Source organism: Chaetodon auriga, chromosome 15, assembly GCF_051107435.1.
Source record: "Chaetodon auriga isolate fChaAug3 chromosome 15, fChaAug3.hap1, whole genome shotgun sequence".
NCBI lineage: Eukaryota > Metazoa > Chordata > Actinopteri > Chaetodontiformes > Chaetodontidae > Chaetodon > Chaetodon auriga.
This window is the reverse complement of record NC_135088.1, coordinates 9,020,420-9,164,219: the sequence shown is the minus strand read 5'-3', so window position 1 is coordinate 9,164,219 and position 143,800 is coordinate 9,020,420. Positions and strand designations below refer to the sequence as shown.

Sequence of the window (143,800 nt, the reverse complement as noted above, 5' to 3'; positions counted from 1 at the left end):
CATGCCCCATCATGTATTTAGCAGCTAAATACTCCAATTATAAATATATCAGGAATCAATGAAGTCCTAGAAAAGTCCTCACACTGTTCTATCTATATTTCATATGTAGTAAAAGGCCAACCAATTTCAGCATGTGTAAACCTGGAACATCATCTTTCAGTGAGAAATAGGTCACGGGAGCCCACTGACATGACATGCTGCAGTTCAGTTCCACCTCAGGAGAACAATAAATAATATTTCAGCACATATACGTACACTGATGATGAAAGTGGTCATTCCAGATCACGCGGGAGGAAACTGTGTTTAAAATTAGTTCTTGGTTGATTAGGCGTCATAAATCTGATCTGGTTCATCCAATTTATGCCCATATGTGAGTAGAAAAAAGGGGTTATTTGATCACTGATCATCTTCACAACATAAACATGCAGTAATGTACAATTGTATCTTCAGCGTTGACCCCCTGTGGTGAGAGCTTGAAGCTATTCGTGAGCAGTGCAGTTGCCATTATGGCCAAGTAGGTTAAGCTTGGTATGCATTTAACACATTGCCACATGAAAAATTCATGTATTGAAATACATTTGCATTAACCTCAATGGAAAGCGTGTAAAATGTAATTTATTATGCATGTAGTTTATTTCTATCAGCCTCATAAGAGGATTCACTGTGTTGTTTTCAAGTGGCTCACTGGGATAAGGAAAGCTATTGCTGATACGATATGTGAATGTTTCACAACGGCACTCCATACCATTACAGTTAGAGTAATAGGAAACACAGAGGGTGGCGAAAGGTTGTGATTATTCTGTGTGCCCGTGTGTGTGGATAGACCGGGAGCAGATAAGAGAGAGAACATGAAGGACAGCGCAGAAGGTGTGGAGGGGGAAGTTAAAAGCCTGAGGCGTCATACAGAGCGTGCAGATGCTAGTTGACATTAGAAATAAACTTTTGATCTGTCCTCTCTCTCTCTCGTAGAATAGGACTCACTTTGCTTACTGATTTACATGCCTGTTCACAAGAGGAAATAGATAAGAAATTGACCGACCTGAATAAAGGAATAATGGTTTATTCAGGTCGGGGGGGGGGTATTATTTTTTGAAATGCCATTATAAGGATTTTTTCACAAAGCCAAACATGAATGACCAGAAAAAAAAACCTCCATTTCAGTGCGTCTCTTATCTTCTCTGTGTTATTGTTGCCAGTGCTCAGCTCCTCTTCCACACACACACACACACAGTCATGCTGACGACCCATAAGTATTTCTACGATGACTTCTCACATTAAAAACCGAGAGAGGCAGCCACACTGGCAGATGCAAAACAAGTTCATTGAAGACTTTGTGGCTGTAGGAATCATACAGATATTCCATTGGAAAAACAAATTGAAAAGGCTACATCCGTTTCTTGTTAAGCATTGCAAACCAGGAGGAGCGCTGCCCGAACATGAGAGCAACCTCCATCAGACCCACTTACCCAGTGTTTCAATTCACAACAGGACACAACTGGAACTATAGAAATATGGCGTCTCCTGAAATTCAGAGCAGTGTTGTAGCTGAAGGTTGTAATAAAATCTTGCAAACAATGTCCAAAGTCATCCCTATATCCAACTCTACAATGACTTTAACAGTGATGACTCATCACATCTCAGACACTGGGCTTGATATCCTCCAGAAACTCGAAGATTTAATTGAAGCTATCACAGACTATGCTTCTTGCATTCATGAGTGTCAAAGATTGTGTGCAACCAGTTTCAGCAAAACTGTTTTTCTACATGAAAATGGCTGACCAATATGGTCCACAGTCAGAGCCTCGTTAAAGAACATTGTACTTTTGATAAGCAGTGTGTCTCTGTGATCCTCTTGCTCTTCCAAGACTCCACGATGCTACTTGTCACTTTCATTATGAAGGTGACACTATTCTATAAAGTATAAAGTCTTCTATATTGCAAAGAATGTGTATTTATGAGTATTTACAGTATATAGTATATATTATAGAATATATATATATAGAATATTATAGATCTTGTTGATATTATAGGAAAATGCACAATAACAAATCTGTCTTCTACTTCAGCACCATGGACAGCGCTATTGATTTAAGTTCAGCGATATTCAGAGCCGTGGTCGGGGTCATAGATTCTAACTTGCACAAACCTCAGTCAGAGAAAGGATCAGTGAGTCGGGCAGAGTAGATTAACATATTCAGCTAAACAGCCCCTCTGCTAATGGCCGGCTCCATCAGTGACAGGCGGACTCACCTGCAGTGTGTGAAGGAGAGATACCGCAGGTATCAGCAGGAAAGATCCTGCTGCTGTCAGGCTTCACAATATGAACAGCTTTGTGTACAATAATGGGAATTCAACCATTTTCTGTTTTGCTCATATTGTCTACTTGTTTATACATCTGTTTTTTTGGGGGGGGTTTTTTCTGATGCTTGTCACTATTACACTATCCCTTTTGCTGCTGTAACACTGCAAATTTTACTATAATATACGTTATTCTGAAAGGGCCATTATGAGCTTTTACCTTTGGCAATTAAAGGTGCGAGAGCAGGTGTGGATTGAAGAAAACAACAGACTCGTACATTCACACACACAGATTAAAAATAGGAGACAGAGCCAGAAAAGACAGAATGGTACACACATCTACAGCAGCTGACTGAGAACTATCTTCACGCTTTTGTCAACAATTTGTAGATATTTTTATGATAAAATCATGACAAGGATACGTAATGTGCATAAGAGGATTAACAACAAGGAGCTTGATATGGTAATTAGTTCTGTGTGAATCTGATCTGAAGATTGTCGTGATTGACAGGGAATAAGCTTTGCAGTCTCACTCAGCCTCCCTCACCCAGTCACACAGGAATCGAGGCTGTTAACATAAACAGGGATAATGATGGATTGGGAATTTTTTCAATGTTTAGCGCTCTGCAAATTTGACAGCATGAGGCATTAAATCTTAAAAACTAAATTAGGGGTATTGTACTCAGCAAAACACTTGGCAGGGACTAAACAACTGTTGATCCACAAAAATATCAGCTGCCCGACTTTAAATGATAAAACGTGCTTTCACATATATCCCTCAACCGCCCCCCCACCCCCCACCCCCCCCACCGCCACCGCCACCACCACCACCTTTAGGGGTCACTACTGGCAGTGTCAATAAAACTATTTGAGCTCTTTTGATAAAGCATGCAGCATTGAAAGGAAATGTAATTCAGCTGAATCTTTGCTGTTGGATAATCTCTCACAGCTCATGCACGGTGGGAATTGAATCAAACACAGCAAGAGCACCGCTGGCATAGTTCAACCCCCTCCACTCCTAACCCCCTCCTCCGCCTGACTTTCACAGTCTCATCAATCAGGCTTAATCACTTCCACTTAAACAAGGCTCTCCTTCATCCCCATTCTTGGTAGTTCTATAAAGCAGGGAGTTAAAGACATTACATTGACGATGGGATACTTAACAATGCTTTTTTTTGCCCCCATTTGGTTGATATCTGTCAGGCTTAGCTGCAAGTTTGATCTGTTATCTACAGGCTGGGATTGGCCAGTCTGGTGCAGGAAATCCATAAAGTGATTGGAAGTTCATTAGCGGTCTTAATAGGCATGAAACTGAGACAGAAATACCCAGTCAGATCTTATCTTTTACTCATTCCTTCTTCAATGAGGAGGATGTGTGTTAGTGTGGCTTTCTCATTAACAGTCAAACCAACAAATGGTCAATAAGTCAATAAAATAATGACTCCATGAACTCAATAACAACAGCACAACACAAAAGTGTCTTAAGAGTTGCATGTTTAGTGGCAAGTTATATGTTTAGTTGCACAAATTGCAACAAACAAGCAATTGCAAACAAGGAGCATCATGCTAAAGTCACATAAAATGAACCATCTGCCTTAAGTACCTGCCCGTAATTCTTGGGTTTTCCTTTTCCTGATAAGAGCCAGACGAACATGACTGGTGACTTTTTTCCCATCAACATTTGTGATCCAGGATTATGTAATGGTATGATCATGAGTCGTAAAAGGTCATAAATTTCCCACATTTAAGGCGGCTCCCCCGAGTCATTCAGAATTCTGAGAAGTTTCCCTTCAGCAAATCTTTCTCTCTCTCATATTACTGACTGTTAGCTTACCAGGCTAATCTTAAGGACAAGGACAAGGGCAAAAAAAAAAAAAAAAAAAAAATGAAGACCTGCAAACAAAGATGAAACCATGATAACATAATATATTTCATGTAAACTTGTTTATTCGCACTCTTTACAGAGTCAAGCCACTTGAAGACTTATGTTTAAATCATAGAGAGCAATGGGTGACTGAATCAGCTTGTATATGAGGCAGGAAATTACAATGGATTGCTGAAAGCACAGTGCAAACAATTTGTATGGTAATAACTGAGTAAATTATGACTGTGGAGAGCATGTTTTCATTGGAAGAAAACCCTAAACTTCCCATTTGCATAGAATGATGAATAGATGGTGCCTTGGTGACAAACTATCAGTACTTCAGTTGGCTGCAAACCTCTGAGTCCTGTTGGTTTTACAAAGATGGTGGAAGCAGAACTTGGTTAAGCTGCACTACACGGTCTCATTTATGATCATTTTAAACAATAAAATCGCATGGAGAAGGAACAACGTAGTGGAGGAGGTAGGTTAGAGGTTGGTTTTTGACAGGAGAGATGGATAGTTATGGAAAAGGCGCTGCAGGACTACCATCGAGAAGAGCCTGGCATGATGTCAATACAGCTCAGGTTTCATTTAATGCTATGTTTGTCATTAGCTGGGCCTCTTACGTCTGTTTCATCAACCTGTCATTCCACTGAAACCCATGTCGCATCTGTCATCCTGACATTACATGAATCTACCACCGTCCTGTTTCTCTTTTCATCCGTTTGACTCTCTGGATGTATCTCTCTCAGCAGATATTGCTTTGTATGAGGTTTTATTCCCTTTTAACAGGTATATTTAGTGTCTAGGGTATCAAGACAACACAGTAAGTGTAAAAACAACAGTGATAGGCTTGTTTGTCCCGTGTGGGCTGTACAAGGACCGGATTATGCTAGCTCATACGAAGTGTCATCCAAACACCGGAAGAGTGTTTATAGCTGTTCAGAATGGCCACATTCAAGGGCGAGGTGCAAAGCCGGCTATCATTCACACAAACAAGACGTGATAATCATGTAAATAAGACAATAATAGCACACATTTCCAGACTTTCTCTCTCATGGGAGGCTTTCAAAGTGTTGCACTTGTCTATACATTCGAAATGATAGATGGTTGTGTAAAGGAAGACAGAGGGGAGAATCTCAGACCCCTGCATATTTTCTCACCTCCACAGGTGTGTGTGAGTGTTGGACTGCCGGAAATTGTCGGATGTAGCCGTCTCATGTGGGAAAGGTGTGTCCAAAGCTGTTTTTAAAGAGCAGATTTAGGTCCCTCCATCACAACGTATTTAAAAGACGGAGCAGGGGACTGGCTCGTGGCTATGTGACACTGCAGGTAAAGAGACTTACTGACAGACTCACCACCACCACAGTGCAGCAGGAACAGCCATATAGAGCCGGTAGTAAGAGCTAACCAGCCATGAGCAGCCACTGTCAGACTGTCCATGTCCAAACACAGAGAGGCTGCTGGTGCTTTGACAGTCACTTGGAGAATATTCGTGGCCCTGCGTGAAAGTTTCTGTGTGTTATCTGTGTCAGAGAGGCTGTCTGAGCCCTGCTGTTTATCATGGGACCATCGTCGAGGGAAAGAACACAGTCCAGTGGTGCCTCTACAGTGAAGCAGGCAACCTAAAATCAAAAATCCTGACACCTTTGTAGAAGAGGAAAGCACCTTCAGTCCTAGACTTTTACATCTGCTGTGTTTTATGGACCACTTTAGGAAACTCTTTTAATCACCTGTCGCTGTGAAACTGAATATTGCCTCTATTAGCCAGCTACAGTGCATCTCTGGGACAGCACATGTGTAATGAATTCATGACGGCATGTTGGGAAGCCTTTTAAAGGAGTGAATCTGCTTTGTATTACATTTTTGAGGCAATTTTATAGTCTTGGGATGGCAGGAGTGACAGCAGCTTCAGGAAGTAAAACAGAGGAGATTGCTCTTACTCTCACCTGCCAATCTAGCATATGCACATTTCAGTGAAAATAAATATAACACAGGTCTAGTCATTTTAAGAAATTTTGATGTAGAAATGAAACATTTTATACCTTTAAGGAAAAGCTGTACCTGTTTCCCATTGAGGCTTTTTTAATCTCGCTCTCATCCACCATCTGTCTTTTCACCTTGCTGTCATCCTGCCGCGCCACCTCTCCATCTTTCTTTGTTCTCCGTCTATGTTTGTTCTCGCTTTGCCTCTGACTCTCATCTCCTCGCCATCTGCTCTGCTCATTTCATAGATTAATATAAAGATTAAACGACTAAAATCTCACGTTTGGAATCAAAGGAACATTGACGAGTTGAATGAGTACAAAGTACATAAAACGCTTCAGCATCAGACTGTCTCTCCATTATAGTCTCCAAAAGTGTGTATTATAGCCAATACCATGCCACAATAAGTTTTTATTGAGATTCAAGTAAAGTAAAATAACCACACTGGGGACCTCACCTCATATACTTTTGCGTTGTTTGTGTGTGATTGCTGAACCAAGAAATAGCTCGGCACATTGAATATTTCTTTCACTGTGGCGCTCGACGTAATGGTTTTTTGTCATTCAGTAAGTCTATTGGTGATGTGCTTTCACAGTCTCTGCCCAGGTACCTAACAATCATCTCTGTACAGCCTAAAAGTGCTTCTGAAACTTCTGAAGCAATTCATCATGACTTCGGGAGACGGTGAACTTTTGACTCAAACACAGGTGTGCTGTGTAAAGCAAAAGCTGGAGATCTCAGCATGAATGAGCGATGCTGGGTCTGTGTGCATGCATGTGACGGAGGGGGGAGGCAGGATGCAACGGTCAAAAAGTCAACACAGCGTGCAACAGTGAATAAAAAGGCAATGCGTTCCCTTTAATTCTTCTTTTGTTCTCTCTTCTGGCGTTAATTCCCCCTTCCTTTCATGCATCCTTTCAACCCTGTTTCTCTTCCTTTAATCAACACCTCTCTCACCTATGTGCTTCTTTATTCCTTCACTCCCTTAATTGCCTCCCATTCTTCCTCTTCCAGCGCACCCCTCCTACACCCTTCTTTCCTCTCTCCGCTCCGCTCTCAGCTGCTGAGTGATTCACGTCTCCCCGATGACTCCGGCCACTCCTCCACCACGTCTGCATGTTAAATTAGTCTTTCAAGCTCACGTACGCGCACACATAAACACACACACACACAGCAAAACATAAAAGAGACGAAACAGAAAGGAGAGAGACAGATGACAGATAGACAAACATGGTATTAGTCATTCACATATGTCCTTGTGGGCTCTAGTGCCCTTTTTAAGAGTCGTGTCTTGCTCTGATTAACATTCCAAACCCGCGCTTTGTGTTTTTTTTTTTTTCTTTCCCTTGGAAAATGGGCAATCTGCGCTCATCAAGTATTATTTATTTCTTTATTGAAACAGATATGGGGTATGCACAGGAGAGAGTGTCCTGACTGGATTCTTGGCTGGTACATCTTTGTCATCTGTCATACTTTCTCTGGCCAGTTCCCCATTTCTAAATTACAGCTCTTGGAGATTTCTCTGATACACAGCATTCACCTCCATTCCACACGTATTCCTTATTATTTTTACATGCACACTTTGTTTACCTGTTGTAAAGACATCACGTAGTCACTCACCACGGGTAATGATTTTGCTAATCACGTTCTGACCCCCACTTATCCGTCTCCCACAGCTATTGTCCACAGAGGCAGCATCCATACACCACATACTGAATCCTCTGTTGCTTCATAACGATTGCCATTCTTTGGGTGCGTGTTGTTTTCCAATGAGCTGTCCTGCTGCACTGTCAATATCAGTACAGCAGGCACTTGAGCCAGAAGGAAAGTCCCATGATAGGGTTGATGTATTGGCTCACATCACTGACCAAAGCTACAAATCAACAAAGGCTTGGGCAGCTCCATTGTATCTTGGGATTGAAAGGCCCACTGCACAGATGAAGCCATAGTAAGTGGGTTAGGTAGGAGGAAAAAAACAGGTTTAAACCTAAAATATTACAAACAGATAAATGACACTATGCAATGTATACTAAAAGACAAATACAGCATGCCATAGCCTATGGACTCTACCATATCTTAGCTGTTTTTAGCCCATTATCTGTGGTGGTTTGGGAAATTCTGGTATTTTCTTGTGTACTGTGAAGAGGCTGGTTGCTGTTCTCTAGGTGGCTGGGAGCTGCCTCCAACACAGCTGGGACTCGTCACAATCAAGCACAGCACAGACTGTTTCCGCTTTATTAGTGCTACCTGCGAGTAGAAGTTTATATTTAGTCTTTTTTTTCTCTCGTTTTGATTACCAATGCTTGACCTCTTGTGTCTTTTCTTTGTGCTCAGTGGATTCTCCTGCACCGATCTCCAGCTCCAGCACTCTGCCACTACACTGCCCAGCCTTTTGCCTCCACCTGGCTCGAGCCTCTAATCCACAGCCATCACCACATAGTTTCATCTGTGCCTCCACCACCATGTGCCTTCAACGCTGCACTCACACCTGAGCTCTGTGCGCTCCAGTGTTTCTCTGAGCTGCTCTCCACCTCAGTGCCTCTTGCCTCACCTGCTATTCCCAGGAATTCTCGTTTCCTGCATACCTGGAGTCTCCAGCCTACCACCCCCAGGCTTATTGGACTTCAATCCATATCTCCCTTCTCCCCTTTTCCTTCATTAGCCACTCAATAAATATATATTTCACCCTTGCTCTCTGTCTGCACATCTGCTATAACATTATCCAAGGAGTAGTGAGGCCAAAAACAAGGATGGAAACTCTGCTGGAGACCAGAGTTTGCGTCATCATTGAACACAATGCAGGGTTTTGCAAAATTGTCCCATATCAACAAAGTCTGTGAAGCTTTATATCAATATTCTAGTCTGTCGATAGTCTGTCTTCCCTGGATGTTTTGCAGTCTGTGCTCTTAATCTCATTGTGTTTCTTGACTCTGTTCGTTTATAATGATATATTGACTAGGAAGAAATTAAAAACCGTTTAAATCAAGTTTGAGCTAAATAACCACCTGGAGAACATTACTGATTTACAAGATAAATTAGGAGACAGAGTGAATTCCAGCAGACTGAGAGAGGTACATCTGTATGTGGACACCCTCATTCACCTGATGAACACTTGGAGTCCATTTTGTGAATTTCAGTTGTAGGTTTGCTCTGCCTGCCTTTAAAAACAAAGCAAAAAAAAAAAATGTCAGTCTGAGCTAACCGGTCTCACAAAGCTATAACTATATCCACCAAAAGGTAATGAGGTAATAAAGTACCTGCTATGCAAAGGCAGGGTAAATGTTTCACACAGGGGAAGAATGGTTTTGGGAGACCACATTAGCGATGAAGACCCCGAAAGCTTGCAAATAGGCCAATCCCTCTGCAGAGGATATACTTCTCTGGGATAATAAATCATCAGGCAAAGAAAAGGCACTCTGACAGCCATGTGAAGAGCACTCTTGTGTGTTCATCTAAGGACAAAAAAGTCCTCAGTTAAGTTGTTTTTGTGTGGCCAGTTTCATGTAGGAACCAATCAGCCTCTGGAGACCAGGCCTAAAAATAATGCAAATGAAATGTATAGGAGCCACACGGCTGGTTGTGGTGGGAAAGGAGCATGAATTAAATATAAGCTTATATGGAAATAAAAGCTGATTCTTAGAGAGAAAATTGGAGAAATGATTATTAATGCATTCTCTATCTGATCAGTCCAACCTTGAGTTGTGGTTTGTGTTCACTAACCTAAATTATTTTACCTTGATAATCAGTGAACTGTGAACAAGTCTTTCTTTTGAGAGGACATTTTCTGCATGTTTATGCCACCATTTACCTCAGTTTAACATCAGCACCATCACCGCCCTCCACATGCTCAGCTCTGAGCCGCTGGACCTGCTGCTCCTCACTCTGTTTATCTATACTGTGGTAAAAGGAACCCACGTAACAAGTCACATGGATGTGCTTGGTTTTACTTTTACTTTATGCTTGCTTGAGTTTTCAAAGAACCTTTCAAAGCACTGTTATTTGCAAGTGCTTCAGAGCAGGAGAGCAAAGGTCAAGTGTGTTACAAAGAGCGAGGGCTCTTCAAGCATCTTCAATTATTCATATGAATCGTGTTCATCACCTTGTGAAGCAGTGTGCAATAAGTGTCCATACACATATCCACACATGCAGGCAAGAGGAGCAAAGACCAGTCACTGTTAAGCTTTTTGTCTTACACACTAGAGGTCTGCACAAGGTCAACGGGTTTAATATCTCGATCAAGGTCCCAATGTCTCCACAGTGAAGAAGCGATTGTGGATTTAAAGCAGCATCCCCAGCATCCGTATAATACTGACTGTGAGCTTGTCAGGCTAATACTGAAGGTGCTATTTGCAGTATTTAACTATCATTATGATCATTTTGTGGGTACAGTTTACTCTTTGTTTTTATTTTTTACTTTCTCTGTTTATCTGTACTTAATTCTGTGTTTGTTGCTGCTGCTGCTACAACCAAATCTGACCTCTGGAGATCAATAAAGGCTTATCCTATTAATTAACCACCATTCAATTTAAGTGTTTGATCAAAGATGCAAGAGTCTTGACAGGAAAAACAGGGTTGGTGGGAAATGTGTTCTCCAGCTGCTACGAGATATGAAAGTATTAAACCCTGATCATAACTCTCCCAGACCAAACTTGAAAAAATAGCTCTCCATGGACCAGCCAACTGTCAGCCACCACCTTTCCAGCCAATAAACAAACCAACACGAGATACTTTCACCGACTTTTAGCTTGATTTTAGAAAGGCACAGCTTAAAGTTTGCACCCTTTTCTTTAATGAAACACATTGACAGTGATTCATTTAGAATACGTACAGTGAAAAATGAGACGAGGAAAAATATATAAAATGTTTTTTGATGTAAGATACAAGCACAGAGGAAAAACATTTCAAAGCACAAAAACTTCAGTGGCTGTGGAATGGTGGAACACGAGGCTTGTTTTATTTCCTCTCCGCTGAGTGCTGCGCTTGAGGGTCTCTGAAAAGGAGGCCACCACAATAGACGCTGTGCGAGATTTACTCGCAATGAGAAAAGTATCCTGTCACAGCAATTAAGCTCTGCCAAGATGCTTAAATGACATGAACATTTGTCACAACAACAGCGCAAAAATGATGCAGTGAAGACAGCAAACCCTGCAAGTCCAGTGACTGTTCATGGATGGCAGCAACCAATTAAAACTGCAGAGTGTTACAATCTACTGCTATCAGCACAGTGGCATTACGAGGCATTATCCTAAGCTGCTATGAGCTTGTTATTGTAAAGTAGCTAATGTTCATAAGTTGCAATGGCTGCTGCAGTATATTCTGGATGGTCTTTGACTGCCTGTTTCAACCCACTCAGGTAGTTTATGTGCCCATGGTAGCTCTGCAGAGAACAACACAAAATGTTGTTGTTTTTTTTTTCTTAAAATGGTAGTTTTATTCCTACTCTTCACATTTCATACATACTAAAGAGAAAACATGTTTATTGAATTTTAGAAATTTCATTTCCTAAGTGATGAATTAGCCAGCCAATTAGTCGTGACTAACCGGATAACAAATACAGTTACTGATCATGTGGAACAGCGGCAGTTTTCCCTGTTGGCCAGGTGACCCTTTAGGTGAGCATTTAGTTAAGGAACGTCAATATGATATTATCAACAAGCCTCAGTTATTTGATCTGATCAATATTACTTATCCTCATTAGACCGCCCCGTTGGCTTCTTCCTGATACGTGACAAAAGGTGATTTCACCTTTTTCTCGTGGGAGCCAAATTCTCAATGCCATTATCTTGAGATAACAAAGCTCATTTTCTTGGGATAATTAATCTATCTTGTTATCTCTGGAATGCAAAAAGCAGATTTATCAGTGTAACTAAATAATTTAGCACGAGAAAAGGACTTCATAAGATTCATAAAAAAACATGCACACAGCGCTCTGTGGGGTGTATTTTGAACTTGAAATGAACTCAACTGACCATTTGATGTGAGAATGTTTTCCCTAGTGATTTGATATCAGGGTATTTATATTATGGCCAATTATTGGAAGGGGTTGGCTTACATACAGCGGTCAGCTTAAAGCAGATGTGCAACCAAGCGAACTCTCAGTGGCACAGGGGAACTGGAAAAGAAATTACCCACAAGATAATTTTTTTCAAAAGTACAGTCTGATGCAATGATCAAAAATGGGTAATCCTTCATCTGGCATTTTCATCTTAAATCAGTTGCTACAGTTGTCAAGACGCCATCTAAGCATGCTGGCATGCGCTCCTGATTTCTGATAAACATGATGCGTAAAAAGAGGAAATGACCTTGTGTTTTCTTGTGATAGCGGGTTGATTATGTCATTATCTCAATATTACTAAGCTTGTTTCTCAAGATAACAAAATAATCAACTTGTGAGCTCAAGATAAGAGCATTAAAACAATAATCACAAGCAAGGCTGTTCCCCACTTCCGATCAGCTTCATTTTCGTACATCCTTGCCTTTTCTACTTCTAGCCGTGTAGATCTAACACTATGCTGCCTTAACAGTGGGCACCTGCTGCAAATACCAGAATTAAAATGAGAAAACACCAATGCTTTCAGAAACTGATGTAATCTAATACAGGTAACACATTGTGCAAGGTAAACGAGCAATGGTGATAAGTTCAGCAGTAAGAAAGTGGGATTTTAAAGTTCTTATTCATAAAAAAAGCAATTTTCTTTGGATTTACTGATGAAAACAATGATAGGGATACGCTGAAAAATTCAAGGCAGGCGGATGAGCTGAGGATGCGCTTGGTGACCTTGCCTAAAGGCATAAACAACAACAAGCTGAGCGGAGCATACGGCAAAACTCCATCCTTCTTTCCAGATGTCCATCGTTTTCATTGTTTTAAACTCAGAGCCTTACATGAGCAAAAAACTAAATCTCTAAAATGATGCAAATATTGCTCCTCTCATCCTCTTTAACCCTTTAAAAGCTGCATACATTTTAATGGTTTAATGAGTTGTTTTAGAAATTTGAAAAAGTTTTGAGTTAATAATGGTAGGTGCCTGCTGTGCAAGCAGCGTGTCAAATCATAGGAAATGCATAAAAAACACCTGGAGACTGCAGATATTCCTGCTGCCGGCTACAGATGTTTATCTGAATAATAGCTTGTTACAAATCGGCCATTTTTGCTTTTTACCTCCAGCTCTGTCCAATTTAATTAAACGAATTAAGCTTAAATTAACCTTTATAGAGCAATGGGACATATTCTGCTTAAAACAAAAACTCAGATCCATTTCCAGCCTGTTACCAGATCTACCACAGGCTTTTACACACATAGTACATTCAAACAAAGATGATGATTCATTACAAACCTTAATGAAACATCTCAGTGGGATATTTTTTGACTAATTATAGATGATAGATAATTTATCAAAAATAATTACAGCCCATAACCCCGGGGAGAAATGTATATATGTATGTATGTAATATAATGTATAAAGTGTTGCTGAGGGGAAAGGCTGGTCAGTAGAGCAATTTATTTGAGGGAGTAACTACTGCTGTGAATTATTATTTAATTCCTTCTAACATCTTTGCTCAGTCTAAAGTAGGACACACCGGTTATGCCTCAGGAGGTTTGGGCATAAATCATTACATTACAAATGAATGGAAGCAAGGAGGAGACAGGTGCTCTCAGTGCAGCACAGAACATGGCAAACACAGCAGTGGTCAGAGGCAGACAAATGGCAGCAGCTGCACAGAGTCACACATACACACACTCTATTGATAACAGGGGATAGTTACCTACACTGCACACGGTTCACAGGTATTTTCAGATCTCCTGGTGAAGTTAATGCTCCTGACAGTCGGCCATATGCCAAAGCAAGGAGCGTTTTGGAGTCTAGATATGAAGCCTCATTAATTAATTCAGAGTGAGGCAGACCTCATCTTTAATTCAATCAGAGGAGACTTCACCACACATGAATATGAGATCGTGAGAACCTGACAGAGCGCTCTGCAGGAGGACGTCTGAGTCCTCCCCCGGGGCAAGGAGTCCTGAGCCCTCTGGCAGAGGGTGGAGTTCAAGCGGTGGAATGAGATGACAAGCGATAGAAGATCCGAGCGCATGAAGCGATTAGACGAACAAGAGTGGGAAGGCGCAAATGAGGCTCAGATCAGCGTAATTGCTGAACTTCAGTACATCTGCAGTGCACAAACTTTGAAGAGCCAGGATACTGATACCTTCATCATCATCTTTACAGCTGATGTGACTAACTTGTTAGCGAACAGTTGCCTGTTTACACATCCAGCAGGTGCGGAGCAGCATTAGCTTTCATTTGTAGTCACGTTTCTGGCAACCTTACGAAAAGTTGGATTTATTGGCAAGATTTGGGAGGTGGTCCACTAGCAGGCTGCAACCTTAACTTGTGAGTCACTGGGGGAATCAGTGTTATAAAACACTTTGCAAGTGAAAACTTCATGTTTGTGCTTGAGCACTTTTTAGGAAAGTTTTATAGTTATGCAGTGTTGATGTAGGTTACAGAGAGGAAAAATACACACACACACACGCTTTTACACACATTGCAAAAGCTTAGACCGATTTTTTTTTTTTTTTTTTTTTTGTTTCCAGTGGCAATGCAATAAATATCCCACCAAAACAAAGGTTGGAAGGAACTAAGAGTTAGAACGCGAGCTGATGTGACTTGAAAGACCATATATTAGCATTGTGACAGTATGATAATGAGGAAAGGGAAGGAACCTGGGCTCATCATGCATACCAGGTTTAGAGTGAGTGTACAGCCTCGACATGGCAGAGAAAGGCACCAGAGTGCATGAATAAAACATAGTCTCATAACAAGAGAGTAAAACTTTGCTCTTTAAAACAGAGTTTACGGAAACAGAGTGCTTCCTTCTGCCCTCAGTTTTCCAAGACCTGGAAAGTCTCTGTTTTGTCCTCGTCTTTTCAACGGACTCAGTAGATTTTACTGTGATAAAGAAAAGCCAAGAAACTGCTACCATTCAAACGATAAAACTTTGTTTCTCTTCTTCTGGGAAATAAGGTTTATTTACATCCTTTCAGCTCATTACATGTTGTGATCACTGTAACTCTCTTTATGTGACACTCAGTCTTTCACAGCAGCTCCGAAATGCAACAGGAATTTTATTTTGGTAATATGATACCTTCTATTATTATTTCACTGTGGCTCAATGACATGAATACATCTTTTATTTTGAAAGACTTCTGTTTTTATTAACCTTCCTTTCAAAAAATAGGCAACTTAATGGTTTACTGTTTTATTGCTTGAGTGAAGCAGTCATACTGAGGTAATAAAAATGCACGGCTTGATCCATTTCTTGATGAGATAAAGCACTTCGCACCAGAGGGAGTGTGAGTCACTCCACTGCTTGGGGAAATAGAGAGGAAAGGCGAGTTGGAGAAGAATGGTGAGGAGGATAGGAGAGGAAGTCAAGGGTATGTTTGAGAGAGAAGCAGATGAGAGGGGGAGTTGAGTTAGCATTTACGTTTAAAAACTTCAGCGACAAGCCATAAAATGTAATTTAGCTTATAAATATGATGGCCCTGACACATTTTTCAAACTCTGAACAAGAATAAAGACAACTTCATTGAGCTGAGTGGGTGTATATGAAAGAATAAGTTTGAGCTATTTTTTACAGACATGCTTGTGTGGAAGAACGAGGCTAATTAGCAAATTTGTGATTTTTACAAATAATCTGGAAACAGAAAACAGGATGTTAAGAAAATGTGAATCTTGTGAGTCAAGCTGCACGACTGCGACCTCTGATAAATGAAACTACAGTTAACTTCTGGAAACTTTGGATAAAGACAAATTTGAACACCTGCATGTAACCAAGGAAAAAGCACAGTAACGAGACAGGTGTTAGTAGGTAAAATGCATGCAGCGTGTGTGACTCCCTGCAGAAACAATAAGTGGGGGACAGATGGAGGTCTTCATGCAAGACACCCCTGAACTAGTGGCTTCAAAACAGCTCTTCACAGCCAGATGGTTAACACTGTCAGAGGGAGTCACTGCTCATACATGAATCAATAATATTAAAGAGATTTGGGTAACCAATTGATTGTGGTTCCTCAAAATAAGGTCAGAGTCACTCTCAGATCTGTAAGACTTGTAATGGTGTCATCTAACCATAGCAGGGCTATATTTCTTCAATTTATTTCCTTTATTTTTTTGGGTGGGGGGGTGGAGGGCCTCAGGGAGCAGAGGAGTCAAGCAGATGCTATAGAAGTGATCAAAAATCAAAAGCCCCAGCCTCTCAGTGTTGAGCAGTGACACTTGAGTAATGTTGGAAGTAGCTGTCAAAAAGGTCTCTGAGAATTTGCTGGCAGAGACGGAGGTAAAGACGCAGCTCAAGGACGTGTTCCGTTAAATGGATGCTCCACTACATTGAATTAAATGAAAAGATGCACTAAGATGACTAAAATCAAACCCAGGCCCCATGGGCGACAGCTGGTAGACAAGGCTGTTACAAAACATCATGAATCTTGAGCACAATCAAGATCAGCAGCTCCGAGGGGTCCTGGGTGTCTCTGAGGGATTGCAGAGGAAAAGCATATCTCCATCAGGGAACTCTGTGAAACAAATATGGTAAAGTTGAAGGACATGTAAGAGGATCAGAGAGCAGATCTGTGGATTATAATTACTCCACCACCATAAAGCCTCAATTAAATTAACTTTTTTTCACTTGCACTGTTGAACCTACAAGGAGTTTTCATTTTGAGTTGACTTTGGCAGCCTCTGTGGACAAAAGTGGTAGTTTTCCCAGAATGCATTTGGAGCCTGTCCTCACAACTGCAGCTTGACTTTGCAAGTAGATTATTAAGACCCATGTTTATGTTTATTGCGAGGCAGCGACATCTCGTGGGTGTAGTAATTATAATGGAAGCAAAGGAGGAGTCAGGTGACGTAGTATAAAGAGCAAGAAAGTCTTTTAACCCACAGTCATTTCCTAAACCTAACCAATGACAAAGGTCCGCCTTGGTCATACCATCCTGTCGCTGGTGCTCTCCAACGGTCATATAAGTAGTTCTGGGAGTCACTGGCAATCCACCTATTCATGAGGATGCACAAGGATTTGTTTTGGAAGTCAGTGAAAGAAAGACAGACTTTATTCTATACTTCATACTGTTTTTCTTTTTTCAACATGGCTGTTTGCAGGATGCACAGTGATGAAGAAATGTGTGGCTATGTAAGATGATTAACTGTCAAAGTGAACTTTACAACTAGCAGATTCAGTTGCTCAGTAACAGTGACTTTGTTGAGAAAGTTGTCAACATTCCTCATATTACATGACTGTCTAGGAGGAACAGAGCCAAATCAGGAACTGAAAATGTTTCATAACCAGGTAAAATCTAGCAGTAGAGTTAATGTTCTAATCAGAAACCAGTGGAGCCCAGCAGGTATCTGTTACGTTTCCCCAGAAAAGAAAAACTGAAGGACAAGGGGTTGCAAGTGGGAAACTAACAAAGACAGCACATAACCATGTCAAAAAACACCCAAATAGGTGGACAGAAATGTGAGCCCCTTGAATTCTAAAAGGCAGTGGGATTAACAATCCCTTTAGCTACCAAAATGATAGATAAACAAAAGAAAATGAGCTCAAAATGGAACGAAAGTGGGAATCATTAGATGGGGGAAAAGGGTGGACTGGAAAACACTCTTCCAAATAAACAGTCAAACTCATTCAGACCAAATTAGAACACGGAGAGACAACTGAAGGTGTTGTTTCTCCGGAGACACACAACCAAACTGAGGCAGGGAAACCCAGCCTCCTTATGTAGCCTCCCAGTCATGCTGATTAGCATCAGCATCACCTGAGGGTTAAGATCACAGGTGCACCCACTAGCTCCTGATGAGCATGAGGCCTGTGGCCTGGATCTTTGCATAACAGTATCAGACATGAATGGTTTTGTATTTGTTTAGCAGCCCAAGCTTGAATTATGCCCCATATCAAACTGTATTAATCCCAAATGGCCCATAGATTGTACCTGACCTGATAACCTTCGCTGTTTAATTCACACCGCATGTAGCAGAATGTGTACGGCCAGCAAATAATGATGAGGTGATATAATGTACAAAGTAGCAGCAGAATTATTTGAGAAAGAGAGTATTGAGGGGGAAAAACAAAGAGAAATGACTGCATTTAGCTGTTCGCCTGCTGCTAATGCTCTAGGTGCTCTTCCCTAACTGACCAAAGCAACATCTGGTAACATCAACTCCCTCTAATGAAGTAACTCCAGTGTATTAATTTGGGCCAAATCATTTTGCAATTTGAGGAGTTGAGGAGGGTGAGAGTAGAAATCATTAATTTGTGCAAAAAAAAAGGAAATGTATATTTTGTCAGTTGAGATTCAAACCGTTCGGTCCATCTCCATAAAATTCAGCAAATGCAGCTCTGGATTTTGGAAAGGATGCTGCCTGCTGCTTCTGTTAAGTTGGGAATGAGCAAAGGAGCCGAACGAGGGCTGGTGTAGTTACATAAGCACATTACAGCGGTGTGCATGCATGCACACACACACATAGACACACGCACACACACACATAGACACACACACACACACACGCATGGGAACAACACTATGTTGCATTTTGCTGCCTGCAGTCTATCATTAACCTTGACTGTATTTCCACTGTGACCCCACTCTCTCTCAGGCTGGATGCAGATAGGTTAAATATCAATACACAGGGCTGATATGGGATGTTCCAGTGTGCCAGAAATACCAGGATTTAAAGGACTCTTTCTGCAGTTATTGTTTATTTAGATTTTTGTTTTCAGTTCATATTTTAGAAATGCGTCATTTGTGAATAGCATAACTCCATTGTTAGCTTTTCTTCTCATACACATACCACTCTGCAATGGGAAACCAATGACGGCTTCAAACACCAGATGCTCACAGGATAGTAAGGCATGCCTTTACATGATGTGACGATTTCAAGATTGGGTTTCAGGTTTTGCTGAATTACTCTCTGTTGTCATGTCTTCACTGGGACTTGGCATGCCATGCCATCCTTTTCATAGAACATATAGTTTGCTATAGTGACAATAGTGTGAGTGTCCTGTTTTTAGAGGGAGAATTATCTTGGTGTTTGCAAGATAAACAATTCTGTCATGGGTCTGTGTTTAAGCCCAGTGAGAAACTACAGCAGGATAATGAACCTATCCTAGAAATATCAAGTAGCAAGTAGTGAAATCACACTTCCAATCACACACTGTATTTCAATGAGTCCTTTAAATCATTGTAATGTCTGAGAAAACTTCTTTCTCTGACCTTCCTTCAATTACTACTTCAGCAGCTGTATTTAATATCTCTTTGATTGAATGAATCGGTGACTAACAAGGTTTTGTGTATAACTGCTGCAAGAGGAAAGCGCAGTCAGTAAACATGCAAAACTGAATTTTTTTAAAACAAGAACAAAACAGGTGACAGAAAGAACTTGTGTTAGCAGGCATAATGAATCAAGTCAAGAAGTCATGAAATTTCTGAACACTAGGGCTGCGTTTGGTGGCTGGGAGAGAGCTTCAGCGTAAATCACTGCCCAGCTCTTCTTTTCAGCTTGTGCAAACATACCACATGACATTAAGTTGAACTGCCGTTGCTCCTGTAACCACTGTGCATCACTGCCATCAAGAATGTGCAGAATGTTGGGTGGGATTTCAAATTAAGAGCATTGGATGAACGTGTGCAGTGCTATCTAAACATCACCCATGGGAGAATTTGGTCAAAGCATGTAGAAATATTACATTTCGTATGGAGATGGACACCTTTAATTCCTTTATATAATTTAGAATAGCGACAGTAGAAGTAAAATTCATTTCTCTAATTAACTGCTACTGATTTGAATCCTGAGTTGTACAAACTCTCCTGTCTTTCATTCTGAACATACTCCAAAACGTTGGTATCAGAGTGAGTGTGTGTGTGTGTGTGAGAGAGAGAGCGAGAGAGAGAGAGAGAGAGAGAGAGAGAGAGAGAGAGGCAAAATCAAACAGATGTTAGTTAAAGCAGCACCGGCAGCTACAGAGCGCTCAGCCAACAGAACTCTGCAGTTTTACTCCTGTACTTTTTCTCCAGACTTGATTAACCCACACTGCAGACTGCCAAAAATAAACTCCGTAGGTGAGACTAATCTTGAGGTACATTTCTGACCCTTCCACATGTAGACCCAATACAAAGCCGAAGCACAAATGTGTGAAATGAGATTGGGCGCTGGAATTATCTGCTCACCGTTGATTCTTACCTTTCTGAATTCACCAGGGACTGTGAAGCACTTCTTTGAAGTATAACTCTGCGATGAGACAGTCGGGTTTTGTCAAGTCTTTCTGAGTGCTCATGCTTATTTAGATGCATTTTTGCCTTCAGATAAAAATCTGAAACAAGCTCCAGGTGAGCTGAAAAGAGATTATTGATCATCAACCCAGTATCTATAGAGGCAAGATAAAAATGTGTGGACCAGGTAACTGTGGGCTAAATCAAATACAGACAGTTGAATGCACTGCAAGTCCAAAGATATTGATTATTGAAGACAAATTCAGAAAACTGAACATCTGAAAGTGACAAGTGCAAGCTGCTGTTTGCCCACACTTCTATATGAAAGCTTTAAGTAACAACAAATATGTCTTTTTTCCTTTACTGTAGTGGATTTTTAGCACTTAAAATCTTACTGTGAGTGCAATTGAGTCTGTATGTGCTCGTGCTCACGTTTAAGTTAACAAATGAGGCGGGTGAGAGAGTGGAGGAAGAGGACGTGTCAACTGTCAAGTGGCTGTCAGGTTATGTAAATGCGGGACGAAGGCAGGAACACAGCGAGGACACCGCGCTCAGGGAGCTGGAAAAAAATATGCGTCACTGTTCAAAATCAATCTCCATCGATCCTCTGCAGCGACATGATCTTCCAATACCTACCCACTGTCAAAGGCACAACACCACTCACCACCATCCAAACACCCCTGTCCAATAACTGCAACTCAGTGAGCACAGATGGAAAAAAAAAAAAAAGAAATACATACATGTTTATTTTACAAGAAGGGCACATTTTTTTTCTTTTTTGTACAAACTGTAAACTAAATACTGTAATTGTTCTGAGGGCTATAATCTTTGACATCACTTTCATGAATGAACACCAGAAACATGTAAATAAATAAATATATAAATAGTCAGTGACTGCTGCATCTTACTGTAAATTAGAATCCCACACTGGAGAAAACATACAGCATGTAAGTTCGCTACACACGTTAAGGATTTTTTTGAAGATAAAAAGAAGCACTTGTGTTCATCACGACTACATTTTGAACATCATTGTACAATACTCTATCCCTGCACTCCCCAACCCTAAATACTGCAAACTGTCATTTTTTTTTTTTTTTTACATGAAGCTTTATCACTGAATCGATGTCGAGGTAGGGGCGCCGTCATCATCCTAGACAGTTTAAGTGAGCTGAAACATCAGCATTAAAATGCCTCCGCATTCCCGAGGCCTGGGAGTGTTGTTTGGCCCGACGTCTGCTGCGTCCCTCGACCCGCCATCAGAGGAAGAGGAGCGATTCTGTCAGATCTGCTCAAGTTGTCATACGTCATGTAACTACACTGATTGAGAGTCCGTGTACTGTCACCATGGCTCCCCAAAGCAACTCGTAGGGCAGCCTGGAGGAAATGCTGTGGATCAGACAAAACATTTTGCTTGTGGGATTGTTGCCTGACATGGCCCTTCTCCAAAATCAAAGCAGCGGCATCTGGAAAGATGACTCACCGAGTTGACAAGGTGAGGGCTCGGGGGTGGGTGGGTTTACATGGAGCCACAATACGGCAGAGATCATTTTAACTCTCAGCTGGAGGTATGTTTCTATAAATGTGTACATACAGCATATACGAGAAAACATCTGGTAAACCTGTAAATGCCACTGATGTCACAACAAATGGCAGATTAATCTAAGAGTACCCACAACCCCCCCACCCCCCCGACCCACCCAAATTTTCAGCTTATAAAACACTGGTTAAATCACAGCATAAGCTAGAGTACAGCCACATTCAGCCAAAAACTTGAATTTTGGCAACAGCAATGCTAAAATAATAATAATAACAATAATACTAAAATAGCCAGGTGGGGCTTTGATTCAACGCTTTGACTCAAACTGCAGTAGGGGAACAGTAGGCCCTGTCTGTTTAATAATAAATTCAATCTGTGTTAACATCGGGAACACTCATCAAGTCGACAGAGGCAGCCAAGAGAAAACAGAAAGAGATAGAGAAAAAGGAGGGGAGAGGGTGGGGGTGGAGGAGGACGAGTGGGGGGGGGGGGTGGAGCGGGGGCCAAACCTTCCCCAAGGCAGTTCCCTTCCACGTCCAATCCTGACAGATTATGTGCACTTCATGTTTTATCGCATGTTTGAGCTGGCTTGTGTTTGGAAATAATTAGGGAGTAAATTAAGAGGAACTGATGAAGAGAGAAAAGGGAGGGTGAACGGACACGGTTGGGAATTTCTGAAAGGGGGAGGTCAAAGTATGTCGTGGCGCTTCAAACAGAATTTGAGCACCCGGAAAATGTAATTGATTTATATTAAGAGAGGGCAAATCAAATTTCCAGTTCATGAATGTCCATTTTAAACTGATGGAGCAGCAACCAGCAGGAGCCGAGGACAGGGAGGCGGAGAGGACAGTGAGTTGCTTTTGTGTCACAAGCCAAGCCACATATTGAGCTAAAAGCTTTACCCCCCCCCCCTTTGTTGCCATCTAGATAGCATTGGATTTTCCAGAGCAGGAAAATCAAATGCTTCATTCAAGACCAATTGCTTTCTATTGGATCAGCTCTTCCTTTCCCTGATGTGCAACAGTTTCACGCCTTCATGGACACACACAGCGCACGGCAGACGCTCGGCATAGGATGTCAGAAAGCATGCTGTTGAGCATTCTTTCCCCAGCAACACTGAACACAAAGAGAAAACTAGCTGCATGGGCTTCGACGAGAGAGCTAATTATGTCTGGCTCTATAATTACATGAGCCACACACAGACTTGGCATTTACTTAGAATATAAACAATTTAACTTAAGTCAACCGATGTAAAATAAGAGTGAACTATATATATCTTTGACATTATGAATTCTCTTTTAAAATATTTAGGTAGATATAATGAATAGGCCATTTTGTTTCACCCCCCCCCCCCCACTCCCTACATTCATATTCGTATATTATTTGTCCTTATGTTTGATTTTAACATAACACAAGAGCCCCCTTACAAATGAAAAGTAAAATACACCATTGCTCAATTCAATACATTCAGGAGTTTTGCTGCGACAGCCTTACTTGGTCTGGTATGACCAGTGGCTAATGGTGGCTAATGCTAGCTGATGTTAGCAAACTTAAAAGTTAGCTGTAAATTGAACAGTACAGAGTCTGTTAGTTTAGTTGATGCCTCTACAAACTACAGCTGCTACACTTAAACACACTTAATAATACAGTAATTGTCAATTGTGGCCAAACTGGCCAATGTGACGCAAATGTTACATTACATAGTCTTTCAATTTTAAACTCAACCTTATCTATTGTAAACTCTTACCTTTTGTAAACTAATTGTAAAATGTCAATGCAATCAGTGCAAAGAGGGGGGCTAAGCACGAACATGACAATTTATAAAGGCCTATCCGAGCGCAGTTCAAAATTTGATTTTAAAATGCAGTTTTACAGCCCATCTGTGGTATAAAATAAGCAGCACCTCATCAGGAGCATTTCTTAGCAAGGACTGACTTTCTCAGAACTGCCTTTCGTAAAAGATTTTATTCTGACGAACCTCAAAGTAATGTTTGCTGCATCTTTATTTTTTTTTTTTTAATGCTACAGAGTAAAAACAAATTACTGGGAGAGGAGAGGCAATAAAAATACGTCCAGTATCTTGAAGGTAATCCTCGTGGTGGTGGTTTGTCTTGGACTCCACCCCTGCAAACAGAGCGACTGTCACACTGCATGCTCCACATCGCCACTACAGCACAGCATGGCTCCCAGCATGAGCAATTTACAAAATCAGATATCTGCAAGTTTGCGAAAGGTCACTAAGTGTCACTTGCATTACGGCTGAGTGAACGCTGCTGCTACTGCTACTGCTGCTGCTGCTCTGCCGCCTCTGTCCAAGTGCGGGAATCTTAGTTTACACATTTACATTCTTTTTTAATTACGGTCTGACGGCATTTGCCAAAAATAGAAACATTAGTGCCACCTTAAGTGGGCAGAGTAAGGACTTAAAATGGAGGGCTGCCAACGGAGATGTGAAGAGGAGGCAGACAGGAAGAGAAAAACATAAAAGGAAGGTATGATGCAGGACTTGGCTGATTGGAGGAAAGGTGGGGAGGAGAGAGGGGGGGAAAAGGTTGACAACGCAGAAGAAATAGGGGCAGCGTGAGTGAGGAAGGGACTTTGCTGACTGAGGAAACAAGACAGGAAAATGGAAAAGAGAGGAGACTGCAGGGCCCTAGAGAGGGTTTGCTCCAGAGCGGCAGAGAGGAGAGACAAAGCTAATGAAAACAGGGAGTGAAGAGAAGAAATGGAGGAAACTTCAGGTAAGCCAGTAGGATCGGTCCCGAGTGGGCACGACTGAGGCTGGATCATTATAGGATACTTGGGAAGGAAAGTAGACCACAGGAGGGATTTTTTTTTCCCCTACTATCCTCTTCTTTTTTCTCTCTCCCTCTCTCTCACACACATATCAGTTGGACCTCTGCACACATCAGCTTTTATAAGAATCTGGAGATATACTGTTCAAATATACTGTATGACAACTTGGATTACAGTATGGAACTCCATCTGCCCCCTGCCTGTTTAGTTTGAATCATTATATTGTTACTTTGGTGTCTGAAGCAGTTTTAACTCAAATAAATTACCACTGCAATACAGGTGTTTTGATTTTGCAATAAAATTAGCATTAAAAATGCACTGAAAAGAAATAACTGCAATAAACTATCATCTATTTCACCAAAAACCAATTCACCCACATCGTTCTCTCTTCCATGAAACACATACAAAGCACCTACCTACAAGACATTTTGCTAATAGTTACTACATCTTCCTCCACTGTATATACTGTGTTGAAGTCCTTGCAGGATTGTGTCAGTACTGTACAGTATACAAATGCAGATGTACACATTTTTGGAAATATTAAAAAAAAAAAAATGTATACATGTGCACATCGCTAGTGTTCTGCTTTAATATTCACATTATCAACATTTATCATCAAATGTGTCAATTTCATCAATAAATGCTGAAAGTATTTTGCAGATAGTTATATCCAGGATAAAGTGCCTTTACTTTAAAACATTCTGTAGGTTTTTCCATGTAGATTTTTGTTGGCAGTCTTAAGGTCCTGTTCCCCTGTCAGGCATGTCCTTTTGTTTCTTTTGCTGTCCTTCTGTGTAAGCTTTGTGCACACATACGTGCCTCAGTGTGCTCCAATCCGTCCTCACCTCTCCTCAACATGACACGGCTTTATGCTGTCCGTTCTGTGTTATGGGATTGATCTTTTCCAGCGTGACCTCGGTATCGCTGTCTAAATTCCCAGAGATGGCTGGGGAGAGTTTCTCCAGGGCGTTGTTTACCATCCCCACCTCGATCTCCCCTCCACATCCGTCCTTCTTCTGTAACTCCTCCTCCTGACACAGGATGCTGTGGGGGATCACATAGCTGGCTGAATGATTGCCCTCCTTTGGGATGTGACTCTTGGGCTGATACTGACAGTTGGGGTTCGAGGTAGGGGCACCCATGTTGTTGTTAATGCTGACGATCTCGATGGCGTTGCTCCCCGGGCAGAGCCGGTGGCAGCCCAGGAGGATGGAGAAGGCCTTGCGGAAATCAGCGTTGAAGGCATAGATGATGGGGTTGAGCGAGGAGTTTGCCCAGCCAAACCACACGAACACGTCAAAGGTGGTGGAGCTGATGCAGGGGAAATCCGCGGCACCGTCGGGCACGTTCGGCTCACAGAACGGAACCATGCAGTTAAGGATGAAGAAGGGCAACCAGCAGCACACAAACACTCCCATGATGACAGAGAGCGTCTTTAAGACTTTGGTTTCTCGTTTGAATGACATTTTGAATGAGCTCTCACTCTCCATGTTCGAAGTATTCCCCATGCTGCTGTGACGGTTTTTGGCACTCTCTGCTGCCCGCTCCAGGGCAGATATTCTCCGTATCTGCTTCTGGGCGATGCGGTAGATCCGGGTGTAGGTGACGATCATAATAGCCACGGGTATGTAGAAGCTGATAAGGGAGGAGGAGATGGCGTAGGTCCTGTTAAGGCTGGAGTCGCAGTTGTCGGGGGGAAGATCACCAGGGTATGTTCCGTTTAGCTCTGCGTAGCTGGTGGTCTGAGCTTTGTGCCAGTTGAGCTGGACAGGAATGAAGGAGATGAGCACAGACAGGGTCCACGCCACACTGATCATCAGGCATGCCACTTTAGGGGTCATCTTGCGTTCATAGCGGAACGGGCTCGAGATGGCCCAGTAGCGGTCGACACTAATCACACACAGGTTCAAGATGGAGGCAGTGGAGCACATGATGTCAAACGCCACCCACACGTTGCAGAACGCGCCAAACGGCCAAAACCCCACGATCTCAGTCGCCGCCTTCCATGGCATTACCAAGATAGCTACCAGAAGGTCAGAGATGGCCAGCGAGATGACGAAGAAGTTGGTGACCTTCGACCTCAGGTGTCGGAACTTGGTGACGGCGGCGCACACCAGCGTGTTGCCTAGCAGCGTGGTGAAGATGAGGAGGGAGAGGAAGCATCCTGTCAGCACACGTTTGGACGAGTCTCTCTCTGGTAGCAGCTGCTTGCCATCTCGAACCGTTGAGAAATTCTGATCCATTGTTTATATTACACTGCTAATAAAGCGAGAGAGGGGGTGGGTGAGGGGGGTGTCAACAGTCACCCCATCACATCCCCAGCCTGCAGCAGCTGTGCCTCTCCGGGGGGAGTTTTAGACGGACGGCGTGGCTGGTGGAGAGGTCAATTGTCTCGGCACCAGCTCTCCCACCGACTGGGTCATCCATAGGCTCCTTGTCACAACCACCATCCTTGCACAAGAGCTGCTATAAATATTTCAAAAAGATCTCTTCGGAAATTTGCCGCCCAATAATGCCCGGTTCATAAATTCCTGCAGCAGCAGTACAGGCAGCAGACATTCTAGTTTGAAGAGGAGGAGGAATATTCCAGCTGTTGGTTGCAAATATCTTTCCAATCAGCACTGTAGTCATGAAAAGCAGCAGTAAAAATGAGATTCAAAGTCCTTTTTCTGCTCTCACTGTGTGCCTCTGCTGCCAAGCCAAAGTTTCACACAATATTGTTGCAGAGCTGTTGAGTAAACAGAAGCTTGGCCAATCATTAGGCTTATATACCACCTCATCAATAACTTCTATTGATGGTTTTCGCGCTGCGTTTATCTGATTTGTTTAATGATCCTCGAGGCGTGTCCGTTTGATTATATTCGTGCGTGTATCGACGCGGATCCACCCCTGCTGCTAGGTGTTTTTTTTTTTGTTTGTTTGTTTTTTTTATTTCGTTTTATCTCATTTATTTTTTTATTTCTTTGAATGCAGCTCCCTGTCAGTGCATGGCACAGCCTCCAGCCAACATTTCCACCTGAGTGGTGATCCAAAAAAGAAAAGAAAAGAAAAGAAAAAGGCTGAAAACTGAATTCAGTAGTGTCAACAGTCCATTTTGAAATCACGGAGATGCATATTAATTCATCACATGTATGAAAACATCAATATCACATCTCTTTTTTTTATGCTGACATGTCGCTATAATCCAGATGCGAGGTCATTTTTTTTTCGTTTGGTTTGGTTCGCGTGCCCATTTGTGTGGACACAGCAAAAACGACCGCTCAGCTTTCAAAAACATTCAAGAGTTATTTTGGCCACCCACCTAAATCATCTCTGGCAGTGCATTCCCTGGGTTGACGTCTCAGAAACAGAAGCGCAGTTTATTTTCTTGTTTTCTAAAAAAAAAAAATGTGTGCGCTCCGCTGCGTGGATGTGGACCGCTCGGGACCCGCAGCAACCTCTTGGGTCGGCTCGGAAATAATTCAATCCAAAATCAACTCGTGAAAAATATTCAGTCCCCCAAAATCCACATCTGTTCGGCATACATCCAACTTGTATCTTGGTACGAAGTGAAGGAGAAGGAGCTCACCCTCTCTGCGCTCTCCTCCATGGGAAGTCAGTCACGCTCTCCTGTTGCGACGGTCCTCAGGTGCTTTATCGGTCCTTATGCTTTTCTTTTTAGGCTCAGCCTTTGTTGCGAAACATTCACTTACCCTGTGATGTGTTTGCGGTCTGACTGGCCGGCGGAGAGTGATGAGAATGACTCTGGTCTCTCCAAGACCATTTCCATGCGCGCTCCTCTCTCTCCGCTCAGCTGCTGCTGTGCGCCACGGTCTCTGCTACCACTGCTTCATCTATCCAGGGAGGCTGTGGAGGGTAAAGCCACCTAAATCCCGCTGCACAGCACACCTTTTGTTTGCTGAAGAGTTTAGCCACATGATTTACGATGACAAAAAAAACCTCACGACCTAAATTTATGACAAAGTGTCGAACTGGTTGCTTATTATGGAAAATTCCTCGCCTAGGGAAGAACTTTTTTTTTGCTTGTTTGTTTTGTTTCTCAGATTATGCAATCTGACACATAGTCTCTGTCATATTTTGTTGACTCCCTCATTTACAAGTATCACAGGCTAAATCATAAACTCACTGTTATTTTTTTGTTTTATTATTTTATTATTATTTTACAGTAATATTGACGATATTTCCTTTTTCTGAATGCACTTTATTTTAGGCATGCACCTAAAAAAAACTCAAATAGCATCACTGCTGTAAAGTCAAAAAACAGAAAAGAGCTTAAAAAAAGGAAGGTGCCTAAATGTCCTGAGATGAACTTGTAGCCAGCAGGCATGCACGCAGAGGCACAATGAGGCCATCTACTGGATGCAAGATTGTGGGAGATTATGTGAGAGCGGGAGCAGAGAGACTGAGCTGCAGCGCTGTTGCATTAACGTCACCTCAATAAACATGACTGAACAACTCTGAATTAGATTAGAGTCCCATGAGCCACGCTGCAGCAGCAAGACCCATGAAGTAAGAGAGATACTGAGTGTTGAGATGTGTGTGTGTGTGTGTGTGTGTGTGTGTGTGTGTGTGTGTGTGTGTGTGTGTGTGTGTGTGTGCGTGCATGTGTGCGTTTGTGTGCATGTATTACTCATGTTGTCTGTTTACACAGTCACATTGTGGGGACTTGCCTTCCTTATAGGGACAAAATGCAACTCCCCATAATGTAAATCATTACATTTTAGGGTGAAGATTTGGGTTAAGGTCAGGGTGAGGGTTAGGGTTAGTCTCCTGGAAATGAATGTAAGTCAGTGTAATGTCCTCTGAAGTGATGGACACACCACTGTGGGTGTGCATGTGTGTGGGTGTGCGTGTGTGTGAATTACAAAAGCTAATGTTATCATGCCGCTAGCTGCCTGGCAGGCCTGGCCAGTTTGCATATTAACTATTTAGCGAGATGAAATCCTCAATGGACTCTGTCCCTCTGTGTGTGTGTGTGTGTGTGTGTGTGTGTGTGTGTGTGTGACTGACTCGTGTTATGTATGTGTGTCTGACTTTGTATGTGTGCATCTATGACTGTGCATGTGTGTCTTTGTGGTAAATATGTGTGTTTGCAGATGTGTACACATATATTTGTGTGTGTGTAAGGATGTGTGCGTGCATGTGTGTGTGTGTGTGTGTGTGTGTGTGTGTGTGTGTGTGTGTGTGAGTAATGCATGTAGACAAGCCAAGTGTAAGAGGCCTGGCAGACACAACGCCCACATTTCCCTGTAGCACAGAGCCAGGGTGTGCGTGCAGCCGACAAAGTTCAAACCAAGACCACGTCACACACACACAAACGCAGACACAGACTCGCTCACTCACTCACACACGCACACACAACCAGCCATGCAGGGTAATTTATGTCTGCTCCAAAAAGCAAACAAAATAGAATAGAATAGAGCAAAATAGAATAGAATAGAATAGAATAGAATAGAGAAATGTCTTTTCGGGGTGACTTTTTGCCACATATGTATATGAGTCAGATGCTTCATTTGTCCTTCATCTTTCTGAACATGGCTTTGTAGTTCTGTCACTATGCTATTGTCTTTCTCTGTGCATTCCTATGTGGTACCCTACATTAATAAACCCAACATTAAATACGAAAAGTGTCCCCTTTAGTTGTTTTACTTTGTAAACTCTCTGCAATGAACTGAATGTCCTTTATTTCACGATGCATTTGCAGTGAGCAGGAGAATCGTCTGACACGTCGGCTGTTTTAATTGAGTCTATTGCAGTAAGTTTGCCAAGAAACTGGTCTCACAAAAGTTTGTGTAACATTTCACGATGAGAGTGTGCAGCAGTTCACCTGCTGACAGGAAGTTAATCAAGTTACTCTTATTTGCCGTTCTGCTGATCCTCAGTTATTCCCAAAGGCAGTGACTTAAGGGAGATAACCTGAAAACTCTCTGGAAAGGTTTCTGACCATGCATGTATGGTACATGCTGATCTCGTTGGGGAAGAAAGTGCTATCCAGCCCCAACCAAGTCCAATTTTAAACTATTACCACAAGCAAAGAGGCAGCCATTCAAGATGACTTGGAAATGGCAAAGATTTAAGGCTGCTGGGGAGCCAAATCTGCAGGGGACACCTCAAAGATTAATTTTTGGCACTCACCACAAGTTTCATAATACGCTTGAATGCTGAATAAAGTTCAGACAGCAATGATCTAAGAGCATATACATTTATATTAGTGTCATCATAAAAGATACCTGCTGCCAGAAGGGATGTGTGAAGCCAAGCTCCTTAAATCAAAAAAAAAACAAAAAAAAAACCCTTATTTAAGGGACAGTCCAAACCAAATGTTATGGGGGTGCTTTCATTTGAAATTCAAATCTTGTGCAGTAAATTAACAGCAGTTAATGCAGAAACCAATTAAAATTATGGCTTTTTAATGACATTTACCAGAGGCGGCATTCATTTCTCATTAGCTGGAGCCTAGTTACTTTCTTCTACAAGTGGGACAATTACTTCAAAACAACATTATTTACCTCCTGTGATGCAGATCTGGTAAGAAATTCTAACTAAAATCAGTGTGTGAAATGCCGTGGCCTGCAAACCTTTTGATGTAAGCATAATCTCATTGTGGAATCAGGAATTACACAGTCATTTTTAGAGTCAATGTTTATATTCAATCAGTTGTATCAATGATATGATTATTTGTAGGGTAAAATAATATCAGCAGTATGGCTTGAAACCAAAGTCAACAGAGCAAAACAACCAAAACTACAGTCAGAAGAAGACAGTTAACAACGTTAGCTCCTCTTCCTCCACTTGGCGTTTACTGTCTGCAGAGATGGCTTTTCAAAGGTGTATTGTTTTGTCTGTGTAGAACAAGAAATCTCATTTACAGTAAAGCGCAATGATGAAATATGAGTGTAAATTGATGAGATTTCTATCCGAGTGATTGCCGCAAAATGACACCATTTTTCAAGCCTGTCCACAGCATTAGATTATCGTCTGTGAAACGACCACATGAAAATAGTATTAAAAAAACAACAAGGGTCTGACATCACCATTACAGGGCATGGAGCAGCATCTGTGTGTGTGTGTGTGTGTGTGTGTGTGTGTGTGTGTGTGTGTGTTTATCTGTGAGAGGTGAGAGAGAAAGAGGGCCAGGGATGAAGAGGAGACTAATCCGCGACAGACACATACGCACACGCACACAAACACACACACAAACATACACACACACACACACACACACACACACACACACACACACACACCGTTGGGTTTTCATCACTTCTGGGGACATTACATAGACTTACATTCATTTCATGGGGACTCACCCTAACCATAACCATAACCACTACTTTTGTCCTCATAAGGAAGTCAAGTCCCCACAATGTGACTGTGTAAACATTCATGCCCCCACACTGTCAGTAATACATGAAAACACACACACACACACACACACACACACACACACACACTCAATCTCTTCTCCTCCCTCTCCCAAATCCTCTTTGTCAGTGTGACATCCATCAGGTCCCAGGTTGTTATAGTATGGCCTCTCACCACCAGACACCCAGCATGAAGCAAATGTGTGCTAAATAATCGCACACACACACACACACACACACACACACACACACGCAACAGCTCTCACAACATTCAGCAACGTAATTACCCTCACTGTGGCAATCTGAGGCGGCGTAATCAAAACCTATGACCTGTGTGCACACGTGTGTGTCATCACATGTATTCGCTGCTCTTTGCAGAGTGCGACGGCTTTTTATGTGATAGAAATTTATTGTGGCTTCCAAAAGGACCTCGAACCAATCTCATTGAGGCCCTTAATTGGTGCTATGCTTCAATTCCCTCAGAGCTGAAGGGATATTTATTTACACTGTGAAAGATAATGGGAACAGACGTGAAAGTGACCAGGATGAAAGGGCCTTTTTGTCATTAGCTGGAGCAATAAAATGGCTCAGTCAGGTCAGACCCTCGGGTAAAAGACTATTTATAAAGTATACATTTATAAACACACATTACATTTAAAGGTTCCTACGGTGGCCCTGAGAGCTCAAGGCACTGCAACTTAAGAAAACAGGCAAAACACAAGTTTGAACGTGCATCATGTATTACCTTTGTAATATGTGTTTAATCTCTGCAGTGCACGTATTGCAGGGCATTTCCATTTATGCACATACCCACATAAGCGCTTATGGTTTTAGTTCCCCTCCTTCTTTTCTTTCTAACTCATCTCTTCCTTTGTATCCGAGGATAAAAGAGTTGATGATATTTGGACCATCTGTCGGTAGTTTGATTTGATAAAGTAGGTTTATAAAGAAGTGGAGGCACCAGTCACGCAAAAGGTTAATCTCTAAATATATTGCGCGCGCGTACACACACACACACACACACACACACACACATGCACACAAAAGCTTTCTATCTGCTTTCATAACTAACTGTAAACACTGCCTTCCAAGACTGGCAAGAGAGACGACCTTCTGACAGTATTATAATGGCAGATCTGCTTTTGAGTAATCCAAGAACATTTCAGGTCAAATTTAAGACAATGTCATCACAACCGTATTCAAATGGGCCGGGACGATTTGTTTTCATTTCAGCGGAAACCATCAAAATCAATTACCTGTGGAGTTTATCCTGTCATATCCACAAATCAGAAGTGTGTGCTCGAGTTCACTCGTCTGTTTTCACCTGTTTTCAGGCAGCATCAGCTTTCACACACAGTGTTTTCAGTAATGTAATGAGACTATTCACTGCAGGGAAATTCAGTGACATTGTTCTTTGACGGTAAGTTCAATCAGATAAGCGGTCGAAGGTGAAATGTTGTGATCATCCCTGTGTTATATAAAGAACAACACAAAAGTACTTAGTTTAAAAATGTATTATTATTTTGCTTCACTTGTGATTTTGAGAGGCTACTGCAAAAAAGTCCATTGGCAGGAGAGGGTGATTATGAAAATGGATGGGAGAGACAGTATAAATGCAGTCATCAGCGGAGCACGTTTCTGTGCCTCTTTGGCGAGTTTATGCTTGATAGATTTGTTGCTTTCCCTCCATGTGATACACTAAAATGTGGCATATTTTACAAAAAACATCACTTTGACCAACTTTCGGGTAAGCCCCCTCACATTTGCCAAGATACTTGCATAAACTTTTAGCCTTTTAGGAGGTACTCCATCCCTTTCACATTCATCCTTCTTCTTCTTCTTCTTGTTTTATTGCTGGGTGCTGTTTGAATGAATGACTCCTCATCAATAGATATTACAGCTAATGTAAAAGGGAACCTAACAAACACATCGAATAGGGAGTTGATTTTTAGATTTTTCTAAGAAAATCTAAACTACGGGAGATTTAAACAGGAGGACAGCAGGAGAGATGGGTAAAATAAAGGAGAATCCAAGGAAAAACAGGAGGGCTGACAGGTCTGCCTTAACCCTGACCGAGCAACAAACACGAGCCAATCAGAACATTTTTTGGTTTCAGAATAATGGGATTTGACTGGACTATACTTTGATGCTAAAAGTTTTGTATCTTTAATAACACTCTCCAGTCATTTGTCTCAGAGATGTCCTAAGGCATGCCATATGCTGGTAGATTTCACCAAAGGATCAGACAACTAAGGAAAAGCTTTGCTGTCTTGATCTCGCTGGGGCCGCCTTGCAGGACATCACCACCTGATTTGAGGTTGTTTGAGAGTTTCATGGCCTTGCCCATGACTTTTAATTGCAAAGGGGAATTAATTAATTTCTGTGTGCCATCTTTAATCTGTCTATCACTGCTGCTCTACTCTCACATCTCCACGTAACACCATACAGTGGGATTGGCTCCCAGCGGACACTTTGTTAAGTATTGCATCCTTCTTATCATGAGGGCTTTGCATCTCAGCTTGAGTGCACACAGCTTTGAATCTGAGCCAGTGCAGCTTACATCCCGCTGCAGAATGAACACAAAAAGTTTAACCTCGCTTAAATCCAGGCAAGGGATGTTCTGCTTTAGGTGTGTGTTATTAGTTATAGCAGCATGCAGTGGTGTGAAACAAGGTATTACACAGAAAAGGATGATGAATGAAGCACATCAACAGCATATTCTGTTGAAACCTTCTTGACAAGCTTAATATGTTTCTCTCTAAAAAGGTTCTTACTGTATGGCCTCTGGCTGTAGAAATGCAGGAAGTCTGTGCCTCTCAGCTAGGGAGTCTGGGAAGAAGCAGCCACTGGGCATAGTCAGCAATGAGCAATGAAAGGAGAAAAGGCAACACTGGACTGTCGTTTCATGGAAAAATGCTGAATTGGAAATGACACAGAATGAGAACAACTTCTATAAAGATGATTCCCCCGGATGATAGTTTATCACAATCATAAAATGGAAGCGACTTGTGCCGTTAGGAGCTGGAAGTGTATCGGGGGAGAATAATTGCTCCATTTGAGAGTCTGGGCTGGTAGCTGGATGTGCAAATCACTTTTAGAAACAAGCTGTGATCTGCTGCTGCAGGACCACAGCACACATCTGTATGCTGTCAAACACACACAGACACACATTGGTTTGACAGATACACAAACGCCACAGAGACGCTGACACCAACACACATATACACACAAGAAAATAAAAAAATAACTGAGGCACGGGATTATTTTAGAATAAGTTGTGCAGCTTTCTACTCATGGATTCTGTGTGTTCAATAAGTGCACGAGCAAAGCTTTGATGAGTATAGACGCCTCTCAAGTCTGAATATAGATTGAATTTATAATTCCAGTGTTTAATAGCATAAAATAAACTTAAATTAGAACATATACACTCGGCATATCCAGTTTTTTTTTTTTGTATTACCGGCTGTTAAGACCTGACGACATTCAAGTGAGCTAAGTGTCGTTCCTTTGCATTCATCCATCACAGGCTCTCAATGACAGTATTGTTGTTGACTCGAGGGAAGGGAGTGAACCCGGCCGGGCTCTGAAGATCAAAACATCACTCAGAAAGACATCAATGCGACTGTTTTCATCCACTGCTGTGAAAGCCAGACTTTCATCAATGCTGTTGTCACCCTGATATCGGCCATCACAGAATGTCCTGGAGTACTGTCTTTAATAAAGCTTCAGATGGACTGTCAACACCTGTACGCTCAGTAAAACTGATACGAAGGGCAAGCAAATGTGTTGGATGAAAGAATGGTAGTAATTTCAAATGTATGTGGGATGATGACACTTACGGAGAGTGACATCATACCATGATGAATCATGTGAGATATTAGCAGGCTTCCAGCCCAGTTTCACAGATTCTACTAATCGTTCTAATCACTTGATTATATGCATATATGTGCGCTGAAGTGTCTGAAACATGGGACAAATTTGTTTCCTCACCATGAATACATGCAAGGGAAATTATGAGGAACAGACAGTAATTTAATGCGACAGAGGAGCACAAGACATGGAAGGAAGCAAATGAACATATTATCCTCAACTCCACATAGTGGATTGATGATTGGTATTGATGCTGTGCAAGTTGCTGAATCTTTTTAATTAGTTATAGTTACTTGTTAGTTCTCTCAAAAGTAATTGAATAACTTTACCAATTACTTGCTTCACTGGCCTTTCAGATCCTGCTACAGAATTAATAGCTAATAATTATAATAACACATTGTCACAATCTGGTCTGTTCAGTTTTGTCACTTCCTGTTTTATTTTGTAGTCTTCCCTTGTTTGTCAGATTCCACTTTACTTCCTGTGTTTTCCCGCCTTTGTGATTGCCTGATTCATTTCACCTGTGTCTAATTAGTTCTCTGTCTATATAAGTCAGCGTGTTCCAGTTTGTCCCTTGCACATGATGTGTCATGTTTCCTGTCAGTTTGTGAATATTTTGCTGGTATTCTGAGGTTTTTGGACTTTGCTTTGGTTCCCCAGACTTTACTTGTACATATTTCTGCTCCCTTGGTTTATGTATTGTTTGCCTCATTGATTTTTGCTTGTTTTCTGTGGACTTATTTATTTTACTTTCTTTTACTGTGGTTTGGACCCTCACCTCCCTCACCAGCATCTAGGTCTTGGGTTTGTTGTTAGCCATCTTAATAAATGTATTGAACTGCACCTGCCCTGCCATGCGCTCTGCTTTTGGGTTCAATTCCCGTTTTCCCCTGGACACCATTATAACACATCATTTCATACAATGAATGAAATCATGAAGAACAAATGGGAGTGAAACAGCATATAGTCACGTTTCTTGTTCATAATAATTGCTCACTTTGTAGCAGGCTGTCTTGGGTGAACTCACTTGGTGACTTTACCTCTGCTGATTTCACGCACCAGCTCATTTTCCATCACACAAGATCCATCAAAATGGGACATCGAGCTTCGCGGCTGAGATAAGGTGGAAGGTACAAACAATACGAAGGAAGATTCCTGCAATGGGCCCTGAAGCATCTGTTCAATACATCCAGATTTCTGCTCGTCGAACCACGTTCACTGCTGTCTGCAAGAGTTGAAATTCAAAATAATACTCGGAAACCCCGGCAGTTTCAGCTCAGCCGTCATTCTGTTTCATGTTGTAATAGAAATTTGTTTTTCAAAAGTAAAAAGAACTGGAAGTAATTTACAGTACATGTCAAATAAACCTCTGTGATCCATGTTGTTATGTGATCTGAGTGGTCTTTGTGATCATTTAACACATGCATGATTAACAGCAGTAAAACAATATATTTAATTGTTCAAAGTAGCTAAATACATGCTTGATAGAAGGTTAATCTACAAGGCTGATAAATTCTGATTAAGGCTTGAATCACTGCACAGCTGAAACCATTGTCATAATAAAGTGGATCTGACGTTTACAGTGACAGATTACTTTGCTCACACACATTTCAAGTCTTTCTGAGTCCATTTTAACAATGCACTCAAACAAATGGAGGCCAGCAGCTGCCTGAAAGCCAGGGTGATCTTTCAGAAATATTAAATCCATAATAAGCTTATGGTTTCTTAAGTGCTGGACAATTACAATTTGTATTAAAAGCTGCAACAAATGCTGTAAAACTCCATTGATATTTCAGGGAATATTCACTCAGAGATTCCCTGAGGTGGCAGCGTGGTTGCTCACTGTTGTTGTGCCATCGATGCTGTGTTTCTCCTGACACCACTACACCTCAGCAGAGGGAGGCTAATTACCAGGTCCAGCACATGGTCCCCCCCTCACTGGCTTTGTGTGGCTGTGTCTGCTTCATCCGCTCTATCTCTGTCTGCAGTGGTTTCTGCAGTATTTGGTGCCATAAAGGCTGAAAGAGCAGTGTGTGTGTTTGCCTGTGTATTATGTGTCTATGTCTCTTATCCTCTTCTGTTTTTCTTATTCAACAAGTAATGTATATATTGTCATAATTATACTGGTAAATTATAAATCTGGCAGACCCAGTCAGACACTGAGTGCCTCCAAAATCCCTGAAACAGGCTTTTCTGATGGAGGACTCGGGCATAACTAATAACATTAATAACAACATTTAGCAGTGTCGTTTCCAGCCCTTTTTCACAGAGGACAGTTTGATATGTCACAGTGGGTAAAACACAGGTGTAAATAATAAAATAAATGATGGCTGAATTCCATTTAGCTGCTTCAGTTTCAGGGCTGGCTCATTGTCTCACTGTCGTGGGACACTTAGACAACTGAGACATTATTAATGTTATTAGTAACAAATTTGCATAGTGGATACTTAAGTGGACGCTTCAATGAAACAGAGCTTCCATATATGTCCTTAGTTGCAGCTCCGTTGAGACAGGATACACCAACACTTCATAGTCCTGTGTTTGGTGACAGTGTGCCGAGGCTGTCATTCAATATCATTTTCTTTCCCAGCAGCTACTCCTGTCACCTCCACCTTTTCTGTTATTAGAAGAGGAGAGGAGGGAAGGTATCTGTGACCCCTTTTTTAGACACTGAAATTATTATCAGAATAGCATTTGCTTGGTACCTCAAGTCTGACTCACAGGTAGCAGACAGGCTAAAAATGTACACATGTTCATATACAATTAACCACTGAGCTGTATAGAGTGCCGTTCATTCAAAAAACTGTTTTAAAGGTCACCAGATTTCAGTGTCACAAATCTGCCTTTAAAGGAATACTTTGATATTTGATAATCCACTTATTTGCTTTTTGATTGAGCGTTAGACGAGAAGATCGAGACACTGTTGTATGCTTGTATGCTACACGTGAAACTAGCCAGCTAGCTTAGCTTAGCATCAAGACCAGAAGTGTGTGGAAACAGCTACCCTGGCTTGAGATATATGTGGTAATCACTTAGCTTTTGAGGTGCTGACAAGCAGATGTTTTTACTTTTGGGCCAAGCAAGACAAGCTTAATCCCCCTGCTTCCAGCCTTATGCTAAGCTAAGTTACAGTAAGCAGTCAAGCTTTATATTTAGCAAACAGGTAGCAAACTGGTATGGAGCTTCTCAGCTAATTTTTGCCGACAAAACAAATAAGAACATTTATATATGCATTAATGAAACTGTCTCATGGCTGATGAAAGTTTCAGAGAAAAACAAGAGTGTCATTGCTGTTTACACAGGCCAACACAATAGAAATGAAACTGCTGGCTTGTGTATCCAGCGCTAATATTATGAAGCTGGAATCAAATCTGAGCAAGCATGCAAAGCAAACAAGGGTGACAGCAACAGGACAGTAATAGCTTTGGCATCATGGTCCAAATTCAAAACCCACTGTATGACCACAGAATGGTTTACAGGCAAATCCTTTTCACACAGTGTCATTGCGGGATAGGCACAGCTGCAGCTAATAAGATAAATAATGGGCCCATGTCATTCAGGTGTGCCAATATGCAAGCTCTGACAATAGTCAGTTGTATTGTCAAGCAAATATTGATAATTGGCTCTCCTAAATCAAGCATAGCCATTTTTAATTTTATTAGCTGCAGCTGCCCATTATACAGTTTATGTTTTGACAACACTGTCATTAATGTTATGGAGCACACGGTAATTTACACAGAATGGACAAAAGACAGGCTGGCAGTTGGACATTCAGCGACACAAACAGAGAGGACACTTCAGTGACCTCATTACTGCCATTCACAACCAGGACCTGTGCATTAATTATTCCCCCCCACCACCACCTCTTTGCCCATTTCGCCTGCTTATATCCACCAAACCCTCTTTCTCTCACCGTCTCATAATTGCCTGGTTCAAAATCAATAGCATCCACTTGTCTTCCTGATCACAAAGTCACCAGGAGTGGAAACACACCCAAGGGCAAAGAAGCGAGCATGCTGGCTTTTCTCTCTGATAAGCAGTTGCTTGGTAAGAAATGTGTAATTGCTATTCAGAGCAAATTAAATGCTCCACCAACAGCTCTTTATTGTTGGTTTATTATTTGGAGGCACAGGACATCTCTGAAGTACACAGAGGGATTGTGGATATGTTGGATATGTCAAGTGGGCAGGAATTGGCATCTCATTTGACATAATTTGATGCAAATAGAGTCTGTCCAAGGCAGGGGCGTGGCACAAAATTCTGGATGTGTACATAGGGCTCACCTGGGGCTTTTCATTCTAGTATTTTGTGGGTCCTCCTCACATGAGGGCCTGTATACTCAGTCCCCCAAGTCCTAAGCCTGACCATGTCCAAGCCTGCACCTACAGACAACAGCAAGATGTGATAATTGCTGAAATATGGGGATAATGGCGCACACTTTAGGTCCATTTTTCCTCGTAAGTATCAATAGTTTCATACTTTGTGTATATCACAAAGAAATAATTGTGCGAACAATAAACAGAGTGGTTGAGAGAGATGTTGAAACCCTGCCTACTTTCTCACCTCTGCACATCAGGAGGTGGCTGTGAATGTCAGCTTTTTTGGGGAAAGTCGCAGAATGTGAAAAGTTGTGGAAGGAAGGGGTTTCGGATTTTAATAACATTACATTATAATCACATCAGCCAGCGACATGCACTGTCTGCGTTGATGAAGGCATATTCAGCTAAGGGCAGTCTAGAAGTATCCTGCCTTTATCTTACGTAATTGTCATCAGTCATGTCCTTGGCTGCCTTTTTGACCCAAAATGAGTGAATAAATGTGTAGCCACGCATGAAAACAAAGAGCAGGGTCTCTATTGAAGTGCACACTGAAAGTGGCTAAAAAAAACTGCCTGGTATTGGCCAAGGGAGTATTTCTGTTCATACGAGCTGATGGGAGTAAAGTGAGGTTAAAAAAAAAAATTGTACGAAGGAGGAAAGGTGCAACAGAAACTTATACTGGGATGTCTTACATTAAACCACCTAGTGAAAGGAGTTTGTTTTATCATTGAAAAAATTCATTCGATCCCTTTAATGTCATGAGGTCCAATTAATGAAAAATACAATAGAGGTTATTTGATGAAAAGCAATTTGTCCCTGTTCTGCTTTTATTTCTTATGGCCCTAAACTGAAACCTATCAGAAGACAGCCTCCTCCTCTGAAAGTCAAACTCATTTTGACAAATCCTGACTGTGTGGGAGGTGCTGCACTAGATATGCACAAGCAGCAGGACTTTCAAATCAAAAAGAAGGGAAAAAATGTTTGAGACGTTCCACCTTAAAGCACAACACCACTCCACATGAAAGCACTAGAATATACTCAAGATAGCTTGCTGGGTGATGATTCATACACAGATGTATGTGCACTTACTCGACTTGCATAGCACCAGAGAGGTTCAACTGAAATGTTGTGATTCTTCTCTTTTTTGAGTTTGTGTGTAGTTAAAAGGATTTCAGCCTTATTGTCCTGCATTGTTACTTTGGGTATGTATGTAAAAAGCAGAGAAAGCAGGGCTGATGTTAAAGGATAAGGTTCAGAAGAAGCTGGGTAGATGAGGGGAAAATGTTGCTTTCCAGAGCTCAGTCTGTCTCTATTTTCAGCTCAGAACCATCTTAAGGCCACTGGCCAAGACGGGCCCTCCTCATAGCACTCAGTGGGGTAGAAACTAAGTCCAGCAATTTGCTGAATAAAGAAAGGACTGTTTTGAAAAATGGTTGCTTGTGACAAAAAAATCCCCTTAAAGGTTTAGTGTTGGTGTCTTTGCTGTGAAATGTATAATTTGCCATGAAAATGTACAATTTCAATCCATCACAGAGAACACACTGATGCACCACCAAATCAATGAGCTTTTCTTCCTCTTTCATATCAGCTCTCTTTCTCTGAAGATGTTTTCCAGCGAGTGGGCACCACAACGCTGATTTGCCATCCCAGCCTTCCCTCTGGATTTAATAAAATATCAGTGTTGCAATTTTTGTGAAAGGGGTTTATAAAATGTCAAAAAACAGACAGTTCAGGGAAAGGTAAGTCTGTCAGTTCTGCTTCTGTCTGATGAATGCTGCTGACTGTCGGTCCAGAACATCTCATTTATTTATTTAAAGAAAACGTAGCTTGCTGCTGTTTTTTACGTTACTTTATCTACGTTGTTTGCCCTCTGTCATCTTCCCCTTGCTTCTTTGTGCCATCTCTCTTTTCCACATCCTTTCTCTCTTCCATCCTTACTTACTCTCCCACCATATTTTGACGGTAAGCAGGCAAGAGCCAGCTGGTTCCCCTTCGTCCATGTGATTATCAAAAAAATGGCGAGGAAACCAATTCCATTAGCCATTTAGGCAGGGAGGGTGACCGTGGGCATGTGGGATTAGGTTTTCACACTCAAACACATACACATAATCGCATGCACATACACATATACCTCCATTGGTCCAACACAAGACACAAGGTCATGGCATTTTCATGTCAGGACGGGATGAAAATAGAAAGAGGGCCATGAGCTGGACAGACTGAGGCACAATGAGTCAGTGGACTGATAACACAGACAGACTGAATCAGTGGGCTGAAAGCAGAAGACGGGTTGTGGGAGTGTGTATGTGTGTTTGTGTGTGTGTGTGTTTTCTCTTTCAAGGGGGAGAGGAAGTCAGAGAGATGATGTTCTCAGGTTTTTAGGGGGTTAGCTCCGGGTGGTGAACACCAGTCCTGCAGGTCCCTGTGGACGTCCACGAACTGTTCCTCAACCCCAAACACAGGCTGAAAATAACTCATGTCCCTTTATTCCAATTAGATTTATTCTCCCCCTCCCCGTCTCACACACAGATGCACACACCGTTGCTCCGCTGTCTTTCAAGTTTTATGTTCTTACTCGTACCATCTGTTTTTTTATTCAGCTTAGTTTAAGTACTGGAATGTGGAAGAAGAGCGGAGGAAAAATATTTAGTTAAAATTGATTCTTTTTCTTTGTAAAATGAAGACTTTAAAGAAAATTTGTTTACGTCCCTAATTATTATTAAGTTATTATTATCATTATTAATTATTAAGTATTGCACAGTTTTAACATTTGGGGTTGCAATCTATCGTAATTTCTTATGGAAATTATGGGAATGTGAGTGGAATGTAACTGGCGTCTAATAATTGGGGCCATCAGCTTCACTACAACTGTCACAGCAATACAAATGGTGCAGAGGGGAGACACTACTGTGTGATCTCTGAGACTTGGAAGCTATGGCTTTTCCACAGGGAAACACTGTCCTCTTGTGGTAAATATTTTGAGATGAGAGATCTTCAAGAACATATAAGAATAAGCTTGTATGAATGATTTTTAGATGTTTAGCTAGGAGTACAGTCCCGGGCTATGGAAGCTTATTCTTTATGTATGGTATGTCAAATTAAAATTCAAGAACAAGCACTGACAATTTGTTATAAGGCATGAAAAACTACAAACATAGTGATGGGCACAACATAGGAACAAGCACCAAAGACAAGAAAAGTTGTGTAATGCTTAAAGGATATGGCTATAATATTCTATAAACCAATGCGAGAATGCATTTGCTAATGCATTGGTCTTTTCATGGGATTTGTTGAGAATAATAAAAATACAATATAATAACATCACCATTACTCATTAAGATTTTAGGGATGCAAGATGATTGTATGTAGGGGTTTAATTTTGTAGTGTCTTGTTACAGCTTCATAATTCTTCCACTGCAGCAGCTGAATAGATGTTATAATTGAAATGCCAGTCAGAAAAGAAGAGGTGGCATATCTGAAGTCTCAGGGATGGCATATGAGTATCACAAGGGAATGAAGTAGCAGAAAAGGCAGAACGAAATAGGTTCAAAGAAGAGTGAAAGAGAGACAGTAAAAGTCACCATATGATTAAAAAGTGACTCACTGGTTAGAGTTGACTAGTCCACCACAGAAGAAGACTGCAGTGAGCCGACTCATGGCCATAGAAACTAGTGAATAGAAGACGCTCTTGTAATTGTATATTGGTAATTCACTACTTTGATGCAGTTAAAATTCCTCCCATGAAATAGCTGAAAACATTTTGTAAGTAAACATATATTTCATGAGTGGACAGCGCACTAACTTGGTGGGGAAAAAAAAGAAAAATAAAAAGTGGAATAGGAATTACAGATCTATACGTTCTTATTCTATGTCCTCGTTGCGACTCCCGGAAGCCAGGACTCGCCGCTTTTCGCGTCACATCCCCGCAGCGCGAAAACTGTACTTTCACGCCTGAACCAAAACAACACTGAGGTGAGTTGAATTCATAGCATAACTGAGCTGGAGATGACCGCTACCAACCAAAGTCATTCTCGTTGTACAGCGCGGAGGAAACCTCTGTTGGACAGTGAGTCGCTAACCGTCAAACACGGCAACGTAGCATGTAGCTAAACTTGCGCTGTTAGCTAGCGTTAGCCTGCTGAGTTGACAGGTAGTTACCTATGTGGTACGTTAGCTTCCCGGACATCCTACACAGATGAACATTACACGTTCAACCCAACAACATCACGGCGTTTAAAGGTAGTAACGTTAACACGTAAACATTTCGTCTCTTAAAACATTAACCGGGTGTTTTTCCAGATTTCTTCTTTAGCTTGACTTGCATTGAAGTTCGGAAAGTAACGTCAGGAAGTTAAGACCAGTATTTGCCTGATTAACTTCATATAATACTTTAATTGTCTTCACATCTCGAAATGAGCTCGGCTAAATGCCCAGAATTTATTGTCTCCTAACCTAATAAAACTATGCGCTTCGTATAAGTAATATACTGAAGTCAGTGAATTGTATAAATAAAGACACAGATTTGAGCCACTTGAGGCAGCTCCACCTCCTTTTTTACGCACTCTGGCTTCCCTCATAAATTGTGAAGGATTGACTCAATAAGAAATGGTGCACTGTTGTCGTGGTCTAAAGGAGTTTCATTTAGAAATATAAAATGATTTTGCTTGATACTTAAGTTGTGAATTAAAACAGATTTCCCTGCAAAAGACCTTAGAGCTAAGAGTTGAAAGCATCCTTTGCAATTTCCTTTTTTTTCAGACTTGTAGCTGAAGAGATGTCAAATTTGATAAATCTGTAGATTTAGTTAGGAACATTTTGTTCACTCTGTTGCTCATTCAAAAATGCATGACAAGGTGTGACTTAACTTCTCACTGCTGGGATAAATATGATCCATTGCCCACCTGCATTGACTTTGTCCAGTGCTGCAAAGTTAAACATTGCTTTTCAAATCAGTTTCACTTTCAGTATGATGTTTTGTCTCTCAGAATTACAGCTAACAGTTTAACTGTTGGCTGAATTTCTGTAGCTCTGCTATTTTTCTTGCAGTTTTGCTCTCCATTGTGATCTGAAAAATATGCCAAATTGTTTGCAAATCAGTTGGTTTCTGCATAGCTGACTATTCTCTCAAGTACAGTTTATTCAGTTTTTCAGCACAGTAATTTTCGATATATAGTGTGATATTTGTCTCCGATTTGTTGCAAGACTCGACAGTGTGCGTTTGTAGCTGCAAAGTGCAAACTGACAGCAACAAAATGCTGCAGTGAACAGATTAACTGATAGCCTGGTAACCACAATATGCCCGTTTGTCAGCGTAGCTGCAGCTGAATTTTAAGGGCACATTGCGAATAAGAAGTCAGTATTCATCCACTGCTGTAATATGTTCTTCAGCTGATCCCACAGTGAAATGCTCTGGCACGGCCTGTCCTCTTTTCATCACTGCTGTTGATTTAAGTCGTGTTTTCCTTTTCTCTCTCCCCCTTTTCTCTTTCAGAAAGCCAAAATGTCAAAGATAGACAAGATGAGTATCCTAGGGGTGAGGAGCTTTGGGATTGAGGATAAAGACAAACAAGTCATCACTTTCTTCAGTCCTCTGACTGTGCTGGTCGGACCCAACGGAGCGGGGAAAACGGTATGAGACCATGATTTGACAAGAGCAAAGGTTGACTGTGAAGCGCGACCTGTGGAGAAGGAACAAGATGGTCGACAGTATGCGTTTGAGATGACACATATGCATTGGGTTTTCAAAATGAAAACTACAACTCTTGTTTGTTAATTCTTTTGGCCATTTTCTTTTTTGTTTCCAGACTATTATTGAGTGTCTAAGGTATGCAACATCAGGAGAGCTTCCTCCTGGATCTAAAGGAGGTGCTTTTGTTCATGATCCAAAGGTGAGCTTGCTCTCTTGTGTCAGTGAGTGACAATAGCTGAGTGACAAAAGGTGGCTTTGAAATGTTCTTTTGAATGATTTTCTCTGGGATGTCAAAACATTTTGCATACAAGTGCAATCTGTAGTTCAAATAATAGCCGTAAAGCCGGCAAAATACATGACATGACACAAAACATGTCACCGGGGTCACCAGCAAATGGTGCAGGCAGCATGAAGGGATGTTAAACATTTGTCATTTGCATGAGCACTACTTTCCACATTTTCATGATACAAAGCCGTTTGAAAATCCATAAAGTTTTCCTTCAAGGAATGAAGGTTAATTTATATTCATACCTTAACTGTGGATTTTCACAAAAGTCTCATAATCCCTTTCTTTTCTTGTTTAAGATCGATGTGGAACTATTAAAGTTATCAGAGCATTTCCTTGAAGTTCCAGTCAGATGAGGATTACTGAGGCTGTCTGTGTTAAATGAAAGTCATGCTGTGTGAATTCCAGGACGCCCATGAGACGGACGTGCGAGCACAGATTCGACTCTTATTCAGTGACGTCAATGGAGAGAAAGTGACCATCCATCGCTCCATGTCGTGCACTCAGAAGGCAAAGAACTACACTTTCAAAAGCTTGGAGCAGGTCATTACCAGATATAAGTAAGCCACAGTCTCAAGTGTCTTTACTCGTTTTTTGTTAAATATTGAAAAAAAATCTGTTTTTCTGAACTGATATCAATGTCCCATGACCCCTTCGTCTACATGTGACCTCTATCATCATTCATCCAGAGACGGCGAGAAGGTGAGCTTGTCGTCAAAGTGCGGTGAGCTGGATCGGGAGATGATTTCTTCACTGGGTGTATCGAAGCCTGTGCTGAATCATGTCATCTTTTGTCACCAAGAAGAGTCTAACTGGCCACTTAGTGAGGGCAAAGCACTCAAAGACAAGTTTGACTCCATCTTCGCTGCAACCAAGTAAAGCCAACTCATTCTTACATGTTTAAAAAGAAAAAAAACATGACCTCCAAATCCAAAGCAACACTGTTAACCCGCATATGCCGTTCAGAAGGGAAATTCAGTCTCTTTGTGATTCTCCCAGATATATCAAAGCTCTGGACACGATGCGTCAGTTGCGTCTTAAACAGAGTCACACAGTCAAAGAGTGTCAGGTGGAGCTGCGCTACCTGAAGCAGAACAAGGAGAAAGCCCAGCAGATTAGAGAGACGGTTGCCGCCAAGGAGTCTCAGCTGATGTCCTCTAAGGACAGCGTCCAGCAGATAGAGAACCAGATCGATCCACTGGAGGTTGGTTGATGATTTATGTTTGTATGCATGTTGATATACATGAAATATTAGTTTGCACTGAGTGCTGTGACACAGCAGCTGATTTTGTTTTACATTGCCAGATCTCTTTATCATTGTGAGATTACAGTCATTATCACACGATTTCACTGCTAATGTAAACTGTCAGTTGTGCCACTTGCTTAAATGGAAAGAAGCTGCACCTTTGTTTCTGTAAAATTGTACAGCAAAGTATTTTGATGCAGTGTATACATCGGAAAAAAGTGATTTGAATAGAGCTGTACCTGTCGTTTTTCACTCTTTTTTGTTGATTTATAAACTATAGAATGTCCAAAAAAATGGCAGATCCCACTGTTTGTTTGCAGGCGTAGGCATGCTGAAGTATTACAGTCCTGCCACTTATGTTGTATATTCTATAATAATTTTCAGAACCGACTGACAGATATTGACATGAAGCTGGGTAAAGTGATGAAGCTGGACAACGACATCAAGGCTTTAGAGAGTAGGAAGAAACAGATGGAGGAGGACAACAAGGAGCTGGAGGAAACAATGGAACAGGTAACATAAAAATATGTAATATATGCACATGTAAACAAACGCGAGTTAGTTATTTTTATGATGGAAAAAAGTAAAATCAAGAGCAATTAGAAACAGAAATGAGCTATTAAGGATGGAGGGAAACACACCAGAATAACTGCTCACTTTCCACAGATAACGCTGATTGTGGATGCAGCTAAAATGTTTTGGGAAACCTCACAAGATACTTAAAAGACAATTAAGGCTGGATTTAAAAAAAAGATTAGATAGAAAATGAAATGCATGAACAAAGATGATGAGGTTAAAATGAGGAAAACACAGCAAAACCCTCTATTTTTCTCTCTGTGTGAGGGTTTATTTGGCTAAACACCTGCTTAATAAGACTCCAGCCTCCACTCTGTGTGAAGTATCATTAACCAAAATGGGAAAGTAATATAACGCCTGCAGATGGTGAATGAGGTTGTTTTAATTCTGCCCCGACAAACCGGTTCATCACTGGCTTTTATTGATATGAATGTCTTTTACAGCTCTTGGATGTTTCTGCTCCTCTGCCTTCCAGGAGCCCAGAATCTGTTCTTCCATCTGTTTGGTGTTTCTGAGCCGTGTTTGTGTCTGCGGCTGAAGAGCGTTTGTTTATGTCTGTGATAGTAAAAGTGTCAGCAGCTGAGGGCTCTTTGTGAATGTGTTGTCATGTGTTTTTTTTTTTTGTGAGTGACAGGTGAATTGTCAGTGTGATAACGTGATGTTGACATTTTGTGTTTGTCAGGAATATGGCCATAATTACATGCTGTCTATGGTTGTATTCACGTACTCCTCCCCTGGAGATCAAACACGTCCATATGAATTTGAATAGCGGAGGTAGAATGACTTGCACCATGAAATATTTCCTGTTTTGAGCTGTCCAGCAATTAATCATATTTATAGAACCTGTCAGTTTTGTTGTTTACTGTAGTTGCACTAATGCCTCACATGTAATGTAGTAATGATGTAATGCTCTTACTGTAAGCAGGTATTTTCATTTCATTTTGAAAAGATGTATTGGTGCATATAGTTTTATTAAGCCACTGAACTGTGTGCGCGGCAGGTGTTCCAGGGTTCAGATGAGCAGCTGCAGGAGCTTTACCAGAACCACCAGAGGACGGTGAGGGAGAAGGAGCGGAGGCTGACAGACTGCCAGAAGGAACTGGAGAAAGCTGGCCGGGAGTGTCAGAGACTCAACAGAGTCAAGGCTGATCTGCTGGTGGAACAAGGTACACACACCCACACATTGTACTAGGGTAACCAGTCAACCCCAAAATGGCACTTTTAAGCGCACCTTACACCCTGAAATCCCCCTCTCTTTTCCCAGGTCGTCTACAGTTGGAGGCCGACCGCCACACTCAAAACATCAAGAACCGGGACGCTCAGGTGAGACAGACTAATTAACTTCTATGCACCCGTATCTCTACCTAATGATTAACAGTTAACCGTGTTTTACAAAATAATGAATTGAATTTTGAAAGTTGTTTGCTGTGAACACTCACATGCAGTGTCTCTTCTCAGGTTCGCTCTTTGTCGACCTATCTGGAGATGGAGGGTTACGACCGAACGCCCTTTACTGCTCTGCAGCTTGAGAGCTTTCATGGGCACGTCACACGAAGACTGGAGCAGGAAAAAGAGACAGTCAGTCAGGTTATGGTAAGAAATGCTCATTTTGATTTCTGAACATGACGGAAAAGTCATCGCACTTCTCCTCCTCATACTTCGTGTAATATTATATACCGCAGACATGATGTAGCCTTTATCAGTGTCAGGACTGATTTGGTTTGATATTTGATATTTAATCAGAGCTTTAAAATTCATGCATTTAATACACTAGAATGTTGGAAACCAGTGTTAGAGATCTATTCAGATTGATAGTTGCTGCATTAAGATGCTCTCTTAATATGTTAATGGTGAACAGTGGTTGCACATGTGCCTCCAACTCTCATGTATTGAGGCTCGATCAGGATCAGGATATTATTGTGTCCACTCAGGCGGACCTGCAGGAAAAGGAGCAGCAGAAGCAGCAGTCCATTGATGAAATGAGGGATAAGAAGACGGGCCTGGAGAGAACCGTGGAGTTGAAGAGAGACCTGCAGGGAAAGAAGCAGCAGGAACTGAGGAACGTCAGGGCAGAGCTGCAGAGGCTGGAGGGTTCGTCCAGTCGGCTGCAAGAACTGGAGAGTGAGCTGGCTAAAGTGGTGAGTGTACATACACAGACGGCTATGATGAGGTTGTCTGAGGTCATACATAACATACGGCTCCTTTTTATCCTGAAGTACCATGTGGCGTGATCACACTGCTCTATGTGTTTTCCTCCTCAGGAGCGTGAGCTTCAGAGCACAGTTCAGAGCTCCAGTGTGGAGGAGCTGAAGGCAGAGGTTGTGGAGCTTCAGAGAGAAAAAGCTGAACTTGACCGCACACAGAGACAGCTCGACAAAGAGATGGAAATGCTCAACATGCACACCACCGCACGCACACAGATGGACATGCTGAAAAGGGAAAAGGTAATGTGCAAGCGAGATTCACTGGAAGCCTACTGGTGAACTTTGTCTCTCTCTGGCCTCTGACCTGAGCCTGACTCTGTATGTTTATCTCCTGTCTCTGCTTTACTCTTCCCCTCTTCATATTTCCCCTACTTCCTCGCTCACTCCTGTCGTCTGTCCTTTCTCTGTTGGCTCGCCTCTCATCTTTCCTTTTTGTTCCTCCAGACGGACAAGGAGGAGCAGGTACGTAAGATCAAGTCTCGGCACAGCGAGGATCTGGTGTCCTTACTGGGCCACTTTCCCAACAAGAGGGAGCTAGAGGACTGGATCTATGCCAAGTCTAAGGAAGTTAACGGTACCAGGGACAAACTTGCCAAATTGAAGTTAGTAAGATTTATTTACATTAAAGCTCATATATGATAATAGAAAATGTGACAAAAAAATCCCTTTCTGTTGCACTGACAAGTATTATGGCATGATTTTGATAATTAGTAAGGACCTGGCATCAAGTGAGCAGAATAAAAACCACATTGCTGCTGAGGTACGCAAGAAGGAGCAGCAGTTAACCAACGACCAGGAGAAGTTCTTCAATGTGTGTGGCAGTCAGGATCTGGAGCAGGACCTGGGCAAACTGCAAGAAGATTTAGAGAAGATCTCCAAACAAAGAGGTGAATGCTATGAAACAGAAATTGCTTCTTTGCACAGACACTAATAGTAGTGTGTGATGAGAGATAAGATGACATCTGGAGTGTAGATTTAAAAGAAAACAAGAATAAACCGGCTAAGTAAGATGATGGGATGAGTCCCAGACAAATCCGGTCCTCGTTCCCCTCATATGCTCCGAACTTCATCATAAATTTTGTTTTTAAGCTCCTCCAAAAGTCTGTATCTCTCTTTGAAAATGCTCCCTAAAAGCCTCCTTGTGTCCTACGTTTATCACTATCTTATTTGAGTGTCTGAATTTTAAGTGCTGCTTACTGTCTAACGAACTGGTGAAGTAGCAGTTGAAGTTGGGGTTTGGCAATCGTTTCGATTTGCATATTGTCCGATCGTGCTTACTTGAGGTTGCCGATAGGAGATCTGATCGATAAGATTATTAAGATCTTAGTTCTAACAAGCCTAGTTGAAGTTACACATGCGGTCATTTTAACCTCATAGTCAAGTCATAAATGTGTTCTCTCTTCCTCCAACTGTGTTCTTCCAGCCATGTTAGCTGGAGCCACAGCAGTGTACACCCAGTTCATCAGCCAGCTGACGGAGGACAGAGAGCCCTGCTGCCCTGTGTGCCAGCGGACGTTCCCCTCAGAGTCTGATCTGCAGGAAGTTATCAGTGACATGCAGTCCAAACTCCGCCTGGTGCCAGACAAGCTGAAAAACACAGAGCACGACCTGAAGAGGAAGGAGAGGAGGAGAGATGACATGGTGGCTCTCAGACCTGTCAGGTACGGAGGAAGCTGGTTGTGTGACGACAGATTATGTAATGGTGTCACAAGTGTACTGGTGTCACCATTTCATTATCAATTAATCAGTATATTCACATTTAACTGATTCATTGGTTCAACTTCTTCTTTCCCTTTTCCTCCATTTGTCTGTTCAGAGTGTAGAACACAGGTATTATGATGTGTAACCCACTAGATGGAGCTACATTCTCATACGATTGAGATTTTATCTGCGTTTCTCTTTTCATGACCTGAGCAGAACCTTAGAGGGTGTAGTGACCCAGCAGCCAATCCCTTCACTTTTGAATAAAGAACTTTTTATTGCTGACCTTTCAAGAAGTGAGATGATATTCAGAGCAGCTGAACCTACTGAAATTAAAAAATCTCATTTAGAAGTAACATATATACAAAGCATAAATCGGCATTTAATTGATAGACCAGAACTGCCTGCAATAAAAAGGTGCTTTCGGTGTATGACACACTCAAGTTACTTGTGAAACGTACACCTTTATTCTCTGCTCAAAGTGTATTTCTATTGTCTTTCTTGCCCTCCAGACAGTCCCTTATACAGCTACAGGAAAAGGAGTTGCCTGAGTTGAGAAACCGCCTGCAGACTGTCAACAGGGAAATCGAGAGGCTTAAGGGCGACGTGGAGGAGCAGGAGACTCTGCTCGGTACCTTGATGTCAGAGGAGGAAACAGCCAAGGCCTGCCTGCAGGACATATCTCTCATGGACAGATACCTGGTACCATCCTCTTAATCTGTCTCACTCTTTATGACCACCTGTCTCTTTCCATCCAGTACAGTCTGACCAGTTCCTGGCTGTGTCTCTCCTCTCTCTTTCACTTTTAATCTTTCCACCCAAGTGCATCCCCTTTTCCTCCAGATAGATCCTATGAATCTCTTACCTGACGTTGTCTCTGTTTTCCCTATATAAGTTGCAAATAACAGCAGCATCGCACAAGAAAAGTTGTGAAAAGTCTTGCCTATTTTTCTTTCCAGATGGACCTTAAAGAGGTGGAGAGGAAAATCGCTCAGCATGCAGCCAAACTCCAGGGAGTAGACATGACCAGAACCACCCAGCAAGTCAGTCAGGAGAAACAAGAAACCCAGCACAAGCTAGATACCAGTAAGTGGGCATCATGTACCAAACAGCTTAAAAATGCATCACACATGGCACCCGCTTTAAGTTAACTATCGTAACCTCTAAATTTAAAGTAAGAATGAATGTTAACACACACAAAACATTCATTATTATCATCCTCTCTTTCATTTGCGCAAAGCTAATCACAGAGGTGGAGATAATCAGGTTAAACTGGGCTTGTTTCAAAGCTGTGCTCTGGCCTGTGTTTATGCAGTGTCCTGTGGATTTGTGGAAGTTACATTTTAAAACTGCTGCAGTCGAAAAAAATACACACAGACATATTCAAACATGCAAAAAGACAAACATGAATGAATCATGAATCATTATTTGTCACCATGGAGTTGAAGCAGTTGTAATATTTCTCTGTTCTTGTCTTTTCCTGTCTGTAACTTTTTGTGTACTCGCAGCCTCCAGCAAGATGGAGCTGAAGCGTAAGCTGATCCAGGACCAGCAGGATCAGATTCAGATGCTGAAAAGTACCGTGAATGAGACGAGAGCAGAGAAGCTCCAGCTGAGCAGCGATATGCAGAAACAGCAGCAGCTGGAGGAGCAGAGTGTCGAGTTCACCACTGAAATACAGGCTTTAACCAGGGACATCAGGGTATATTTTACTGTGTTTTTGTTCATGTGAGCGCCTTTGTGTAAGATTGTTGTGGAGGCAACAAGTTCAAGTTCACCCTCTTGACGTGTAACTGAGGATGCAATGCACATTTTGCACAGCATATTTTACTACTATACTACAAAAATGCCATGTTGTCCCTCCACCAGGAAGCGAAGGAACAGCTGACCCCTTTGTCTGCTGCTCTGGAGAAGCTGCAGCAGGAGAAGCAGGAGCTGGTGGAGCGCAAGAGGCAGAAGCAGGAAGAGGGGCAAGAGAAGGTGGACACGATCTCGCTTTGCTCTGTCTGTCACTGTACTGTACTGAAAACGTAGCACAAATTCAGAAATAAACTGTTGTTTCACCCACATGGGAGTGTACAAGGTAGATTATACCCCCCACCTCCTTTGAATTATTGAACTATTGAATATATTTGATAGTGAAATATTAAATCAGCAGTGAGTTAGAATCATTTTAAAAACACATACCTGCTGTTGTGTGTACCGAAGTTCAAAAATAATAAAGCAAATAATGTCAGAGGGTAAGAGTGGAAAGCAGCTTTTAACCTCTTGTGCTGTGTATGATTCATCTTAATCTGGCCTCCATTCTGACACTTGTTCACCGACAGATCAATGGCATCAAAGAGAGGGTGAAGGCGATCACCACCTTGGAAAGAGAAATCACCAAATACGTCAATGAAGGCAAAGACGAATACAAAGAGGTAACGTGTTTGTTACTGGCATGCTTGATACGTCTGTACCTCCGTGGATCATTTTATGATGGATATATACGTATGATTATCATAAGAGGTAAAACACATGCTGCATTCATTCACTCTGAAACACCAGCTTTGCTTTTCTCTTTGAATAACTCTGCCGTCATCTTGGGTGCAGTTATGTTGCATTACTCAAAATTATTGAGCAACTTTCTTGACTTTGTCTGTTATCACAGCAAAAAGAGACCGAGCTTCAAGAAACCAACACTCAGCTCCACGAGGCCGAGAAGAATAAAGAGAAAATCAACAAGGAGATGGGAAACATCCGTCAGGACATAGACACTCAGAAGGTAGGTTATTGTCTTCATCTTTGTCTTTCTGTCTCTTCTACTTTTTAAAGACAGCTTTAAGTTCAATCCACCAATGTGCTGGTTTGTACAAATAAGGCCTCAGTTATCCATTTTAACGATGTTGCATCCAAACACTGTGCTGTATGTTCTTTACCTCCGGATTTCTGGCACAACTACACAAGTTGCATGGAGAAGGGAAAGCTGTCCTAAAGGCCCAAAACTCAACCAACACATGAAGCATCTGTAGGGACATGGTATATAGTAGTACATAGTACATAGTAGTATGTGTTTTTAACTTGTTTATATTATAGGTCCAGGAGCGTTGGCTGCAGGACAACCTGACCTTGAGAAAGCGCGTTGAGGAGTTGAAGGAGGTTGTTGCTAAACGAGAGGTTCTTCTCAAAGACATGGGGAACATGCAAGTCTTGCAGCTACGCCAGTAAGAGCACTACACTGTTATCAATCATGTGTAAGATCAATAAGTGATAAACGGGAAGCGAGCTGGACAGAAGCACAATCGCTTTTATATCTGCAGTGTCACACTTCTGGGTGTAAAGTTTACTGTCAGACTTGTAGAAATATTAGAAGTTACACATGATGTGTTCACCTCCTGGCTTTCTGTGCTCATCCAGAGAACGACGTGAAGCAGAACGCAAGTTGGAAGACTTGAAGAAGAACCGCAGTATTGCGCTGGGTCGTCAAAAAGGCTTTGAGGAGGAGATACTGCATTACAGGTGAGATATGCAGATCCACTGTTGCAGTAGAGTACAGAGCTTAACTCAAATCAGATGGGATATTCCCTGTTATACCATTTTATTATCTAAGATTATCTATTATTATTGTTATTATCTATCTGACATTATCATGTCAGTGCTCCTGTCACGCTGAGAAAATAAATGATTTCCTGTTTACATTTCATCACTTTATGATAGAGCAACAAGTGATTGTTTCACTTGCTTCTGTCCTGCACTTCTTTTCATGAACTGAACTTGCTCTTTGAATTGATCACTTGCAGAAGAGAGCTACGAGAAGATCAGTATGACAAAGCTGATGAGCGCTACAAAAACAAGATGATCACAATGAGGACCACAGAGCTGGTCATCAAAGACCTGGATCTCTACTACAAGGCCCTCGATCAGTAAGTACTGCGCTAGCATGTACGCACACTAACTTCGGGTATTAACCCCAAAATATGTCTCAATCTGGTTCAGGCTTTCATGGATTGCATTGTAGTGGAACATAAGTATTAACACCGTTTTTGTCTTTATTTTGTAATGTTGTGAATTGTAATCAGCAATTTATTTGTCTGAATTAACAAACACAAATATGTTAATATAATTAATCAATTAATGAACAGTTCTGAAATGAGTTCTTCCAATCGCAAAGACACATACAAATACAACAATTACTGCAGAGTAATAGTTTATAGAAAAAGGTTTGCACTCAGCAGAGGCTTAGTGCTTACAAGTAGGTAGTACAGCTGGTAAGATCTACTTTGAACTTCAGCACATCCTGTGTTTAACCATCTTGTTCTCTTGTTATGAGACATCTGCCCGTACTCCTCCTTATCAGGCCCTTTGAGGGGTTTAGGTCATGATGAGAAGACTCTCAGATTGAGCAGTGATGTCAATTCTCTTGTAACTCCTCCAGGCAGTAGCACTGGAGGCTTTAGAAATTCATCAGCTGAGAGATTCCACAGGAAAGCGTTTGACTCTTACCAACACGGAGGTGCACTCTCACTTCACAGCACCTGCCAACCAGCTGGGGCCTTTCTTTGCAAGTTAAGCTTATTTGAAACCCATCGTATCATCGTTTTAAGCTTATTACCTTAAAGCTCTGAATCGAGACCATCCTGTCAGTGTGTGACGCTTGTGTTACCTCAAACAGATGCAGTACAGAGCGGTCCGCCGTTAACTGCTCTCATCATATCTTGTTTAATAGTACGTAGACCACAAATTGTGGCCTGTAGCTTTTTTTATATATATATATATATATAAAGGTGTGTGTGTGTGTGTGTGTGTATATATATATATATATATATATACACACACACACACACACATGTGGTTTGTTTTGGTCCAGGTCGTGTCAGTACAGCAGAACAAAGAAACACGAAAACATAATAAGGATATGAAGAAGATTACATACATTAAGATCAGATTTTATGAACATTATTTGTCTATGTACAAATATACGAAAAAGAAGACAATTCTGAGTTTACACAGGGACTAAAGTTCTGTTCAATGTGATAAATGTAGTGTGCAAAAATATCATAAATAATATAATATAATATGTGTGGTTTGGATTTGCACTCTGCACACTCAGATATTTGTTTCTCTTCAGGCTGCTGTGAAATAAACACAAAGCGACATTTAGGCACTGGAAGGCACCTCTAGAAAGTCAGTTAATCTGACGTCAGTCAAAGCAAAATAGTGACGAACTAGTGGTTAAGGGATTACATGTTATAGCACTTTTCTTTTCTATGTGTAGGTGTACAAAGTGTTTGCAGAAAGACACGTCAGTAACCAGTCTAAACTTTCTCTTAACTTTTGTTGTTGCACTGCACTGGAAAGTATTGTTGTAGTTACGATGGGCGTGCAAAGTGTGTAGCTGTAGTTTAGTGTTGTTGGACATTGTCTTTGTACAAATAACCCTGTCAGCAATGTCACCTTAATCCTGTCCATTTTAGAGCTCAACTATTTAGGCGATTAATCTATCAAGAAAAGATTAATCTGCAACAATTCTCACAATTGATTAATAGGTTTAGTACATTTTCAAGTGAAAATGGTCTGTTGGTCAGATAAGATGTCACATTTTAATTAAGTTAAATTCACATTAGCCTCTGATAAATCATAATTGGTGAACACAAACATCAATCATTTGATGTAACACAACATTGCACTATTTTTTGGTACGTGAATGGTCGGAGAAAGCCTTATTTTTATAAATTGCACCCACATTTTTGCAATTTCCACAATATTCCATGTTTTACAGTTGATGCTGTCTGTTTTTATAATGATGGAAATGATGGACCCTACAAGATTTATCACAAATTATCAGGTTTGTTTCCAAGAAGCGTACTGCATTACTATCGTTGGCATCACTGTAACGTGGCATCAGCTCTGCATTTGCATGCAGAATTGATTCTGGTGATAAAAATTTGCAGATACTTGGAAAATTATCAGCAGGGCGGCACGAAGCACTCAGCGGTCAGGCTTTTGCTCATTGTGCTTCTTCAGTGGCCTTCCATTGGATGCATAGAGAAGGTCGAAATCTAATCAACATCAAGACGTGTAGTCCCGCTGGCAAACCTTTTTTATTGGTCTTGGATATATGGATAAGTATGAGAGAGACACTAACTGAGGGGGAAAGGTGTCAGTGAGCCTCAGTGAGGAAGTGTGACCTCACTGTCTGAGATATCATCTGAGAAGAGAGCAGAAGCATCATTTACCCATATGTGTGGGTTAGTCGACACATCAGTCGCTGCACTGTTATCAAGATTGAAAGCAGGACTCAGCAGCCTTTCAGCAGACCATACATCCAGGTCACAGTTTCTGCCTTAATAGACAGAAAAGGTTTTCATGGTGAGATGTTTTGATTTTGGTTTGGAATATGAAACTTCCTCTGCTACTCACTTTGCAACACATTATTGTCTGTGCATGATGCGTCAAAACCCTGAAGGCGCTGCTGCGACTGTCAAGAGGCTGTGATCTCTTTCACTGCCCTAAAGTGAATTTGGTTCAAGCTTCTGTGAGTGCGTGTCTGTTGTTGTTTTCCTATTTATAGTGGGCAGTGCACATAAATCTCCTATAACATTTTAAACACATCAATGTCTGGAATTAACTCTGCAACTAAGACTGCAAAACCCGCGATGTCACGTGATGATGTTACTACGTTATAACACGAGGTACGGTGGGGTTCCTCAGCTTCATTTGTTCAAGGACCAGAATTTTTGTGGGATTCGCTGACAAAATGTGAGTCGACTCAACGTCTCCTTGTCTGATGACTGGGATGATCGACTTTTAGGGAGCAGCCTCGTTTCAGTGTGAACAGATTTGCTTCCTGCAACAAGGGCACAGCTATCCACGTATTTAAACACGATACTGAAACAGAATCCATGTTAAAGCTTGATGCTCGAGTACATTTAGGGAATTGAAGGTATCTTGAAGCAGGCCTAAAGGTCATTGGGTCACAGATGGAGAGCAGTCGCTGTGGGTGTGTGAACCAGATATTGTCTGTGGAGCAATGTGTTTAAAAAAAATGTGTTAAAATATATATACATATACAGCTGGACACTGCCCAGTACAGCCACAGTTTGATCTGCTTCTGATAAACTTTGTAATACATTTCTTCACAGAGCAAAGACTGTGGATTTTTATCCTCCATCTCTTAAATTGGCACATTAGGAAGCGATCTTTTAATTGCGAGTATGAATGGGAGGAATGATTTAAAATCCAGTATTCTTCAATAATATAGCAGGAAAAGTCCAAGAGAGGGGAACGCTTTTCATAATATGCTGTGTCTCAAATATAAAATCACTCTATTCTTCTGATCAGGTCACATAAACAGTTCTGTAAATAAGACAGAGTAGGTCAGATGGACAGATAAAGACGGCTCTGCTGCCTCTGTCTTTTCATACTTTTTTCCATTTATCCACCATATATGGGCATCAAAGGAAGCTTTGTTGGTTATGCCGTTATCACTGCACAGTTACCAGACCACATCAGAGTTTCTCGTCAGTTTGCTAGATGATAGACAAAGTGCTTCTTGGTATGCCGGAAAGCAGCATCCAGCTTGCTGCCTTCATATCTTTTATATCAACATATATCTTTGTATCAATGTTGCATGGATTTAGTAAATCTAAAAATTGTTGCTAGAATTTTGTAACCAAATTATCATAAAATATCTTATTGTTGGTTTTCAGTCAAGCCGTATGTAAATGTGTAAGAGCACACCTGTGTAACCTACGTAAATCTGCATTATCGTTATTATTAACAATTAATTCAGTTCCTTATTGTTATTATTAACATCATTATTAACGTCCCAACTTTTTAGGATCAGGGTTGTATCTCGTCCATCATTGGTTTTGTACATGAGCTTTGTTTTCCTGTTGGTTTCCTTCAGAACCATCATGAAGTTCCACAGCATGAAGATGGATGAGATCAACAAGATTATCAGAGACCTGTGGCGCAGCACCTACAGGGGTCAAGGTACATCTCACTTATATATTTGCATGCACATATGTTCACTCCTGCCTCTCTCGGCCTGTCATCACTCCCTCTTGCCCCCTCTCCAGATATTGAATACGTGGAGATCAGGTCTGACGTGGACGAAAACTCGTCTGCTGGAGTGAGGCGGAGGGTTTACAACTACAGAGTAGTTATGGTGAAAGGAGACACAGCTTTGGATATGAGAGGACGCTGCAGTGCCGGTCAGAAGGTACCAGAACAGGGTTTTCTGTATTAGCATCAAAAAATACAATCTTTTCCAGTGAATTATTATGCAAGTGAACTCAGTCTGAATTTTTTTTCTGAATACGCTCTTGTGCCTCTAGGTGTTGGCATCCCTGATCATCCGTCTAGCTCTGGCGGAGACCTTCTGTCTGAACTGTGGGATCCTGGCCCTCGATGAGCCCACCACCAACCTCGACCGAGACAACATTGAGTCACTGGCACACGCCCTCGTAGAGTGAGTATACACACCACACACAGTTTTTTTTTACTTCTTGTGAGGACCCTCATTGACACGGTGCATTTACCAACCTCTAACCTCGACTCGCCGTCACATCTACATGCCATAAGCCCAACTCTTCCCTGAAAATTAATTTACTCTTCAGACAGTGACCGTGTGAACTATTTGAATCTGACGTACTCCTCTATCTCCTCTCGCTCGCTCTCTCCAGGATCATTAAGAGCCGCTCTCGCCAACGAAACTTCCAGCTGCTGATCATCACCCACGACGAAGACTTTGTGGAGCTGCTGGGCCGGTCCAGCTACATCGAGCACTTCTACCGCATCCGTAAGAACCAGGACCAGAACTCTGAGATCACAAAGTGCAGCATCACCTCCCTCTCATCCTACCTCCACTGAGCAGACAGTCGTCTTTGATGTTCTTGAATTCATTCTGGTTGGGCAAAGTCTATGTTGAGTTGATTTAGCTTAAAAACAGTAATAATATAATATTTCAGACAAACTGACATTGAAGTTATGATCTCAATCAATAGCATGAATGTTCTGTGGATCAAGGCTTATTTAATATTGTCATTTTGAGACTTGCCCCAGTGTTTGTAGTCTTTACAAAGTGTCCATGTGATGGCCAGCAGCGTCAAAGTCAGGGCAATGTTGCAGTTATGTTTCCATGTTTGCCACTTTTTGAGCTCATAATCTTCTGTCATTAAATTGCTTGTGAAGGACGCTGGCGGTTTCTCTTCTCTCTGGGTTTTTTTTTTTTTATAACTTGCATGGCAACAGCGCTGCAGACTCGGTTCAAAGAAACATTGCAATGTTTTAGTGGAGCTACAACCTAATCAACCACATCTTATCTCGCAAACATTGCAGAGTCACTGCTTTTTTTTTTTCTGGTAATGAGGGGAAAAACGTGAAAAAGGCGTGGGTAAAGCAAGTATAAATCTTGAGCTCTCGACCGACACTTCAGAACAAGTTGACAATTGGTTGATCAGTTCAAGGCTTCTTGAATAGCTTCCTCTAAAGATCGACAGCCAAACGAGCTCGCATCATGAAGATGAGGATGCTTCTGCTGGTACCTGCTGTGGTACTGCTGGTCAGTCTGGCAGCTGCCAGTCCAACACATCACAGGATGGATGACAACCTCAAAAGAACATTTGATCTGGCTCACAAATACAATGAATCTCTCACTGAGGTAAGAGCTCGTCTGATAAGCGCAAGAGTTTTGTTGCATTTTTGCAACAATTTATTGATGCATTATCTTTTTAAAACCTCTGATGTCCAAAAGCCTGAAGTAATAAATGATCCCATTCTTCTGTCATGCTGCAGGAATTCTTTGTGGAGGACGTGTCTCATCTGGCTGTGGGCAGAAACAAGTGTGAGGTGAGATGAGTGCCGTGTTTTGCACATTTTTGCACACGTGGTTTTATTTTTTAAAGGCTAACATCTTCTCGCTTGTGATCCACACAGGATAAATTCTTCTGCAAGGTGTATGATATCCTGCATAAGCATGAGCACTTCGGTAAAAAGAATGAGGAGGAGCAGCTTGTGAGGAACATGAAGATATTTATCGACGGCAGAAATGTAAGAGTTGCCTGTGACATCACATTTGCTCAATGAGTGTTACAAAGGTTTAGAGGTCCACATGCTAACTGAGTACCACACACATACTTTATCTTTAGATCGACAGAGCAAATGCAGAGGAGCTTTAATGAAAGGCAGTGCACTGAACCAACATGATTTCTTGTCTTTCAGCCAAGCTGCACTGAGTTGCTAAAGGACTTGACACCTACACGTGTCAAAAAGCCCATACCCGACCTGATGAGATACCTCATCCAGTGTATCCAGAGCAGGAACTTCAACTCCTGAATACCCCCAGATCTGCAGCCGCACTGTCAGCCAATCACTTGAGTCCTTGAGTGTTTTTTTTTTTTTTTTTCACTTTCTTTTAATGTTGTTTTTATTTCGGAGCGATTGCAAAGATTGATTTGTATTGAGTTACCCTAAAGATATTTAATGTCTGCAGTCCCTCTGCATGATGCACAGCCAGCACAGTTAGATACTACAAACAACAGCACAGTGTCATCGTCATTTCACGGATATTTACCCAGTTAGCTGTTTTTAATCAGCGCAGCAGCCACTGCGGTGACAGATGTGAGCACTGTCAAATACACCAGCATATTTATTTTTTTCATTGTATTTAACATAAGTTAATAAGTTATGGCTGTTTTAATATATTTGAATGACATATTTATTGTAATCCTTTCATACAGCATTGAAATAAGTGTACACAGAAAAATAAATCTCATTACCCACAAGTGCAGCGTGTATGGAAATGCTTTGTGCTGATAGGCTTGTTAATCAGAATTTACAGAAAGACACTTTTTCATGTTTACTTTTTAGCTGTTGCATTGATTTTTTTTTTTTTTTTTTTTTTTTTTTTTGATGATGATGCTGTAATTTTCACCTTTACTCATTCAGTCTTCACACACCTTTGACCTCTTGCAGTCTTAGAAAAAAGTCTTAAAATGTGTTGAATCACATTTAAACTCAACTTCATTCACAATTTTTGTATGTGCTGAGAATTTTTTTTTTCATATTCACTTTTTATTTCTTTAAATGCATTACATGTGTTGCATTGACCTCATTGTATACTCAGTGGCATTAAATGGCTTTGGTCCTATGAAAACTAACTAGATATCTGTTGATTTCATTATGGATTAAACCAAGATGTTTAGAAAGCATCGTGAAATGCAAAAATAAGAAAATTTATAGAGGGCCGGTTGATAATACAAATGATTGATTTCCTATGCTATGGGACTAGTGGGGAACCACACAATGAAATATCTTGTTTGTGTTTTAGCTGTTTGCAAAGCAACTGACCAAGATAAAACTCCTTTTACCGCTTGCCTTGGACATCAGCACAGAATGAGTCTCTTCTGTTAACAGAAGAGACATTGTGACCTGGAAGATGTTTCCCCGCTCATCCAAGAGGCTTTGATGCTGACTAGTGTTCTGTCCTAGATATTGTAAACCATGTTTAAAATGGTCCTTTTTCTTTACAGCTCACCTAAATTCTAATAGCTTGACATGACCGTGCGTGTTCTTTTCCTTTTTCAAGTTTTTATCATGATCCACTAGTTGTACACCCACATCCAATGTCAATAGTAGGCCAACGCTTTTTTTCCTCATTGTCAAATATGATATTTAATAGTCTTACTTGTCATGTTTTTCCTTGAGGGTTCATACCCTTTGTATCAGAGGTCACAAAGCATGAAGTCTTTGTCTGTATTAACCATAAATGGGCTTCAGAAACGGCTCTGTTGGTTATACCGCTGTCATTTTTCTGCTTTCAAACCACAGAGTTTATCAGCATCAGATGAGATAAGAGACAAAGTGCTTCTTGGTATCCAGGAAAGCCAGTCCCTGTGAGTTTCCTATCAGTTCATGTCTTTGTCGTGTATCAATATGACACAGATTTTGTATGAACAAATGCTGCCGCTGTCATTTGTATTGCAGGATTTTTAGAAGACAAATGTGCTGGTAGTGGCTTATGGTGCAGAACTAGCCGAGAAATCGGTATATATAAAATATTATGAATGTTTAACTTTAAAAAGATGATGGTTCTCCAAAAAAATCTGATATGGGGTAAAACCCGCTGACGGGGACGGGGATCCAGGAAAAGTAAAGGCGGCCATGTGGGCACCTGAAGGCAACTGGGTGCACACAGGAAGCACAGGAAGTGGAAGGGAAAGGGGGTCAGGAGGCCCCCTAGTGGGTTAATCCATCTGTTAGTGGCTTAAGAGGAAGTGTGTGTTCTCATGTACAGCATGAGGTTGAGATTACACGGTTAAATCTTATCGCTTAATTGCATTTTTTTTTTTTTACTTTAGGTGACCAAAAGAAAAAAACAAAAGAGATTTCGAAAGCAAATATGGAAGCAGACTTGTGCCTTATATATATATATATATATATACAGTATATATATATATATATATATATATATTTTTTTTTTTTTTTTTTTTTCACTATATTAGATAACTGTGAAACTGTTAAACTCCTCAGCTGTAAATGTGAGGATCTGCCTTTGCTTTCATGCCATTTAAAATGATCAAAAAGGGACAGGAAACTATCACACCAGGTCTTTGAGATGGTAACAAGTAACACTTTAAAAACAAGGTTGACATTTCAGTATTTGCTGTATCCCATAATAGTCCAGTTTGTATCAAGAGCTTGTTAAAATTCAGCTGATACAAAGAATGTGATGATTCAACATCTCATAAATAAAGAGTACAATCGTCGGCATAGAATGAAATTTGAGAAATTTGTCAGGTGGCTTTTATTCCTTTTACTGCCACTGACTGTCCTATTATTTTAAAGCTGAATGTTCGATAAGATTTGTTTAGATTAAATGACCTAGAAATAGAGCAGGTTTACCCGTTACCATTTTTTTTTTTTTTTTGCTATGCTGTACTGACTTAAAGTCCAAGTCCATGCTCATTTTGTGTTCCCCGTATTAACTAAAATGAAAGGTGTGTTTGGAGGCTGTCACAAAGGGTCATTGCACAAAGAATTGCCACTTTCTTTGGAAACTCATGATTCATTGTCATTAAAATACACGTGAAACACCCATGCTTTAATTTCTGACAATCTCTGGTGACTGTCAGTAAATGATTGCTCTTTAGAGGGGTTTTGTTTCGAGTATTGTGGCTGCCCTATATGCTACATTCAAAGAAACATACCCTAGTTTTGGTGAATTTGCTCATCAACCACACCATAATCAGTAACATCTCAGCTACTGACTGACGGCATTGTCTTTCTCATGAGTGGAAAAATGTATCAAAGGCGTGGGCCAAGCAAGTATAAATCATGTGCTCTCAGCCAAGGTCTCAGAATTAGCTGAGTGATCAATTCAAGGGCTTCTTGAAGTAACTCCATCTAGAAATCGACGACTAATAACCTGGTGTCATGACGATGAGGATGCTTCTGTTGGTATCTGCTGTGGCTCTGCTGCTCGATCCAGCTGTTGTCAGTCCTCGTCACGTTGACGGGTCTGATGTTGTTCGGCAAAATTTAAACAGGATATATGACCAGGCTGAAAACTGCAGTACGTCTCACAAGACGGTAAGAGCTCAGCTGTTTTCTTGCTTTGTAATCTCCACCATTTATTGATGCACTATCTTTTTAAAACATTTTATGTCAAAACGTAACTCATTATTCTCATATGTGTTGCAGGAAGTCTTTGTGGAGGATGTATCGCATCTGGCTGAAGGCAGGAACAAATGTGGGGTAAGGAGAGCGTTTTTGCAATGTTATTGGTGGTTGTTCATGAGCTGCGCTGTTTGGTAAAGGAAATGCAACAGTTAAAGTTATAAATAAGCACAGATATTACTTATGTGGGATGCACTATTGTGTTCGGGGCCATAGCCAGGATTTTAGAAGTAGAGGAAAATACATGAGTCCATATTTCCCCTGCAGAGCCCCATCTACATGAGAAATTATTAGTTATTTTTTAACGCAAAAAAATGCCCTTTCTTATGTTTAAAATGTGGTTTCAAGGCCTCAACACCGACAGTAATTCTGAGGAAGAATATTAATCCTTTTTGTTGATGCAGTTTGGGCCAAAAAAACTATCAAATTTTTAGATATTTAGTCTAAAATCATCCCCAGAAGTATTACCGAGGACAGCTTCCTGTTTGTGAGTTTGTGTTAGTTTATACATCTTCTAATCAGCAAACACAGTAACTGCAGAATAACATTATAATAACATCTCTTGCAAAGCAGCCAACAGAAGCAAGTAATGCTCATTGTACACGATTATCTGTGTTCGGTTTATGTCTTTTGTGTATTGTTTTCTTATTTATAATATATATTACATATATTATTAGTATAATTAGTAACAATATTAGTAATATTATATATTACTATCTTACATTTTCATAACAATGGTGTCTGCAATACCCCAACACACAATCGCGCGCGCATGTTCAAACCCTCTGCAGGAGAGTAATAAGAACAGAAATCAACATTCTGCAGAGGATAACTGATTTTGGTGATTTTAGGAGCGTGTGTTTTTGCTGTAGTGCCTTTCCGTGTTTCATTTTTCAAAGCTAATCCTCGCTTATGTTGCATACAGGATAAGTTCTTCTGCAAAGTGCACAATATCCTGAATAACCATGAAGACATCTGTGATAAGAAGAACAGGGAGCTGCTCGTGAGAACCCTGCAGATGTATAATAACGGCAGACATGTAAGAACTGGTTTCCTTTGACAAGTACGGCAGAAATCTGTGACATCGAGGTTAAAGTACCACACTCTTTCTGTAGACAGGCGAAACAAGTGAAATGCATTGACAGTGGAGGAACTTTTATGAAGGTCTGACCTGATTTCGTGTCTTTCAGGTGCAGTGTGAAAACATACTCCAGGGGATGACGAGCACCGGTTACCAGATCAGGCCGTCCAGACTTCTGGAACATGTCAAACACTGTGTCCAGCACAGAAACTTCAGCTGGACCAAACTCCAAACTAGCAGCTGAAATCCACCGATGCTAAAAAATACACCTGCTTGTTTATGACTTTACTGTATTTAACATAAATTATTAAGCAACGGCCGTCACGTATACTTGAGTGACATATTTATTTTAATCATACCATACAGCATTGAAATACAGTTGTAAGGTGTTTACAGAAAAATAAATCTCATTGTTCATAAATACGGCGTGTGTGGAAATGCTTTGTGGTGTCATTTTAATGAAATCAAGCTAGATAATACCGGGATGATTCAAAATAATCAGTTCAGAATACAAGAGCAAAGACAGGAAAACATCAAGCGATACTTGAAATGTGAGCTCCGGCTCTAAATTACATTACCAGCTGACCCTTTAAGTTTCAATCGGACCAGCGGGAAACACACAATAAAAGTATTTTCTTATTTATGTGTGCAGAAATAGCAATGCAGAAACGTTTAGAAGTTCAAATGATGGCTCAAATATTAATGATTGTGTAAATCATTCAGTCCCCGAAGAACTCCTGAAGAACCCTGTTCTCGTGGAGTGCACTCAACCAATCGGCGCACCCCAGAAATACATTTGTGTCGATGTTCCCTGCCTGGCTGTGGTGAGCTGCTTCCCTGACTGACTGAGGAGCTCTGAGAGAAACATTTTTCACCACTCTTTTCCCCCTTGCCTTGGACAATGTACCCGTCACTCAGTGACTTAATGCAATGTGAGAGCTATGGGGAGGCTTGCTCTTGGTGGTGGTTGGGTCTCTGTGTGGCGTTCAGCTGTGTGTATGTGTGCTACTGAACCGTGGCTCCCTCATTACTAAATAAAGAGAGTCACTCTCCTTTTCAACAGAGCTTTTTATAGAACTGTTGGAATATTCCCAATACTTTGTGTAACCTTCCCTTCCATGCTTTTCTTGAAGGACTCCAAAGGGCAAATAAAGTCACAGATGAGACGAGAAGATAAGCCTCTGAAAAGCTCACTGGGTCACTACACTGCATACAGAGCGTAGACTGATAAACAGAGTGAAGTAAAACTCACAGTGCTATGATAAGAAAACACATCGTTAGAGGGAAAAGTTGTACATTCACAGTCAGTCACAAGCACAGAGTGAAAGTGAAAGTACAGAAGTATTATTAAGAAAGTATCAAATGTTAAGCTGCTCATTATGCTGCATATTGGCCTGTCAGTGTCATATTATTATGTATTATTTTCATTTGATTATTAGTACGTGTGCATTAACATATAAGCAGCATTTTGATGTAGCACAACTGCCTCACAGTTGCACTTAAGTTCACCTCAGTAGGCGAAATGATAGCAGTTAACAGTCGGCTGCTATGAAAATGGAGGCCATCCTTGAACCAAAAGGTCTGAGGAGCTGAAGTTTCATTAAAAACCGGCCCTCTACTCAGTTCCTTTCCTCAGTCATGTCATTTCCTTTTGCGGCAAACACGACCCTGCTAAATCTTAATAAGTCGTCTTGCAGAAAGTACCATGAATACCAGTTACAGCCTCCAGAATGATGTTTGTTAATGAAGTCATTCAAAGGACTCTGTGTATCACACGGCCTCATTAAAGGATAAAATAATTGTTTTATATTTGTTTGGATCTGTTATCATGGCTACCGATCCAAGCCCCATGTGGGCAGGTTGGCAAATATGCAGATGAGCCTGAATCACCCCGAGGCAATATAACCTCACCCGTTATTCAGCCATATCACACCAGCTTTGTTCTTCTACCTGATCTGATGAGATCCAGCAGGTATCAAGCTGTCAGTGCTGCAGAATAGTTTGTGCGTCTCACAGCAGCAGTTCAAATCTCTGCTCATCGACCAGCGTGGTGTAAACATAAATCTCTGTGTGTGCCCAAAAGGCCGAGCTGATCAGGATCATTACTCGTATTGATAGATATCGTTTTGTTACGTTCTTGATCTGTACAGCACAGACATACGCGCCGAGCGCTCGCTGCCTCTGCTGCTTCTTTATTGTGTTGCTGGTCGATTAGCCTCAGGGCTGTCTTCAGGGCCTGGGGCCAGTGGGAGCAGAATGGGGGGGGAGGGGCCGGTGGCTGCATCTGCCAGGGGACCTCCTTCAGGGGCCCCACTGTGGCCTGGCTCGGTTTTCATGTCTGTCTTCAAAAGCACAGCCCCGTGGAGGCAGAGAGAGTAAAGGGAAGACAGTGGTGCTGCCATTGTTGTTTTCCCACATGCCCTCAGTCAGTATACGGGTCCGGGGTGACGGAGCGTGTCAGCACCGAGCTGCTTTCCACTTCCTCGTTTACATGCATTTCACCCTCAAGGCTATCAGAGATGCAGAGAGTACACAGTGCTATCAATAGATATGTCATTTTACTTCACTCCTATAGTGTACTTTGTATGTTGTTTGTGTGTACAGTGTGTGGTGCTCGTCTGCGGCCATATTTAAAGTGTATTTTTGGGCTTTGTGGTGGAGCAGAGACATTTAAAGGCTCAGAGTCTAGGATTAAGTGGCATCATCTCTAAAGCCAGATTTTGGTTTCTCTGTTTTGGGCTTCTGTAGAAACATGGCGGAAAAAGGTGATTCCATCACTCCTTTGTTCATGATTGCAGCAAAATGTGACAGCCATGCTGGTAGAGCTAATTAAAGGTGTGGTGTAAGTGGTCATGACTTTGGATTAGATGATGTCCCTCATCTGCAGGAGGGCGTAGCCTCCGTATAGCTCCTCCACTCTCGGTTGTGGGTCCTCCGGGTGCGCCTGCTGTCACAGGAGTTTAGTGTCAGACCGTTCGGGCCGGCAGGGACGCACTCACCTTGACATGATCAAGTTGGAAATGAAAAGAACAAAATCCAGACGGTCAGGAAGAGAGACATGTCGACCGTTAGGGATTCAGCCTTTTTCTGTGCCGTGATCCTCTCTTTTCATTCACGTCATTCTCTCTGGTTTCCTCCTCCCTTTCCTTCCTTCGTCCCTTCCATCCATCTTTCCTTCCTTCAGTCTTTCCTCTCCTTCCTCTTCTACGTCCTTCCTGTCACTCACTTTGGTGTCCCTTTCTCTTCCCTTATCTTTTTCTTTCATCCCCTCTCTCAGGCTGTGATCACTCTCCTCCTCCTCCTCCTCTTTAACTCCTGCCTCTTACACTCATTTCCACCCCCACCCCCACCCCCCCCATTTCCTGCGTCTCACTACACGACAGCCACATTTTCTTGGAGAGGATTATTATGTTCAGCAGACTGTATGGTGATTATATGTTCATATACTCTAATCTGAGTTTGTGTGCAGGCCCGCGCCCGACCAGCTAAGTGCTTTGTCGAAAAAAAATCACGCCACAGTGAGTTATTTCTGGCTGGGTTAATCTTATTTCTCTGGGCACTTTGATAATGGAGAGGACTTGAATAATGAATGGGGTGTATAATACTGTTCTTCAGGCCCGCTGAATGAATTAAACAACTGCCTATAAGTGAGTTTCTGTGAGTGTCTCTAATATAGACCCCTGCGCTCGTCCTTTCTGCTTTCAATCCCATGCTCTTATTTTGTATTTTTGGAAATTGAACAGAAATAAACGCTTCAGCTCTGAAGAGAGAACTTTGCCAAAGTGATGAAATAGCTATTAATACAGATCACATGAGTTATCATGCTAGAGGGAGGATCTCACTCCTCTCTCCTGGTGCTCACACCCCCTTCATGTGTGTGTGTGCGTGCATCTCAATAGTCTCTGCATAATGCATGGTGTGTTAGTTAGCAGACAGCTTGACCTCACACACACACACCATGAGACTCTAAATGTTTCTCCATCGCTGAAGTTCACTGGTTCACAGGGAAATATCAGATTAATGATGATGTCTGAGGAGGAGGACGATCATATTTCAGAACATGGCAGTATGTTTCTTTTCTGAACTCGGAAATCATTGGTTCATTTTTTATTTGATAATATGTAAGAAGAAGCGACATGGAATCAAGTTTTGCTTTGCTCAGAAAAAGGATTCAGCTACTGTAAGCAAGTTCATTTTAGTTGTGCGACTGTTTTCATTGTTTTAATTCACTCGATTAGCTGATTCAGGCTGTAAAATCACAGAAAATTCACCCATCAGACCAAAGTGATGTCTGACCAACATTAAAAACCTCAAAATATCCTCTTACAATAACCGAGTGAAAAGCAGGACACCCTCACCTTTGAGCTGCTGGAATGGAAAAATGATTAATTGATTATCAAACTTATTATTGATTTTTTGTGGGGGGGGGCAGACCTTGCTTTCACCATATCTCTGTTGGTGGTGGAAGAAGTATTCAGATCCGTTACTCAAGTAAAGTTAATACCACTCCTTTATAACACTAGCAGTGAAAATCCTCTATCATTTAAAAAGTATTATTTAAGTATTACCTTTACACTAAGCGTAAAGGTAAAATTAAAGACTTTGCAGGCAAAATTACCTCAGTCTGAGTTATCTCATGCCATTAGACTAGTACCAGTGCAATAAATGTGAGTTGAATTTTCATGTTGACTGAGGTGGAGCTGAGCTGCTTTCCAGACTGTTTAGGAGTTTACTTTGCTGTGTAACAGCACATTGTGCTTTATACCCTTTTATATATATATTTTTAAAGATCTTATTGTTTAAAAGATTGGCATTATACCCCTTAAATTCTATCCAGTATGAATATAAATTAGCATAAAATGAAAATACCTCAGACGTGTATAAGACAGTACTTGAGTGAGTGATTAGTTCTAACCAAAATAAGCATTAAGTTTGCTGTTTCCTGACATTCATAACGTGGATTTATGCACCACAGTGCAGAGAACAGAGAGGAGAGCAGGAGCTACAGATGGACAGCATCTTCTTCTATACCTTTTTAAATGACATCCACCACCGGGCCTCAGGTTTCCAGAGAGTAACACAATATCACTGTGTGTGTGTCTCCATCCTGGTGCTGCACACAGGTGTGTGTGTGTGTGTGTGTGTGTGTAGACTTCAGCAGTAGGTCGGTCCCGAGCCGGTGTGGCTGCTGATGATGATAGAAGGTGACTAATAGAGAGCGCAGAGGTAGCTGTCTCCCTTCGCTCTGGTCACATTTGTTGCTACTGGCATTGGATGAATTATTGAGTTCGGGGTGTTTGGGGCTCCCACCCCTCCCCTCGCATTCCCTCACTCTGCTCCCAAGGATGACAGCCACCGTGTGTGTGTGTGTGTGTGTGTGTGTGTGTGTGTGTGTGTGTGTGTGTGTGTGTGTGGAGAGAGAGAGAGAGAGACTATGTGTACATGTATGTGCATGCATACTTCAGCAATTAAACGGAGCCTCATTCTGTCAAAAATGGTCTTCCCTGCATGAAAACATCTCAAGCACTCACACACACACACACACACACACAGAGAGAGAGAGAGAGAGAGAGACACACACACACACACACACACTTCTCTCTCCTGTCCTTTTTTTATTTGTCTTTCTCTCTCTTCAGTGTTTCCTCTGTCTCAAACAACGTGCCTAACTTTTTTTTTTTTTTTTTTTTTTTTTCAGCTCTGGTGATTCGGTTGCTTTAACTCTAAATCAATTTGCATGAGGTTTGATTCGAAACGAGTTTTCCCATCAAACATAATACACAAACTGGCCCGGCACACCTCCATTATTGCACGAGAAAACGCAATATACCTTTCAGCTGCTGCTGAATAATTGAAGTGCCCTCAGTCGCCACATGCCGCGAAGCCTTCAGCTCAGCTTACCACACAGCCAGTGCGTTATGATATCTGTCCGGGTATTACAAAGATCAATTATTCACACGGCGACGCGCTTTTTTACGTCAGAAACACCCCATTCAGCACACAGGTGAGGCGTTTGAGGACCTGATTTGTATTATTCTTAATAATAATAATAATAAAAGTCGTGAAAAAATGTGGCACAGTTTTGGAAAGAGGCGCAACAATTAACATTTGCTTTTTATCTTCCTTTCCCCTCGCGGAAAAAAGTCGTATTTAACGCCATAAATTATAGACGGTTATTAATCACCTCTCAGCATCAAAGAGAATATTAATAAGAGCCACAAACGGTTCCGTGTTACTGCAAAGTATCGATCCCCTGGCTGTCAGCAGCCCGCCGACCGTCTCACTGGGAAAATCACACAACCGGGGGTCATGTTGACTGTGGGAGGAAGCTTTTCATGTTTTTTTATTAATTCTTTTTTTTTTTTTTCTTCTTCTTCTTTTTTCATAGAAATGTTTGATTAATATTAGGAGAAGGTGGCCAGGGTGGATGTTACGCAGAGAATAATCAGGAATTGGGAGTAAAATGTAATTTTATCAATATGAATAAAGATGGCCCCCAGTGGATTTTATAGGCCTATACGAGGAAAAAATGAAATGCAATGAAGAGTCAATATTTTCAACTGTATTAATAATAATAATCATTAATAATAATAGCATAGTTGGCCTATGTTGAATAAATAATAAAACAGACCTTAGTGAAATGACGCCTCTATCTGCTGAAATAAAAACTGAAAATGAAATTAAAAAAAAAAAAACAAATATAACACAATAAACCAGAAAAAAATGATTATTAAAACAAGAAAAACAACATCTTCTAACTTCCCTCTTCCCTCCGTTAACCTGTTGTGCTCGTCTCTCCTCGGAGTCTCCAGAGTTCCCAACTCCTCCACATTACTTGGTTTTAGACCAATATATAATTAATATTACATCGTCATTACTTAATAATCTCAAACCCCATGCACGACATTACCCGGTGACATGAAGGCATCCATAATTAAAAAACGGCACTAATTACAGGGAGGAAGGGGCCATTATAGCGGCAGCAGAGGAGGCGCGTTCTGCGCTCCGCGGTGTGAAAACCGCTGTGAAAATGGAGGCCCTTTTATTTTCTGTGGTGCTTATATCATGTACGACAATACATATTTAATCCCAGCAGAGCTTTGGGGATTTATAAATAAAACAGGCGGGCAAGTTCCTGTAAAGAAAACAAAGATTTTATCGCCCATTGGATGGATACGACAGTTCATACCTTTAAGACGACAACACCCCGCGTGAGGGAGTGCTGGCAAAGTTCTTATTTATAGGCCTTGGTTGGAATAAAACATCTTAATAAAGCACAAAAATAAAATCGCTTCTTCGGAGAATTTTTTTTTTTTTTTTTTTTTTTTTTTAGAAAATAACCAATAATTTATTAAGCTTAAACTTCACACATTTTTTTCCAAGTGAAATAAGAGTGAGGGGAAAAAAAATAAATACTTAAATTAGGTGATGTAGGCCTATACACTATGTATCAGGGCTATATAACAAATATATAGCTCATCTGTAATGCTCCAAAACATGTTCACATCAAAATACTAAAATATAGCAGCAGCCACACGGATGTGCCTCATATATGACGGTGTCATTTCCATTTCTAAATAATTCAAGATAAACAGACTCAGTGTGTCATAGCTTGTGAAAATTACGGTCATTATTCACATTTGTGCGTAAATGACTATCAGACAGTTCAGGAAGAGGGCAGATTCGTTCGCAAATAAAGAAAGGAAGAAAAATGGAGCTTTAAAAAGGTGGGTGAATTTTTTTAACCCCTCATCGGTGAACTGACAATAGTCGGAATTCGTAGATTAAAAGAAAGAAAACATGTGAAAACACAGTTAACATATGACGGTGCACTTCTGCACATGTGATGTGGAGGATAAACTCTGAAACATCTAAAAAAAAAATCAATTATCTTTTCACTAACTCCATCAGTTTAACACCACTGACAATTAAACAGACCATAAACGTCGCCTCCAAACTCCATTTCGTGGTTTAAATAATAAAAAAGGTGAATTAATATCCCTGAATGTGACAAACTGCCAGGGTGGATTTACTGAAGGTTCGTATTCAGTGTGTGCAAGATAACATGATCAACAACATCAAAATCACCCTCCTCACAGATCAATAACACGATCATTTTTAAGTCCAATATTGAGAAATAAAAATCGAAGAAAAGGAAAGTGCGACGATGAAGAGTGAGACAGGAAATGAGTCTTTCTGGAGATAATCCCAAGATGAGACGTGAAGAGCTGTTGATAAATCCTCTTAGTTGGGCTACTTAGGCTATTATTAATCACTCGATCAAAAATGTAGTAGGCTATTTTATTCATGATGTGTGAAACTCAGTGCACCGCAGAGTATTTCATTCGTTTCTGTTTTTGCCGCTGGTTGCAAAACCACACTCGAACCACGTTCTTTTTCAGGTCCAGTTTTTCGGCGATGGCCGCAATTTTTTCCGAGGAGGGCCGAGGCTGGATGGCAAAGTAAGCCTCCAAAGAGCGCTTCTCCGGCGCGGCGATGGAGGTGCGCTTTCTTTTCCTCTCGTTCCCGTTGAAAAGGTCCGGCTTGCTGCTTTTCTCCCGGTACGCAGCCTCTGCTTCCTCCAGCCAGGCCTGGAGAACCGGCTTGAGCGCTATCATGTTGTTGTGGGACAAGGTGAGGGACTCGAACCTGCAGATGGTGCTCTGGCTCAAGGACCCCACACCGGGGATCTTGAGGTTGGCCAGCGCCGACCCGACGTCCGCCTGGGTCACCCCGAGTTTGATCCTCCTCTGCTTGAAGCGCTCGGCGAAGGCTTCCAGCTCCCTGGGATCCGACTCCACGTCGTTGACGCATGCCATGCCGCCGTGCACTGACAGAGAGTGAGGGTGGGCCATGTTGGCCATCGCCTGGTGCAGCTGCCCCATGGTCTGCAGGTGGTGGTGAGGGTGCTGGTGGTGGTGCGCCGGCGTGGTCATCCCGGGAGGCTCCGGAGCGCCCATCCCGGTCACGGCCAGGCTGGAGGAGAGGTGGTCCAGGAGGTCCCCGGCCTCCAGGGTCTGTCCGAGGTGGTGGTGGTGGTGATGGTGGGAGGCGATGGTGGAGGGGACGTGGGAGATGGGCACGGTGGTGGAGGAAGAAGAGGAGGCTGAGGTGCAGGGGACACTGCTCATGGTATGGTAAGTCACGTCTGGTTTGAACGGGTGGCTCTTGCCGTGAGAGACAATGCTGTCAGCAGCCGCCAGAGCCTCTGCCCGTGCCAGCAGGCTCTCATCAAAGCCTCCGAATATATTGCCCTGCAGCTGCAAGCAAGAGTGCGCATACTGGAGTCAGTGGGGAATTCTGTCAGGCAGCTCTCAGGATCTAAAAAACATTTTCCAAAGGCAAGCAGCGCCGAGGAGAGGAGAGAACCCTCCTCAAAGCGCAGGTCATAAAAATTAATATGAAAGCAAGAGCATTGCTTGAATAGACATGTGGATGAGAGGGGGGAGGAGGAGGAGGAGGAGGAGTGGGGTTGGGAGGGGGAGCACAGACAGAGGGAGAGAGAGGGAGATAGCGCATAGAACAAAGTCCTGTCAAATCAACTTTACAGACATTTCCAGTGTGATATTTTTCCCCCTCCTCTCACCCAGTAAGCCTCCACAGCCATTCTCTCTCCCCCCCGACCTGAACGTACCTGCGGGGCGGGCAGACAGACTCTGCGCATGCCCTCCGAGCCTGAGTGCAGGCCGGGATACTTGGGCTCGTGCAGAGCCGGGTGCATGGAGAAATGCTGCTTGCCGTTCATGGTCATCATCCTCCTCCCTGCAAGCACCTCGCAAGCAGTGTGGCCCCTGACATGAACGCCGGGGAGCGGACGCAGCTACAGAGCTCCTCTGCTCTCCTTCACCAGACTGAGCTGGCTCACATCGGCGGCGCCTCCCGGCCGTCCCTCTCTGCCCCCCTCTTCCTCCCCTGCTCATCCTCCTCCTCTTCTTTCAGCCTCCCTCCCTCCCACCTGCTCCTCTGCTCAACTTACAGGTTGCAAAATGTGGTTCTCTGTGCGCAAGCGTCAAATAAACCCACACGAAATCACTATAATATTCTAATAAATCGTTGTTTATTGATGATCCTGACTTCACGTGGCGTTTTTAAAAGTTTGACTGATATTCTTGGAATGTTTTTGTGCAAGTTAACAATTAGTAAAACCTCTCTGTCCTTCACAAGATGTTATTTATTGCAGGACCTTTATTATTATATGAACCATTGCAGCCTGTATTATCACTTCTGTTATAAAGAATCAGGTCTGGTCTGAACACATTAGCGTGTTTAGACCAGCGCGCCAGTTATTTCAGCACCATGGACAGCGCAGCACCGCTCAGTTTAGTACTAGTACCGATGGATGGATGGATGGATGGATGGATGGACAGAGTAATTGTACAACAGTTTTGGTACTGCATGCTTCAAATAGTATCTAAGGCCTGCGGGTTGCTGACCCGAGGGCCTCGGTCTCTCTCTGTGAACGACCAATCCTCGGGCCCCCCTTCCAGACTTCTCATGTGGCCACCTGGTTTAAAGTCACGGAGCCGGGGGCTGGACGGGCCGAAAGAGGAGCCAGGCGGGCAGAGGTGCGCTGATGACACCGCGGGTCCATCCGATCCCGCCGGCCTCCTCTCTGGTTCCCCAGACTCTGAATAATTTAGCATGCGCGGTGGCAGGCATCCATTACCACGTTGGCATGTCCTCATTCATTACACAGATTAAAACAGCCAAGGTCTTTTTCTCACCGTGCAAAACCTGTTGCAGGCCGGGGAGCCAAACTTTAAGAGCTGCATGCAGGCTGGCTACCTGCACAAGAAGAGACAACACAGATTAACACGGATTTGTGCATTTTTGCATTCATATTACCCAACAGAGACAGAAGAAGATACCTTTATTTTACTTTTACTTTAAGCTTGGTTCAGAACTTTTTGTCACGGACTGAATGATTGACCTTTTTTTCTGAGGAGTGTGTATAAAAAATGTAGTCATATAGCATTGATAAAATGTCAGTCCGACAGGGAAAAAAAGCCCACATCTGAGAAGCTGCGTCTCTGGATCCCACTGGATTCATAAGAAGTCAGTCTGAATAAAGCCTGAGGTCCCTTTTCTCACCCTCACATCGCCCTTCCCCTCTCACCTTAATAGCTGTTATATGGCTGGGGCCATTCATAATTCAGAGCTCATTGTTTACAGCTCTGTCGCCTCTGTGCTTTTCATATTCTGAAGATTGCATCTGACACGTTTTATGGAGAGCTTTGTCGTACTCGTGGCCAAATGTGACAGCGGCTTTTCTCCTTTCAAAGCGCCCCATCTGGCCTGCGTTCACTCCGCCGGATGACCTGACTGCCGGCACACCAGTCATTCCTTTACCCGCCGTGAGGAGCCATCTCAGCAGCATCTTTCTGTTTTTCCACCAATCATAGCTGAAAATAAGTGCCAGTTTTCCCTTTAACATCGACAAAAAAGCATGTATTTATCATGACAGTGAGAATTTGATTGTTTGATCACCTCTGCAAATAGTGAAAAAACCCAAAGTTTGTCCCATCCACAAAATCAATTCTCATAATTCACAAAAATAAAAAAAAAAAGTTTTATCATCATTCTTATTTTTGTCAAATTATTTCTATTATTTCGTTATTTCATTTTTATTCATACCCATATCAAATTTTAATGGGGCCCAATTCCCCCAGTTCTTGTTCCCTCACCTCCCAGTCACCAGCGCGCCACGGGATCAGCCCGGAGCGGCGCGCCGCGCAGGCCCCGTTCTGAAATCCCTTCCCCCGGGGAGAGCCCAAAGTCCTTGCATTAAACCAAACCGACTCTGAGTGTTTTCACTTGACTTCCTTAAGTAAGAAGCGCTCATGCATTATTCAGCGGTATTTGAATATGTCGCAGTCGCTGGGCGCTGTAATTAAACTGAGCGTCAGAGGTCTTTTCCTGTGATGTGGTGGGATTTGTTTGGGGGCACGGGTGTCAATGTGAGCGTCTGTGAGCGCAATGACGGCCTTATTCTCCTTCATTAGACAGACACAGTGCTAGGTGCTGAATTATGTTCACTATCATAGGCTCATATTTGTGCCCCAAAGCCCACATGTAATTATAATGATTCTAAAACCTACGTAAACACTAGCAGCAATGAACTCATAGCAACATTGATTGGATTGATTGTGGTACATGTCTACTTTTCCATGGCCACGTTTCTGATTGGCTGGCAAGAAATCACCAAAACACATCAAGATAACGCTTCTCAGGTCACCACAAGCTGCCTTTCTAAATCAGTGCACTGGCTGATTTCTGTAGATTAGAGCACCTTGTCTCAGATATGGAGGCTTCTGCCTACAGTAGGTCACGTGTTATCATTTCATGTCAGCAAGCTGATGAACAGGTTGATGTGTTTACCTTAAATCACTTGATTACACACTGAATCAGAAATTGTCAACTTACTACATCTGGCTGCACCAGTGGTGATTTATGGTAAAGGGATGTTGCTGCTTGTGCAATGTAGTGTTTAAAATGTACTTTATAGAGTTTTCACTTTGATATTATTTTCTGTGATTCAGTGTTGAGAATCGGCAAAGAGGTCCAAGGGAGTAACTACTTTTAAAGTACCACACACATTTCTATCAGATAACATGCAAAATGAAGGAGACCACACAGAGTTGAAGGTAATATTTTCTGGAATGCTTTTGCTTGCATTTTTTTCCCCTCGCCAATGTTGACTTCTTTTTTGGTCAATTCTCTTTCTTTAACTCAAAGTGTTTCTTTTTTTCTCTCTCTCTCTCTCCGACCTCCAATTCAAATTGTTTTTTTTTCTTTTCTTCTTTTTTTTTATCGTCTTACAAGCTCCCCCATTCCTCCATCTTTATTGGCAAAAGCAAACATGCTAGTAAATTAGAAATCCATTTTTTACAAACAAAATACATGAAGAAAATACATCCACATCCTGCAAATATAAACAGTAATAAATCCAAAACTATTATCCAATAAACATTTTACATTTTTGTACACCGTTGTGTGATAGTAGCATACAGAAGATAGTACAAAAAGTGGGTGAGAGACCTTCCCTGAATCCTCACTTACACGAGCAAGAACCCTGCCAGTAAAGGCTCGTCTTTTTAAACCACCAGTGACCTCATATAGAAAACAAAATCACACGAGCAGTTCGTATTAAAGTACTGAGTGCCGAAGGCGAACCCTTCGGCCGCCCGTCGCACACCTGAACCTCATTCTGACTGACACAGTGATGGCAAAGAAACACACACAAAAACATGAACTCAAAGGTTTTAGTGGGACGTGAGGTCACTGGCAGGAGGCGTCTGAGTCATCAGTGAGATATGCAATCCAAACAAGAGCGCTACTGACACCGCAGGTGGGAGGAAATCACGCAGTGTGTTTCAAACAGTTCTTTTACATGAGGCGTCAGTGAACGTCAAGAGGACAGAGGAGACAACAACGTCTGTGAAAATGTTCTCTGTTACTGACTTCGACATGCAGATTTCTGCGTCCGTGCTTGTGTAAAGTAGTGAGACTGCTGCAGCTAACTAATAAATTAATGTTTCCTTTCTTTCGGTGCTTCCATCTGACTGGTTATGTTACTGGATATGATCAGCTTAGTTGGTTTCCAATAAGCATAGAGCAAACAACAGTTCATCAGGCTGCATGTAAACATGTTTCAAATGAAGCATCGAAAGTAAAAAAAACTGTCATAAGTGTGTTTCCTCGCATCAAGCACGTTCCTATATGAACTTCAATGGATTCCTTCCCTCCCACCCTGAGGATTCTCAAATACAGTATACGTAATGAAGGCAAAACACAAGTTCAGATTTTGTCATGAAAGGTGCACACTGAGATTTAGAGCACTGACAATACTCAAGATGCAGGCGAAGCTGCATTAATGCACAAATAACGTGAGGTGCGTGCCTCCCAATGCCTTCCTACAGAGTGTTTCCACAGCTCAGAGCAGCTCTTTAAAAGAAATGTGCTACTTAGATGACAACTTTAGTGAAATAACAACATGGACTGGTTGAACACAAACGCAAAATTCTTATGAATAAGCAGAGATGCTAAGCACTCTTGCTTGACCTTTTCTACCTGACACAACCATGTCATTCATTTAAAATGACAAAAAGAAACGGAAAAAAAAAAAATACAACAGTAATTTCTCTTTCAAGCATTTACAAAATTTACAAAAGTAAATCACAAATCTTGTAAAAATTCAGCCATCCGCTGATTGTGTAAGGCAAAGAAATCATATATATTAAAATCAACTGTTCAGTATTACATTCAAACACCTGTCTATGGATCTCACATTTTTTTTTTTTTTTTTTTTTGTTGAAATGGGTGATCTGATCCCTGTCCTGTCTGGTCCTTTGGACAACCAGGAGACAGAATTAAACAAGTGGAAAAATGTTACACACTCTTAGAAAATGTAGAACACCCGCGTGGGTGTTTATATTTACACAGAGTGGCACCGGACATTTGGAGAGCAACAAAAAAAAAATACAAGCGGGGAATATTTGAATATTTACTACAAGACTGTATCTGACGTGCTTGGACACGGCCATTTGTAAACATAGTTTGGATTTTTCTATTGCACTGGTATCTTTCTGTACCTGCACTGGCTCTAATATGGTCATGGTACAGCAGCAGCACCTTTGGGCGCTGGGCAAGGGCGGCTCTGTTTATTTGGGAACACAACATGCACATAGTAGCACGTATTCTTGCCAGGACAGAGAGCCACTGTCAAAAGTATTTGGATCCTTTCACGTTTTGGGCGAATCCATACCAAAACAAACTGTGAGCAGAGTGAAACTGAAAACCACACCATACTGTGCCAATATAGGTACTGCACAGTGCATCTATGCAGTGGAAAAATAAATAAATATCTCTCTGGTAGCAACAGAGAACGTTCTACCGGTGAAGGAATGGCTGTCCCTGAACTGAGGACAAGATTTTTCAAAAAACTGGTGAGAAAAGAGCTTAAATACAGTATGTATAAAAATACCTATTCACAGTAGACACAAATGTTGTGCATTACTGATATTTATCATCTGGTAAGCACACTGAAACTTACATAGGGTTTTCTATCTATAAGAACAACTTAACATTTATCTTTCTCAGCAAAAGTGAGATGTTTTAAATAATTGTTCAGTCGAGGGATACAAAAAAATTTATCGGCCCTCTAAACTTCTTTTCACGTACGAGAAAGTAAAGGCGTGTTTTTTTTTTTGTTTTTTTTTTTAAATTTTGATTAATCGTCGTCTAAAATTACTTCGTTTTGAAAATACTGGAAAGGAAAAAAAAATGTGAGTTCTGTCGGTTTTGTCTGCGCGCGGGGAAAGAACAGAACGACCGATTCTGCCGGAGAGCAGAGTCACAGCGCCTTCACCGCCTCCAAGATCGGCTCTCGTACTCGTCATCTTCGTCGTCGTCCTCTTCCTCCTCCTCTTCTTCCTCCTCACCGGGCAAATAAGAGCTAGCTTCCTTCTGTTTAAATGAAAGGAAACGAATCTGCTGTTAAGCTTTGAACGCTCACACTGATGAGATGATGTGTCGGCTCTTTCCACTGTGCCACATGTTTGCTCTCTAGGCACAGCTTCCACGTGTGACAGACCAGGTAATTATCAGCTGGTTGTGTAGTAACTCAAACATACCAGTATGTGGCTGTGCAGCGCTGTTAGTTTGCACCAACCAGACTTTACCCTGCCAGCTCCCAAATACAAAGTGCTCGTAATGTCCGATCGAGCACTCGCTGTCCGGAGAATTCACAGTGAGCGAGTGGGCGTGTTGATGGCGTAGCCGCTGCGTACTCTTTTCTGCTCGCCTGTATATTGCTTTCCATTCTTCGGTTGTTACTGCAGATGCATCCAGATACACGCAGTATTTCCAGTAAGCGAGAACTGGAGTCTGACACGGACCATTTCAAGCTGTGTGCTGCATGTGTGTGAAAGGGCAACTCCACACACTGTGTAGAGTTCACATTAGAAAATGTGTGTTTGTATTTACATGTGACACAAACCGTCCTTCCAACTGTTTCTAATATTGAGTCTCCCTCATGTAAATGGGAGTAAACTAAAATGGAACACAAAAGATCACAAAAGAAGTATTTATAGCAGTGTCGTCGTACTGAATTGCATTAGATTGTACAGCTGTATATTATAAAGGAGGGACTTTTGCATTTTTTTGTGAGTTTCCCAGCAATGGAGGCAATGCATACTTTCAAAATATGTATTGAAGTGACATATTTAGGCAACCTAAAGCCATAAAAGTTACTCGCACACAAGGAAGACTGCAAACCTCAAAAATGGGAAAATACAGTATGAGGATTTCACCTGACAGTAATGCAGTTTTACTCAAAGGGCTCCGATGCTCTTAGTACTGAGAGGCGTGCCCTGATTCTCTGTTGGGAGCTGCAGTGAAAAATTTAGGAGGCACTGGAAAGAAATGTACAAGTGAAATCTGTGAATATAACTAAAACTTCGGAAAGTTTCCCCACTCAGGGTTTTAAGTTGGACTTACTCTCCTGGTTTCTGGTTGGCTTTATGTTACTAACGCAAACACGTGAAGCAGATTCGGCGTCTGTGTGATGTGTCGTACCGTATTGTCCTCATCTTTAGACTCTTCCTCCTCTGGCTCTGTTGTGACAGAGGGCGTCTTGGGCTTGTACCAGGAAATCTGCAGCACACGACCTTTAAACTTAGCTCCCTGGTTAGCTGCCTACAAAACAAAAAAAGTTATACCGACAGCTTTCACCAATTTAGTACAGTTAAAAATCACAGAACAGGTCTGACTGATTCAGAGTCATGTGACCTACATTCTCTGCTTCACTTCGTGTCTTAAAGGTCATGACGACACTGGTGGCGTCTTGGTCGCGGACATCCTCGATCTCACCAAATTTCTAAAATTAAAAAGAAAAAGATCAATTTCAGTATAAATGTTCTATAATAAAGTTCAAATTCAGTCTAAATCCTCTTTAATATTTAATCTTCTTCAACTAAATTAAAAAAAGTACAAGTCCTCACCACAAAGTGCGGCATTAGCTCTTCCTTCTCCTCCTGAGTGACTCCCAGAATAGCCAGGGCTCGGGGTCTGTGGTCGACCACCATGCGGTTCACGGGCCCGCCACGAGCCATCATCTCGCGGCTTCGGCCCCGGCCCCGGCCCACGGGCATCAAACCAGGCTCCAGCGCCATCTTCCCTCGGCCCCGACCTCGACCCGTCGGAGGCCGGATCAGACCCAAACGAGTGGCCTAGAGGAGGACAGATCAGGACGTTTAATGTTAGAAAACGACTGACTGGCTGGTTGCTTTTTTTTTCATGAATACGGAGGCGCCACCTGGCTGTGTTAAAAAAATCATCATGAACAGATGTGGAAAACAGATTGCGCCTTGATGCCGCGCTGTCGTGCTTTTCAGTGTGAAGACAAACGTGTCAGGAAACTACAGTGTGTTCATTTATCGTGTCTAAGAAGAAAAAAAGCTAAACAAAATGATCAAATCTTAATTTATACAGCAGATAACAGGTATAATATTACGACATGCACTCCCTATCCTCAGAGCTTAAACACCTACATCTACATGCTCGACTCAGTAAAGACCTCCTCCTCCGTCACTCTGTCTTTTACCATTAGCTGTCACTCCTCCATTTTTAAAGTGACATCTCCTCACTCTCTAACCACTCCACAACCTCACAACCACTCTCTCCGCCATTCGTCCCTCCCTCACTTCTCCCTCTAATTGTCATCCCGCGATTTTCTTACAAGGACCAGCGGCTCAAACTTTAATGAGACGTGGCTCCATCAGCGTAGTACCCGTGTCTGATTTGGCTTCGTTAGCGGCTGTTCCTCTGGGCTTGCTTAAGTGGCTGCAGTTTAATGTGCAGAAGGAGGGTTGGGTTTGGATGGATGGGTGGGTGGGGGGGTGGGGGATATGCATTTTTAACAACTAGCTAATTTAGGACCCACAGGGGTAGAGAGGAAAAAACATGCCAGGGAGGGTGTTGCTAACAAAAGCTATGTTCCTGTTCGGCTGATCTTGTGACACAGCCGACCTCGTCCGCGCTGTAAGTTTACAGCGGAGAGGAGGTGTGGGCCAAGCCTGAGCTGACTGACAGCCTTGGATGCAGCTTGGAACTTTTCTTTTCAAGGAAAATAAAACATTTCATTTCGTTTTCTGATGAGCAGCCTCAGCAAACAGACTCACAGATTCATGTACTTATTCAGTGATCAACTTAATCGTGACAGAAACAATAAGACGATAAGCTGGTTAGCATCCACATGCCTCAAAATTTGGGTCAAACTCTATTTGCACGCACCTAAATTTCTGCACATTTCATAATGAGTGTGCAAAACAACACATCTGGGGATTTCCCACACTTGCAACTTGATTTCTATCCAACTGTGTGACTCTGATTAGCACCCAGCAGCTAGCTTGCTCAGACCATAAAGCTTATGAATCACATACCGTAACACATTAAAGTCTAATACACAAGTGTTTTAACGCTCCCATTCACTCCCAGTGAATCTATAACTCAATTTCCATTAGTGTCAATGGGTTTTCATAAATTATAAGATTGTCAAGTCCATTGACATGCCAGTTAGCATCAGTGCTTAATGCAATAACACACATTTTCTTCAGTTAAAACTACAATAATCCAAAAAATTGAGTAAGACTTCTTGTACACACTTGTTCCCAAATAACTTAAAACTGAGGATTTTATTTGTATTATTTATTCCTCCCTGGAGATCAAAGCGTCGCTTTATTAATTCATTGCTAGCCATTTACACAGGGCTTGAATACTGTTTGTGAGTACTGTCTTATCAGCTGACTTCCTCTCAGGCCTTTCTTGGTATCACATCCTCAAATTCAGCTCTGAAGAAAAGCATCGATGTGTGTACGCGTCGACCTCTTTGTGGCGGTGCTAGCAATCTTCTCCGATCATTGGTTATGTGGTGATGTACTGTGTGCGTTTGTGTGTGCGTGTGTGTCACCTCCACTTGTAGCTGTCCCAGTTTCCTCTTGAGGTCTGTCGTATCCTCTCCAGAGCTCATCTTTTTGTGAAAGTCCAGCTCGGCGTCCAGCAGTTCCTTCTGGGTCTGGTCCCATATCACGTAAAAATGTATGTTGAGTGTTAAAATCTACCCACAGCTTACATGGTAACAGTATCTCTGGTGCAAATGGAAGGAAGCACTCCGGGCCACTCGGGGCCCAAACTTACATCAATCTTGGTCTTGGGCTGGTTGTTGTTGGGTTTGGCGCTGGGCACCTGGGAGGCAGCGTTCGGGTTCATTTCGTTCTGCAGCTGCGCGATCTTCTCCGTCAGCTCCTTCAGGGTCTTCATGATGTTGGCCCTCTCCTCGGGTTTCATCCCTCGGTTCTTCTCCAGGCGGTTTATCAAGGCCTGGAAGAAGAAGGACAAGCAGTGAGCGAGAAGATGTAAAAGACAGGAACAGAGAGGGTAAAGGGGGCTGAGGCCGGTCTTACCTTCTGACACTCAATCTGTGTCTTCAACATCTCTTGCTTCTTCTTTCTCATGTCCTGCTGGAGCTTTAATGCCTCCTGAATGAAAAAAAAGGAAATACATAAAATAAATTCACTGAGGGGGAAATAACACTTTTTGCTGTTGGTGGACATTTCACTTCTCAACAGCAGCCCCTGAGAGAAACAAATGACTAATCCCAGCTCTGCTATTCTGGTACCAGTCAAAATACGTATTAAAAAATTCAACGACATGCCTGTTTCTTCTTGAGGACTTCCTGTGCTTCTAGTGCTTTTCCTGTTTTCCCAAGGCTCTTTGAGGAGGACTTGAGGGCTGGTGAAGAGTAGGGTCCCTTCTGGGTGTTTGTCAGTGCAGGCGCCACCTAAGAGAGAGCGACACATTTAATCAGATAGAGCTTGTAGGCAGCTGCCATAGACACAAGAACGCTTTGCTAACAAACCAATCGTCCAAAAATTGGATGGATTGACATGCAATGGTGTGCATGGTGGTGTGTCCCAGCATGTGTCACTTGTCAGCATGTTGGCATTGTTACTGTAAACATGTTAGCACGCTGACATTAGCATTTAGCGCAATGCACCAATGTGCTTGAGTGCAGCCTTGCAGAGCTGTGTGGTCTGGTCAACTTAGTTAGCTTTTCACAGAGATACAACAACACACTGACACACATGCATAGAGACTAAAACGTACAGTGACAGTGTCTGCGTTTGGGTTCAGGCCGTCTGCCTTGGTTGTAGCTGTGATCCCAGCCACTGGTGGCAGGCGATGCTTGGGTACAGTCTTGTTCAGCACGTAGGCGGCTGGATTGTGCTGCTTGATCCCCTGCAGAAAAAAGGGAGTAAAAAGTAAACCTGATGCAGAGTCTCAGAAACACGGTGAGGCTTAGAGATGAAAAGATGAAGTGCTTCTATACGTGTCACCTATTTATACTGACCTTATGTACATTGCTGTGCTGTGGCCCCTGGCTGGGCACTGACCCAGCTGCCTGGCTCCCTGAGCTCTGCTCCTGCTGCTGGAGCCCTGTGGCATTGGTGCCGGGCTCGCGGTGCCAATAAACACGAATGAAGCGGTTGTTGAGGACCGCCTCGATGCTGGATATGGCCCGTCTGGCCTCTTCATTCTTTGTGTACTGGATCAACGCCGCCTCTGGGTCTCCGCCGAACACAACCTGGAGAAGTGTTCGGGTCAGGTATGTGTGTATGATGAAACAGTTATGTTGGGAGCGTGAAGGCTTTTGGCTAAATCTAATCCAAATCTCAGCATTTATCAAAACGATCCCTTCAACGATGAAAACTGAAGCCCTTTGCAGGTTTCGTTAATGCACGGCACCAAACGGTGCTGCCCCGGTTTACCTGGATGTTGACGATGGTTCCGAACTTGCTGAAGTGCTCGTTGAGCTTGGTGATGTTGTTGAGCTCACGTGGGATCTTGCGCACCTCCAGCTTGGTGTTCACATAGTGATACCTCTTGGGAAAACCGCTCTTATGTTGGTTGTTAAAGCTTGGCCTAAAAGGAGGAGAAGAAGGAGTGCGATATTGACATTTGCCACAGCATTTGCTTTAAAGAAAAACTGATGGAAAAAGCAGACACGCTAATCAACATTTTGGACAGGATCACTAACAATGAGAGGCAGTGAAATGGAACCCAGACCGATGACCCGAGGTTCGAGTTTCTGCCTTCATACTGAAGTTCCTACAAGCCATAACAGTTGACCACATGTCAACCTGTTTGACACCCAAGATGGATTACAAGTAGAGCCTATGCAATGGAAGCAGGCCTGTCATGAGGATCTTAATCTCAGCTGTGGGAAGCAGGTGCACACAAAGGATAGGCTCCCGACTTATGAGTCACTTTGGCTTGAAACGAGGCTCCCTTAGCATCAGTTTGTTTGATCAAATTTCAACTGGCCAGCTAGTTTCTTCAAATGTCTTCACAAGAGAAGAACCCGTTCAGTGGAGGTATAAAGTGTCTCTGGTCACTGAGGTCTCAGCTGCAGTAGTGCAAATTTCAAAGCTCAAAGCTCAGTTTCAAATGAAATAATCATGCTTCTGTATGGAAAAAAAAACAATTTTTCAAATGTGCACGTATTCAAGTCCTTACTTCTCAATCCAGGGTTTTTTAGCTGTGGGCCCCTCAGCTGTGCTGGGCCCCATAGTTCTCTTCCTGCTGTCCTGATCTGTGTTGAAACGGGAGACGTTACTTCCAGGAGTGCTAGCTGCAGTGGCAGGCTCGGTCTGGATCACTATGTTGGCAGCTGGAAGACGAACACACAAACAAACAATAATAAGCTTTTGCATGTCGCTGTATCCACCACAACATACAGAACATTTACTTTTATGTTTGGATTCTGCTTCCAATTCATTTGAAATTAGGGTTTACAGAAAGAACATCAAGTCTCCTTTTATTTACACGAGCATCCACACTTTTCCAATCAAATCACATCAACCCAACAGTGCCCACTGCCCACCAATAGTTTGCAAAAGAGTGTTCAGAAGGCCTACAGCTGCTACCTCTGGAGCCTTGTCCTTCGCTGGAGGTGAGGCCGATGAGGTTGGATCGCTGGCTCTGCACCCGAGGAATGAACTGACGGTACGGGTTACGACCTGCAGCAGTCAGGCCTGGGGATTCTGGGTTATAGCCCTCTGGATCATAGTTATCTATTGTGTAAAATGGAACACATACACACACATGCTTAGAGGGAATAAAAAACATCTGACAGCAGCCTGTGACATTCAAGGTTAGCAGTAATTAAAATAAAAAGGTAATATTGAAAAACAAACAAATGCACAAATGAAGAAAATACATTACAGTACAATTATACTAATAGTAAAAAATGTCATCAAAAGATTCTAAACAAGACGAAACACCGTACGATGATAATGATTATCCTGAAACACAGTTTATTGTAACAAAATGGGATTTTTCCTGAGTGTTGAGATTTTGTCTGTCTGAGTTGAACTAAGGTCAAAAACCTGAGCTTGTAACAAACTAAAAATAGACCCACTCCATTTGAACTAAGCCTCAGCTTTTCTGAATAACTGTCTAATTATTCATGACCTGAATTATGGGAAAAGCACTCAAACACAACAACTTGTGGCAGAGCTAATGTTAATTGCTCAGCAACTTTTGTCTCTTAGGTGAATAAACAGTGCCACCGTCTGGTCAACAGCTGCTATTGCAGGCAGAAGAAATACACACACTGCCTACACTACAACATCACACGCAAACCAACTTAAAATGACATAAACTGAACGCTTGCTTTGTCATTGTTGCTCAACTTTATAAAGTCCCATCTACTCTAATTAATTAAAATAATTAAAGAAATTGAAATTGAGCAGGAGCCATAGCAAATGTCTCCTGCAAACACACACTCCCAGTGTGAACAGGAAAAGTCTGCTTACATTCAGACTGGACATATTGGGGACGAAGAGACACAGATGAGGATGAGGAGGGAGGAGGTGGAGGAGGAGGAGGAGGAGGAAGAGTAGGCGGCAGCCCCACACCAGGCGGTCCAATGGGAGGAGAAGAAGTGATTGCCGATTGGTGGTTGGGGGTATCAATCCCACTGGTTGCTATCAGTGGGGGTCCTAAGGGAGACACAAGTGAAGCTAATGTCACGAGAGTGAGAAACAACAGTTCTGTTCAGTGCAAATCAGAAAAAAAATATAGTAAGAACATAATTTCAAGAATCAGTGTAATCAAAGCTATAGGAGGAATAAGCCACAATTAAACTGCAGTGCAGAAACTCAAGTATTTAGCTCCAAAATATAAAAGCTACAAAAAACAGTCACAATCAAGAGGTCAAAAATTATGCTGCTCTGTGCAAACAAGTGTTTAGGAGGAGGAAAAAAACAAAGTCACTGCTCTCATCAAATGGCACAACATAAGCAGTTTCTATCCACCAGTGAGGCGGTACAACTCACCAGTCATGGGGAAGACGCCCGGTGGTGGCGGCTGGCCATAGGGTGGCATCGAAGGCATCCTTAGGGGAGGGGGTGGCTCAGTGATTGGGGGCATGGGCAGGCCGGCCGGGGGCATAACAGGCGGGGGCGGGAACGGAATCATGCTCGGCAGATTGACATCATCAACGATGAGAGGGTCGTTGCCGTGGTCGAATGGACAAAGGTCGCCACGGACGCAAAATCCCTTTTCTGTGTGAGGGAAAGAAACAGATGTCAAAATTTAGCCTTTTCAAGTATGTACAAGTAATTATTTTTGAAGTTTAGAACCACATAAACAAAAGTGAGAACTACAATATTTCACAGTACTTTCTCCTCAGATACACTTGAGTATCTACTTGTAACCCTCTGTAATCCTTCTCAGGAGTTTTCAGCCCCTACAAGTTGGATTCATTCACAAAAGTATGAAGGAAAGTAAGAACAAATGAGACTAAATAAACAAGATGAAAGGCTGTCGTAGTTAAAAGCAGCTTAGACCTGCAGTGCATGTATTTACCCCACAGTCTCATTAAGGAACCGAGTCCCCAGGGGCTGTGCTTGAGCACTGTGACAGATAGCAGTGTGCCGCAGGGACAGCGGGTAATTTTAAACCGTCTTGTGCCTCTGGAGGAGGGAGGGAGAACTAAACAGTGGCCATTAGTGATGAGACTAAACAAGGCAATCAATAGACCTCGCGGGAAGCTAATGGCACAGTTTACACCATCGCCAGAACAAACTTTTCGATGACCACGTCACATACTGGGAAAACAGGCTGAGCATCAACAGGATCTGAGATGCAGGAAGGAGCAGTTCAGCAAAAAAAAGCAGTAATGATAGAAAGCAGGAATTAAATGAAAAGAGAAATTTTTTCTTCACTTCATTCCTACCATCATAATCCCTGCATCGCTGTTTGAGCGAACCGCCTTTGTTGCTGAATGGCTTGCCGACACCATCTTGCCTCTGGGTGCCATAGTAGCCGGACCAGCTGTCTGTAGTGCTATCGGGCAGGTGAGCCGGTGTTGCTATGGGAACGCCCCCAGCTCCCGGGACTCCAGCGGACGACGAGGAAGAGGAGGAAAAGGGGTGCGGAGGTGTGGGCAGGAGAGGCGGCGGGTGCTGCTGCTGGGAGCTGGATGTGGTGGAGGTGTTGTAGCAGTCCGTGTCCTTCCTTTCCAGCTCGAACTTTGACTTGAAGTCTGTTAAGGATGAGCAGAAACAGAGACATTTCAACAAAACAGAAGTTTCACAGCAGAGCATTGGCCGAAACTGAAACCCTGTAAGGTTTTTGGAAAAAAGCAGTGACTTCTCTCTTTGTGCCAAACACCTGGAGACGTAGAACAACCTTGTGGGTAATAAGGCCAGTTCCCGCCCCTGCTGTTGAGTCTCCACTGATATGACTGCAAAGCTGTCCACATTGTTCCTTATCGAGAACAACTCCCAGCAACACTGACCAACAATCCCACAGAAAATAACACAATCGGCTACATCCAGAACTCCGTTCGGTCTCGTCTCAACTATCTTAACCACACCCAGGATGTCTCCGGCAGCGCGTCTGCATCACCCATGCGCCGTTCGACTGTGCTGACAGGCACTTCAGGAACTTGTGCACTCCTGGGTCTGGTCCCCTGTGCTGTTGTTACTGGTTGTGGGGGAACTTTCTCACCTCTGCCTCCTCTGTGCTCCCTGTCCCTGCTCTTTCCTCGGCTGCCGCTCCTGCTCCGGCTGCGGCTCCGGCTGCGGCTGTAGCTCCTCCCGCGGGGGCTGCCCCTGCGACGCTCGTGGCGCTCCCGCTCGCGGTGGGAGTCGCTGCCGCTTTTCCCGTGCCGATCGAAGTCGCGGCGCTTGCGCTCATCACGCCTCCTGTCATCACGGCTCCTGTGTGGTCGACGAGTTAGAGGGAAGATATTTGAATTTTTGTCTTGATGCCTAATTTAAAGAGTCAGACAGACATATTCAAGAGTCGTTATGGGTACTGATGAAGTATAACCTAAGAGTGACCATGATGGTATCATGTCATAAAAACCTGGAGAAGTATGAGACTTCTCTCTATGTGTCTGTGAGAAATACACACCTCCCCATATATGTGAGGTCTGTGAGCATGTAAAGGCGGGGCAGAGGAGAGCAGCTTTGCAGAAGAGAGCGTGTTAAGAAACAACATCTGACCTTGCTGATAAACATGCAACTGTTTGCAGCAAAGAGCGATATTCAAATACTGAAGTATAAGCTGCAATTTAACCAATTTCTCTTCAGTCTCATGTGAGTCTTCCCCAGATGTACGTGGAGGCTCTTGTTTGCAAGCATTAAATAATCCTTTGGAACAAGAGCCAAAGACAGATATTACCTCTCAGTATTTAATTGCTCTTCATCTCACCCCAACTCGGCAACAGGATTTCTGTCTGCCACGACAGCTCCGAGCTGAACTGAATCTCAAACCAGCTGAGGCAAATGAGGTCTTAATGACTATATCAAACAAGGACACAGGGATCATATTTTCATCTATATGTATGAATATGCACACTGAAATCAAATCAGTTCTAGTGGCTTCTATTTAAATCAGCAACAACTATTGTTTTTGTCATAAAGGCAGAGTGAGTGATGAGTATCATTATGTCGTTAATGCATGTATTAAGCACATGAAAGACTTCAGCTGTTGTTTTGAATTATAGTGTAACAGGTATTGTGTTGTCCTATCTGTTATTGACTTGGTGTGTTACAGACAAGGGACACACTACTGGACACCTGGGCTTTCATCGAGCTAAAAGCAGGACTCATGGGAGTTTAAACTATCGAGGCAAATGCAAATGTTAAGACCTGTGCACCACGAGACAATGCAAAATGATGGGTTTCTATCAGCGGTGAGAAGTCGAGGCCCAGCGCACTGGAAGTTTCAGCGTGAGGCTGGAGTTAAGGTTTGCCAGAGCCCGGAGTGACATCTTCAAATTGTTTTTGTCCAACTGACAGTTCAAAACCCAAAGACTCTTCATTTACTATCACAAATAACAAAGAGAGGCAGCAAATCCTAACACTTAAGAAGCTCGGACCAGCAAATGTTTAATATTTTTGCTTGAAAAATGACTGACACAATGAATCAATATCTCAACATAGCTGCAGATTTTCAAAACAGTATAAAATAAATAGCAACTTTTCTTTCGCTCGAATAGTGATCACAGCTCTAATCGGCACACGCCTCGTGCCTGGTCATTAAACCAAGTCGAAACATACCTGGATTCATTGAAGTCAGAGCGGTTCCTCAGAGGACTTCTCCTCCGCCTGTTTTCTCTTTCCTCCTCTGGAGTTTCCGGCTTGAGAGAAACAAACAAAAAAAAAACATTACTTGAAGAAGATTTAACAACAAAAAGACTCGTTTGAGTCAAGATTCTGGAAAATTGAATTTTCCTATAACACACGATGAGACATTTATCAAATTACACAGCATCAGAGTTGCCATTTTTGTGTTATGCTCTACCTACTTATCCACAAAAGCACTTTAAAGACTGATTATCACCGGCAAACTATTCATCAAATGTGGCCAACAAATCTACACACTGGCTCTTCTTACCTCCACAACATCAGATTTGACTGTGGGTGCTTTCACCTCCTCTTTAGGAGCTTCCTTGGCAGCAGGAATTCCCAGGTAGTTCTTTGTTGTCAGACATTCAAAAAGTTTATCGACAAATCCCATCGTCTCTGCAATGACAACGTGAATGTTGTCAACAGACTGAATCTTTTACTTGAGTTATGTGCAGTTTCACCCGTTCTCCCTCAAAGAGCAAACTGCTCCTCAGGCATGAAGTCTACTGACATTCCTCCTGAATCACACAACACTAAATATTGCTCTGCTTCTGGCTGCGCTAAATATATCAAAGTCGAATAAACACCAAATTAATAGCAAGTACAGAAACAGCACAGAGATGAAACAGGGAGAAAAATGTAATACAATAAACACAACATGAAAGAAAGAATGTAATACACAAAAAACTGAAAGTGCATTCAAAGTAATATGAACCATTTATTTCACTGTAATCTTTAAGTATGTTATGTCAAAGACTTCAGACTCACTAACTTCCATCACAGCCTTGCAGTGTGCCTCAGGAACAGTTTAGGTAGCAGGAAATCTGAACTTCATTGAGCAGCTGTTTAGGAACTAAATCTAAGGTGTTGTTGCAAAGACACAGAACTGAACTGTAGTTTTTATTCATTTCAATTTTTGGGATATGCCCTTTGTGTATCCCTCAGGCCCATTCATCTCATTACGTCAACCCTGATTGGCTGCAGTACAATTCAAAGTAAAGTGAAACATTTAAATCATTTCAATGATGCAAGGAAAGAGAGCACGGCTCAACTCGAGCTGAACAAGTTGACGCTTCATGTAACGCAGCCTCGGGACATTAGAGGGGTCAAAGTACTTTCAAATGATCTAACACACCCTCTGGTGGCTATACTGGGGACCCACAAGTGATGGATGGTGAGAATGTGCAGCTGATTGCATCTCTGATTATATAACTTAAGCTGGTCTGGAAAGAACTTTAGAAAACACCATTAATTTCTGTGCATTTTGGCCATATTACTACATTAATCTGATGCTGCATTAGCATTATGTCTGCTTGCAGAATGTAAACTACACATTGTGTCTGTCCAGCTAAATATGATTACTTCTGCTAACCTGATCCTCATGTCCGATTTGTCAATAATCAATTCACTTATGTCCGCTGGCTGTAATTCCAGGGGATTTGTGACATAACCACAAAGTCTCTATTGTCTGTGGGATGAATGAGGGGAGTAACAGATATGCTTTTCCCTTGTTAGCAAAATGATGGAAATATCTGCTGGAGGAAAATCTTCTGCACTAGTTTCTGGACCAGCCAGAGGTTGGGTCAATGTTGTGGTTCACTCACGCTGACACAGACATTTTGTGTGGGGTTCATACCTTTTTGTAGGAAGACATCAAGCTGATCTGCACAAAGTGCTTTCAGCTCTTTCTCCGGTTTATCCTTCTTCACAAGAGCCACCACATAGTTGGCTAACGCAGAGGGGTCAGCATCACATCTGTAGGTTAAAATATATGGATTTTAGAATTTCAGCCATTCAGCATCTTACTTTAATAATGGAAAAAACAATTTCATTTTTGCCAATTTATTCAATGACTGGAACAGGGGGGACAAAACTGAAATCAAATTTATAGTCAAACCAACTGCTTTATACTGTGTGTCAATGAAGTGTGCTGTCCATGCATGCAAAAAACATATCAAGCCTAAACATGTAGTACAACACATTTAATATAACATGTCAGTACTAAGTGAGAGCCCTGGCAATGCTTGCAGGGCAGAACATTACACAAACTCCAAAAAACAGCTTCCATAGTTTCAATCCAACAGAATCTCCACCACATGTTCTCCTTTTAAAAAAGTTAATGGATCACCCAAAAACTCCTCTCAGCCTGCATGTGGTGGGGTTATTACAATAACATTACAAACACACAAAGCCCCAGAAACTCACTGTTGACAAATGCGTGCTAATATATAACTAACTTTATAACTACATGACTAATATAGTGGATAAGACTATTAACTCTCAAAACGAATTTCATTTGACTTTATAAACCTATGTGGTCAGAATACCTGATAACACAGACAAAACACTGACCAGGCAAACCCGCTGTGATCACAAATTAGCAACTGCAAAGAACATTGCATTGCAAATTTCTCTTAAGGATTTGTTAAAAAGGAGACTAGTGTTACTGAAACATGGCTAGTTATAATTTGAAAACTATCAAAAAATGGCAGTGAGATCTCTTTTGGAAACAAAGCCACTTCATCAAGGTTCAACTCAATATGAAGCAATGTTCTCCCTTCTTTTTAGACAATGAAAGTGCAGCACTCTGGCAGTACATTCACGATGCATGCCGTAATATGTCGAGACAAACAGTGACTGTTACTGCATCCTCTGCCTGTGTGTCCAACAGCATCTCCTCCTCTGCACGACAACCCCTCTGTAATCACTTTGTTATATATCCAAACCCATCAAAGTATTTTTATGCATGTTCTTTGGCAACATCTGTGTCGTCTTGTAATTACAAAGTAACAAAGTAATTTCATGAATTTCCATTTGAAAGTGATCCAGAGAGAGGATAAAGAGTAAAAGAGTGCGTGTAACTGTGGCAACTCAAAGAGCAAACGAGTCTTATTTGTCTTTAAATAACAGGTCTATAACTCAGTAACGTAACGCTGGACATAGCCCAAACAGACTCAACACTTATTAACTATTTTAGTCACAAGCAGCAGCATACAAGTTAGGCTATCTGTTGCAACTTAATGGCTTGCTACATAGCTGTGATACAGTCACATTATCGCGGGCCAAGTGCGTGCCTAACTGCCCTAAAATAACAGTGCATCAAGCGTACTATGTCGTGCACAATTGCAATTTCTTTGGCGTTAGTCAGTCAAAGAACAATCCTATCATCTCTCTTAGCTATGAAAAGGCAGCTAGCGGCAATGGTGGTAAGCTAACTCGTGCAAGAATTTGCCATTAGATTCTAGCAACCCCCCCATTGATGCCTGGCTAACCCACTGGCTAGCTAGCTAACGCAGCTACGTAGCATGCAAGCTAAATGTCATTTCAATTCAATACTCACATTGGCTCCAGGAGTTTTGCCAGCCATGACTTCAAGGCTTCGACATTCTCTATGATCATCGTGAGAAAAACTATAATACGGTCTATAAAATGAAAGTGCGTTTTGATAACCCTACTTTCATCGTCTATAAATTTATAAGCTTTAAGGCCGTATGTCTCTCTTCTCTGGCAGGTCGGACAAAGTGTTTTACGGCATAGCAACACAAGTTGAGTTGTCGTAACACAGGCCTGATGACGGACGCTATAACAACAACATATCTATGGTCAATTGCGGTTCATTTAATCCAAACCAGCGCCCATACAGTTCTATATCTAAATATGTACGATTTACCACATTATTACGACATGAATCAAGTCCCTAGTTGGCTAGATATCTCAAGATACGACGCCTGAAAAGTTTTACGGACTGCATTTCCCAGAAAACCACGCGAGAAGATGATTGTGGGTGTCATCAGCCAAGCACCGGTGGCGTGGGTCCCCCTTGTCAAACTGGAAACTATTTGTGCTGTTTCTTCTGTCTAAACAATAGAATAGTAAATAGCCGGTAATTTGACCCAAAATGACGGTAGGTCTAATGATAAATTACCTGCCGTTTGTAATGGTTAATGTAGGTGTAGAGGCAGTGTACACGTTACACCTTATTAACTTACTGTAGCTATTAGCTAAGTTAGCTAACGTAAGCTAGATGTCGAGACAGCTGCAGAAATAGACTTGAAAGAAATCTGACTCAGCTGGAACAGAGATTACATCTGTTTTCTTGTTAAACACGTGTTGAACAGTATTTCTATTCTAGTCTAGTGTTTTCTACTATTTTATATTCTTTGGTACTTAACAGTTTTGTTACGATATAATCTATATTCAGTTTACTTGCGGCTATCCCTGTACTGATTTTCCTCTAATGAGATATCTTGCACATCATTGTATTCCAGGAGCGGAAGGGAACAGCAAAGTTGGACTTTTTGAGAAAGATTGAGCTCGAGATCCAGGAGAAATGGGAGAAGGAGAAAGCCTTTGAGCAGGATGCACCGACAACAATTGGGGAAAGCACAAAGTGAGTGTTTTCTATCATGAGGAAGGACCTATACTATGTTCAGTACCTAAAGACTGTTACTTTCTGTCACACATGGTCCAGAAGTGGTTCAGTATGCAGATATGTAAGAGTGTCTGTGAAGCAAGCAGTTTATATAATTTGCATTACTCGAGAACATAGCAGTTTCTGCAGGTGTACTTCCTTCATCTGATATCTTCCTGATGCAACTCTGAGCACCTGGTGTCCTCACGTGTAGTAGTACGTATGTAGTGTAGCTTTTCTGTGTTGTTGCCGTTGGGAGAAGAAAAAACAAGCCATGCAAGTGTGGGTGAGGCTTGAAACTCAAAGCATGTGGGGCAGTTACTTTAGGGTGAGCCTTCAACGTGAACACCAACATTTTCCCAGTTCACAAGCACTTTGCTTTGGCAGAGATACCAGATATGAAATCCTTTTGATCTCAAACACATTTTTTTAAACTGTTCTGGTTTCCTTTTCAGCAAAAACAAGTACTTTGTGACCTTCCCCTACCCTTACATGAATGGTCGATTGCACCTTGGCCACACGTTCAGCTTGTCAAAGTGTGAGGTAGGTGGGCATACAAAAGCAGACGGAGATGAACACTGATATTAACGTCTTCAGTCTGCACCTGTGGCAGATACTTGAGACGCAAATACTCAGCAGCAGTGATCACTGGTTGCTGCTGTTCCCTTTTTTTTTGTAGTTTGCTGTTGGATACCAGTCTCTGAAAGGAAAGAAATGCCTCTTCCCATTCGGGCTGCACTGCACAGGAATGCCAATCAAAGTTAGTATTGTTTCTTTTTCTTCAGTCCATCGCAGAAGTTGTGTGTGTAGTTACAATGACAGAGAGTGGTAGGGGGTAATTTCATAATTATTTGTATGGTAATTGTTGGTACTTTTCATTGCATCACCAATGCACTTTTCATTCAACAAACACAACATGCACGTTGTCACAACCGATGATCTTGTCTTAACTTTCCTGCAGAATTAAAGGAAAATGACAATTGGTGTTAATTTAGCTAGTGCTGCATTTTCACTGATTCTCTGCTTTATCAACCAAATGTTGACATGCAAATATTCGCCTACTTCATTTATCCTTTTTTATCCACATTGTATCTACCAGGCCTGTGCAGACAAGCTGAAGAGAGAGATGGAGCTGTATGGAAACCCTCCACAGTTTCCAGACGAGGAAGAAGTGGAGAAGGAGAACCCAAAGGCATCTGATGAAATCATCATCAAGGACAAAGCGAAGGGCAAGAAGGTTAGGAGCGAAGGGCATTTTTTAAAAAGTGGGCATGGAAAAAAACAGAATTCAAGTTTTCTTGTGGCTCAGCATTCATAAGGGGTGTTTCAATTTACCTTACTTTCATCTCTGTTCTTATTCCTCTGTTAGAGTAAAGCGGTGGCCAAATCTGGAACATCCACTTTCCAGTGGGACATTATGAGGTCTTTGGGCCTGCATGACCAGGAGATTGCCAAGTTTGCCAGTGCTGAACACTGGCTGGACTACTTCCCTCCTCTGGCTGTGAAAGACCTCAAACAGATGGGAGTCAAGGTGATGAATTTTATAACCAAGAATCCAAAAAAGTTGGGACACTGTGCAAAACATGAATGAAAGAGCATGTGATAATTTGCTAATCCTTTTTGACATATACTCAGCTGAAAACAGTACAAAGACAAAAGACCAAAAACACCTGTTTGGAACATCCACAGGTAAACAGGTTCATTGGCAACAGGTGATAGTATCATGATTGGGTATGAAAGGGGCATCCTGGAAAGGCTCAGTTGTTCACAAGCGAGGATGGAGTGATGTTCACCACTTTGTGAACACATGATTATGATTTAAAGGATATCACTACATTGGATCAGGAACACTGTAAAACCATTAACATTATTGTAATCCATTTTAAATTTACAGTGTCCCAACTTTTCTTGGAATCAGGATTGTATCTAAATATATGAGTTACACACTAAATAACCCCAGTAACAAAAACACAATCATCTTTTTGTTTGTCCAGAATGTTTTGCTCCTGAGGATAATGAAATCAAGTTATTCATTTTAATCAATTGCACCTAAATCCTGGTGTCATGTCATCACATCACAGGTGGACTGGAGGCGTTCCTTCATCACCACAGATGTGAACCCCTTTTATGACTCCTTCGTCAGGTGGCAGTTCATCACACTGAAGGAGAGAAAAAAGATCAAGTTTGGCAAAAGGTGAGATGGTTTAGAGTTTTCTATACAACTTGTTCCGTAGCGCTGTCCTTGCAGTGATACAGGGAAAAGTAAGGAAAGTAGGAAGTGCCCCAAAGTATATAATATGGTAATGTCTTGCACTTTATCTCTGTTGCTGTCACGATCAGTTGAACTGTCTTGCCTGAAACAATGTCCTGTACCAATGTCACGCATTTCCATGGGGGTAAAAGAAAAGGGAATATTTGAAATTATAACTGCGGAAGATAACTGATGTTAAAGTTTGACTTTTAGTCTCAGGCAGTTTAATGTAATGGTCTTAGCAATATTATGTGACTGTCCCCAACTCCTCTGCAGGTATACCATCTACTCCCCCAAGGATGGGCAGCCATGCATGGACCATGACAGACAGACAGGAGAGGTACACTTACCTGGCTCACTGACATTATGTATACATTTACCACTATTGATCTTTATTGAACTAACATGTTTCTTCCCCTGCAGGGAGTTGGACCTCAGGAGTACACGCTCATCAAGATGAAAATGGTTGAACCGTTCACAGCGAAATTCAAGTCCAAAGTCTTTTATAGCAGGTAATAAATTGCGAACGTAGTAGTGCCAACAAATCTTTTTAGGAAGGATACTATACCACAGACAAGTTTTACACGCACAAGTATTATTCTCATCTTGATAAACACAGTGTTAGTAACTCTTAATTAAAGTAAAGTGCTAATGCTTTCCACAGCGGCATGAAAGGCAAAAACATCTTCCTGGTGGCTGCCACTCTGAGACCAGAGACCATGTTCGGTCAAACCAACTGCTGGGTGAGGCCCGACATGAAGTACGTTGCCTTTGAGACAACCAGCGGAGACATCTTCATCTGCACCAGTAGGTCTGCCAGGAACATGTCTTACCAGGGGTTCACCAAAGAGAATGGAGTGGTGCCAGTGATCATGGAAATACTGGGACAGGTATTCACTTTGTGTGTTTGCAAATAACTTGTAAATAATTCATTCAGTTCGCTCTTATTCAATAGTGACACTCTCTTTGTGACGCCAAAAAGCATAAATATACACATCAGAAGCATTTAAGTGCTGCATAAACTCACTGGAATTTGATTTCCCCACGTGGGTCCTGATGATGCAGAGTGCCAAAACTGTTCAGTCAACAGAGCAGGAATTGTACCAGAACTAAAATGTGGATCATTTTAGCCCTTCATTCAGGAACCAAACAAACAAGCAAACATGTGTCCAAGACATTCTGTAGTAACAGTCATTGAAGACTCTGAATTTAAGTGGCTGATGTGAAGACCGTTGGAGGGACAAGGTGTCAATGCTGTTACACAAACAACCTGCAAACCCTCTGCTCTGCATCATTCTGTGTCATTCTAGGACATCCTTGGCTGTGCCTTGAGTGCTCCCCTGACCTCCTATAAGATCATCTACGCCCTGCCCATGCTCACCATCAAGGAGGACAAAGGTACGAGTCAAGAAGTTTGAAGGAGTAGCACAGAAATACGTTTATTCACAGAGTTTGCGTTGCTTTATTTTTGTCAAGGCAGAACTTTGTCACAGTGGTTCAAGAGTCGTAGCTGTTGAAAGGCATCTTTGTTCACGTTGCTCACAGCAGTCAGAACACCCTTGAGTGGGGGCGCCGTACTCCATCTTTCATGTGCTTGACCTTAAGTGAAATTCAGCTGACAGTTGGTGAATGGTTCAACATAAGCTACTTGAAATGTGTTTATATCCATCTGTGTTTCAAATAATGATAATTTATTCCAGCTCATGTTGCTTCAGGTATTACTTTCTGCAGAATGTCTGCACCGAGATTTATCCCTTATCTCTCCCTGTCTTAGATATTCTTGGAGGAGCTTATGGAAAAATACTAGGGAGACTCAAAATAGCAGGCCAAGGTCACCTTATAATTTAGAAACTGCTGTACTGTGATGTCAAATGATGGAAGTAATGGCTGCTTTTTTCCCCTGAGGGAGAACATTTATAAACATATAAAACAGATCTAATTGCACTCAGAGTGCCTCTGTTCTAGTAGACGTCAGTGCTATCTATTTTCTGTGGTGCTCCAGGGGTGCAGTTTGTCTGTTTGTGTTTATGTGTCCTGTTGACGAATTTATGTACATAGCGATAATTGGAATTTCTGACGAAGTTGAAATGTCAGAATTTCAATAAGAGCGAAATCTCCCCGTGCCCAGCGTGTCATCCTGTTTCTAAGGGTCATGGGAAGGAATGAGTGAGAGTGAATGTGGGACTACCTTTGACATTTATCAGTTCCCAGAAATGTGGTGGCAATTGACATTTAGTGGCTGCAAATGTGCAAAATGTAAATCACAGTATTGCTGAAACATACTACCCGATTTGCATAAATACATTTTGTGTTTTGGCCTTTTGCCTCGTCTGTGTTTTCCTCAGGTACGGGGGTCGTTACAAGTGTACCCTCTGATGCTCCTGATGACATCGCGGCTCTGAGAGACATCAAGAAAAAACAGGTGACCTTTAACTATGTTTCCACTGTGCCACCATTCAGGGAGCCTTCATACCTCGGCTGAAGTCTGCTGCAGAGAAACACAGACAACAGAGCCCAGATTAAAATGCATCCATTGTTTAAGTGTGCACAGCATTTCACACTTTAATAACGTTGCTCTAAACGCTTGCATTCCCCAAAGGCTCTGCGGGAGAAGTATGGAATTGAGGACAAGATGGTGTTGCCTTTTGAGCCGGTAAGATGATCTGTGCCGTCTGATTTCAGTCAGGTTGTGGTGAGTCCACCATATCTAAATGCGACTTTAATGTGTGTGCACATGTTAGGTCCCTATCATTGAGATACCAGGGTTTGGGAACCTGTCTGCTCCTCTGGTGTGTGATGAGCTGAAGATCCAGAGCCAGAATGACAAGGAGAAGCTGGCTGAAGCCAAGGAGAAAGTGTACCTGAAGGGATTCTATGAAGGGGTGAGTCGACTTAATGGTTAATGAGTTAAAAAAAAAAAAAAAAAAAAAAGTAAAAAAACAGCTACATAGGTCAGCAAAATGTAAGCCCTCTGCAACCCCAGTGGATATAGCTTTAGGTATGAAGCTTGTATGATTTATCTCCCAGACACAAACCAAGTGATTCACACCTTAAGGCTGGACTAAATTATTCATTAACTGCCTATAGGATCCATGTTGCCTAGAGATGCACCGATACTAATATCAGTTATCAGTCCAATACTGATGCTACCAGATCCCATTATTTTAATAAATAAGAATTCAGTACATTTATATTTGTGTATTTATTTGTTACATTTTCTTTGACAAAACAAGGAAAGCAAGCTTTAAGTCAGGCAGACGCCCAAAGCCCAGGTATCTGTATCAGGACTGAAAAAGTCACATCGGTGCATCCTCACTGTTGCCCTCGGACAGTTTGGTTCTGTCTACTCCTGAAAAACTGTGCTGTATTTTCCACTTATTGCTAAGCCGCTGGCTTTTTCCTGTCGCACTATAACATTAGAGACATTGAAATGAAACAACTTGAGCTGCCTTCACCGTCAGCAGATTGGAAATTTAAATGCCACAGTTTGCAAGGGGCCACACCGCAGATCACCATTCATGTGTGTACTCTGAGTACATATGTGTGTATTCTGAGTACATGTCGGCTCACTGAGCAGTTTCTGATCTTTTGTGATTGGAGAATGCACTGCGGAGATGTGGCCCATTTATTTTTGAAAGAAAGGCGTCCGTGTGATTGAAATGTTTCTTCCTTTGTCAGATCATGCTGGTTGAAGGCTACGAGGGGCAGAAGGTCCAGGATGTCAAAAAACCCATCCAGAAGTTGATGGTTGAGAGGGTAAAACATTCTTTGTTTATTATCCGAAAACATCTTTAAAGCTATAATAAAGTGTATTCAGATATTGTGTGGTAGAAGAACTTCAAAGTCTGACTTTATTCTGGAGTGTGTTTGGGTTTTTTATGCATGGGCACTGTTCGAGTATCTACTAGTTCATAACATACTGTATATGATACATGTTCTGCATTCACCTGTAATGATGTTGGCTCTGTATTGGTCTATCACAGGGCGAGGCCATGATCTACATGGAGCCTGAAAAACAGGTCATGTCGCGTTCGGCTGATGAGTGTGTTGTGGCTCTGTGTGACCAGTGGTGAGTGCACTCAGTGGATCTGAAGCTGCGTGGTGGTGGTGTTGTAGAAATAAGGGCGATACAAGTGAAAATAAAGATTTCTTTTCTTGTGAGGTTTTTTTGTTAAATGGGTTCATGCTGGAAACAAAACTGCAACTAAATAATGACAAAATACAGTTGAGATGATTGGAAATGGTTCAGGCGTAGAATATCTCGTTCCATTTGGGCCTTTTTTGATTAGCTGGAAGCTAAAGTTATATGTGTCTTTCAGGTATTTGGACTATGGGGATGCAGAGTGGAAGCAGCAGGCTAATGAAGCCCTCAAGCCTTTGGAGACGTAAGACCCCGACCCCAGAATTTCTATGAAAGTCTAGACAACATAGTATAGAGTAGAAAATAGATAGAATCACATTTAAAGTCTAAAAGATTTCATGTGCTCTATTTTGCCAAAAACTACACAGATTTTGTGAGGAGACCAGGAAAAACTTTGAGGCAACTTTGGCCTGGCTGCAGGAGCATGCCTGCTCTCGCACCTACGGACTCGGTGAGTGTGTGTGTGTGTGTGTGTGTGTGTGTGTGTGTGTGTGTGTGTGAGAGAGAGAGACTGTCAGGAGTGCAGTAACTGTTAATATGGGTGATATAGTGACAATTACATCTGCTATCATTACTGCAGCTTTCAAAAGTAATATTGTTTTTTGTATTGAGATTAAATGCGCCAGCCTGCCGAAGATGAACGGGAGGATTTTCTAACTGCTGTATGACTGATGTTTTTGGTCTATAGATGGAGACAAAGGACTGCTGATAAAGCACCTAGCAACAGTCTGCCTCTCTGTTCGTACAGGAATAGATGCAGACTGAAGGCCAGCTGGCATACAGTGCAGGCCAGTGCAGTACAGTCCAGGCCTGTTGTAGACTCCTACTGTAGCACTCTCCCCACACATTTTCAGAATACTTTGATGTTTTCACCGTTGTCCTCATCCGACATTATTCATACTCTGAAAGCTCAAACGTGAAGATGCAGATGGAGTTTTGATGAATGTGATCAGATGTGTTTTAAATTAATTCAGTAATTAGGTTTTATTTTTCGTGAGTTAAATTCAAATGAATTCAAAATATGGTGTGCAAGAGTAGGTGCATTCATTTTTTATTTGATCATATCAACATTTCATAATGAATGTTGCCCAGATCTCATTTATGTAGCTCTTGCCGAGGAAAATTAATTACCGCAGTAATTTTCTGTTTTTAACCATCGAAAGCGAGTAGAAGAGCTCAAGTCGGCATTCACTGAAAACACAAAAACACGAGCTTAGTGCCTTTTAGACTGATTGAGCACCATGTCTTTCATAACTTTTTTTTTTTTTTTTTTTCCCCACACAATCTTTGCCCTAAGAAAATCCCAACATTAAAATTAGAGGAAAAGAAGCAAACTAGCGGCGCCTGTCACCGCAGCAGGTCAGCCTCCTGTGCTTTGGTTGAGTTAAGTTTATTTCAAGTTTTACATCTCGGCTTGTTTTGCCAAGGATTACATAATAAAGCCCAGGACTTATTCCACTGTGTTAGCGTTTTTCTTGGCACCAGAGCGTAACCAGCTTGACAAGATGGCAAATGCAACAAAAGATTGTGTCAGCACAGAGGAGACAACAATTGTCTGTCTTCATAATTTTCTGTCTCTTTCGCTTTCTCTCGCATGGCTGTGTGCGTGCGCCTGTCTGTGTCTGGATCTGTGGTTACGTGCGTGCCTGCGTGTGTTTGTGCGCGCACGCCTCCTGGTTACCATAGGAACCCGGCTGCCTTGGGACGAGCAGTGGCTGATTGAGTCACTATCGGACTCCACCATCTACATGGCTTACTACACTGTGGCCCACCTCCTCCAGGGGGGTGTGCTCAACGGGCAGGGAGCCTCACCACTGGGCATCAAGTATGGACACAGTGCACATGCACACACACACACACACACACACACACACACACACCTGCACAATAGAATGAATGAGGGTTAACTGATTGACTTTTTCGCTGCCTCTCCGTCTCTCGTCCTTCTCTTTGTGCCTTCAAACAGCCATCGATGTGGTTCACCCGAGGGAGGAAAGACTCCGAGTTAATAACTAAATTTAATCTTTTCTAATGACAGGTGTTGCTTTTCAGACTTTTTTTTTTTTTTGTCGATTTCTCGCCCGTTATTCATCCATGAAATAAAATAATAAAATGAATAAACGTCCACACAATGACAAATGCTGCCTTTCAGAAACAGTTTTAAAAAAATCAATTCATAGCTCAATGTTGTTTTAGGTAACACCAAATCTCTTCCTCAGCACTAAGACGAAAGGGCAAAGAGAAGTGAAACACGCTCTCACACACACACCTCATGACTTCTTTTCACCTTGCTTCAATCCAATACATCCCTCGTTGTAGCCTTGACGGCGCTCGTCTCCTCTTTTTTTCTTTTCTTTTCCACAGGCCGGAGCAGATGACCAGAGAGGTGTGGGACTTCATCTTCTTCAAGACGTCTCCTTTCCCCAAGACAGACATCCCTAAAGAGCATCTACAGAGGCTGAGGAGGGAGTTTGAATACTGGTACCCTGTGGACGTCCGCGTGTCTGGCAAAGACCTGGTGCCTAACCACCTGTCTTACTACCTGTACAACCACGTGGCTATGTGGCCCAAAGACAAGTGAGTTTGCCCATTTTTCTTTTCAAGTTAGGGTCCTCTTAGCTGGCATTTCCTTCATGTTTGGTGGACTCACCAAGAGTTAGATGAAAGGACCACTTTCATGCTATAAATACAGTCCATTTACCATAACGAAATCGACCAACACCTCTGAGGCCCAGTTTGCCACTTTATAGGCAGTTATGTGCTGGACTAATTCTTGGCCGGGACCAGTAACTTCCTGGATCCTCTTCTGGTTGTAGCTGGTTCCAGGCCTGTAAGCGTCGTCAAGCTTATTTGGACTGACTCTTGATTTGAACTTGTGTCTCACACTCTGCTCATTTAGCAGATGTCTGCTATTCCTTGTGGTTTTTAACGCCTCTGTGCCAGCGACAGCCATGACCAGAGGCATTATGTTTTTGGGTTGTACATACATATGCACCATTCTCTTGGACATAGCTCAAGCATTCATTCGCTAATTATGACAAATTTCACACTAATGTTTCATAGGATCATTGGAGCCTTTCCATTCATGCAAATATTTAACAAATTCACTTAATTTAATCATTGCGTTCATGTTGTTCTTATGAGCATCAGCGTTTATGGCTGATTTCCCCTTAATTTTAACTCTGTATGACCAACCACATCCTCATGCTCAGCTACATCTGTTTCCACCAATATTGTCAAAATCTTGTAGCTACAAGCTTAAGCTTTGGGGCAATTAAGCTTCCTCTCAGGAGAATGTGAGCGTGTTTAGGATTTTCCTTGGAGACATTCTGGCTCCGTGTTGAACACTGCTTCCTCATAATTGAATGGTAGATCCCCCCCCCCATTCAGGGCAGCTTTCTTCATGGTTGACACAGATGCTCCTGATGCCGCTGTTCTGATACTTGAAGTTTGTTGATTGGACACAACTTTCCGCTTTGGGGCTCACACAGATGGACGGTGTTCAGCCTTTCTCTCTCTCCCATTCACTGCAGGTGTATCTGAGGGTATTCAAAACTTTGATCTGACTTGTTTTCAAGTTTGCATCTCGCCAAGCTATGTTTTTTAATGTTGTTCCACCGACATATTCTGCTGAAACGACCCACTGAAACACTCACTAGTTCCAGCTCTTCTAATGTGATGACCTGCTCTTTCTCTGATGTTCTTTTTCTCTGTATTGCATCAGTGTAAATTGAATTTCTTTGGGTTTTGGACTGCTGGTAAGACAAAACAACTAATTTGAAGTAATGACGGGCAGAGTGGATGCAGCAGTCTGTTGCTGAAGGTGCCCCTTAGGGCCCCCACCGTCTCATGCCATGCCGTCTAATGACATTTTGTACATTAAACTGTGACATCAGAATTTGATCTGCAGATTCAGCAAAATCAGGTGCTGCAGCCCTGCAGACGTGGATCTGTGTTTTAGACATTAGCTTCCTTGTTGCAGCATCGCAGCCGACTGATTAAACACTCTGTTCAAATCCCTGCTCTGCAAGTACAACATGTACAATGTTGAGTTACCCTTACGTCACGTAATTGCAGCTTTTCGAGCCTTGCTCTTCTTGCTACATTTTCTAGTTTGTCATCTTTTAGCAGAATTGCATCACGATTATCATATTTTTAATTTATTTTCATAATTCTAGTGTCCAAGTGAATTGTAATTTAATCCAAGTTATTGAGGTTTTGGTAGAGCTTTATCTAATGTAAAGCATAATATTGGAGCAACATTAATTGCATTAATCATTAATTTTATTAATTTCTATGCAGTGTTGTATACTTTGTTAAATGGCAATACATATTAATAATGGAAAAATGTCCTTATTAATATCATGGTAATGATTTTAACCCACTAATATTAATTTTTACTGCTGCTGTGGAAAGGTTATCAGCTTTAATTGTTCATAAAAGCATTACATTTGACTTTAAAATGTGAGCAGCAACTCTGGGTTACCTTGATTATATCGATGATGATGATGGTGAAGATGACACTAAGGAGAGCATCCTCTCTCATCCGCAGCGGGAAGTGGCCCCAGGCAGTGCGAGCCAACGGACATCTGCTCCTCAACTCCGAAAAGGTGTGGGAAATATTAACCTGTATATATTGATACATCCCCAATTCCAAACAAGCTGAGTAAAGCATAAATAAGACTACATGTACTCAGCTGAAAACAGTACAAAGAAAACATATTTGTGTGTATATATATGCATATATTGCGTATATGTCGGACCTCATCAATTTCAAGTAGGGACAGGAGCGACTAAAGACTGGGAAAGTTGTGGAATCCTCCAAAAACACCTGTTGGGAACATTCCACAGGTAAACAGGTTCATTGGTAACAGGTGATAGTGTCATGATTGGGTATGAAAGGGGCATCCTGGAAAGTCTTAGCCGTTCACAAGCGAGGTTGGAGCGAGCTTCACCACTTAGTGAACACATGATTGTATAAAGGATATTAGTACATGGGCTTTGTAGGAATAGGGGTTGTTTTTATTGATTTGTAATTAAGGTTTGAATATCAGGGGAAAAGGTCTGGTCCTATCTGATGTGCTCTGGGATTGTTTAACCGCAGACAGAGCTGAAACATTATGCAACTCTATTAGGACTGTTATGTTTTGCAGCAAACCTTTTGTGTTTAAAAACTGCTCCTCTTATGTGCCAGTAATTAACTAGTGTTTGATGTTGTTAAGAATTTTAATTACTGTGTGCTGCTGATTTGCACTGCAAACACAGTCTGTGACACGATGGTTTTATTCCACTCAGCTTTGTAAGGAATTTGTGTGGGCGGGCATACTTGAAAGATTCTGGCTGCTAACATCTGTTTTCCTATTCACCAGATGTCCAAATCAACTGGAAACTTCCTCACTCTCACCCAAGCCATTGACAAGTTCTCAGCAGACGGTACACTCCGTTTCCTCTTGATTTATCACCCTCCTGTGCTCTGTTTCTTATCTTTTACTCCTCTCCTCTGGCATGATTTTCTTTCAATATCTCTGTCACGTTTCGTTGAAACACTGGAGAAAAACACATCAGGTGTACATCTAGAACAGATTACAATGTGCGCTCATAGTGCACGGGCCATTACACTTGATAACACTATAAGCATCTTTTATCCCTTGCTGAAGATAATTAGAAAACGGCCCGTCTTCATAGGATAGCTGAGGTGTTGATATCGGGTGCTTTGAGCTGTTGCATATATCATATTCCGTATACTGCACTGTAAGCAATGAGCTTCTGTAGAATAATTTATAATGCATGCTTTACTCAAAGTGTAACCAATAATTCAGTGTATGTGCAACATGATCTCTCCACTGGAAGCAACAAATTAATATCCAGCAGTTTTATGATATTATTGCATTCAAAATGTTCCAATCAATCATGAATTATCATGTGTTAGCCTGATCATCATTCCAGAAAGGTAGTCCCTCCTGTTGGTCTCTCCACAGGACAGCAAGCTACAGAGGGAAGAAGGAAAAGCATGGTCTCTAAAATAAATATTTGGATGGAGCGTGAGAGGAAGAACAGATTTTCGCTGTTGTGAGAGTGAGACTCGATGTGTTTCTGGAAATGTAGTTTGAAACAAAAGCCTGATGTCTGGCATCATTGATAATGATAATCCATTTTGTTGTTCGGCTCTGTATGTTTATTCGGTTTTCTAGCTATGGGTATCTGATCTGGCCGGGACTCAGATTAACCTTGATATCCCTCCTGCCTCAGTATACCTCAGGATTAGCCGATCCACCCTCCGTGTTGCTTTGTTTGTTATTTCTACCCCGCGTTTTTGTGTTTGAATGAGCTGAATAATAGATAGATGCGTCTGTTATGTCTCCAGAAACCGTCCTGCCGTGGATGTAAAGAACTTCATGGTCTGACAGCGGATCGACGTATTAAGTCAACTTCCTGTCTGAGAGCCTGGAGTGATGTCTGCTGGGTATTTGAAGTTTTCTCAGACGGTGGAATTTTCCACAAAGCCTCTGAACCTCACCTGGTTGGCAAGAAGTATTATGCAGAAGAGAAAACAAGTGCTGCGTTCAGGATTTGCGTGTGTGCCATGCGATTAAGGGGCCCATACTGGATATTTAATTTGAGTAAATTACAAAGGCAGTGGGAATGGAGGCGTTGGTCGTGCTCTGAAACCTTAACCACAACTTCAAACACCTTATATTACACCTGTTCTGTTGGATCCTGTACTACCTGCTGTTTTAACACTGCCTCCTCGCTCAGGTATGCGTCTGGCGCTAGCCGATGCCGGGGACACGGTGGAGGATGCCAACTTTGTGGAGACCATGGCTGACGCTGGCATCCTGCGTCTCTACACCTGGGTGGAGTGGGTGAAGGAGATGATCGCCAACCAGAACAACCTGAGGACAGGACCTGCTGACACTTTCAACGATCGGGTCTTTGCCAGGTAGATGCAGATAGAGTTGGATTTGTAGATCACATCAGTTAATTGAAATGACAAAAAATTCTGAAATTTGCAATTTCCCAGAGCCTGAAGTGACGTCTGCTTCTTTTGCCCAACCAATAGTCCAAAACCCAAAGGCTGGAAAGTTGGAGCCAGCAAATATTTGACATTTTTGCTTGAGAAATGACAGAAATGATTAATTGTTAATATATGTGAAGCCTATGACTGAAGCACTTATTACTCTGGGGTTTAGGGGGTTAAGGAGCTTAAGGGTTAGGTAATTAATTTAATTCATGAACAACAACTTCCTTATTTACTATCAATTAGCAGTAATTAGGTCATTGAAGGAAAGCATGCAGAATAAGACATTAATAAGTGTTTTATAATGACTAATAAAGAGCCAAGAAGCTACTGATATGTATGCTAACTTGCAACTAGTCCATGGTGAATATGTGTGCCTTGATATAAAGTGTTACCCTATTTATTCATTAGCAAAATCAGATATGGAAATGCAGCAGATGTTCACATTGGTAAAACTGAAACCTACAAATGTTGAGACTTTTACTTTGATAAATGACTTTGTCTCTCTCATTTTGGCTCTGGTCTATATTGAGCAGAAATAGAACATCATCATGTTTACTTCTGGTCAGATGCATCGACCAGGGTTGTAAAGTGGAAGGAGGTGAATTTATTCAAGTTGAGTCTGTTTCTCTTCATGTTGCCTTGCAGTGTGTTTCCATGAGCTTAGGTGAATTGATTTCTTTTTGTGGTTGAAAAGTAAAAATAGGATATAACTGTGGTCAGTTAGCACTCAGAGGCAAGACGTGAAACCAGGCACCCCAGAAGATGGCCAGTCCTTCAGAGTTCACGATGGGTCCCTCTGAAAATGCTGACCTTTGCGACTCTGTACTTCTCAGGGCTGAAAAGTGAATGGTAAACTGACTTTGCAGATTGATTCAAAGGATTTTGTGTCCTGTCTAGCGAGATGAATGCAGGCATCTTGAAAACAGAGCAGCACTATGACAGGATGATGTACAAGGAGGCTTTGAAGAGCGGCTTCTTTGAGTTCCAGGTAAATAAAACATCCCTTATTTAAAAAAAATCATCATTATATCTTAAGGACGGGCATGCTTTCCCTTAAGCATTTAATGAGATGATATTCTAGCTACTGCAGTGACAGATTAAACAGTAGATGGAGCATAACATGACTGAGGATTCAGATCTCATCCTGAACATGTGGTGAATTCACTGGATTGAAGATAAGGAATCACAATAGCTGAGAACCTTTTAAACTGTTTTCTGTATGTTTTGCAGGCAGCCAAAGATAAATATCGTGAGCTGGCTATCGAGGGTATGCACAGAGAGCTCGTCTTCCAGTTCATAGAGAGACAAACGCTGCTGCTGGCCCCCATCTGCCCACACCTTTGTGAATACACCTGGGGTCTGCTTGGCAAGGTAAGAAACTGTGGATTTAGCATCATAAAGTGGGTTTCACGTTCTGAGTTGCCTGCGTGCTCTGACTGCGGGTTCAAATGTGACTTTCATCCTCTCGTCCCTTCTGTCTTTGGTGTTCATCTGCCCTGGAAAACAGAAAGTATGAAAGAAGCATTTAAACATTTCCTGTGTTCATTCATATCCACGAACACACCTGGGAGCAACAAGCTAGGCGACATACTTCATGTAGGTCTGCAGAAGCGCGGGTCCCACAGCTCATTTACTTGTGTGAAATGGCTACTAACACACACACACACACAGACACGCACACACACGCATACACACTTCCCCTCTGCTGGTGTACATGTCCACCTGGAGCCTGTCCTCACACCATGTCCTTTTTTTTTTTTTTTTTTTTTTCTCGCCGGTATGAAAGGAACGCACACGCTGTTGCACGTTCCCAACAGCACAGAGAGCCAGGAATATTTTTAACACTCAATTTTATGAATATGAAAGAGTGCCGCTGCGCTGCAGATGGGTTTTTCGGTTGTCGCTTAGCAACAACAAAAGCCCCATAACTCTAATCATGTGTTCAGCACCGGCAGCTAAAGAGCTAAGAGGCACTCAGTGGACACAGAGGTACACACATCATTCTGGGATTCTCACACATGCTCAGCTAATATGGCGTGTGGCTCTTTTGGTAATGAAGGTGCTGCGACCGGTGGCTGTGCAGTTAATAGGATTCCAAACCTCTGCTCGACCTCCAACTTTTGTTATTTTTTTCATTCCCCACACAAAACACCATAATGATACCAAAATGCACTACCAACAGTCTTTCCCCGTCGCTCATCCGCCATCTCTTGGATCTCCCTCTTCCTCTGATAGGCCGTCTCTCTGAGGAAGGCATCCTGGCCCGTGGCGGGTCCAGTTGACGAGGTCCTGATCCGCTCCTCTCAGTACCTGATGGAGACCGCGCACGACCTGCGGCTGAGACTCAAGGCATACATGCAGCCCCCCAAAAGCAAAGTAAGAAGTGCCTCCGCTTGTTGTTTCACATGCTTCACTGCCACTTTCCTTCTACTGCTGCAATGGCTTTTTTTTTTTCTTCAAGTAATTGTGAAAAACGAATATTGATTTCAGAATTGATTGCTTTCTTTTTAATAGTTTTTTATGAAATCCCGCACTTGTCTCGAAGTGCATCAAGTGTGGTAATTAAATCGGAGGCAGCGTTGTTTCACAGTCTTCTCTCCCTCGGGTGTTGTTTAACAGTTTCATGATTGTTTGATGGGGAGCACAATGAGGCAGAAAATAATAAAAACAGCACAATAAGAAGCTTGAAAATATCAGGCAGCGTGCCGAAAGAAGAATTGGGATTCAGAAGCATTTTATCGTATTTGGTTCCAGTATGCAGTCCTCTTATCTGAATCTGAATTTCAAATCGTTTATTGAATCTGTTTAGGATTGTAAATAACTCGACTGATTCAAACCAGGAACTTAAACTCACACTTTGTTGAATAACATATTCACAGTTTAGGGAAACAGTTGTTTTGTACTTTGTCCTTTGCTGCTTAAAAAGAGAGAGGATGTATTTTTTGGACTCAGAGCTTTGAAAATCTGCTTGGAACTGAATCAAAATAAATTACGTTTTCAACACAAAATGCTCTACTTAAATCCTGCTCTCGGTGAAGTCTGTTTAGTCTCTGAGGATGTTTTAAGCATGCACGCTAAGTGAGTAGCAATCACCTATTTTAATGGTCCACATTCAACAGTTGGACACTGAACTTTAATAGACTATTGACGCCTTTTCTCCGCCACTCAGCGTCTTGTGCTGTATATTGGGGGTCTAAGAATAGAGTGTGTCATGTGCTGCGCAGAAGCCCCTCAAGGCAAATTTGTCATGTTGAGCTATATGAATAAAAATTGACTTGACTATCCCCTTAGATGCACTCGAAGTCTGGCTTGTGTTCACAGCGGGAAAGTTGGCCCATTGTCGAGCAGTTCGGTATGTCGATAAGTGGCTGTAGACAGCTGGGAGAAAAGCTAAGCAGGTATTGATGAGATTTGAGACAGCCAGCAACTCAGGCTTCCAGGTTATCGATTTTGCTGCAAATGCTTTGTTGCTACGAAGGCGAGATGGAGGGGTGTTGGGAAAAGGGGAGAAAAGGAACATAACCATGTTCTCATACATGTATGTTAAGGAGGAGGACAGATTTTGTTTGCAAACAGCATCCCGAGCTGGAGCATTCAGGGAGCGCGTGACCGTAATTTTACAAGGCACATCTGCAATAGCATTGATACAGTAGAGGCTGTGTGACTTACCACTATGAAGGTAATAATGTGTTTTCTTAGCTTTATGTCATTTTCGTAGTTTTTAATGTAATGATAATGCACTGTCACATCAAGACTCATTTGTGGAAACACACATGCAGCCACACATACAGTACAGGACAAGAGTAGACTTGACAGCTGTCACATAAAATAAGTTCACAGATCCCCATCTTCATTGTGGAAAATCACACACACACACACACACACACACACACACCAGCTTGCTTCTTGAATAATCCATACGCAGTGTGTGTTTCCCATTGAGGCCCCCAACCAGCCTGGAAATGTGCTGTCACTGCGCTGAATAGATGCAAAACCATCAAAGTCCTATGTACCTGACGATGTGCGTAAAGGAATCTCAAATGCTCCTTTTTTATGCTGTTTTTTCCTCCAACAGAAAGGTGACTCAAAACCCCCGACCAAACCCTCTCACTGCACCATCTACGTTGCCAAGAGCTACCCTCCGTGGCAGCACAGTGCCTTATCCCTGCTCGGCAAGCACTACAAGGTGAGAAATAAACACTCATGCACCGCGCTAATGTTTCGCCCCATTTACACCTGGTGTTAAAATGGAATCTGCATCCGGACACATTGCCGGATAATAAACTGTCTGATCCTTCCTTTGTGTTTACAAATGGTATTTTTAGAGCGTTCTCATTATCCTCATTGAGATCGAATCTCTGTCCTCAAGAGCAAAACCTGCACAGGAGTAATTTAAGGTGGTGTCAGATGGGCCCCAGAGTCTTTTTCCATCCGAGTTCTGTGAGTTGTTGAGTTGAGATATAGATCAAGTTTTAATACCAGGAGTAAATGGGGTCTCAAGCGTTGTGGTGCACTTAATAAGTCCTGTGGCTTGAATGATCATGTAAGTTAGACTGTTTTCCATTAACCGCTCAGCTCATCTCTCTCTGCATTCACGTTTGTCTGTGTTTGTGTTTTCCCTCCCTTGGTGTCTGTCCAGAGCAACAATGGGGTCCTTCCAGACAACAAAGTGATAGCGGGCGAGTTGGGAGCTCTGCCTGAGCTGAAGAAGTACATGAAGAGAGTCATGCCCTTTGTAGCCATGATCAAGGTAAATCTGGAGGAAGCAGAGGTGTCAGTGCACAGGCACACCCTGCCCCCTCTCCACCCGTCTATCCCTAATGAATAAATGCATGTGTCATTTTTATGTGATCATTTTTTAATGTCAGCATTGTACACATTTTTTTTTTCTAAGAAGCTGTTTACTCAACTTGTCTGAAAAGTGGCTTATCCTTAGTTTTTACACACAACTCTGCCTCAGATTGGTCTAAAGTCTGCCCTGGTGATTATGTTGAAAGATTGGAGACTGCATCGTCAAAAGCTTTGGGTTTTTTTTTTTTTTTTTATTCCTCTTTGTGTTGAACATTGACAAAGCTGTAGCCAATGATAAAACAGACTGAACAACAGCGCCGCATTGAAATTCAAAAGAGATTTCAGATATGCTTTGTCTGCAGAGTTTAATGTGTTTATTGATTAAAAGAGTACAACACACACTTGTGACGGGCTGTCTCAGCTTGTTCCTGTGTTTGTTTGCTGGGTTCATAAAAATCTGAAAATGTTTGGTTTTTCCATCAACAACTCCATACGTCTTCACATGCCACCTTTTACACTGTGGCTGCTTTGCATTCAGATTATATTAAGTTCCTCTCAAATGGGAAAATGCAGCCTTTCTCATTGAGGCGGTCTTTTGATGTAATAGCAGCGTTCACTCAATGGGTGTAAGCATGACAAGGTGGTAAAAAAAAATAACATTAAATTAAAGTGTCACTGCAGTTATTGCTTGTTATTTCAAGCTGTATGTACACTTAAGGTCAAGTTGCTAATAAATGAGTGGAAGCGTGGCGCTTATTAAAATTTTAGTTGTCATCTCTCCCACCTGCCCACGGCTTTGTTCAGGTGTTGCTGTTTCGCTGCAGGGATCAAACAGAATGGAGCTAATAAATAGTCATGATGAGCTTTGTGCTCGTCCACGGCTTGTCTCTCAAACTGGTCTTTCAGCTTTCAAGTTGTTTTCTCTTCCCAGCTCTCCTTGTTTGTTTTAGTATCTTTTGTTCCCATAGCTTTTATTTTCTCCCCTTTAATAAGCTCATGGTGGCGGCATGAGCATAACAATGAACTTTCAGCATAATGCTGAAAAACCTGATTTCTTCAAAAGGTGCATGAAATATTCTTCCTTTTCTTCTGGCTGCTGGCTTGTTAGAAAATGTAGCAAATTACAACTGAATACATCCTGCTCGTTTCTCAGGAGAGGTCAGATTATTTATTTATTCTTGTCCACCCTTCATGGGAGTGTTCCATGCTTGATTCTGATTATTTGGGCTCTGCTTTGTGTTCTGTAGGAGAACCTGGAGAAGAACGGGCCCAGGGTCTTGGATCTGGAGCTGGAGTTTGATGAGCGGGCAGTCCTGATGGAGAACCTGGTCTACTTAACCAATTCTCTGGAGGTATGTTTTATGATCCACACTGACATCAGACGTGACGGTTAACGCCGACCCCGCTCAAAAGTGTCTGTCCAAGCCGAAAACGCACCCGAGGAGGTCTACATGTTTTTTAGCCAAGAGTTGAACAAACTTGGAAATATGACACTAAATTTGAGGTTGGAAAGCAACATCTCAGCTCGAGCAGTATTTTATATCCCAGGATATGAGCAATAAACTGAGCGAGTTCACTTGATGAGGCTCTATTTGTCTTTAGATAAATGTCAAGCTGCAGCGTGCAGCCGCAGCATTTTGGTTTCCTCGGCTTTAAAGCTTGAGTTTCACTACTTCTGCAAAAGTCAGTTGAGACAATCCTGAGCTCAGTCAGGAAAGCCTTTAATACTTCTGTCTGCACAGCAGCTTAGCCTAGTGAAAACGTAAAGCCCAAGTCCCCGAGGTTCTTTGCTGAAACCAGCACAGATTTCGCCACAGAAAAGGAAAATTGTACATTATCAGTGTCTAACTAACACTCTGAATCCAATTCCCTTGTTTCTGATTGATCATAGCTAAAGATAAGCTGCCACACAAAAGTCAAATCCATACAGAAATATGCTGTATCATGTAGAACCAAAAAAAACTTGATGCATTTTATTGATGTATGCTGCAGCTTATGCTGTGATTTATGCTGCAGATGACTTGAGAAATTTAGAGAAGTAGTTTACAATCCTGTTATTTGCAGTCTCAAACTGAAATACCATCCATGACTGGGGATGTGTGACAGAGTAGTGCGGAGCCAGATGTTTGGTTTCCGATCACTGCCAGAGCCTGGTTAACACCCTCAGCATTTGCCAGCGTGCACACCAAACACACCTGTGTACACACTGTCTGGTGCTGGACTGATCAGCCGATGATCGTTCTTCTTCACATCTCTCCTCTATAGTTGGAACAGATAGACATCTTGTTTGCATCCGAGGCTGACGACAAAGTGAAGGAGGACTGTTGCCCAGGGAAACCGTTCAGTGTTTTCAGATCAGAGGTAAATGCTTTCGGTTGTGTGTCGGTTGCTCTCAAAGCAGGCTTTGAGTGTGTGTTTGTGTGTATGTGTTAGAGCACAGATGTAAGCTTATTCTTCACCTGTTCATCAGCTTGTTTGCATATTTTTGCAGTATGTTTGTGTTTGTGTGGGTTCATCTCTGTAGGTCCTTGTTTAACTGTGCGCAACCCTCCCGCAGGAGCGTCCCTGATGGATAAAGTGCTTCTTGTACGCTCAAATCGACAATTATACTGTTTGTTTGTGCATTTGTGTCGTTCCTCTGTGTCTCTAGCCTGGAGTGTGTGTTTCCCTGGTCAACCCTCAGCCGTCCAACGGGCTTTTTTCCACAAAGGTTGACATCCGACAGGGGGACAGCAGAGACAGCATCATCCGTAGGCTAGCCAAGGTCAACAGACTCATCAAAGGTTAGTCAGATAAACGGACATACGGCGGAAATTTCTAAACTGTGGCTCGGAACCCAAAATGAACTTGTACTTGTGTATATCTATGTGATGATGATTAGAGAGTTAGTAATAATACAGTACCAGTCGAGCAGGGCCGCAGAGTTCCAATCCACGGGAACGTGCGAGGCGATGGTGACAGTGGTGACAGTACTGGGGCAGCCTGACAGTGTGGAATTGCAGTAACTCAGCCTGGATGTAACAAATGCTTAGACTTTTACATGGGAGTTAAAATACATCCTGATCAAAGATAACTCTTTTTTGAATCGGGGTTGTTTATGCAGGCCTTTTTCCACTTTATTCCAGTAGCGTTGATTTAAATGCAAGATGAGAGGTGCTTGCAGCTAAAGTTAGCAGATTTGCTCTGTAACCTGTTCTCCTTTTCACTCCTCTCCTGTCTTCCTCTAACATCTTCCTCCCTCCTCTCATCTTCTCCATCACTTCCCTGCTTACCTTTATTTCTCTCTGTATTCTTTCTTATTCTCATCTCTTACTCTGCACTTCCTCCGTCTGTCCGTCTGTCGTCTGTCTCTCTCTCTCACCCCACCTCTGACTCTACCACCCTCCGCTCCACCAGATTTGTCCAGAGTGAAGCTGATGAGGTACGAGGACCCCGTCCTGGGACCTCGCCGTGTGCCCGTCCTGGGACAGGAGGAACAGGGCAAGTTGCCCATCTCCAACAAATCTGTGTTCAGCATCAATCTGGAGGAGAAGAGGGTCACCCTGGCTGACAATGGCCTCACCGTGGACATCGGGGACACTCTGGTTTATCTGGTTCAATAGAGTTACATTCACTGTCTCTGTCACACACACACACACACACACACAGGCACATGGGGGCACATTCAGCAGTGAATCATTTGGGAAAGGTTCAAATATACCATGAAATGTTACAATAAAGTGGGTCCTTTTGACCCAAAGCCATAAAACACTGACTCAAAAGTAAATGTATGATCTATAATGTATGATTTGACAGATGTACAGGCTCTGGGTTGCACCTTTTCACTGCTGACTGTGACCTAAATGGATACCTGAAACGAATGGGACCTGAACAGTGTGCTTCTATCTTCCTTTACAAAAAAAAAAACACAAGACTATTGAGTCATTGGTACTTAAATTAGGTTCTTTTAATGGTGTGAAAAAAAAACTACAATGTTGAAATGATCCCAAACCTTCCCGTAAGGACTTGGTATTGGAGGATCACACCAGAATTTGTATTCTGTGCCATCTCTTCATTGTCTGTTAAATTAAAGTTGAATCTCATAATTTTTCTCCATGGGCAACTCTTATTCCTGTCTGATGTGGTGCACAATAAATAAGCAACTATCTGTATAATGAAGCTTTTAAATAGTTTTCTCCTGAAAGCAACAAACATCTACCACCGTGTCCTACTTTGTTGCTGGCCAACCACGTATTTTTTTGTTATCACATTGTGAGACTGCTCCTGCATCTTCCTGAATGCCTGTTGTTTTCATATAGATGGTAATGCGTCTGCTGTGTTGTTTTATACATTGAGGGTGAGGTATATTGTTCCCTCATGTTTTGTCAGCCTGTCAGACAGCTTTCCTATTTTCTAGCCGTGGATGGTGCTTGTCTGACTTGTGCTTTTCCAGAGAAATAATAAAACCTATAAAATATTCAGCCCCCTTGTTTCTTGTTTCTTTATTTTCTCTGTGTTGTTTTATTTCTTCTAAGGACATAAATAAGACAACCGTTCCCCTCAAGAATAAGACTCTTGACATAGTGTGTCATGGTTTTTTTTGCGAAGTTGGATCTTTTCCCCTGTAGTGTCGATGGTGAGGATGATCCCGCGGCGTGAACAGTCTTCTGATGAGGACTTTGAGCAGAAAAATGGAGCTGTGATGGAGTAGAGGTTAACAGTTTAGCAGACACACCTACAGGCAATCTTTCAGGGTGACTTGGAGTGGTGATATGCAAAGCAGATAGCCAATAAACTCCTTCAGGCAGCTGAATAAATAAAATGTTAGCATAAGCAAACTGTTCCTTGTTATCATTTGGGTCAAGATACTGCAGAAGTTGAGAATGGCCATGCTTGATATTATTTATTGTAATGCTGTTATCTCGAGATCCCGAGCTGGGTTATCACTGCCAGCCGGCTAGCATAGCTTAGCACAATGACTGAAACGTGGGAACAGCGAGCCTGGCTGTGTCCAAAAGTTGGAAAAGTCTGCCATACCAGTACCAATTAACTCCTCATGGTCTGACTGAAGACCAGCAACTTCCTGGAGTCTCCACTGGTTGCCTGGCAACCGTCAAGAAACAGTTGTGACGTCAGCTTAAGGCAGGAGAGCAAAAGTCAAGCTTTTCCTTAAACCTGAAGGTAAGCGCTGAAACTAAATTGTACAAGCGACATGGTACATGATAAAAGCATGCTTGTTTCAGAGGGTTAGTTCATGAGGCTTCATGTTAAAATATGATTTGATAAAAACAAAAAACACACTACGAGACTACGGGACTCACTCACACCTGCTCTGGTGCAAATCAGAGTGACAACAGGTGCAATACAACCCCCCAAAAGGGAATGGTTTTGCATGTGGTGTCCACAGACAATTGCTCTCTCCTTATCCTTTCTGACTGACTCTTCTCTAGTTTTCAGTTCTGTTAGTGTCCTTGTCACTACTGGTAGCATGAGGCAGCACCAGCAGCCCAGTCAGGTTGCACAGATAGTCCAGTCCTGCTAAGATGGCACATCCATAAGTGTGGTCGCGAGAAGGTTTGCTGTGTCTCGCAGCACAGTCTCCAAAGCATGGAGGAGAGGGTGAGGGTGGCATGAGGGCCCGACGTCCTCCAGTGGGACCTGCGCTTGTTTACTTTGATTTTCGGTGTGATTTTGAATCCTGCCCTCTGTGGGTTGATGATTTTGGTTTCCATTGGTCGTTGTTACATCATTTTGTTCTCAACAAATTATATAATGTACATCAGTACATTGTACTGACTCCACATCAGCCATATCAGCCAAATGACTGCCAACAACATCATTTTCAGAAAGTGCTACTTTTAATTTCAAAGACTCAGTCCAGCTGTAAATCCTTTTTGATGCTACTTTCTCTGATGCATACTAAGAATTAACGCCACGGCGAAACATTTTCATCATCCTGAAAATGAGCTAAACCAAGTGAGGCAGCGCCCACTTTACATGTGCGACATGCTTCTCCCAATTTTGTCTTAAGACCCAACGCAGATGTGGGATGTGTGTGTGAGCTGTCAGTCTCCAAACCCATGATAGTTTTACTACATGTCTCTTCACCACGTAGAGCTCGCCTCACTTCTCACTCTCTTTCTGTTTCCCACTCACACACACACACACACACACACCATCAGTCTAAATTTAAAGGTCAGCGTCAGAGCACAGGAAATGCATGAATGCAGATGATCCTCTCTAAACATCAACCACAGGTGTTTCTTTGGTTCTGAAATGCATCTTTCACTTCCCAGCTCTTCACTGTATGAGTCTGTGCTTCTGCATTAAGGGTAAGTGTAACCCTATATATATATATATATATTTTTTTTTTTTTAAATAAATCTGTTTAATAGACAGTGAATGTCTTTGAATGTCAGACAAGCTGTAAGGATTGATTTCTTGCATTTCAGCAGCAAGGAAAATTACTGTGTTTATCTTCATTTCTCACATTTGTGCATTTGTTTTAGATGTGCAGTGTTACACACTACAAGTAATCATGCGAATAAATACTAAGATTTCAGCCTGTTCTGACCTGCTGGTGAGTTTTGTTAAGTGTAGGCTATGCATGCACTCACATCTGATTATTTTATGCCAGATATTCATGTTCATGCACCCTGATGGGTATCTGCCCTCTATGCATTTGCTGTATTAGCGGGGGGGCACGGCAGAGTCTCAGACGGAAGACAACTACAAGACTTATCTCTGTCACACAGCTTCTGGCCGAACCATCCGACTGCTGGTTTATCTGCTCCGACACACACCCTCTCACTAGGGAAGTGTCACTCCACCCCCCTCCCCCTCCAACTCCTCATTCCTGCTGACTCCGTGCTCACCCTCTCCTCTTTCGCCTCCTCGCCTCACCCCTCTCTGGATGCCAGTAGCTTCTAGTCATGGAGCAGACAACAGTCACACACCAGTAAGTGTTTTTTTTGTCCCTACCAGTTAGCAGCGTTGTCACCAGTGAGCACATTTGAATTACAGAAAACAGCTCACTTACCTTATTCTGCTTTTTTATCCTGCTGTGTTTCCTCTATAAACGATAATACCAATTAAAACAGGAGCATTTCTTAAATCAGACGTTGCTTCGGCTCCTGCTTTTGCACTCCGTCCTTCTAGATTTAAAATTTATTTTTGCAATTAGCTGTTATAAGTGTTGTTGAAGGCCTGAAACTGTTGAATGAAGGGAGTAATAAAAGCTGTATTGTATGCAGTAGGATATTATTAACAGGATACTCGTGTATTTGTGGTAGCATGCTGCTAAGATTTCATAGAGAAGGCCAGCTGAGTACAAAACAGGCTGCTCTAGGAAAAAGAAATTAGCTGAATGAATGAAATTAATTAAATTCCTGCTTACAGGATAGCAAAACGGAGACTAATTTGCCAATTTTAGGCTATTTCTTGTTATATTAAGCCTGCAGTTGAGTATCAGTGACATGTCAGAGGCTTGACAAGCCGTGGTGAATTTATCAACCACCGAAGTTAAATAAAGACAGATTCGCTAAAAATCTAATTTCAGACCCAGACTGTCAGTCACCAAAGCTTCAGAATCAATGAAGGAAGTGGGGGACTTCACCACAGGAAGTGAAGATAACCGGAGGTCAAACAACGTCCCCGCAGTGACAGACCTGATACTCACACAGCCCGGCCTCGGCGTCACCACGACAACCGTCACCACCATCACGCAGACGGGAGGAGGCTGGAGCACCGGCCTGTTTGACATCTGCGGAGACAAGACTACATGTAACATGACAACACAGCCAGAAAGTGCCTTCTCATGAGCACAGCACGCACAATCAGATCACTATGACCCTTTGTTCTTTTTTGACTTTATGTTTCTACAAAGTGAATTTCATGTAAGAACCAACAAATCATCATTCATTCTGAGTTTTGTCTCACACCTAAGAGAAAAATTCAAATGGGTTTTTTGTCACTCTCGAGCAAACACGTCAGTCACAGACATGCGTTGTGCTCCCCTCTGCCTGTGCTTGCAGGTATCCTCGGGGCTCTGGTGCCGTGCTGTTTGGACCTGAGTTTGGCTCACCAGTTTGGCGAGTGTGTGTGCATGCCTCTGCTCCCAGGATCCACTTTGGCCATGCGAGTCGGGATACGGGAGAGGTACAAGATACGGGTGAGTGTGTGTTTTTTGCATGCAAAAAGCACATCAGTCAATAGGAAGTGAGGATTTGTGCTGCTTGTTAGGCTGCCCTTGAACACACCAGCAGGTAGACTGTACAAAATGGTAATGCGCTTTTAAAAATAGAAAATGAAGTTTGGAAATGCAATGGCTACCAAGAATGTAGATGATCAATTCAAAAACATTGTGCAGTTTGTCATCATATGACTCATAGATTCACTTTAAGTTGTGCCAGTGAATTTCTGTGTTTATGTTTTAACGTCTTCTCGTGTATATGTACCTCACGGACGTGTTCGTGCTGCATTGTTGTGTGCATGCGTGCTTCTTCTGTACATGTCTGCATGTATGTGTGTGCCTGTCTGCATGTTTGTCCACAGGGCAGTGTGTGTGAGGACTGGACCACAGTGTGCTGCTGCTATCCTCTGGCTGTATGTCAGATGATAAGAGAGATGAAGCTGAGGCTAAAGACACAGACGTATCATGTGTCCACTGCCCTCGAATGCTCCTGAAGAAACTCTAGACATGTAAATGAGGCCTGTCCTTTTGCAATGCGACAGAGACGTGGGCCAACTGACATTTCTGGTATGAACAGCACAAAAAACCAATACTACAAGGTTTGAACTTATTTTAAATGCCTCTGAGGATGCCTTGACTGTTAAAGCAAGCCTATCCTACAACATTCAAAGACGACTGAAAAGGACTAACAGAGCTGTAAGTTGAACCAGTACGCAGGGCTTCAAACTGTCTTGGAGGTTGTTAGATTTGAACTGAAACTACTTTTAAACTGCCATTGGACCTCTGTTTTGAGAGAACATTATGACTAAACTTCATAATGATATTCTGCTTCTCTTGCAGAGAAGCGAGCGGCAGGATGCACGCTGCTTTGGTTTCAGTAGCTGTCACTGGCAGCAAACAGCGCTGAACATCTGGTACAACTCTCAGTCAGACTCCAGAAATATTCAAAAAACAGTCAACTTTCTTTAATTCAGAATATTTTGAACCAAAAAGGGGCAATACTCCAACTCCTGAGACTGTCACATAAGGAGCTTTTTTGGTCATTTTAATTAGGATACAACAATAATTAAAGTTCACTTTAATACATGTAGGATTTTGTCGAACATTTGTATAGCACGACAACGTCTTTGACAGATTTCTATTAAAGATCAGTCCTCCCTAACATTTTCTCAGTCACCACAAGTGATATCTCAGCCTGCACTTGTTTTGGTTTCAGTTGAAATATCAGCTTCGGAAACACTCTGCAGCAGTTCACAGGGGCAATTTCTTCGATAGCGAATCGTAGAAATGAAGCGAGAAAAGTGATTTGAGTGAACCGAGCCTTTAATTTTGTCTGGCATGCCAAAGGTCACCAGACACATTATCGCGCTCAGTCCCTCGCAGACACGAAGGGAAGATGAGGTGAGGAAGCATAAAGCTTTCCGGACCTTGAGGCGCAAAGTGTGCGATGGAGACATAACTCAACATTAGAGACAAAACCTCTAAATGAGACGAATAAATCTCACTTTCAACATCACATTTAAAAGTATTTCTGAGTATGTGTAAGAAAGGCACAGAAACTCTTTGTCCAGTGTGATCTAAGCATTCATTTGGTTGCTTGATTGAGCATCAATGCTTTTGAGGGTTGTTTTATTTATTTCAGACAGTGGGATGTAACAAGTGTTCAAGTCCATTCAGTATGCAGAACCACTTGTCTGATTACCCGGCAAAACGTCCAGAGCGTGGCTCCGATCACAGTCAACAGTTCAAGTACAGTCTGATGATAATAAAGCCTATTTCCATATTTCTGATATTCTTTTATCCTTTTGTTCCTTGATTTACCTCAGGCATTCAATCATATTATTATACCAGTCCTGATTGCTGTGGTTCCCTGAACCCGAAATGCCAACCAGCAAGAACGGATGTGGAAAATGTTTTTCATGCACAATGCAGATGGGTCCTCAAAGGGCAAATATGTAATTTGTTAACTCTTACGGATGTGGTCCCCCACCTGCAGGCTGCTTCAAATTAAATGGGAAACGAGAGAAAATGGGTTTGGTGAAAGAGAGATGTGAATAATAAAAATGATTTGTATTTTACACTCAGTACACTTCACATTTCAAGGAGTTAATCTGCTAAGTGAAAATAACGTGTGTTTTTTTTACTTCATGAGTGTACATCTCTTTCTTATGTGATTATGTTGTTGTTGGCTTTGAGTGCATTGGAAGCCCTCATCCAGATCCAGCAGGGCTACTCACTTAAAGCCTGATGAAGTATCTCTTATGCAAAACCAATGAGTGCTAATTATTTTAGAGTATAGATTATAGTGGTGTGCATGCCTATGAGTGCTGCTTTGAGAGAAACCCTTTAAGGATTTCACCCACTAGTTCACGTCCCACTGTGGATATTGTGAGTTCATGCACCATACAGTCAGCCAGGAACAGCTCCCTTCTTGCTGCTGTGTACCTTTGCACCTCAGAGAAACATCAGCAAACAGACAAACATTGTCCTATGCACAAATTCTCAGCGGAAAAACATTTTTTAAAACAACATGCACTGTGTAATGTAGCACACTGGCACAGGATTTAACTATGCTAATCAGTAAAGCTACCTAGTTATAAGTTACAGTGCTGTAGCTACCATCTGTACAAGCTGCGATGTTAAAGCAGCGGTGGTTGTTTACAAGATTCATTGCTTGTTTACATGCTTTTTTTTTTTTTTTTTTTTTTTTTTCCAGTTTTCACTTTTGCATTGAAGTGAAAAAGTTTTAGTTCCAGATGGCAAAATGGTAATAAGGTCAGTGGCATCAAATGGTGGAATGTAGCTTAGTATATTTACTCAAGAACTGTATATAATTACAAATTTCAGGTACTTCACTTGAGTTTTTTCTTTTCATGTCACTTTATACTTCTACTCCACTAAATTTCAGTGGGAAATATTGTACTTTTTGCTTAACTACATTTATCTGAAAGCTTTTTACTTAATAAATTGAGATTTCTGCATACAAAACATACAAAAAGATTATAGAATATGATGTTTTTGTTATAAATTAAACTAACCAACAGTGTATACGAGTACAGCTGAAATGTCAATCAGTTGATTGAATTTAATTAGCAATCTTTTTTTCATGCAACAAACATTTCATGGTTTCATCCTCTCACGTGAGGATTTGCTTAATTTCCCTTTGCATTATTTTAATTTTTTACAAACCAAACAATCACTCGCTTAATCAAAAAGCAATTAGCAGATAAATCCGTAATGAAAATGATCATTACTTGCAGTCTTATAGAAAATAGTTCAAACTGAGCTCCACTTCAACCAGCTGCAACAGTAAAATCCTACTTTTACATTATGAATTACTAATAATAGTAATCTAATGATGTAATATAGAAAACAGTCTTATTTTCTTAATTGAATACTTTTACTTTTAATACTTTGAGCCCATTTTCCTGATCATGCTTACATAGTTTAACTGAAGCAACCTTTTAAATGCAGGACTTTTACTTGTAACAGAGTATTTGTAGGGTGTGGTATCAGTACTTCTACCTTAGTAAAAGGTGTGAATACTTGTTCTTCTTCAGGTGATATCTGACTTACATCTGCATTAGGCTCCAGTGTTTCCTGAGCAGCCCTGGATGGATAATTCTTCCTGCAGCTCCACTCCTCTCTGCCCACTGGGGGTTTTTAGTGAGCAGAATCTGCCTTCAGCAGAGCTGCCTTCAGGCACTCTGGTAACATCTTTCCCTCCAATGACCAAATGTTATTGCTTCAGCATCAACATCTCTAAATTGAGTTGGTAAAATGGAAATGTGTTTGCTTTGCAAACCAAATACACCCTAAAAATGTCATACATCCTCTTTCAGGCTTTCTATCTATATTTACACAGGCTTTTTTTAAACGTACCTACATGGAGCTGCAGTTCTTGATTGCTCCTTCTAAAGCAGCGGCTGTCACCACAAGCAACGTTTAAAGTACCTGTTCCTGTTCTCCAACCACTTTCTGAAGCCTGTGGCCAGTTCCAGTAAGTGCCACAGTTCTAGTTTTAAAGGGTCAGTCAATGCAGTTTTTTTCTGAATGTGCAGTAATCATCTCATGTATATGATTTACTTCTGTTTTGCGGAACAAATCTAAAAATATATCAAATGAATACTGAAACCTTTGCATGCGCTTATAGTTAAACAGCAAACACATTTAGACTTACATTTACTATATTACCACACACACACACACACACACACACACACACACACACACACACACACACACACACACAGCTTGGCCTTACGTCATCTCTTCCACATACACTTCCAAGCCTGAACCATTAGGGGGCAGTGTTGCCCCAGATCTGCCCCCCCCTGCCAGCTGTCTGTTGTCTATTCCCACAGCTGCTCAGTGGAGTGAGATCAGTCTTAAGTGCTGATCTGGGGTCAGAGTTGGGATTTCCACAGCAGCAGTACTAGAGGTCAGGATCTGGAACAGTGAAGCCCATCCTTAGTCAGCAGTCGGACAGGGACTATAAAACGTCTCTGCTGATGTTCTTTCCTGCTGTTTCAGCGTGAAGACGACCATCCCCGCAGATGCATCAGGTGTACAGTGCAGGCTGTTATCGACAATAGCCCCTGGGGGAGGTGTGTGTGGGTGGGTGTGGAAATGTGTGTGATATATGCAGATGTATCAAGAAAAGCTCTTGTGACTGTGCTTGTTGTGAACTTCCACTGGTGCAGAGAAAAACCTAAAGAGGTAAAATACATAACGCAGCACTGGGGAAAAACAGAACATACCCTCCCAAGTCACACACGTGACCGAATGACAGCGAGCTGAAGGTGGAACGTTTGCGCTTTCTCAAACTTCACGCTGACATTTCTGAAAGTTGTTTTTATGCATTTCACATCGTTCTTCCTTCCCTCCTCCATCTCTCCTTCCAGCAGTTACATCTGCCTCCTGCATGTGTTTCCTCTCAGCTGTCTCTCATTCTTACATTCCCTGCATCCCTCCTCTCCCCTCAATAATCTCATCCGCTCTCGTCCCTTCACCTTTCCTTCGCTGCTCCCTTGCATTCATTTCTCCGTCTTCTCTCCCCGACTGATGCTGGCGTGTGTTTGTGAGAAAAGACAGGAAAGAGAGAGAGGTACAGAGAGACCTGCTAAGCTGGAGCAGCCGTCCCCCTGGTGATACTTCTATCCAGGACAACAAGCACCACCTGGGGTTTACATAACACACGCGCACACACTTCCTCACACTCTCTCTTCATATCACTTTCTCTCTGATACTCTTTTGTTTCATCCTTGCCCTTCCTATGTCTCCCTCTGTTTTTCATTCTGTCTTTCTCTCACCCACGTCCCACATCATCATCAGTGGAGGGAGGGGGGGCATTCGGCTGCTGGTTAGCCTGCAGCTACAGAAGCTTTGCCAGTTTGTACAACGGTCTGTGTGCTCCACTACTGAGTGGAGTTGCATGTGTGTGTGTTTGATGGAAGCTTGGAACTTGCTGGCACCACTCCACTCCTCAGACTAAGCAGGCGGTTTTATAGATTTTTTTTTTTCTTTTTTCTTTTTCCTAAAGACAGACAGGGGGAGAATTTCATTGTAGGAATGATTTGACGCTGTCATACACAAAGATTATAATAATAGAGATTGGCCTGCCTTTGTAGTTTTTGTTCCTCAGCAAGACTATATTCCTGTCTGCAGAAGAATTCGTTCTTGAATTCCTTGGATGACAAGAAACGATGTAAGCTGTGTGTCTTCGGAGGTCATTAAACAGTGGCAGTTGCCAGAGCTAGAAAACATGGCAGATGCCTTTTTTTTTCCCTGCAGCATTAATCAAAAATAAACAAATATGGGCTATGTTTACAATTTGGTCATGGATCATACTGAATTATATGGCTGTATTTTAGAAAAATAAATGATCTGAAAACATTAAACCGGTTGATGATTAATTCAGTTACAACAATACGGTTGCAAATTAGTATTGGTCACATATGTTACATTTAGACGCCCTATCCAGAGGTGATGAATGGCTTTGTTCATCATAACTCAATGTTGAAACAGTTCATGTATAACGAAGCAGAAACACCAAGTGGAAAAAGAATTTAACTTCAAAGTTAAATTTCAATTAGAGGTACGTGTCAACTTCAAAGGAGGTCTGATGTGACCACATTTACGAGCTGAACTGAAGCAATACGAGGCAAGAAACAGAGGTCAGAAGAGGTCAAATAGCTTATGAGGTTTCTTGCAGACAAGAAATATAATGGATTGCGGCAAGACAACGCAGAGCCTCCGAGCACAAGCCTTTATATATATGTTCAAATCGCTTGTATTTTTAAGGTTATGCAAGCAAAATGCCTCTCTGTTGAATGCCAAGAATGTCACTCATTCTTGTTTGAACACCCCAAAGAAAGTAGATGCTAGATGAGGAGTTTTCTTGTTTTATTCTTGCTCTCCTGCTCAGATCCTTTTGAACACTTACAGTTGTGCTGGCATGCTGATTTTTACGTTTCTCGCTCTTGTAATTTTCCACCATTTCCTCACTTTTCTGGGCTCCCATGGAGTTCCAACACAGAAAGCCAAATGCTCATGGTACCCCAGGTTTTTGAATCCTCCTCTTCCAAAATGCATATTTTAATGTGTGCATGGATTATGAAATGATGGGTCCCTGGGTAGGAATGCCTAAGATGCCTCCTTCTGCTGCAACTGTGTGATCACATTTTTGATTTCTCCCTGCAGACTTGGAGGACACATATCGCATGATGTCAGTACGGAGCACTGGTCCTAAACGTCAAGCAGAAAACCCGAGGGGACAAACACTCCCTTTGAAGGTGTCCTGATGGCTTCTTTCTTGTAACAACTTCAAAGTGAATGTTTAGGCCATTCCTTCAGTTTGCCAGAAGGACTTTTCTCCATTTCACTGTGCAATGAGAAATCAGCCACTTCACACAGAGGTTTTGCTTATAGGATTCCCCTTGACCTCGAGGGCCTCTGCTCTGTGCCTGGTAGGCCCGTTAAGAAATCCATCTATGGATTCGAGGTGTGCAAATCGGAACCCATGAGCAATGAAAAACAGTAACATGGTCTGATGAGTCATCTATTTCCCACTCGACACATTTACATCTTCAACACACTCTGCCAGCTGTAAAGCATCTGATTGGTCTGCAAGAACTTCAAACCTTTCAGGGAGACAGGTAGATGTACGCATTATCCTAATAATATCCAATATACCCACACATACTGCTGAACAGTCCATGTATGGTGATGTCTGACAGTGATGTTGGGTGTCCTTCATGCCTCCCTGGTCTCCAGATGTAATCATAATGTCTATTTAAAATCTGTGAACTGGATTTCTTCCTTTATTCCTCAAAGACGAAGACTTTTTCGCCTGATGATGTCGGTCCAATATCAAACACAAGGAGGATTCAAGGAAAGTTCAGGCCCAACTCCTTTATTTTTTATTATTTTTTACTTTTTGAAGGTCATTTCTTCTCATGTATGTAATCTGTTATCTGATATGTGTTGTAACTATTTCTTGGCAAACAGTAGCAGTGAGTTCCTGGTTATCCTCACTTCCTGGCTTGAATTGCATTTTTAAAGCACAGACATGAGAGTGGTGCTCATGGCAACATGGCAAATAATTCGAGTGAAAATATGTCCTAAAAAAGTCCCAAAAATCTGTCTTGTTTTGTACATTTTGTTAATTGTCCTAACTCTACAACACAATTTAAATCATTCATGAGTGTCATGTACAAATGTGCAAAATATTTCTAATTCTTCATAATTGTGCAGTTAATTATTTTAGAATTCTTTGGCTACTCATTAATACAACTGTCAAAGTAAGTCGGTGACAAATGACCTCAACACACTTCTCATCAGGATGAAGTTGATGTCAATGAATGCTGCCTTCCTCACAAATAGTTATACTTCCAGGGAAGCATTTTTTGATTTATTGTAATAATTATTTCCATATGTGATGTATTTTTCATATTTGCAAACTGAACCCAGGCCACTGATTCCTCCCCCCAAAAAAGAAAAATAAATATTCAATATGACTCAAAAAATATTTTGTTGCACTACATAACTCGGCACGGAGTGGTAGAAACTGTCATTGCAAACAAGATCTGACGTTTGTCCCAGGGGATTTACTGCTCATTATCTTCTCTATTTACTGCTGATGTGACATAGGAGGGTAGATGGCATGCAGCTCTGACAGAATGATGCTTCATTTTAAGCTCTGGGGCCTCGATCCTGTAATATCTCCATACCGTCAGTGGGCAACAGTAGAAAACTGCTTCCTGGAAAAGGTCAAGTGTGCGGCATTGGGTAAATAAAGCTGAAAAACAAACTATGGAAAGTGATATCTTATTGGACAAGCAAGTCATGATAGTGCCTTTATGATCCTACAGCACATTTAGGGGATTTCATAGGTATTCGGGCAGTTTTATTTGTTGAAAAGTAACCAAAAAAAAATTGTGAAATCTGTGTGCATGTGATTGATTCCCCTGTTAACAGTCATAATCTATATTATGAATCATTCTTATTCATGCGCCATGTCTGCCTGCTTGTCAATCTCATACTCTTTGCATGGGAAGCAAATATGCTAATATTTAGTACATATGAACTGTAAGCTGCATAGTGATGAGCACCTATTTTCTCTGTCTTGGACTTCTCTGAAACATTAATATCATGTATGTGACATAAAGATGTGCATCTGCTATGCTGTCGCCCATCATCATCTTTTGGGCCAAGGAGACGCCTACAGGCCATCTTCAATCTGTCACTTCTGTCACATTAGTTTTCTGCAACTCTTCCGTACAATATGTCTTTCCATACACACATAATCAAACATCATGTGATGTAAGCATGCATACTGTATGCATGTGTGTGTAGGCTGCCTCATAGCTGACATGACATGAAGGGTTGTTACAGGCTGGCATTCGTTGCATAATACTTTTATCTCTACGACACACACGCTTCCGCAGTCCTACCATTGATGTAGGTGTTCTTTCATCTGGCACCTCAAAAGTCTGTGTGCATATGTGTGTTTGTGTAGGTGTGTGTGTGTGTGTGTGTGTGTGTGTGTATGATTACTACATGTCAAAAGGGTGCGTTGCCTCAGTAAGTGTGGAAAAAATGTGTAGGTGTGCATTGTGAAGGCAGTTGCAATCGTGCAGAGAGGAAAAGAGAGTGAGTGAGAGAACGAATGATACTCCTTCCCTCCCTCATCTCTCCTATGCCAGACTTGTGTGGCAGCCTCAGATGTGGTCAAGAGACATTTTCTCATCCTAACTACAAACACATGGGCTGCAGAACACTGATGATTAAACTATAAAAGCCTGTGAGTCATGCATGTCTGCAACTGCTGACATGATAATTCTATCAGTGATAAAAAATCTACACTACAATAGCCAGCAACATGCATGTTAATTCAATTGGTTTCAGGCATAAACACCGTGAAAGTATTATGAATTGTATTGGTCATGTTCATTATTAGCATTCACGTTATATGTCACCCTGCTGTTAGCTTGTATGCTCAGTTAGCTTACTTAGCTCAGCTAGCTTACTTAGCTCAGTTTGCCATGCAGCCTACTGGGGTCTTCCCACGATGAGGACCTCAGAGCACCGGGAGACTGTTGGTGTTAACATCGTGGGCAATGGAACTGGGCTCAGCAGCCTGCCATTGAACCAGCCTGAACAAACCAAAGGAGCCCATTTTAACGTCTTTGACTTGATTTACAGTAGCTACAGGACTCCAACTCCAAGGACAATGAAGATATGGCAGGCCAGGAGGAGGAGAGCCATGAACGGAAAGAGCAGATAAAGGAAGGATGGGCATCGCCAGTGTGGAATATTCCTTTGGCTGTTTTATATATATATATAGTATTCAACCCCAGACTTCCGGTTTCTCCCACAGCATTGTAACCTTGTGGCTACGTTCATGAATTTTGCAAAATCGAGCTGTTTGTTTTAATGGTAGCTTCAACGTAGTGGAACATGTACAAAGATACTTTTCAGAGAAAGATGACAACTTATTAAATGACACATAGCCCCAATGGGAGGTTAGTTTGTATCCTTGAGAGTGTTAATAAGTGATGAAGCAATGTAAGGCACAGATTGAAATGCCCTCGCAAGGAGAACAGCCTGTGTATTTGACAGCATGTGGTGGAAACATGTTTGATTAAAGCCAACATACCCTTTAATATATTTAAATGCATTTTCTCCATTTTATTTACCTTCAGTGTTGAATGTCAATGTTCAAGCAGCCTTTTCAAGCATTACTTTATATTTGCTGATGTGGATTTTTCCAATCAAATATTCATACAGCGTGATGAAACCAGATTCAGTGCTTCTTCAAGGATTTTCTAAGAATTACCATGAGATCAAGCTGCAGGCTGCCTTTTCTGTGTTTTTCAGAATAAGGTCCTTGTTGGTTGATTTGAATTTCCTCTGGGACTATAGCTGGAACATTAGTCAATCGGCTTCCATGTCCAAAACATCAAAAAAAAAAATTAATTAGCAACAAATAGTGCTTATGCACACACACAGAGATGTGGATACGGACGGACAGACAGACACACACACACACAGATAGAGAGACAGAGAGAGAGAAACACACAAAAAGAAACGTGCATGGTGCCAAATGCACTAGATTTCAATAGAATAAACAATAGAATAAAACATCAAAACAAGTAGCTGTGTGGAGCTCATTAAGACACACACACACACACACACACACACACACACACACACAAACACACACAAAATGACAGATGGACCATGGCATAATTCAAAGACTTTCAACAAACAAACTAAATGTCAGAAGCCCCTCTTCTGTGACAGGTGTGTGAGCATGAGTGTGTGTGTGTGTGTGTGTGTGTGTGTGTGTGTGTGTGTGTGTGGCTGACTGTTCTGTATTTCCAGGTCTTTTCTGAGTAAATAAAGTCAATAAATAAATTCCCCATACACTTCCCAAACTCCTGAAGTATCCCGCCTCTCTGCACATCATTAACCTACTTTAATTTAAAACATCCTTCATTTATGTTCAACCTCTATAATATGTCAACCTAATTCTATAGACTCATCTACACAATTCATTTTTGTCAATTGATAGCACATTTGCTCAGTAGACCTACAGAGTTCCCCTTTTCAAAACCACCAAAACTGTTTATTTACATTACAGTCATTGCACATGTTTGCATACTGTTGTAAAAATTGCTAAATTTGAGTTCAAAACCTACTAAAAAAGACCTAAAAAAGAAAACTATAGAGAAAAGACCAACCACAGCTGATCCTCATTTTAGCTGAGCATCTACTCAGGTGGTTCTGTTTTCAATTTCATGCCAACTGTATAGAAGAGCAAGTGTTTGGAATTCGCTTTTTCAGTAAACATGGACCCAGCCACACACAGAGAGATGGCTGGCAGAGGAGGAAAACTGGCCAGGAGATGGAGAGGAGTATGTATGGAGCTTGAGGCCGGGCTAACACCCCACATACATCTTTGGGGATAAGGCGTGTTTCAACTTGGCCAAAACACGTTGGCAAAGAGGAAATGTGACTGGAAACAGAGTAACAGAGGATGTCCCAGATCAGAGAGGTGCCAACATCACAATGTGAGCAGCAGTATCTTCTGGTGATCTGCTGTTACATAAACCGCTAATTAGACTGTATAACACTGAGAGCCTCATTTAATTCCTTGTTGACCTCTATGAAAGACTTACAGCCCATGTTGCTCTTTTTCCTTCCACCTTACTGTCCATTCTTCAACTCTATGAAGGAATGCTTGTCCTGATGGAGGTGTGAGGTTCATGACCACCATGATTGGAGGACCTTTTTGGATGCAATGAATTCTGAAAGTCTTGACATATCTGCAGAGGATTACCAGGGATAGATCAGGCATGCAAAAAGATTCATTCCCAGGTGGATTGCAAGAGAGGACATGAGGTGTAATGTGGATGAAAAGATGAGATTGGCAAACAATGTCATTGTGCAATGAGTGACCAAGTGTTCTGCTGGCAGACAAATGTCAGTGTTTGGGTACAAGAGTTCAGTTTGATATGCATAAAATGTTTAGGTTGCATTAGTGCATTTTGGATGTGAGATTAACCTCCCTTTCCTTGTGTTTCCTAGTGATTTTTCCCATCCCTTTGTGCCAAGTTAATCTGTGTGTGTGTGTGTATGGACTGGGCGGTTTCCTGCAATCATGGCTCACCTACACCTGCTCCCAGTGCCAATCAGTCACCACAGCTGCAGCCAATCCATAATCACCAGCCACAGAATAAAGGCCGGATCTCCTCACCAGCCTTTGCCAGATTGTTGTACTTATCAGCCTGGTAACATGTCTCTGCCACATGGCTCTCTTTGCGCTTTGTTCTATGTTCTGTTTGCGTTACTGTTTCCGAGTTGCTAAATCTGCTTCAATGCGTCTCGGTATCATCTCCTTGTGTTTCACCCTCCTGTCTGCCCAGCTCCAGTCCACCACCAGAAAACCTGGTGACTCACCTCACCTGCCTGCCCGCTCCTTTCTGAATCTATATGGAATGTCTCCCAGTGATCATAATCCTTTTTTCTTTTTTGTGGCAATAAATTCTTTTTATCATTAAAATCATCAATGTTTGTGCTCTGTGCTCGGGAGACCAGCCATTTCCTGAGCCCTTAAAATGTCCATAAACAGAACTGTCTAAACAGTTTGGAAGAAGTGAACTCAGCATAAAGAATGTGGGTTAACAATAATAAAAAAACCCCCCTGTAAACTAGAACTGGATATATCATGGCAAGGAGCTGTTTGAGAATCTGTAATTGAATTGCATTATACCTGCCTACTGGCTCAAGAGAAATCATTTACACTGTTTATCTGTGTGGGGTTGAGTTTTCTTCTGGCCACCTACATATACTCATAAGCTTGAAAATGAGAAACTGTGTGTGGATGTGTGTGTGGAGGGAGAGTTGAAAGATGAAAGCTGGGTTCCATCATTCAGCATGATAGCAGGATACTAGCCCTCTCCAGTAAATGGATTACCTTATCACAGACCTCTAGATGAGTGTGTGCATGCTTGTCACAGTTGTCACTTAGAGATATGACCAGAGAATTTTCCTTACAGGTTGGTGGGCTACTATAAGCTGCTTTTGCTCACCTGTCTGCAACTCTCACACCTTTCTCTCCCTTAAGCAATCCATAAGCCTCAAAATGTCCCTAAATTATCTCCTGTATTCTTTAAAGGTATGACGAGTAAGAATTCGTTACCTGGCGAAGTTGCTCTAAACAAATAGAGGGCAGCAACACCACTAACTGCTGCTCACTATGCTTTTTGCTATAGCTATCTCCAGGCTGCTGTTAGCTAATTAGCTCAGTTAGCCGTGCAGCTAGTGGCCCGGTTATCTGACTGCAGCTAAGAGTGGACAAACTCCCATGATATGTGCATGTCAACAAATCATAATATATATTTCCATGGCTTTAATTAAATAAATTCAACAATATAATAATGCAATTTTCAACAACACGTGCTCTACAGATCAGGTAGGAGGTATGTGGCTATGTACTGAAATATGAAGCATACATCAGCAATGTATCATATTCATAATAACAATACAACTGTACAAGTTTGACTGGATGAAAAGTTAAGGGATCACCAAGGTTGACATGAATGTCTGTACCAAATTTCACTGCAATCCATCGAATTGTTGTTGAGACTTCACTCAAAACCACAAATGCGAACCTCATGGGGCCAATAGAGGAAACGTTAGGGGGTCACCACCAAATGGACTTGCAGATATTTCAGCCGGGGCCAAAGTGGACTAATTGCCATCTCCAGAACAATGCTGCCAGAGTAGCTAAAAGCCTAATAAAGATACTAACATGGCATCAGTTTCCTGGGAGTACAGTTCTATTTGTGTCAGCATTCAAGACCTTTAATAAAGCTCATTAGTGTCTTTCAGCACCCTGGGACTATGACCTGCATTATCTCCCTTGGCAAAGACATTTTAAAGTGATATGAGTGAGGCTGATGAACAAGACACCCTATCTGGCCCATCTATCTGTAAGTTTAATGTGGCCCACTTGCAACTTGCTCACTATATATTGTTACTCTTTGCAAAGACAGCTGGCTTCACTGTGTATGTTCGACCCCAATGCAATGTAGCATGCTGCACAACAATCCTTACATTCCAGCAAGACTTTCTCTATATGACGAGAAACTTCGAAGAAATGATCTGACTGATCCTGATCTCACCAATCTCAGAACATTTAAACAAATACTACAGATAATGCACAATTGCTACGGCCCTGATCTCCCCGTGTGAGACGTCTAATCAAAACATGGTCTCCAGAGTGTGAACAAGTATAGGAGTCTATAAATAAACCAGAACCAAACTGCCTGTCTTTCTTCAAACACAGCTCAGGCTGAGATCACACAAGCGTGTCCAATCTAGAGTGCCTAGACGATGCAAACATCTTTTGAGGATGACATGCCAGTCATACGAACAGGAAAACAATGCAGAGCGATGAGGCATGGTGGAGGCCGACTGGTTGAGGTGTCATTCAGTTCACAGAGGGCACACACACATATATACAAGACACAAATGCACGTATGGGAAAACGTGTATATTTACACACACACATAAGTGGTGTACATGCCCACATGCAGAGAAACGGACTCAAAGATCTAAATAATTTTACCCAGTAGAGACACCCAACTCATACATGCATGCCATACCATTCACAAATATAGATATTGAAAGGAATGGTGATTCACGACGGGGATGCAGACTAAAGTAGCCCCTGGAAGAACTCAAAATCTGAAAGAACTGGAGAAGAGAAAGTGAGAAAAGACACAGGGCCAGGTGAAGACACACACAGAAGAAAGCATATTCAGACAGATGAGCAAAGGCAGCGAGGAAGCCGAGGAAGCAAACAGTCTTCAAGAGAGAGACTGACTGTGAGAGATTGTTGCCACATTGAGAGAGCTGAAGTGAGGTACACAGTGGCAACAGGGATTCAATTACAGAGTATTGTTGTGACTCTCACTCTCCGGGACACCAGCAAACATCGGTCTGTCAGTGGCAGCAAGAAGGGAGCAGTAGGCCGATGTGTGTGTGTGTGTGTGTGTGTGTGTGTGTGTGTGTGTGTGTATGGATGCAGTACATTGTATTGTACGCGTGTGTTCCATCTCAGCGTGGACTAAAAGCTCTCATGGTAACATTGCCTGTGGTCGAGGTGAGTCTGGCCCCAGGCAAGCCCTGCAGAAAACCAGAAAATAAATGACAGGCTCCATCTCCCAGCCAAACCTACATCAGTCATCCTTTCATTAGTGCGGCTGAGAGCCGTACAAGGATAGAGAGAGAGACAAAGCAAAGGGGAGAAAAGCGACAGGGGAGACCAAAAGCATAGACAGGAAGAAAGAGGGCGATAAAAATAGAAAGACGTAATCAGATAGAGACAAAGACGACAAACAAATATTCATGTGAAAGAGAGATGACAGAGGAAAGGAAAATGAAGCCACCAATGTGCTCCACTTCCTCCTCTTCTCCGTGTTTCATTGACAATCTGAAGGAGAGGAAAAAGTTGACATTTCGAAGTTGACACCTGGTGGAACAATGTGCGAAAAGGAATGAGGAGGCAAGGATGAGAATAAAAAAAGACAAGGAGAGAGGCCCAGGCTGGTAGAGACACAGAGACTCGGTGTGAAATGAAATGCAGGGAAAACAAATGACAGGCAAAGTGTAGAAAGCTCCTCAGATCATACACACGACAGACAGGAAGAGAAAAATATGATATTAGTGTGTTGAAAGCATTGATATGTTCACATTGTCGAGCTCACTTCCTTTGCCTTCCAGTGATAACAGCAAATGGACCCTTACGGTGAGAATTCATTTCCATTTTTCACATTCTTGTCTTTCACAGTTCCTTCCAAAAGTCCTTTCTTTCTCACAACGTGTTGCTCATCACAGCTGAGGTTTATGATAAAAAAAAGTAAATATCTGCCTTCAGATAAGCTCCGGTTTGGAGCTCCGGAGTGCATTGACCTTTCAACATCCTCCTGTCAGCTGTTCAGAATGGCATGTTCTCCTTGCAGCCTCGTCTGTTTTTAAGGCGACAAGATGATGATGTGCTGTGAATGATGGTTCAGGACTGAACGTTTCATAATAAAACAGATAACTAAGTGCTTATGAACCTTATCATTTTAGCTGCTGAAGAAAGTTTAAAGTCACAACAAACGAATATCTGTTAAGTCACCATCTGTCACCAAATGAAGTAACACAGTGGTGATTGAGCCTGTGGTCTGCTGATGAAAGTACTGCAATAGATACTGTATATATATTTGTAGTAGTACAAACTGGGGACTAAGCCTTTAACAAAACAACAATCAGGTGAGCACATGAAAAAAAGTTTCAGGATTTCTACCAAGTTAGCAATTATTGGTTTACGAGAAAATTGTGAAGCTGTCCTTTTTAAATCTGTGGTTGTGGATGAATTCAGGCCATTTTTGTTTCGAATACACTTTTCACCAGGTATAATTTGAAAATTTATTCATCAAAACCCATATCTTTGCTAACCCCCCCAACAGTTTACCCCAGAGGTACATATAAACACACACATTGGCATGTCTGGCCTTCCAAGCCTTCACTACCTGCTGCACTGTCCATGACAAATGTAGCTGAATGGAGAGAATGTGGCACCAAAGGGTTTGCAGTCTATTTTCCACTGGAGACAACCATGCCAGAAATATGGATTTTGCCCTGGTACTGCAAGGCATTTTAGACTAATGCTTCCATGCAATGCCCTACGCTGTAATTTATTACAAAGAAATCACCCCTCACTATGCCATGGTAATAGCAAGCTGAGAGAGATATCCACAGAAGGTGGGTGAAGAAAAAGGAATGGAGGTGAAGAAAGGTCAAGGAATTAGATAAAGTCAAGAGGAACGGATGGTAAAAAGAAAGCAGAAAGGAAAATAAAAAAGTTGGAGACTTGAAAAGAACATTTTCTTGTCAAGTAGTGTTAACACCAGCACAGGTAAATGTTTTAACCAGTAATTAAAATATACGGGAATCTGCAAGCTAATGATGCTGATGTTGATATTAACAGCACAGCAAGGTCATTCAAATGAGTACTCACACCTGCGCAGGAAAAAAAAAGATCAATAACTTCAAATAGTGCCTTTGAAATCATCTGTCCTTGAGCATCCTTATCTGCTCTCTTTCTGGCTGAACATGATCACATCCCTGCAGCAGTTTAACCCTGATTAGCCCTTTCGATGGGAATCCAAGCAGTTATAGCAGCCCTGGCTAAAATTAGGCAGGCGTGTAAAAGGGCAAGTTAGATGGCAATGTCTTCGTTTATGCTTTCTGGGGTGTGTGACGCATATAAAGCACCAGCATAAATGCACTTCCGCTGCACTTTTTTTTTCTTTGAGTTACAGCTACTTATTCATTCTTTTTTCTGTTATCGTCTCAAACAAAATGCAAACCAGAGTGCATGAATGTAGCTCCACATCCAGGATAGACACAATGTGAGTACGAATGGAGGTTCTACCAAAAACATGAAGTCTTGCAGAGTTTGGAGAGTGATTTTCAGTGGCTCCACTGTCAAACAGCAAGAAGGTTCTTGGTTCAAACTTGCCAGCCAGCAGTAGCCCCTCTGTGCGGCGTTTGCTTGTTCTCCCTGTGTCTGCATGAGTTTCCTCCATGTTCCTCCTACAGTCAAAAGACATGCAGGGCAATTGGACAACACATTTCCCGCAGGTATGAATGAGCATGTGTCTCTATGAAATGGTGACCACTCCAGGCTGTAACCCACCTCACTGCTGGAATTGGCTCTGGGTCACTGCAACCCTCCAAAGAATAAGCAGTTATAGATAATGCAATTTCTGCAAGCCGGTTTTCTTTTATTCAGCCCATTGTCTTGATCCCACTGGGCTTCGCTGTGCTGCATCCATTACTGCATACTGCTTCATTTAACTGAAATTCAAATCTTACACTATATTGTCATTCACGTCGGGTATTTTCTGTTTGTAACAGGACAGTTGGTGCATCAGTAGCAAATAGAGCAAAATATATGAAAGGTATGGTGGCATGGCAAAGTGAGGGTACTATTCATTTCAGCAGCCAAGGTCAGGAATATGAGAAATTTTGGTGCAGAAACCTGTTTGTGGATAATGGCATAATCTATCACCTTTGGTCCCTCTCTCTGATATACAGGCCCATATCTTGGTAATAGTTTGGATGAAATAAGCATCCAGACGCCATCAGAATGTAAAGCTCACACACTAAATCAGTTTTCTCAATGGAAATTGAGACACATACAAAATATTTTAGACTACATAATGAGTGATGTCAATACAGCAAAAATATCATTGCATCTTACTTGCTTCTATTACTTTGCAAGATCATTTTCACAGCTTTAGGTAATTAAAAAATGATCTAATACTGTGTTATTTCTGGTAAAGCTCATTAATTGCAGTCATTTTGTTGCACATAGGTACCAATAAAATATTTACTAATATCAACAAAAATATAGATAGTAGGAAGGAAGACATGAGATAAGAAAATGAGAAATAAATGACACTGTAAACACCCTTTTTTTGGGAATATAAGACAGCAAAGAGTTCAGCACAGCATGATGGGAAATGTGGGCCATCACTGTAGCTCCAGTGTTCAGCTTTGCAAAACTCCTATCAAAAGCAATCATACGATAAGTTAACATTACCATGGAGACCAGGTAATACTGAGGCTATAGGAGCAATAACATTATTATTACAAACGTAATATAACCACAATACATATAACCAAATATAATGCTCGTCATGCTTCTGTGGTTATTTTGGTGACTGTAAACTGAGAAGTAGTGGAATCAGTTCTGCATTACTCCACACAGACATCCACATTGTAAAGTAATATGTATATAATACATATTGAAAGTAACTTGCCCAACTCTGATTAGGAGTAGAGAAAAAACTGTCCAGGTGCTGCCTCTTGTAGCTACAGGTGGGATTCTGCTTGGTGTCACGATTTGACTGGATTTCATACAGTTGATCCTCAATTCACAACTGATTCTTTAGTCAATGAATAGTAAAGAGGCACTATTTTATGTTACACTTGAGCTCTGTGTGTCAAACCATTCACTCGTGTTTTGAGTCCACTCAAACGCGTATGACGCAGGACTGCCAGCTAACTGTCTCGATGAAGGTTGCTATCTGACAAAGAGGTAAAAATAGAGAAAGCATGAGCAAGGACAGAGCTTCTCATTTAAAAAAAACATAAAGACTGCAGTCATTTTGAAACATGGTCTTCTGCCTGTATGAAAGTAATGAAGTGGAAGTGTATGAATTTGTTGACACCACCAGTGGCTAAATGTGTTTCGTAAAACAGAAGAAGAAGAAGAAAAAGCAGTGCTCTGTTGTCTCTAATGTCTGCAGGCCTTCTCCGCTGTAACACCAGTGCCAGGGAAACCCATTGGTATCGACAACACTTTCTGAGTGTTGTCGATACCAATGCCCATGCATATGGAAACTCATCCTACCATTCTAGTGAAAATAGGCCTAAAATGCCTATCCAGAGCATACCCAGGGTAAACTGAAAGCTGTTCTTGAACCATTGGGAGTACATGCATG

At 42.0% G+C, this 143,800-nt stretch overlaps 7 protein-coding genes across 8 annotated transcripts; 4 read left to right on the top strand and 3 right to left on the bottom strand.

The window, feature by feature from the left end:
* Positions 1-21,139: 21,139 nt before the first annotated feature.
* On the bottom strand, positions 21,140-28,519 carry drd1b (dopamine receptor D1b). The gene has a single exon (XM_076750843.1). It carries the CDS (start codon positions 26,988-26,990, stop codon positions 25,599-25,601), a length of 1,392 nt encoding a protein of 463 aa, XP_076606958.1. The 5' UTR covers positions 26,991-28,519; the 3' UTR covers positions 21,140-25,598.
* Positions 28,520-44,176: 15,657 nt separating this feature from the next.
* Positions 44,177-61,183, top strand: rad50 (RAD50 homolog, double strand break repair protein). Of its 2 annotated transcripts, none has more exons than XM_076751398.1 (28): positions 44,177-44,272; positions 45,792-45,929; positions 46,105-46,188; positions 46,684-46,835; positions 46,965-47,150; positions 47,275-47,479; positions 47,906-48,034; positions 49,098-49,263; positions 49,362-49,420; positions 49,556-49,690; positions 50,029-50,235; positions 50,359-50,541; positions 50,746-50,903; positions 51,013-51,188; positions 51,725-51,962; positions 52,515-52,704; positions 52,962-53,088; positions 53,511-53,704; positions 53,872-53,982; positions 54,330-54,422; positions 54,653-54,766; positions 55,078-55,205; positions 55,399-55,500; positions 55,782-55,904; positions 59,891-59,976; positions 60,063-60,205; positions 60,321-60,454; positions 60,669-61,183. In XM_076751398.1, exons 2-28 carry the CDS (start codon positions 45,801-45,803, stop codon positions 60,853-60,855), a joined length of 3,939 nt encoding a protein of 1,312 aa, XP_076607513.1. In that variant the 5' UTR covers positions 44,177-44,272; positions 45,792-45,800; the 3' UTR covers positions 60,856-61,183. The 2 variants fall into 2 exon arrangements, with proteins under 2 accessions (XP_076607513.1, XP_076607514.1); XM_076751399.1 differs by having other exon boundaries at positions 44,232-44,366.
* Positions 61,184-61,501: 318 nt separating this feature from the next.
* On the top strand, positions 61,502-62,700 carry LOC143333293 (uncharacterized). The gene is made up of 4 exons (XM_076751340.1): positions 61,502-61,645; positions 61,780-61,833; positions 61,921-62,034; positions 62,206-62,700. Exons 1-4 carry the CDS (start codon positions 61,502-61,504, stop codon positions 62,317-62,319), a joined length of 426 nt encoding a protein of 141 aa, XP_076607455.1. The 3' UTR covers positions 62,320-62,700.
* An 11,426-nt stretch (positions 62,701-74,126) lies between these two features.
* On the bottom strand, positions 74,127-76,536 carry pou4f3 (POU class 4 homeobox 3). The gene is made up of 2 exons (XM_076750531.1): positions 76,377-76,536; positions 74,127-76,002 (listed from the first exon to the last, which is right to left on the bottom strand). The coding sequence occupies exons 1-2, from the start codon at positions 76,494-76,496 to the stop codon at positions 75,064-75,066; spliced, it is 1,059 nt and encodes a 352-aa protein (XP_076606646.1). The 5' UTR covers positions 76,497-76,536; the 3' UTR covers positions 74,127-75,063.
* A 4,518-nt stretch (positions 76,537-81,054) lies between these two features.
* rbm27 (RNA binding motif protein 27) lies at positions 81,055-96,966 on the bottom strand. Its single transcript, XM_076750529.1, has 21 exons — positions 96,785-96,966; positions 95,081-95,199; positions 93,713-93,840; positions 93,376-93,455; positions 91,817-92,028; positions 91,041-91,349; positions 90,139-90,366; positions 89,617-89,802; positions 88,726-88,872; positions 88,316-88,469; positions 87,568-87,721; positions 87,150-87,383; positions 86,906-87,037; positions 86,454-86,579; positions 86,203-86,277; positions 85,937-86,119; positions 85,710-85,814; positions 83,743-83,970; positions 83,535-83,618; positions 83,318-83,437; positions 81,055-82,207 (listed from the first exon to the last, which is right to left on the bottom strand). Exons 1-21 carry the CDS (start codon positions 96,841-96,843, stop codon positions 82,106-82,108), a joined length of 3,165 nt encoding a protein of 1,054 aa, XP_076606644.1. The 5' UTR covers positions 96,844-96,966; the 3' UTR covers positions 81,055-82,105.
* Positions 96,967-97,200: 234 nt separating this feature from the next.
* Positions 97,201-120,519, top strand: lars1b (leucyl-tRNA synthetase 1b). Its single transcript, XM_076750931.1, has 32 exons — positions 97,201-97,348; positions 97,713-97,834; positions 98,311-98,398; positions 98,535-98,615; positions 98,955-99,092; positions 99,225-99,386; positions 99,937-100,049; positions 100,383-100,446; positions 100,530-100,618; positions 100,771-100,996; positions 101,417-101,504; positions 102,452-102,528; positions 102,706-102,759; positions 102,848-102,988; positions 103,785-103,862; positions 104,090-104,175; positions 104,426-104,491; positions 104,616-104,698; positions 105,934-106,072; positions 106,612-106,824; positions 108,800-108,857; positions 109,617-109,680; positions 111,004-111,187; positions 112,166-112,256; positions 112,499-112,639; positions 113,504-113,644; positions 115,344-115,454; positions 115,908-116,018; positions 117,307-117,411; positions 118,325-118,420; positions 118,710-118,842; positions 119,456-120,519. The coding sequence occupies exons 1-32, from the start codon at positions 97,343-97,345 to the stop codon at positions 119,659-119,661; spliced, it is 3,555 nt and encodes a 1,184-aa protein (XP_076607046.1). The 5' UTR covers positions 97,201-97,342; the 3' UTR covers positions 119,662-120,519.
* Positions 120,520-122,913: 2,394 nt separating this feature from the next.
* Positions 122,914-126,984, top strand: plac8l1 (PLAC8 like 1). The gene is made up of 5 exons (XM_076750940.1): positions 122,914-122,996; positions 123,597-123,820; positions 124,072-124,208; positions 124,592-125,978; positions 126,946-126,984. Exons 1-4 carry the CDS (start codon positions 122,971-122,973, stop codon positions 124,721-124,723), a joined length of 519 nt encoding a protein of 172 aa, XP_076607055.1. The 5' UTR covers positions 122,914-122,970; the 3' UTR covers positions 124,724-125,978; positions 126,946-126,984.
* The last annotated feature ends 16,816 nt before the right edge of the window (positions 126,985-143,800 follow it).

Coding starts and splice junctions, on each gene's coding strand:
- drd1b (XM_076750843.1), bottom strand. CDS start 26,990: ATGGATCAGAATTTCTCAACGGTTCGAGATGGCAAGCAGCTGCTACCA.
- rad50 (XM_076751398.1), top strand. CDS start 45,801: ATGTCAAAGATAGACAAGATGAGTATCCTAGGGGTGAGGAGCTTTGGG. Junction 51,963..52,514: donor GTGGCTCTCAGACCTGTCAG/GTACGGAGGAAG, acceptor CTTGCCCTCCAG/ACAGTCCCTTATACAGCTAC. Junction 54,767..55,077: donor AGGACATAGACACTCAGAAG/GTAGGTTATTGT, acceptor TTTATATTATAG/GTCCAGGAGCGTTGGCTGCA.
- plac8l1 (XM_076750940.1), top strand. CDS start 122,971: ATGGAGCAGACAACAGTCACACACCA. Junction 123,821..124,071: donor CTGCGGAGACAAGACTACAT/GTAACATGACAA, acceptor CTGTGCTTGCAG/GTATCCTCGGGGCTCTGGTG. Junction 124,209..124,591: donor GGGAGAGGTACAAGATACGG/GTGAGTGTGTGT, acceptor GTTTGTCCACAG/GGCAGTGTGTGTGAGGACTG.
- pou4f3 (XM_076750531.1), bottom strand. CDS start 76,496: ATGATGACCATGAACGGCAAGCAGCATTTCTCCATGCACCCGGCTCTG. Junction 76,003..76,376: donor TCTGTCTGCCCGCCCCGCAG/GTACGTTCAGGT, acceptor TCTTGCTTGCAG/CTGCAGGGCAATATATTCGG.
- lars1b (XM_076750931.1), top strand. Junction 104,176..104,425: donor GTGGCTCTGTGTGACCAGTG/GTGAGTGCACTC, acceptor TGTGTCTTTCAG/GTATTTGGACTATGGGGATG. Junction 111,188..112,165: donor AACGATCGGGTCTTTGCCAG/GTAGATGCAGAT, acceptor TGTCCTGTCTAG/CGAGATGAATGCAGGCATCT.
- LOC143333293 (XM_076751340.1), top strand. CDS start 61,502: ATGAAGATGAGGATGCTTCTGCTGGTACCTGCTGTGGTACTGCTGGTC. Junction 61,646..61,779: donor ACAATGAATCTCTCACTGAG/GTAAGAGCTCGT, acceptor GTCATGCTGCAG/GAATTCTTTGTGGAGGACGT. Junction 62,035..62,205: donor TATTTATCGACGGCAGAAAT/GTAAGAGTTGCC, acceptor CTTGTCTTTCAG/CCAAGCTGCACTGAGTTGCT.
- rbm27 (XM_076750529.1), bottom strand. CDS start 96,843: ATGATCATAGAGAATGTCGAAGCCTTGAAGTCATGGCTGGCAAAACTC. Junction 88,873..89,616: donor CCAATATGTCCAGTCTGAAT/GTAAGCAGACTT, acceptor TTTACACAATAG/ATAACTATGATCCAGAGGGC. Junction 83,971..85,709: donor TGGGACAGCTACAAGTGGAG/GTGACACACACG, acceptor GTCCTCCTCTAG/GCCACTCGTTTGGGTCTGAT.